Here is a 144,179-nt window from a genome sequence, read left to right on the forward strand (position 1 = left end):
CACAGATGTGTGTCAGGTTGACAGAGCATTCTTGTCCATAAAAGTGATTGGTTATCTATCTTCTGAAGCCTGTCAGAGTAAATGGATTAACTGGTTTACATATAGTTTAGTACATAATGTTAGATCTTCTTGTAGGAAACATGTTCAATAACCTTAATTTTACTTTCTTGGAGGGATCCTACTCATGATTTATATATTTCCTGGAGAATTAACTTAAATCTAACTATAACCTCTACCAGCCATATAACCCTGAACTTAACTTTAACCTCAACTAAATCTTAGACTATTCGTAAATCAAGAGTTCACCCTAAAATGTCAAGATTTCTACATTTCGTCCCAATAGGAAAGGTGAGTCCCCTCAATGTGAATGTGTAAAAAAAAAACGTTTTCCCACAAGTCATGAAAGTCTTATTTCGATTATGTTGCACTCAACAGAGGCCTGTGTCATACTGGATTTACTATTGTTGCTTTAAGTGGCTCAACAGACAAGTAAAAACATTTCAAACTGATGAGAGACACCCACCATTTTATGTGGTTTAAGTTGTGATTAAAAACTTCTCGCACATTGACACATTGTTTGTCCCCACAGTAGACCACAGCAAGGAAAGCTTTGTTCCCAAGCCAAAATCATTCAGGTAACTATGCACTCGAACACAGCCGTAAACAGACCTTGTACTATTGCGACATGGCTCCAAACACAGAGACACAAGACAATACGGCGACACGGACACAGCTCATAAGCTGAGTCCCTCAAGAAAGCTTGTCAATTCGTTCAACAAGTAAGGAACTGTGGTTAGAGGATGCAAAGTATATTCCAGGTGGAGAGTGAGACACTAACTGTATGTTAAGTTATCCAGTCAGAGTTTCCGGGAAAAGGCTCTCACAAAGGCAATGAGGATTCTGCACGGAGAACTAATACTCCCTTAACAAACGTATACACCTTAACATTAACAATTCAAAAAGCTTTTTAATGAATACTATGTTGATAGTGGTGAAATAAATATATATATATATATATATATATATATATATATATATATATATATATATATATATATATATATATGTATATATATATGTATATATGTGTGTGTATATATATATATATATATATATATATATATATATATATATATATATATATACGTGTGTGTATATATATACATATATGTATACGTGTGTGTGTATATATATACATATATGTATATATATATATATACATATATGTATATGTGTATTATATGTATATATGTATATGTGTATTATATGTATATATGTATATGTGTATATATATATATGTATATGTGTATATATATGTGTATATATATATGTTTTGTTCCTGCATGTGCATTAGGACACACATGTGTGCACTATTCACACACAAAACAAAAAAAACTGTGTTGGATAAAAACAATGCAGATTTCTTTTTTATGGTGGGCTTAATTTGAAAAAAATATTATGAAATTAACTACAAAGTTTAACAATACTTTGCATTGTTAAACTTTAAATGTTTTATAATATTTTTTAAAAGATTGAACATAGACAATAACCACAGCAAAATCCAGTTGACATGTTTTAATATTTCTTGCAGTGGTTTCAAACTGTCCCCTGTGAATGTGTTCGTACAGACACAAACCCACGATAATACTTGAATGCACTCAAATACACACACAGTCATGCGTGGACACACACATCTTCCCCAAAGCCAGTGCGGTCCAATTATAGGAAGAGCACAAAGTCCTGCTCCATCAAAATGAGGAAAGGATTAAGACCTGGGGAGGAAGGAAGGAAGGCAGGAGTAAACTGGGATGTAAGTGGCTGACAGGCCCTTCAAGCATCATACTGCACTGTATGCCTGGGAAAGTACTGGCGCAACCTGTCCGTCTATGTTTGTGTGGTTGCGGGTGCCTCTTCATGGACTCAACCTATCATAATCTGCTTCCTGTACTCTGCTGCCAGAGCGACATGTATTTGGGCTTCCTGGGTCACAAAGGTTTAGGGAGGTGACAGCAAGATGGAACCTGTCACGTAACCATAACATGAACCAGAATGGCTGTCAAGAATTGAGCGTTGTTGGTTTTGCTATTCATGTGTGCTATTCATAAAAACATATTCATTTGACAGGGTCTGTTTTTGACAGGGTTTATTAATGTGTATGGATTTATAGCGTCTACATTTCTGGACACAAGTTATTGTGATTGGAAATGTGTCAACCAAACCAAATTCTTAAGAGAGCAAACCAGATGACATTTTCTGCATTTTAAACATGTTCATAGGTATGTATGAGATGCGGGGGGCAGAGGCTATCACATCCTACCCCCTCTCCTCAGTCACACATTCATAATCATAAACAAGCACACACACATACAGTTTATTTTTTCACAAGCTGTGCCTGCAGATGGCCAGTTTCACAGCCATGTTTTTGAACTCCTGGGTTGGGTGAATTAAACCATTTTACGGGGTAAAGAAAAGGAGGAAGAGGTAGAGGGATAACGTGTAGGAAAGCACACAAAGGACTAAACATATGCATAATATATTTTGTTGCTCTGCTGTAAAAGCAGTTCCTAATGTAAATACAAGTCTTATAAACAGACACATTAACAATAATGTGTCTTTGCTAACAGGCCATGTACCACATTCCTTCAAAGTAGCTGTAATTAAACCTGGTGAAAATTACAAATGACCTCCTAATTGCATCAGATAAAGGACTCATCTCAGTACTTGTTTTGTTAGACTGCGTTCGACACCATTGATCATGACATCCTACTACAGAGATTGGATCAGTCGATTGGCATTTCAGGTACCGCGCTAAGTTGGTTTCAATCCTATTTATCAGATCGATCGCAATTTGTATCTGTAAACGATGGATCCTCCAACGTTAATCACAGAGTTCCACAAGGTTCTGTGCTTGGACCAATTTTATTTACCTTTATATATGCTTCCTTTGGGCAATATTATCAGGAAACACTGCATAAACTTTCATTGCTATGCAGACGATACTCAATTACATCTATCGATCAAACCAGAGGAGACCAACCAGCTCGCTAAAATTCAAGAATGTCTTAAAGACATAAAAACATGGATGACCTGCAACTTCCTGATGTTAAACTCAGACAAACTGAAGTTATTTTACTCGGCCCTGAACACCTCAGAGATCAATTATCTGGTGATGTGGTTTCTGTAGATGGCATTGCCCTGGCATCCAACACCACTGTAAAGAATCTCAACGTTATCTTTGATCGAGACTTGTCCTTTAACTCCCACGTGAAGCAAATCTCAAGGACTGCATTTTTTCATTTACGTAACATTTACAAAATCAGGCATATCTTGTCTCAAAAAGATGCAGAAAAGCTGGTTCATGCGTTTGTTACTTCTAGACTGGATTACTGCAACTCCTTATTATCAGGCTGCTCTAATAAGTCTCTTAAGTCCCTCCAGTTGATCCAGAATGCTGCAGCTTGTGTACTCACAAAAACTAAGAAAAGAGATCACATTACTCCTGTATTAGCTGCTCTGCACTGGCTCCCTGTAAAATCAAGAATCACACTTAAAATTATTCTCCTCACCTACAACACCTTGATTAGTGATGCACCATCATATCTTAAGGAGCTTGTAGTACCTTATTGCCCCACTAAATGCGGCGCTACTCGTGGTTCCTCGAGTCTTCAAAATTAGGATGGGAGCCAGAGCCTTCAGTTATCAAGCTCCTCTTTTATGGAACCAGCTTCCACTTTCAGTCCGGGAGGCAGACACAGTCACCTCATTTAGGAGTAGACTTAAGACTTTCCTCTTTAATAGTGAGTAAAGTTAGGGCTGAATCAGGTTTGTCCTGGTCCAGCCCCTACATATGCTGCTATAGGCTTATAGGATACTGGTGGATGTTTTAGGATACACTGAGCACTCATCTTCTCTCCCTACTTATGGATGAATTTACATCTCTCCATTGCACCTTATTAACTCTGCTTCCTCCCCGGAGTCTTTGTGACTTCACGTCTCATAGGGTCCATCGGACCTGGCTGTGTCTGATGCCTCTTGCCTGGTGAGCCGGCCTGCTGCTTTGGCCCTGCTGATGCGCCCCGCCCCCCCTTCTCTCTACCTCCTTCTGTTTCATGGATTGGAGTTCCATTCATACATTGTCATATTCATGTAATGTGTTTATGTAACTTTGTAATGCTGTTCATTCTGTACACATGACATCTATTATTGCATCTATCCATCCGGGGAGAGGGATCCTCCTCTGTTGCTCTCCTGAAGGTTTCTTCCCTTTTTTCCCTGTCAAAGGTTATTTTTGGGGAGTTTTTCCTGATCTGATGTGAGGTCCTGGGACAGGGATGTCGTATGTGTACAGATTGTAAAGCCCTCTGAGGCAAATTTGTAATTTGTGATATTGGGCTATACAAAATAAACTGAATTGAATTTAATTGAACTAACTTTACATTTTCTTTTGCAGTGAAACATTTTAATGGGAGTACAATCAGACTTTTTACCAGCAGTAATCTAGAAATTTGTCAAGGCTCTTACCCTTATCGATCTCCATAAGAAAGCAGCAAGATAATCTCAGTGGGGAGGGATGATTATAGCTTCCGCTCAAGTGGAAGGAAGGTAGACTCAAAGACAACAGGTGGATGCTGCGGCGTAGCCAGAGCTTTCTAAATGCTATTATGAACAGCCAAAGTTACAGCATCACGAAGGCAGCAAGAGAACACTCATCGCTTAATTGAACTGCCATAATCAAAGGCCTACGTTGGAAATATATTGCAGAGAAAAGAGTAAGCCATGAGAGTGTAGTGGCAGACTCGAGGTGACTCCCTAAACCAGATCACAGGCTTCATTTCCACACATTCATAATGGAAAGCAGTTGATTAACCATTCCTCTTCTGTTAGCTAAGTAGCATTTCAGCTGAAGTTGTTCAAGGAAATTAGCTTTGCTCAAACACCTTTTGTGAAACAATAATTATTGGTTTTACCATATAATGAGAAGAATTGTATCGGGAAACTAGGGTTGTGTTATTGTAACGCTTGTTCTATAAGCATATGCTCCATCCTCTGGTTGACTGTATGGGTAGTGCTCTCCTCCAATGACAAACACGCATTGGCTCACTGAACATTTACATAAGCATAGCCAGCCAATCAGGACTTGCCATCCTGAATGCTTGCAGACCCTACACATATATGATACAGCCCACACCGCTGTCTGCTGTCTAATGTAATGTAAGGACTCGATTAAATTTGATTATCTATTTAAACATTTCTATTTCAGCACTGTCATTTATATTTTCAAGGGGGGACAGGTGCAACCCAACAACACCCATCATTTTAACCCTTCATGTGACACTCCTACCGGGGACCTGTAGATGGTGTAAATGAGAAATAGTTACCAATCGTTATTTGTGCTCCTTGACATCCGAGCAGAGGCTGGAAAACCACTCCTCAATGTTGCTGCATGAGTCCAGTAAAAGTTCTGGAGACATACCAAATGATAAAACAGCATTATCAAGTAAGTTTGCTTAATTATAGTGAAAAACAACTCAAAGGTGCACAATCAAGGTCAAAATACTTTGTGAGAGGGCTAGGAAAGGGTTTATACAGTTTGTTCTAGCTATCAAAGAGACAGTTTAGATTTGAGTAAAACCTCAGGCGAGGATCCAATATGCCAGTAGACTTGCTGTACGGCAGGTAATAACAACCCGGCATAGTTTTTCCTCCCACTAATGAGAGTTTGCCTTAAGTTTGGCCTCTGACTTGAGAGACATTAGCTTGTTAAAGCTAACCCGGCACACTTCTCCCTGCATAAGCTTTCTCTATACTTTTAAACAAACGGAAAAGGAAGTGTTCGCAATCTTATCATCGACCAGTTTTCAGTATTTCAACAAACTGTGTTGGGATGCAAAAATTGGATAGTCACACAAGGATAAACTACATGTTAAAGAAACTGTCTGAGTAATACTTGTTTTTAAAAACATACATAACAGTTTAAAAACAAATCTAAATATTGTTTATAAACAGTTTACAGCAGCAAAGTCACTTTATTATTAATATCTTACTGGAAACAAATGTAACTGGAAACAAATGTAAATTAAGTTTATAAAGAATTAAGTTTATAAAGAATGAAGAACACAGACATCAGTATCAGTCAGTCTTCTATCCTCCTGGCTGCTTTGTCTCAGTGAGCAGAGAAGTTAATCATTCACATGCTGTGCTTGTGTAAAAATTGCAGCGGTGGATGAGAGACTGCGGACACCGCAGATTTAATTAGGTTTCACTTTTGTTTACATGTTCATAGATAAATTGATAAAGTTTGGGCGCTTTAATCGCAAATATTGTATTGCACGTACAGCAACAAGCATAGTTGCCGTCAGGTTTAGTATCCTTCACTTCACCTGGTTCAGCAGCCTCTGTGCTCACACTTTGTTTGTGTGTTTGTAGTTCAGTCCGACAGAAGGAGCAGAACAAATGTGTGCTGCAGTGTGATAATAAATTACACTAAAACATTAAAAACTACAAAGAAAATATCAGTAACTTTGATGCTTATCAATACAAGGATCATTTTGCGCCAGAGCCTGTTTAATATAAATAATTGCCTCTAACAGCATACATTTGCATCTGAAAACTTTTTACAAGTTGTAGTGTTCTACCCCTAAAATGCTATATTATGTTGGCCAGACAAGATGGTAACAAATCAATGAAGTACATACACAGGCACCTACAGACAAGATTTAAACAAATGTAGCATTAATATATCCTGTTGTTATATTCACATTGAAGCAATAATGAATACATAGTTACTAACTAAACAAATGTGTACTTTACTTGATGAAGCATACGATGAATCGTGTTCATAACATTTTTCTTCTGAACTCAATGTTATTAAGTTAAAAGTAATACCAACAGCTAACACCTATTTCCACCTTTCAGATTTTCATTAGTTGCTGGTCGTGGTAATGAACAAAGATAGAAATTGAAGGATAAACAAAGGCCGGGAAGGTAGTAAATGGCCCTGAGATTTTATGATCCCTTTGGGCCAAATTTGCTAAATGGCAGTTCTCGCAGCAGTACACACTGTCTGTGAAATTGCTTCCCTTGAGACGTGATGCCTGTATATGTCACTGTCCTCGCAGGGCTCATGTCTTCACACAGCAGGAAGGACCTGTCATTTACACAGGGTCAGACCTCAGAGGAGATGACCTGTCTGTGTCCTGCCTCTGCTTGTACTAGCCTCCCCTCTTCAACTGTGTCTCTCTGTCTTTGTCCTCTTCCTTTATCTCATATTCCTCTCTGGCTATAATACTCTCCCTATTCCACTGCCTTTCCCCGTCTGCTTCTCTCACTCCTGTCTTTTATACTTACGTCTCCTTCTTTGTCCTTGTTACCATGGTTACTTCTTCAAACGAAGTGGGGAGGCAAGAGGACTGATGGAAGATACAGGGACCTATGATACTCTTGCCATTCATCATTGTCGTTCTCTCTCTCCTGTTAAATCTTTATCTCTTTTAAGTTTACAATTAACCGCCGTCAGAGGAAAGTCATGCTGAACAAGTGCCAGATCCATGCTTTCTTGCTGCGCTGTTTGTCCAGTAATTGTTTATTTCAAAGACTAGAAAAAGTCAGCAATTTGAGACTGGCTTTCAACGAGCATTTGAGGACTATTTCAAAATATACTTTGGGTAAAAGAATATAATAAGCATGATGATACCAGGCGATCTTTGTTGGCTAACGTGGGTATAAGAGATTGTGTTGGTATAGAATGAAGAAACAGAAGGAAGTAAGCAATGGAATCAACCCAAAGGAACAGAGGTGTACTCACAGGATGGACGAGGAAAGGGGGAGCAAAGGGAGAACAAAAAAGGTGAAAGGGAGTCTGTGCAAGTCTGTGATGCAGATCAAAGTCTAGGTGATAGTCAGGTTGGGAAGAAAAGAACCAGGGAAAGAATATAAAAATGCACACACGGACAATGTTTGTGTACAGCCACAGAAAGAGTGAGGCTTGTGAAAAGAAAGGGCAGTGATCAAACAAGAGATGAATTCATGGAGGAGGCAGGGGGAGACACAGGGAAGAGTGGAAAGTACAGTCGGCGCCACGAGGCCTGTATGCACAAACTTTATTGTTTTATGGGAATGTTTCTCTTTCATGATCTCCTCCCTCTCTTATCCTGGCAGATGCGTGCACACACCCACCCACACATAAACAAACTGTCACCACCTTTCATACCAGCTTATCTGCCAGGCAGGGGAAGCTCCATGGCCATAAAAGATGTGGCCACACTTCGTATCACAGCTTTGCCTTGTTATCCTGACTATAGAATAGCCCCAATCAAAGAAACGTCAACTGATGTTGCAGATGTCCATACCACCTTCATGCATGATCTCATTTGCGGGCCTTGACTAACTAATGAACAGGCACCAGCGGAGACAGAAACAGCAGGAAAGTTTAAATACACATGGCTTCCGCGCAGCAGCCGAGGAAGTTATTTACATAATGCCTCACTGATTACACATCTCCCTGCATGCTTGTACTTTTATTTGTTGGTCTCATGGGTGAGGTGCGAAAGAAGGAAAAAAGTAACATGGGCTCGATTAGGATTTCCTATGAAGTGCTGGTGATGGCTAATGAGATATTTGTTTACAACCTTGACTTTCATGGCCTTGGTGTGCACAGATCAAAGGGAGAGGATTTCTTATCTTCATGCAAAAGGTTATATGTTTTCCTAAGCGCAATGCTTTGTGCAAATGTGTATGCAGAACAGAGGTCCTGGGATGCAGGAGTCAAAGCAATAAAGAGTACGACCAGAAGTAATGTTAGGACTATAATTTATGGTCATATTTGAGTTAAGCTGTTGACGTTGATATCCTGCAATTATATTTCCCTATTTCAATGAATTAACCAGTTTAAAAAATGTGCCCTGTCTACATGCAGTGTCCTGTCACCAGACCAAACTAGAAATATGTCCTACCTTGTTTAACTAAAATGTCAGCTACTTCTAATTCAGGGGAAATAACTGCTTATCCAAACGGAAACGCACTTCTGACGGTCTTTGTACTTTTTTCCCCCAACATAAAAACATACAGCATTTCCCTGAAGAAGAGGCTGTCAAAGCTTTGCTCCAAATAAAAAGCACGTAGTCTTTGCATCCAGGTTACAAGTGTACTTTACTAGCATTGGTGAGTATGTGTCTTGTATCCAAATGTAGTCAGAGCATGACCTGAGGGTATACAGGAGAAAAAGTTAAAGCAATTCATTATTTATTAATATTTTCAAAGAGATAGACATTATACATTTTCACAATAAACATTAAAAATATAAGCTGGAATAGCTCAGTAGCATATTGTGTCACTCAAAGCTGCAAAATGTCACTTTAGAAAAGCTTAGCAGATGCAATGTTATGTTTGAACCAAACAGACTTGTTATGAGTTTCATGTCAAAGTACTTCCTGCAGAGGTTCCCTCACCAACTTTTATTTGCGAATATGTGTATGTAGCTAAACGCTACTGCTACAGTACCACTGCATCATATCTTTACCTTATACAATGTTTAAAACCATTGTTATGTTGACAACACCACCCCTTTTGTCCATGAGAAGATTTTCGTCTGCATTTACTAATTTAGTTGGCGTGTGTTGTTTAATTGTATTTTGTTTGACCTGACCCTTTAACCATATTCCTGATGATTACACCACAGACGTAAGCAGATTGTAACCAAGTAATGACATTTACAGTAGGTTAAACACAACCCTCTAGATTACCTAAGTAACTGAGTTAAGAAGAGAATTTTCATTGGATATAGATAGCGAAACCGTTAAAACACAGTAATTCACATTATCTTCGTCATTTGAGACGATCCCATGCCTTAAACCCCGGTTGAACCTGAGTCACTCCATACTTGTCTTAAGACGGCCAAATCCTGTTCACCCAGATGACAGTTCTTCCCCGCAACTGAACACCTTGTCATGTTCACAGACAGGCGGGAGAGAACATAACTCACAAAGGGCACTGGGGGGCCAGCCTTGGCCTGGAGGTTGGATGGCCCCAGAGCTGCTTAGCTTCTCTTTACACTCCTCATGAATGATGCATGGCTGGCTGGAGTTTGGTACAGTGTGGGGAAAGAGAGGGAATGAGAGACAGCAGCCACAGAAGCAAATGAGCATTGATCAAGGGTGCTACAATTACACTGACCTCAGCTAGTTCCTTCCAGTAGGTGCCCCAAAGAGCGGAGGAAATGGCCTTGATGTGTGTGTGTGTGTGTGTGTGTGTGTGTGTGTGTGTGTGTGTGTGTGTGTGTGTGTGTGTGTGTGTGTGTGTGTGTGTGCGTGTGTGTTTGTGCTTGAGTATGTTAAGCAGGGGGAATATTGTAACTAACTTTAGAATGAACTTTTCTCTTCTTGTAATTTGTCATTGATTTTGAAGTGCAGAAGAAGATTCAGACCGAGGCAAAAAGGAAAGAGTAATTTCAGGCCTGATAAACAAATTAAGCGCACATGCATGTATTTTGTCCAACAGCCGCAACTTGGTATGATAATGCTGAAAATGGGACAGTGAGTAGGTGACAGGGATAGAGTAGGATAAGGGAGCGGGTTCTGGGGGTTGGGCGGGGGTGTAGGTGTGAGATAAAAGGGAAAGATGGGAGGAATGCAAGAGTGAGGAGGAAAGGTGATACGGTGGGCTGGGGAGTCGACAGATTGATGGATGGCTTTGCTGCAGATGGATACTGAGCAAAAACAGAGCTGCAAAAACACACATTAGCACACACACACACACGCACACACATGCAGACACACCAAAATGCATTCATACACACACATTAGGGTTACCATTATGAAAAGACTCAAATGTGTGCGTACATACACATCTGAAAACAATCACACTCGCACATAAACAGACAGACACTCTAATCCAAAGGTGGCATTCAGGTGCAGACATTTAGCCCAGAACACTTCATCTCTCCTTCTCTAACACAAACATTATTAATGTGCGTCATGCATCACTGGGTAGTGCGCTGACTAATAACTGTAAACAAGTATCACCATGGGGCCTATCACACAGCCCCAGTAATGGTTATTACCATCATCCCTCTTTCTATGATTATCTAAGCCTGTCGTTAGATAGAACATCGTTCCTAGCCAAATGTACCGTAGCATTGCAGAAATATAGGAGATCTCTTCCCATTTCACTCATTTACATCCTGAGCACATCTGTTCGCAAGGTGTTACCGCCGCTGCATTAAAGGTTTCAAGCTGATCTTCCATCATAAAAAAAATAATGCTCGGTTTGATGTATCTGTAACAAGCAGAAACTTACTCGACAGGGATGTAATGCTCCCATCTGTTGATGTGTTGTCGCACACCGTGGTGGCAAACTGTGGAAGCTAAGTGTACAATAACCACATGGGGAGCAAGGGCTTGTGGGTTGTACTTACACAACTAAAGGCAGCTGAAAACCTTGCCTGATGTATCTCATTTTAAGATTAAACAAGTACCGACATGTATCCAGTTCATTATGTAACACATGTTTGGTTGGTGTTTTTATTTATTTAGTTGGATCTGGGTACACATTTGGGATTAGAGCACTTTTAAATTTTAAATGTCTGTATCTGTCCAAAACAAAAACAGTCTTTTTTTTACATCTTCAAATTATGTGTCACCAGCTGTAGGTCAGAGGGAGGAAAAAAACATGATTCATACTTTTTGTTCTTACTTTTTTGTTCTCTAAATATGCCATCCTGGCAATCAGCATCATTTTATCAGAGCTTCTTTTCAGATTATGTTGTCTGTGCAATTTATTCCCTTCATAACTCAGTGCAGTAATGCTCCTCCTCAACCTTGTCTAATCAATACTCATGCTGTTTGATGATGTGCTTAGCGGAAGGTGTTTGAGTGCAGTATATTGGTGAGTGATCAGGTTTCTTACCATTTGCATTATACTGTCAAACATGTTCATCAATTCTAAATTCATCATGAATACACAGTTATAAAGCCACACCAAGAGGGTTGTGATGTGCAGGATGTGCTGCAATTATATTAGACATTTATTTGATGACTACCATTACACTGTCTACATGAGTGCAGAACAGAAATTATCAGATACGGTGTCCAGTTTCAATATGCAATTATATTGGCTCTTTTGTTGGTTCAACACTGTGATGTTGTATTCAAGCTACAGTTGTATTGGAATACAAGTGAAGTTATTGACACACTTGATAGAGCTCATTAAGGGTGTACATTATTTATATGAAATGATTCAAGGTGACTCCTAGTATACCTCTGCCAAGGGGATCATTGTATATCTTTAACAATTATAAAGCTTAAATCACATCTTACCAATAATGTATTTTGTTGTGCATGTTAGAGGTATACTGTATGTGAAATATGTGTATTGCACCCAGTCCAGAGTGTATTTCTTTGAATGTTGGATACCTCACTGTGTATGTGTATCGTAAAGGCAGAGAGGTATTCAACAAACTCCCTCTCTGGATGGATGAATGCTGTAAGAGATATGTTTTCAATATAAATAAAATAAAACTGTTAAAAGCAGAGCACACGCAGTGGGCTTAAACGGGAGACAAGTGGAAAGCCTCATAGGGGCACTTTGATATTGGCTCCTCATGGAATGAAAAGAGGCAACACAGTTTGCACTTATAGGTCAGGTTTAATGGAACCACAAGTAGTCCAAATTTGTTTTCCATTAACAGTCAATACGAAACCTGAAGCTGTCGTCATATTTTGTCCTACAGCATGCGTTTCTAAGATTGAGTCCGTTTCAGGCTTGCTGAAACACAACCTTTTTTGTTGCAGCTTGGGACCACATTTTCCTGCTTTAATCAGTACATTAATGGCCCTTAGTCAGAGAGGCCCTGATAATAAACTCATTCACTGTAAATTAATTAACAAACACAACAGTAGACAGTTAGAGGGAATTATGGAAATTGCTGCATGCATACATAATGGGACGTATATAGTATGCTAATGCTGCATGTATCAGGGTGGTATTTAATGTTATCCAATGAGACAAACATGTCTTCAAAACAAAGCAATGTCTTTATGTAATCCATAAGCATTTGTTTTCTTATAATTTGGTCAGCTACAGAAATGTTGTTGTGCATGGGAGGATTTTTGTTTATGGACACTCCAGCAGAGTTGATGTCTGGAAACTTTGGGCTTTAATGTGATTCTTCTGGTTCGGCTTCATCCAAAGAAATTAGTGGCAAGCAACAATAAATGGTGACACAGCAACGGGTATAAGCTGGACGTGATACCACAACAATACAAACCTACGCTAATAACTCCTACTCACTGAACCACTCTGCCTTTCTAAGTCACAAAATGCAAGTCATTTATATTTCCCTGGACACGGATGCCTTTTTCTCTCTCTTTCCTGAGGAATAGTGAACAGAGAACCGCAAGCAGTTAATTGTGCTTCGGAAATTTCCTTCCACTGAGTGAACATGATGAAGGCAAGGGCTTATTTAATATTAAATAATTACTGCTTTCAAGGCTGTGGCAACATGGTGTTTGTTGATGACATTCTTGTACACCAAAATGGCAAACTTGAGGCTTCAAAATGGCAGTCAACCAACCAATGGGTGACGTCACGGAAACCACCCTCAACTTTTATACATTAAGGGTACAGACCTTGCACCACTCACCAACCAGGCAACGGTTACTTTACCTAGAGACACCATTTAGTAATATCTAAGCTTGAAATATCTGATGAAATGTTTATTTGTCCCTTCCCTTCCTCCTTTTTTTGCTACTCCTGTATGTACACAGGCTTTCCCTTCTCGTTGCTTTCATCCTCTCTACAGTCATAGCAGGTTCACTTTTTAATGGATTAAAATTGCAAGTGAACCAGAAGCTACACTTTCTCAAGATGATGAATAACAATACTTTCTTCTTGACATAAATACACAAGACAAAATTAATTGCTTAAATGAACAAGCCCCCAAGAGGCAGAGAAACACCAAAATCCCATTACTGAACTACAGTGGCAACATGAAACACGTGGTTCGTTTGTTTCTGCTTAGTGTCCACGTATACATAATCATTGAAGATACATGCACTAACATGTGCAAAAGGATACCTAAAGTGTTATTTGTTAATGTTGGGCTGTTGATTTAGCTGGATTTACCTTTAACCAAAGATCCACACTGTATGCACTAATTCTGGGCGGCAACAAGGATTCTGCTGCAACAACTAATTTCTTGCCCAACTCATTCATAAACACGAGGGAGGAAAGAGAGGAAGCCCACACTCTACAAACTCCACACAGCTGCTGCTGGAAGGATAGGGATCAAACCTGGGTCTCTCTTACTGTAAAGCGATGTAGGCTCTACCCTGCAGCTCAGCATTAGGTATATCTGAACTATTTCTTCATTCAAGGAAGAACAAAGAAAGCTTTTGGATGGACCTTCCCTTTTCCAAACAGTTTCCAATGACGGCTTCTCAGATGGTTCTACGTGTAATGAACCATTTTCTATATTCTTTCCAAAGAAATGACTAAACACTTGAATCCAAGACAAGAACCATCTGTGGGATTAATCAACACCCTCTCTGGACGCTAAGTAAGAACCCCAGTCCCTTTAGGAAGGTCAATTTAAAGTACACGTTCACCTCCTGCCAAACTCAAGTTGTACAACCCAGACAGGCAGACCCAGACTAATTCCACCAAAGTATCAATAACTGTTATGTTTGAGACAGAAATGAAAGCAAATACACAAAATATGTCGCTGCTCTGGTTTCTGTGTTTTCTTCAAACCATTTTCACCTACCTAAGTGTGATAACCCGGAATCTCTACAATCCACCCCACACTGTTATGTCTATCCATCATAATCTGCAAAGGGCCTTTGAAAGCTCTTTTTACATAAATGATATAATTCTCACTTCTTTTGGAAGTAGAATCTATAAGCAATCAGCATGGCTTCAGTGACTGATCAAATTATGTGTACAGATCAGTGTGTAAATAATAAAATATACTTGCATTTCTCTCACTGTGGAAGACATTTGCTATCTTTGTCAATATATGCCTCGGAGTAGATTTCCATCCTGTTTGCTTCAGTACTTTATCTGTGATCAAACATATAGAGGTGACTCTTTCTAGAAATGTTAGCTTATCAAAACAATTTGACAGGCAACCCCTGGCCAAGTTGTATTTGCAGACTTTTACATAACTCATTTAGTTTTCACATCACGTGCAACCATTCAGAAAAAAGAAACAAATGAAGTCTCTTATCATGGCTGCATGAAGGAAATGATCACTGGCTGCTTATATGAAAATGTGAGAGTGAATCTTTGTGGATGTACGTTCCATTCTGTGCTATTGGTTTGTGAACACATACGTATGCTCACATTTGTGTTTGTTTGATTGATTATACAGTAGCCACTTAGCACATGTATCCTTTCCTTCCTATACATCTATTTTTTCTTTACACACATACACATGTGTGTAACAAGCCATATATCAGCGGTAAAGGAGGCCCAGCTACTGGCATATTAGCCACCTTTGGGCAAGCCAAATGCTGTGTAAATACACAAGGGACAGAGGGGGTGAGCTGTGGCGCTCTGTTGGCCCTAATCTAGGAAGACACATAATCTCCACAATCCCTTGTGAAGGCTTCTCCGTCACTCCCTAAAGAAACAACCTAACAGTATCACTGTAGAGAATTCCAGAAAATAATCTGAACCTCAAAGGCCAGATCTACAGATTAATATATAACTTGTTTATATTCTTTGGTTTAGATGAGGTGTGATGAGACAGTTGCTCAAGGTCTACACATTTAGCTGTAAAGAAATATATGTTCTTCTTATAAAAATATGAAATAGCTGTTTGCTGTTTAACCAGATCAACCATCACCAGGTTTGTATCTCAAACATATTGTGGGGACTAAAATCAGTGCTCTGTACTCATTTTGAGATGATGATATGATGATGATACCGTTTATTCTCCTGCTGATACTTACTGCTGATATAGGTGTAATTATATAAGAAGATAGAGAAACATGCCATAGCCACGAGTTTCATAGTATTCATTTGTCATGCTCAAATGTATGAGTCCTTCATGCAATATCTTATTTTCACCCCAAAAATGTAATTAGTTTGGAAAATAGGATCCGGGTACTTGTTAATCGGAATTTATGCATCCGACCATACATAATTAAAGTATCTTCAATGGACATGCAACAGACATGTTGTGAAATCGCATCCTGCTTTTAAATGTATTTTGTCTGTCATACAAATATATATATACTTTTAGGCACAAGAAACAAGGACCTTTCATGTTCTCATGGGACCCTGACAAACAGCTCCCTTCAGCACTGAACAGTATCCAGCTTTACATTTGTATACCACATTATTATTAAGTTTGTATTTATTTATTTGGGAATGTTAACCAGTCTAATTAATCAATGATATCATGTTATATTGTAATGTAAATTAAGTATTCTGTATTTTATAACAGATCCTGTTTAAATCACACATGTTATTGTGTTCAGGGTATCATATTATTAAGTGCCAAAGGGTTATGTATATGATATGCTGTGTTTAATACAAATGAAAAGTATTCCATTTAGCACTGTTCTCATTGATAAATACTTTAATTGTAGAGGCGTGAGCATGTAACCCTAAAGATAAAACATTACGTCCTTGGCTCATTTCCATGTACTTCACAGTAAGGGTTTGGGTTGGAGAAGTAGATGGAGGTGGTGCTAGAGAGAATACATAATAAAGTCCTCTGAATCTGATCCTTGTACAGTCACACCTCCAACACTTAGAATCAGATATGGGCCGCAAGGACGGGCATTGAATAATTCAATTGGCTGCTCCTGAAGGACATTTAAACACATGCTTCTGGTTTGAGCATTCTGTTGAATTTACTGGCTAGAAACAAGCAATGGAGCGCTGTTCTTTTACTGGAACAATCGCTTACTGTGGAAGTAGGTCTGAGCTGAACCTCAACCCTAATTTTGTTACTCACACCTAAATGTTACTATTAGCGTGCCTGCAATTCAAATATCACTTGAAAGGTGATTGGGAGAGAGGAGAAAAAACCACAAGCAATTTCCATTTTTAAAGCACCGTTCTGGCAGGTGGAGTGCTAATGAACAGTTCTTTGATCTTGTTTGTACATGGCCGTCATAACAAAGTGGCACTTATAGGTTGCAGGATTCCATCAGAAGGGTTAATGGAGACAATTGTACTAATCAGTCCAAAGCAAACAATTCTCCTCCTGTTTAATTTCACAAGTAGCCAATCAATCAGAAAGGAAAGAGCTTATTGGGGCGCCTTATGTGCAATAATTAGCATGCACAAAGGGAACAAAACGTGTATGATGGTCTGGTATACAGAACAAATGTTAATAACTTACGAAAAGTAGGGGATAATGTATCGGCTGGGCTTCAAGGAAGTTTTATGACATAAGTGTTCAATAAAGATTCATAATGCAGTTGGGATTATAGATGTGAGCTTTCTCAGGGATGACATCCAGACCACCTGAGAGAAAATTCTGTATTCAAGCCCCTAGTCCCTAACATTTTAGGATATTTTGGTCTATGTTATCAAAGCAAAGCTTTGTCTTTACATGGTCACACCCCTGTTAAACCTCAGACCATATTACATCTCCTGTCCCCATCCATCATATCTTACATAATCTTCAAGTTAATCGGCTCAGGTAGACAAAACCAAAATAATGTCTATTCTCTGCCTGCCGTGTAGGGCACATGTTTACCAGTATTATGAATTAAGGTGTGATGGAGGATTACAAGATGAGCTGAGATTGGCACATACAAAGCAGGAGATACAACACCTACGTATAGTCTTGTTGCTGAACGTAAAAGGAGAATGTGGAGACATGCTGGCCCGGCCTTGACCTTCTGAGTTAACCAATAATCAAGAGCCAGATGACGAGTGGTGAACAAGAAGGTGACTGAGGAAAAGGAGGGTGACTATTGGTGTCTAACAAAAGAAAGCGTTGAGAGCTTTTTGCTCTGTGGCAAATCAAATGGGTGAGTAGAGACAGTCATCCATTCACGCTCACATTCAGACCTACGGGCAATGTAGAGTCTCCAATTAACCTGAGCTGCATGTCTTTGGACTGAGGGAGGAAGCCGGAGAACCCGGAAAGGAAACCACGTTGACACGGGGGAGGGGGGGGGGGACAAACCGTGCAGACTCCACACATAAGGACCACCCGGGATCGAAAATCGAACCCTGGCCCCTCTTGCTGTGAGGTGCCAGTGCCAAACACTGCAGTGCAGCCCCCATTCAGGTTCATATGTTCATATTTTAGAGAAATAAATAATGTCATATTTTTAAACATAAAAGTCAATAGAGATCAATGTTGAAAATCACAAGATCATAAATCAAAATGACACGAAAAGCCATCAAGCTTCACAAATTAAGTTGACAGTGCCAGGTTATTACAGTAATTGCAACAGTCATTGTTCACCGCATGCATTTCCACCTCATAGAGTGAACCATGCATTTATGTCGGGGCCATAATATTAACACTTGACAGGGGGTAAGCCTTAATGAGTCAACATGGAGAGCCGTTAACTGTGCAGTACTGAATGATTTATAGTCATGCTGAAGACTGTGGCCAATTAAGTTGAAATATTACTCAATACATGATAATGTTGTTGGTTTGTCCTGTCATGTCTTTTTGTCTCATCTGTGACTCAACTGAAATTTCTTCTCTTCTCCATGTTTCAATTTCTATAACATCTATAGTCAGCACATCATTACAGTAAACCTATAAACAATACAAAAGTGCAAACATTGAACAATTAAATTAAATTAGTAAGTAAAAGATCAGTGTTAACCAAAAAGGAATGATCATGACACAAAAAAGAAAATGCAAAGTATAGACAAAGGGGACATGGCAGGCAATGGGCCCTAATCAAATGTCCCCATTTGGGAATTAAAACAGTACCAATGCCCATTGTAAAGAGACTATATGTTCTGCTTCACTCCCCCTCTCCCCTCGGTGGTGAATACTTGAATAAGGTCCCACTGTTAGTCATGTGTCATCTCCAACCAATGCTTAGTGATATGCAAAATGGAACCGATCTACTCAGGAGACAAAAAAGGAGACAAAGCAAATGTCAAACTGTGTGAGACTGTGGGTGCAGGGGTGGGGGCATGTTGGTGTCATGGGGAGGTTATGCTAAATCTCTCTGTGCATGTGTGTCTGCTGCCTAGCAAGGGCTTAAATGTGCAAGCAGATGTGCTCAAACACGCGTCCGTTACTTATGCTTGTTTGCATGTGTGTATGTGTGTTTGCGTATGCAATTATAGGATTCATCAGACATTACTTTGACGCAACTATCTCCCAACAATCCCAGCAACAACAAAAAACACACGCACACACACACACAAGTCTCACAAGGCTTGATACTTAATGCATGGGGGAAGGAGGGTGTCTGGTGTTACTGTGGGGCCCTAAGCCGGTTAATGACGCCGGGCACCAGAAGCCCCACAGATGGCTAATCTAACCATTGTCTTTCCTACCCAGCCCCTTTGAGCAAAGTCCCATCCCATTGGCCCCCCATGCAGCATGCTACTGTTTACCCCTATTCTAACCAATTCTAATCCTGTTTAGCAACATTCACAGAACTCTGAATGGCCTTTCCCCCCAACCCTCTCCCCTCTCCTTTCTCTCTCCCCTCTTCTTTTGTTTTTTCAAATGATAAAACGGGATGGCTCGGTGAAGAAGGGCCACGGTTATCCTTACTTGTGTGAAAGGAGAGATAGGGCCACTGGGGAAGGAGGTGGAAGACTGAAAGCATGAGGGAGGGTGGGAAGACCTTGGAATGTTCAGGGTTTCTTTCAAGGCAAGTTCATGCCCCAGCTAATTAACGATTATGCTTCATAGTTCTTGCATTCACTAATATGCGGAGATGATGGATATGGTGCTGACATCTCCAGCCCCCTGATGCTGCTCCCAGAGCCTCCCCCTCTCTCTCTTTTGCTCACATGTCAGTCTAACTTCGCTGTGTCGATCTGAGGCCCCATTCTGGTTGACTGATATTCCCAAAATTCCTTTCTCTCTATCTAGTGGGAAGTGTCTGTGTGTAAGGACAGCATTGTATGTGACATATAAAAAGGCCCCAGCTTTTAATCACATTGCTCCTCAGCGCACATATGCATAACTAGACAACTACTCACACATGTACACACATGTACACACATGTACACACACACACACACACACACACACACACACACACCGACTGTCTGTAACCTCTACCAAAGCAGGAATGTCACAAAGCAGCCTAGAGAGGATCAGTGGATTGGGTGTGTTCACTTTGCCCTTTCTGCTAGTCTTTTGACTTTTGTTGCCATACATATCAAAGCATTTTTTACTCCTTTTGCTTAGCCTGCTAATATGACACATTGGCATTTATACTGATTTGAATAAGTGGATAAGAGGCACAAAGGCCCACACAGAATAGGGAATGACTTAAAACTCTTTCATCGCCCGCTGAAAAGGACTTTGTTACTGTCCGACCTCACCGCCGAGTTCCAGAGGCATTTCAGCAGCGCAGGAAGATTACAGCCGATGAAAGAATCCACTTAACACGTTTTGTTTTGTATTTCTATCTTTTCCTCTCCTCCTATTTGTTCAGCAGTGGATTTATGAAAAGAAGGAATTATTCTCAAATGGGATTGCTGTCTATCTGTTGCAGCCAGTTATTGGCACACTATGACTTCAAAGGCCATCGCAGTGCTTTGAAGTGTAGCTTGAAGAGAGACACCTGTTTTTTTCTCGTTTTAATAATTGTTCAACAAACTGATATTTAACACCCACGTGACAAGCTTGGATTCTGTGAACATCCTCACAGACAATGACGTGGCAGAAAGAAGAGCACCAGGAACACTAAATGATACCTTACTGAGGCGAATTTGAAAGGCAAACACTAAGTACTGGCCAATGTAGATTGTAAAATACTACTACAAATTGTGATCTCATATTTTAATTGATTTGGTAGACTTGTACATAGTTATTACAGCTATTTAATGTGCTTATACAGTGTCAGCAGCCAAGAGCTATCAATTCCCCTTTAAAAGCAGTTCATGTAATTAAGAAAACCCACCATCAGTTCACTAGGATGCTGACTGTGCATTTTATTTATATTTAGTACTCTTCAATATTCAAGATGTCCTGAGGCAACTTTGTCGGAAAAAGGGGTTTTCTATCTGAGGATGACAGGGAAGGTCCAGACTATGGGGAGGACCCAGTCGGGCGGGTCTGCCTCAGTTAATCTGTAGCCATGCCTGCGACTTCTCAGCCTCGCCTGTGAAGATGAAAATAAAAAGGTATTATTTTCTGACCTCAAGCCAAGCCCCCCTCTCCCCTAATTGAAAACGTTCAAAGCATTCTCACATTCTATCACCTTGTCTCATCTTCTTTTCATATGCTGTATGCTTTTATCCAAAAGACCTTACAGTACGTGCATGATTTTTAACTATGGGTGGCACGTGTTCAATTTGAAACCCTCTTGGAATAAAACCTCTTCTTCTCTTTTTTCCATCTCTCTTCTTTTTGCAAAAACATGCAACCCTAAATCAGAGAGACCTTTCCACACATAATTTTAGAAAAATGCTTTAGTCTACTAAATCAACTTTGGATATGGTTATTGTCAGGGTTACGTTAACCTTGTCAGTACATTGTGTTAAAAATGTTTAGAAATGTGTCATGGTCATCATTTATTTTGCTTCTACATCCATCAGACTCAAAGCAACATTTTAGCATTCAATTGATGTCATGGTCACCTGATGCATTCATTCTGCTACTGAGACTTAAGTAATACGCTGCCTCATCATTTAATCAAAAATGTCATACAAAATATACTGATTTATGGAGGCTTAATGTGGACTGATTATTACACATGTTTGTATGTATTCAAATGCAAAACAAACAAAATAATGTTTCATTATGATACACAGTGTCTTTCCCAGTTGAAGCATTGACTTGATTGTCATATTTTAATGACACAAGATTAAATAATAATTTTGTTATCTATCTATTTTATTTTTGTAATGTGCTTTGCAAGAGCTCAAATGTGTGTTGTTGAGTTGAGGATGAAATTGCACCACCTCACTTTGAATGTTCACATTTTTCCTCAACTCTGAAGGTAGTTTTTTGTTATGTCGATGTAAAAAATATTTGTTCTAATTTTTTTAAGCCCAGGGCACACTATTTGCATTAAAATACATTCTGTTCATTCTGGAATTGAATAAGATAAATTACACAGGTATCTCATCCTGAGCCTTTAACGGAGAATGGCAAGCCAGCAGCATGAATCTGCAATGTGGTTTCCAAGCTGAGCAATAGGAAGGCTCCAGCACAAAGAGAGGCTCTGTTCCCCCACTGATGAGCCAGCCAAACTGCCAGTGCCCTCACTGAATCATTCCCCTAGTAAATGTCCTTCACCATCGGCTTTTATGCAGCACAGCTCCCTCACCCAGACTTCAGGCACTGTAAACGGCAAGCAGGGTCAGAGTAATTGAAATCATTAATCGTGTTTTATTCCACTTTGGGGCAAAGTAAGTTTGAATTGGAAAGAGGTAGGTAATGGCTTTGGATAATGTACCAGTCTTTGAGGGAAGCGAATGAAACAATATTGAGTTGCATAGAATACTGAGTTTCAAAAGTGGAATAGTTGTAGATCATGTACTATAATGCTGTCATAATAAAATCATTGATTTATCTTTTAGATTAATCGCTTATTCTATATTGAATATAATTTAAACCACAAAGACAAAGAACACAAACAACCTTTGGCATACACCTTATCACTTATCGACAAATAAAACTGTAGAGCAAAAATAGATATTGATACATTCAATGAGATGGAAAATAAATGCAAAACATTTTGCATGTTTTCTCATCAATAGTACATTGAAACTGTTACAAAAAAACCCGAAATATTAGCAAACAACGTAGATCAGACTGAAATCGAGTGGTCTGCCTCAAACTGAATCACTGTTTGAAAAAGTTGGTCCCATGAACCAAAACAGAGCATTTTTCACAATCAACATTTAAAAAGTATTACCAGAATTAACATGAGAGGTAAAGTAAAATACAGAAATCATCTTTCTCTGACATTGCTAAAAAAATGTCAGACAAAGCTTAAGTTCAAACAAGTTGATGTCCTTAGAACAGAGCACTCTGGGGTGCAAGGGCAAAACATGTCCTGTACCCCCATAGGAGCTGAACAGCATGCTGACCTCTGGCGCCAATGCTCTCCCATTTGGCTATGACCTTGTGATGTCGCCCCCACTGGTTCCGACAGGCCAACAATGTCAGACTGGTTCCACCTATGCCCTGCTCGAGTTTCCACATTGATAGACACACTGGGTGAAGACTGTAAGTATGCTGGGATCTTCATTCCCACAGAAGCTGCTCACCACAGACAAAGTGTGTTCCATCCCTGACCATAGCACATGCTCATTATCATCTTGACCTTTTCTACCACAAAAAAAAACAAAGTTCACAATCAAATATTATTATTTCATCATTAATATTATATGATATACATATATACACAAAAATAAAAAAGTACTGGCCTTCTGTTCAACAAACATGTCACTGTCTGGGTTGCCCCTAGTATAAAGCCCATTTGGACAGTTTGGACCCATGACCAGCTGATAATATGCAAATATTTGAGGGATTGATATTAAATACAAACAAGAAATTAGGTTGGATTGAATAAATTATTGCTTGAATTAAATATATATGTGTGTGTGTGTGTGTTTTACAAATTAATGTTTACATACACAATTAGAATTAGAATATACTAATATGACTATTGTTTGCAGGTTAGCATGCTAAACTCCATATGTTCCACATGCTACCTTAGCCTCAGGCGGTGCAATGATGGTTGGCCTAAAAGACCATATTGTCTGTTGGAAGAATACATTTACATGATTATAGAATTGCAGGTACTCGTGTTTGTCTAGGGTTAGGGTGCAACCCACTCTGAGAGGGCAGGTTAGCACAGTAATGGCTCCCACCTCTGGCTCTGCTGCTTCAGTTCTGGTTGGCTGCCCTCCCCAGTGACCTGGAAGAAGTCATCCGCCTCCTTTGCTGCAGCTGTGCACTCTGCTATACTGACTGGCTGTTGCCCCTCAACCTCTTACTGAGCAGGTGTTTTGAGATGCTGGACTCAAGTGGTGGGATATCTGAGTAACCAGAACTAAACAAGTTCATCCCTCTTAGTTGGTTTAGCTGACTTATTGCCAGCTACACGTAAGCTTCACAGGCCATCCTGAATTGCTCACATTATATCTTGTTTGATTGGCTGTCGAGCACTGAAATGAGCAGATTGTTTAGATTGTTAAGCCTTCAGCACCAACTCAGGAGTCATTCAGGTGGGATGATATCTATCTTTTCCACTTTCACCCTTCAGAGTCTTTAAAAAGGCAAAGCCTGTGTGAAATGTGGAGAAAGTTACATTGTGTAACCTTCCTTTATGTGAAGCCAAGTTACATGAGACTAGATGTCCATATACTTGCAGTGCCTCTATCTTTGATTTCAACAGAAGTATTACATGATGCTTGATTCTTTAATAGCTTTGTGGCAAGGATTGGTGTATTTTAAATATTGGCTGGAGGCACAGAGAGGATGTGGCTCTATCTTCCTTTTTCAGGTTGCAGGTGCAGGTTGATTGCCTCAGGACAGGGCCAGGCATACCTGCTCGCTCTCACTATACGGCATGGCAAGGCACGCTTTAAGCGCTCACTGGAGATGGAGTGGGATTGCTTTCCCTGGCATCATGCAAGCTTGCGGACCTGCCCTTAAGTTGACTGGCTTGGAACAGGAGCTCACAGGGGAGACTAACAGCAAAGGCAAGAAAGAGAGTGACAGCTGCTTCTGGAATGCAGTTTCTTTTTTTTTTTTTGTGGGGGGGGTATTTCATGTGTATATTTGCCACATATTTTGCCACATTTTTGGCAAATTGATCTAATACACATGACAATAGCAATCCAGACCAACACGAAGCATTCTTGCATATCCAGTTCATGTGATGCCCATTACTATCCCTAGACAGACATTTTACATTTTCAGTTGATGAGGTTTGTGTTTATGTTGTCCTCAGGCGTTTAAAGGTGCAACCCTCTATTGATGAAAAATGCACAAGACTGCCAGCCTTGTGCATTTTTACATGCGTAACCTGAACCAGCTATGTGTCTTTAAGAAAAATTAGGTATTGACAATTTTCTCACAATTTCCAGCTAATTTTTTTTAAATCTACAGTTAGCAGGTTATATATAAGTATAATCTTTGAGTATGACTTCAACTCGACAACTATGAAACCTCAAACACATTAAGTTCAACTTTCACTGATCTTTTTCTGAATATAATTAACTTAAACATGTGTTTAAAAAGACATTCCATCTTTCACAAGGTTAAATGGTTTTTTTTATGCTAACCACTGATGAGCCTCCTCAGAATGTAATGACTTCTTTCAAAGTAAACCAAATAGCCTTTCTTCGCAACAGCAATTATATGACAAACCTCTTCCAAGAGGTGTGTGAACCCATTTTGTGGCCTGATTGAAAGCTATTCATCACAGTTGGCAGCCTCCTTACTTCCACATTGCTTGCGTACGTGTGCTACGTCTCAATCCTCCGCAAAAAGCTTCTTACTTTTCCATTTAGAGCAAAATGGTCAACGCTTACATTTACTGCATGTTAAAGGTCTTTTAGCTTTTATATGGTGAATACTCAGCCCTATAAATACTAACTATATTAATTTATTGTGAAGTTGTCATAGTGACACTGGGCATATTCTTTTGTCCCCTCTCTCTATGGTCATACCCTCCTTAATGATGATTCATTAATCTTACGGTCGCATGGTTGAAGTACTTCCGGTATGTTCAAATAAAACCCTGTAAAGTTATTTTGTACTATTTTCAACAAGCCTGCTGAAAAGAAGAACAAGAACATGTTCATATGCACATATGAATAAGCAAAAAAATGTGACAGAAAATCGAAGTGGCTTTCAGTTGAGCACGCTTTCACAAAGAATGAAATGGCGTGGGAGGAGAAGAGACAGTATTAGAGGGATGCAGCGTGTGCATTGTGTTTCCTATCGGCTACATTGAGCACGTACACTTAATTTCCCAAGTCATGAATATGGGTCTACAGGGAGGATGGCAGAGGAGAGAGTAAGAGGAGGCAGAAAAACATCAGCCAGGGAACCTACAGTATGTCATCATTTTTCACCAGGGCTGATCTCCATTTTAGTAAACATAACCACTCGTTGACCCTCAAAGCAGGGGGCAGATGGTGTTGAGGATTAAAACGAAGGCGAGAGGCAAGGGAGGGGAGCAAAAGCATGGGGGATCAAAGAGAAGGCAACACGAGAGGGAAATAAATGTACGTCCCTTTAAGAGCTTGGCTGTGTTTTTTTTTTTTCTATCCACCATAACAAAGATATATCACCATAATCACCGCTTCTCCACACACATCAAATCAATTCAACTCCCCTCCACTGTTCTTAAAGTCCTCTGGGAGAAACATCAGTATCTTTGTGTTCAAGGTGAACCGTGTGCAGGAATGCTTGTTTTGTGTGCGTGCACATAAAGTGTGTATGTGAAGGTTGCACTTCCGTGAGCCCTGTTTGTGTGAGCATTTAGAGAATGCTACCTGGCAGGGGCAATGCGATCTGGCAACAATCACCAGTCCAGTGAGAGGGTGTTTGTCCCAAGGTAAAAATTGTCTCAGCCAGCAACCACGGTCACATTATCTCAACTACAGACAGCGGCAAGTTAACAGTGAGAGAACTACACCTTTGACCAGAGGATCGGCAGTTCAAACCCATTTGGAATGTCTAAACAGGAAGGTGAACAAAATGTCTGTTTGCCTCTCAAGCTCACCCTGTCATTACTATTGTTCTGCCCTTGAGCAAGGAGACGTGACCCTCTAAGTGCAGAGCAATTTAGCAGGGATTTGTTTGTTGCCAGTGGTACAAAAACAATGCAGGTGGGTCAGCTCTTAGTGGTTGGTTGGATTTTTCTTATAATAACCGAATGTCGTAGACACATATGTGCTGTTTGACTCAACTAAAAACTAATGTTTGCAATTCTGGAATGTATGTGCCTTGTTATTTGGTGGTGGGCTTGCAGGGAACTAAAATAATGAATAGTCGACAGACTTTTGTGCAACCCATACTTAATCGCAAAATGACTTAACGACTGAATCAGTACCTGAGGCAGAACGTTGAGGATGGGGGTATGCCAATAAAGTAAAATCCATTTTAATGAAACATTAACTTGATCAGTTGCTGCAATAAACACGTTGTGAGAGAGCCCACAGGTGGACATTACCTTTAATTCCTATGCAGCTACTGCAAAGGAAAATCTGTATAAATGACATATTCACAGTTATGGTTGGAACATTGCAGAACATCAAGTAAAATATAAAATGTTCCCACACATTTGTCGTAGGAAATGGAGTGAATTTAATAATGTGCCGTGTTAAATTTACATTTGTGTTTTTGAAACAATCTTTTAAGTGGCAGGTGCTGCTCCTTTTGAAATTTGGTGGTACACAGTGTGCCAGGAGAAGCGATAGCTATTGGATTGAGCTGTGACGCTGCATGTCTTCCAACTGCCTGCCGTGCCTCTCAGCCTCTCGTGTGATGGTTTTTATCACATCACACGGGACCACTGGAGCATGTGTGGTAGGAGGTGTGCTTGTATTGTTGTTGTCAAGCATGTCTAGATTTTCTTTTTTTTCTAAACCTGCTGCTAATCCTTTTTTCTGCTCCTGTCAGGGAGGGATGGTGTTCATATGTCAACACAGCAAAGAAAACTGCTCCCTCTGAAGACAAGCACAGGTTTGCAGCTATGTATGAAGACATGAGCGTAAACATGAACAGCCAAAGGTATGACCACACACAGTCACATACACACACAGTCACATACACACACAGTCACACACACACACAGCGGTGAGCCGTCCGATGCAGGTGCATCCTGAATGATGCAAAAATCTCAACCCTCAACTAAGATACTTTAGTGGACAGCATGGCCAAATTCTAAATAACTGAAAGAACTAAAATGATTGTCATTTGGACAATCATAGCATACTGACAATCACCGGCTTTGTAATTAAAGCTCCCTATATGAATGAACACAGAGGAGCAGAGCAAAAAGGACATCGCTGCTTAAAATGCTCTTACAACCAATTTCCTTGAAAGTCTCCTCTTCTATTACTACTTGCAACATAGTACAATACAAATATACTAATACTGTCTCACAAATTAGCACATTCTAATTATATTATAGAAACTGAGTTTATGGACAGACTTTAATTTGTGCATAGCATCGCTTTTATTTCACATTTTCCATGTGTTTAATATGACGGGGCTCTAACAATGTAGAATGTAATGAGAGGCAATTGCCTGTGCTAACTCTGCCTCTATTGAAAGCCTTTATTGTTCTTCATTGGACACCATTTACACCCTGATAGCGCACTCTGCTAAATTAGGCTTGATGCAAATCTTTGTTAATGAGCGATGTGTGAGCACCGTGTGTTTAGGCTTGTCTCAACACAGCTATTAAACACAATACCCACTGGTGTAGCATGAGAGCAACAACTATCCTTAAAGCGGGAGTGTATGATTAGTGTATTTAAATCTGTGTCTAGTTTAACAGAATGATGGCTTCTTTATTTACCGGCTGTCCTTTCTGCTTCCACAACCGCCCTCCTCGGAAAAAGAGGACGCATTTTACCCAAGATGCAACTCGATCTGGCCTTTGTTTGACCCCGTCCGCAATGATGCGAGTGTCTGGCCGCGGGCGGGATTCCATATCGGTCAATATCGCCCAATCAGAATCCCCCGCTATGCGTGAGTGGACTGTGATTGGTGCTGAGCCCGGTGATGCGATTGGTGTAGCGTCGCAGAGCAAACGCAACAATAATAACGACAAAAGGAGAAGAAAAAAAACGGGAAAAAAAGAGAACCGACATAACACGGAGAGTCTCTTAATCTGGGAAAGCGGACGATGTCCCACTTTTCATGATTCATCTTATTTTATCTCAACGAGAACGCTTTGGCATTCCCGCTGCGTTCGCCTCACATTCAAGCTGCACTGTGTTTTACCCTCCGCCTTTGTTTCGTGACAACTCTGGGCGACTCGTACTGTTTACAGGTCATCGGCAGTGCAGAGAGGTGAAGCCGAGTTCGTAATGAGTTGACACTCAGTTCCACATAACAACACCTCACTGGCCTGCAAACCCACACAGCTGCACAGCCCATGAGAATGCTAGCACATTAGCCAACACGCCCCATTGTGTCACCTTTGTCTGCCTGCCACCTGACATTAGGCTGCTTCACTTTGGCCTTGTAAGAGGTCCTTAGTGAGGTCAAGGGGCAAGACTGGACACCTGATGGGAGATGTAAAAGATTATAGTTTGTGTGTGAACAAAACATGTATTTGCTCCCTTGGTGTGATTTGTATTTGTCAAAGATGTGTTTTTTTGTGTTATTAAAAATAATAATTATTAGTTTTATTGTTTAAATAAAACTATTGTCCACATATGAAACAGGTTATCCAGCTGCTGGAAACTGATTATCATGATTTTATCAAACATAATGGTTCCATTGTTCATCTTTTTGTCTATCTTTTAATTCTTAATGGCAAAGTTTCTGTTCTTTTCATTCACGTCTCCTTTGTTGAAGCTATGGTTTGCATAAGATGATTATTTTTCCCTCCCGTTGATTGCGTGATGACATTATTTGGGTGTTTTCTTGTGATTAAAGGTTACATATTTTGAGGGCACAGGAAAGAATATTATCATAATATGTAAAAAATAATCCAGTAACTATCGTCTGTCTTTGTGATAGCTTGTTCTTATTTTAATTGTGATAGTATATGTTATCCTCAGTAGAATTATTGCACAACATAGTTTTGGTAATCACATTCAAGGTGGACAATATGATTTTACAGACAAAATAAATATGTATTTTGATGGGGGAAAACAGGGCAATAATTCTTCACATTACAAATGTAATGTAAATGTAAACATGTGACTAGGTAAAGTGTAGCATTTCTAAATCCCCTCGTTTGTTGTGGACGCATAATAATACCACTCTCGACTGAATTTTTAAGAGAGAAAACAAATCGTCTGTCATTATTGCTAAGCTTGAATGCTGATGCATTTGATCTTCTACAGTATGTATTCAATAAAAAGAGATAAGGCAGAAGCTGGAAATGTGCGCCTTTCAATTCCATAATCTTTTTTTTTTTCCCCATCCCTCTCAAACTTTCTTAAACATGCCAGACTGTTTCCGTAAATCAAGGACAGTGGGGAGGACGAGGTGTGATTGCTTTCACACCCAGGAAGTAATCACACCAGACCTGCCACAGCTCTGATTAAGACTGATAAATATCGACAAGCAGTTAATGAGATGTCAGGCAGGAACAAGGCCCTTCCCTTCATGCCTACCGATGACACCAATGGAGAGGGAAAATGACCTCGACTTGGCAATGTCACGACCGTCTTTCATGTGTGTAAAGCACAAGCTATCAATTAACTTTAGTTGTTGAGCAAGATTATTGATGGTGCAGTTGGATTATTCACATTAACGAAATAGAGGCTAGCAGATGCTTGTTGGGATATTATTCTTCATAATAACATCAGCTAAGCTGAGAATGATTTTTGTTGATTTTCATTTCGTACAAGCTTTCTTTCCAAATGACCGACAAACATGAAAAATCTGCGCACATCCTTGAGTTTATAGTCTATCAATATCAATATACCCTATCAATAAAATGAAAATAGGTACAGATTCACATTGGCATATTTAAATCATTCATGTGTGTGGTTCGCATAATGATACTGCACTGCTAGACGTCTGCTGAACTGTGATGAGGACACAAGCTCAGCAGGGGGCTGGAAAAAAGCAGGATCATTATCTCGCCGGGCATCATGTATGCATTGCTGTATGTGTGAGCTCTGTTCCCCTGAGTCGCAGGCCCACGTCAGTGCGGTTTCACTCATGGGATTTATGCATCCTGGTACTGGTATTACGCTCTGTTTACAGTAAATGAAGGCTCTATCTTGAAAACCGCAGTCATGAGGACATCTTATCTCCCCACAGTGGCATTTTGATGTGCTTGTTCAATAGCCTTGCTGCACCTGAAGGCTGCCATACCTCTCACATGTGACAGATTCTCACCAACTGTTCAGCTTTGACCATGAACTCCAGGTCACCCCACGATCCCCAAACACAGTCCTGTCGAATATTGTTGTCCTGGCAGACATACTCAACCCATCAGACAGAAAGACCATGCAGCTGCACCCAAACACCCAACAATAGGATTCTTGTTCTGGTGCAGAAAAGGTCGGGTCCCCTTTTTGTGGAAGGGGCCGATGTGAGCGGGTGGTCGAATGTTTCAGGGGTTTTGCAATAGGATAATCCTTTGTGATGTTCCTTTGAATGGAAGCGACCATCGGGAGCAGTCGAGGAAGGGAAAAACTTTTTCTTCCACTACCGAAATATTTACTTACTATTAGTACAGAACAAATGTGCAATGCCTAATATATATATATATATATATATATATATATATATATATATATATATATATATATAAATTAGGCATTGCACATTTGTTCTGTTCACTTGACCAGTATGCAATAACATTTCGAAACAACAACTACTAATATTTCAGTTATGTAGTCATGATGGCTAAAAGGCCAAAACCAATAAAGTGAAAAACAACCCCATATTGGAGCAATATAATGAAACCATTGTTAAAGTAACATGAATTAATCAAATGCCAAAAACCCTGGGAAATGATAATCAGTTCAATCAGGTCTGCCAGACAATGCATGTGTTGGAAAGATGGTGTGGGGGTTTTGAAGACTGGTCTGAAAAAAGAATAAGAAAACATGGTGCGTGGAGAAAGTCTGGAATGAGCTAAGCTAATCACATAGGACATTTAATTAGCATCGTCATGACAATCAGCAAAATAACACAACAACAATAAATGAGGAAATTTCTCACACATTTTGTAACTCCTGTTGCTTATTATTTTTGTTGTTGATGTTGTTTTTTTTTTATAGGACCCTTAACTAAAGGAAAGAAACAAAGATGCAAACAAACACACACACATGCACACAGATACCTTTTTGTTCGAAGTATTTGCCAATTAGTAAGTTGCGGGGTCGAAGTGGTAATTAGGCTTTCCGGTTGGCTGGTTTCTGTGTACAGCTTAGCTGAGACAGGTCCGAAGCTAAATGCCTCGCTATTTGTTCAGCAATTATGTCAGGTCCCCATGTCACAGTACAGACGTGACCAATTAGCTGTGCCAAGCTAAAGTGAAAGAGAGGGATTATGGCAGAAGAGATGGGAGAGGATGAAAAAGTAGACGGAGAACGGGTGTGGGGGGGGTTAGTGGGGAGCTCGTAAAAGGGGGTGAGTGAGGGATCGTCTGCAGGGAATAAGGAAGAATAAAGGGAGACAGAGTTTGGCTTTGGAAATGAGGGGAAGGAGTGGGTAAAGGAGGGTTTGAGGGAGCGGATTTCTTTTTTCTTTTTTTTCCAACGCCTGTGTGATCATGTTTCGCATTGATCCTCGTCCTGACCGACATGTGGCAAAGACATGCTAATGCATTGCAATATTTATGCTAATGCCGCCTCACTGACCGAGAAGGGATAAGAAATTGATCTTAATTGACGTCTCAATATACCCCCTCATATTATATGGCATATTTTGATGAAACAGGCCAGCATACAATCAATATTATCCAGCTTAGAGTAATGTGACCTGTGAAAGGAGGTATAGAGTTCATCTTGGCATTGGCATATGTGACCTAAACTGACATATTATACAGTGTATTGAGCACTGGAGGAGCACCCGCTGTCTGGGTTTTTCAAAACAGCTCAAAACCAATGATGCGGCCCTTAATGGTCGCAGGACACGTGCAGTATTCATGGTTATTTATGTTGCTTTACATGGGTTTTTCAAGTTTCCTCTGTTAAAGGGGTGCCAAGAAAATGCTCATTATTTGTCCATGAAATGCTGCCGGACCTTCAATACAGTGTGGCCATCATCTGACAACAACAGTGGAGAAAAAAGTTCAGAGATGAAACGTATTCTGCCTGCTGCAACCCAAAAAGAACCCATATAATCTTCTGTTGAAAGTTCTCTGAGCGCATTGGGGGTAGCGTTTCAAAAAGATCTGCTCTACCCAGACACCGAGACCAACCGTTCCAAGGCTCTGTATTTAATTGGACAGAGAGAGGGAGAAGAGGGGAGCCAGGGGACAAGGTGAGGGGCGGATGAGGTAGAATCTATGATCTGAGCATCTTTCCTTTTTTTGCTGGAAAAACAAGACTGTTGGCTCAGTGCCTGCAGAGATGAGAGGAGCTCATATAAATTAGTGGGCTTGAAAGACAATATGGGGAGCTTTAGTGTTGCATGGCATTGGCATGGCTCTGTTGATTGCAAACGTGTGAGGCTGAGAGCAAATGGACCCAGTTTTACAGGTAACTTTAGTGAAATTGGATCTGATTTGGAATTAGCCGTCATGTTCTTAAAATACCTCTGCTCAGTTGTGCAATTTAACTCTGGGTATTAACCGCTAAATTTGGCAAAATACATACGAATAGTGGTCTTCAACTTGGCAACTAAAGGAGCATTAGAAATAGATGAACTCTGGGTAACTTCTCTCAAGGATCAATATCCATTCATCAGATGCCTGTAGCTAGAAATGAAGAAAGACAGCATTACAAAAGAGATTTTTACAGACAGTGTTAGTCTAAATACCCTCAGGCTTTTCTAGGGCAAATATAATGATGCAGGCTAAACCTTTCTGAGAGACAAGCATGAATTCACAGAGCTTTGGATGACAAATGAACAATTCCTTCGTACAGGTACACTCAGAACATTTATACTGATATGCAGAGTTACATCTGGGGGGGTGGCATGTTTATCTGAAGCAGGTAGTTATCTAAACTGAGGCCTTCGGTGCCACTTTATCAACAATAAATGTTATTGTGATAACTGCTGAAAAACAACATACATTCTGGTCATGATTACAGGAGGGAGAGAAGCGAACGTGCTTGTCTTGGGCAATTACTCGACTGGAGAACATGTTTGCGCTTATGTGTTGGCATAGTACCACATGGAGGAATTATCAATTCAAAACACAACATAAAGACTCAGGAGATCGGGTCACATTTCTTAAATAATTTAATTGCAAAAGGGTATTTTAAAAATATTTCTACAAGAATGCATCATCATTATTTTTAGTAATTTGTTGTGTATGTCTGCAGCATTAAATACATCTTAATGCTTTTCAAAGAGGAATTAACAATTGCATTTCTCAGCGCTTTACTCCGTCCCTCTCGCAGATCACGATACATTTACAGTACTCTCTGAAACATCTCACTTCCTTGGATGAAGAGGGGGTTTTCAAAAGTGGCTAAAAGACAGATGTAGAGTGAGCTTGTTAGAAGACAGAAGAAAAGACAGTACTGTATATACTTATTTAAAATAGACAACTGAAGAAAATATGGTTAGAAAGTTGTAACTGATGGGGTTTCGGGAAGGGTGGGGGTGTTTGACGGTCTTTGGAGGATGCAGAATAGGGAGAGAAAGGTGGAAGGAATGTTTGAATCCTATTGGCACACAAAGAGACAACCACATCTGACAAAGGCTAAACTCTGGTGATCAAAGTGTCTGGGAAAAAAATGGCAATCCTTCTATTTCACACACTCTCTCACACACATACAAACATAACAGTCCATCTTAATTTCAGCAACGGGTTCTGTCAAAAGTTTCTTTCCTGTCTGTGAATTTGAATTATTGACTTTACCGGCCGGTTGACTTTAGTGAACACAACTCCAGACCCCAGCGCACCATGTGCTCCTCATCAATAGTTCATGCAGGCTGCAAAGCACTGACATTTTTAAGAGTGGGCACGTCTGCCATCTGATTGTATTTAGCCTCCATATGCCCCTCCTGCTTTATGCTCATCAACTGTGTCTTTTTTGGTGCCACAGGCGACTTTGCAACAGAGGGGCTTAGCTGATTGAATGATTGAGCTGAGGGCAGCAGAGAGTGGTATTGCATACTCCCGGGAGACTTTGGGTGAAAGTGAGCTTCTGATTGAATTAATTCTGCTCTTCTCTTGTCTCAAAAAGTAGACTCTGTCACTCTTTTCCAAACAAAATGATGTTTTGCTTTGGGGAGAAACCAAATATTTCTGGAGAATGTTCTAATAATCTAACAGGCTCTCTCAACACTTTTGTATTGTGATAACAAATCTGACACTACATGTGCTTCTGATCTTCAGCCATTGTCTTAAAAGTCTGAGCTGACAACAATTTAGGGATATGATACTTCCTGTATAGTTTGTGTTCACAACAGTTAAACTACTACTTGATTGTGTACTACAAATGTTACGGGTTAGTAACACGGGTTAGTATGTGGAATAAGATGAAACGATATAAAACTGAAAAATCTTGTTGTTTTGCATAATATCCTCCATTGCTTTTGAAGGGACTTGAGAGAGGCTGACAAAAGTAATATGGAAGGACACACTGCATCTCGCTATTATTACACACCTAACTAATAATATTCACATATTGCATTGATCAGCTCCAACCCAAACAATGTGGAAACTGTCTGGAAGATGACACCAGTAGTGCTGCTCCATCCCTTAATCCAAACACCTTCAAACACCCCTGTTAGAAGTGCAAATGGTATGGTGTCCATGATGCAGCTGCTATCATTTAGGATGAGGGGGTCTGCAGATTTTGGCTTTCTGCGTGCCAAGGCTGTTGATCCTGCACTGTACTAATCACGCAGCAGCCTGAGCTGAGACAGGATGATTGCAGGCCAAACAGGAAATGAAGAGAGATAATGATAGGTCAGCCAGCCGTATGTCTGCGTTCACTGTATGCTCGTATCCTCGCAATGCCAGATTGGCTGCCCCATTAATCGACCTGACAAAGACCAATAGGTTTCTCTTGACAGCTCTGGACTCTCTGATGAGGATCCTGTTGCAGCGGGTCTAGCTGTGGAGCTCCGCCCTCTATGGCAATTGAAATGATTGGCAGGTAGACTGCATCATCTCTGGACCATCCATCCTCGTCATGAATAGGTGAAATTAAAACCTATGTAAACCACATTTGAGTGGTTTACAGGACGTTTAGATTCTAAAAAAAAAAATGTGCCTGGAGTGCTCAGTGATGCACAGATGAATGAGAGTGGATTGGGGAAGCTTAATATCTAATTCAGGTGGGACAAACAAACACGCAAATACAGACACTCACACAACAATGGACCCATGGGTGACATGTAGTCTAACCATGGGTGTTGTTCATCTCTTCCTCTCTACCTCCTGACTTTACCCATTCTCTACTTTCTGTTAATTTCACTCTGAATTCAAACATGTCACAACAACAATTCCATTTTGTCAAAACACCATTTTTCTTTTGATATTTATCGTATTTTTGTTACAAAACATGTACAGGCTGTTTAGAACAACAACAAAAATACAATATCCAATTTATATGCAATTTCTTTTGTTTAATAATCAGCAATTCATAAGGTGAATCCTCTTGGAGTTTCTCTTCCTTCTGATTGTTTCAAGTCCTTCCCAAATACAGTCCATCTGGGTGTTGGTGGGGAGTGGGGGTTGGTGGCAAGGTACAAATAAATACATAGGGCAGGATGTCAAGAAATGAAAAGAAGAAATTTGATTGTTTCTAAATCCAGATAATAATACGTAGAAAGTAAGGTGTCCCGTGGTTTCTGTCAGTATATATATATATATATATATATATATATATATATATATATATATATATATATATATGTATCCTAATGTTTTGGATTCAATAAAAAAGAATGTTTAGTCCACAGAATATAGCATAATTGTTTCAGATATATTTGCTCCTTGTCACGGTTCAGTTCATGCGGTAATTCTCCACGGCGGCAAATAGCGGAAGCTGTATTGTACAGTATACTTGTGTGCAACTTGACATACCCACACATCCAAGCACACTAAATCACACATATACGCACACATGCGCACGCACACATACAAAAACGCACACAAAAGGCCGAGTGGTCTTTCTATAGTGTTGCCACAGTCCTTGTCTCCCCTTAATCACATGAAGTGTCCAATTAGGGTACTTGGGTTTGACCGGCCATTTTGAAACCACAAATCTCCCAAAAATGTGTAAGAAAGCCAAAAAGAAAAAGAAAAAAAGGTGTGTGGACAAACAAAAATAAAAACATTGTATCTGTAAAAACACACTTGATAAGCAGGTGATCCCAAGCTCTGGAGCTATCCTGAGTCCCTTCAGGTCAGGGTGAAGAGGTCATCTGGTGACCTTTTGAGGATTCAGCAGCCAAAACAAGTGTCCAAAAATGTGACTGCCCTCCTTTGACCTATTTGACCCCTATCATCTTCTTGACCTTTGATCTCAGTCTATCCTATATCCTCTTCCACCACCTCACCCTTCTCCAGCAAGTGCCCTTTAACGCTACACACCTTCAATATGAAGATGGAGAATGACACACACGTGCACAGTAAAACAACTTCTATCAGGGGAAAAATTGTCCTCGATCTCCTGTGGGTCCGAAACACCTCTGCTTTTTGTTTGTCTTTTTGTGAACCTTTAGTTCACTTTTTTTAATACCAGGGCATTCATTCTTTACTATGTATTACGTCCATCAAAACTGGGTTGAGAGGTCACAGGGAGGGGCTCTCGAGTGAGGATCAGAGTGTGACACTTCAGTTACAGGGCTAAGGCCGACCTCACTAAAACACACATGCATGCAAACGTCAACCCACACCAGAGCTGGTGAGGCACGCATGGAATATAAGGGGGGTAACTCTTGCTCCTCTTTCAAAAACACACAAATTCTGATTGGATGCAAAAAGAAACAATGAGGAATAAAAAATTAAAAAAAAGCAGGAACAGGAAATGGAAGTGGTAGTGAAATAACGAGAACAAAAATTGTCAGAGGCACTGCAAGCCAGTTTCATAGCGTCTAATTGGCAGAGATGGGTCAGGCAGCTAGGGTTTTCCAATGGCTCTCTCTGGCACAGTTCCTCCCCCCTTTTCCTGTCTGTCTGTCCTTCGACTGCATCGGTCTTTTTGTCCTGTCGCTCAAACCTGGACAGGAAGTGTTTGGTTCATCTGTAGTCTCATGTCCTGAATGCTACCGAGAATCTTCTTCTGATGGCCGGCCAGCGTTACACCTATCCGCAGCAAGTCTCTGTGGAGAGAGAAGAAAATAAAAACAGGTGGCTGAGTCATAAAGAATAAAATAATAAAAGTAGACAAACATCACATGTTCAAAGCTGAAGTGCAAATTTCACTTTTCACCCAGAAGTAAACACAAGCTCAGCCAGGTGTGAACAGGGGCAGCACCTTGGCCATCACCCATAAAATAGCATCCAGAGGGTATGTCAACAAAATGGGGACACTCATCCAGCTATAATGAATGTTGGTCTTAATGCAACATAATTATGTTGCATGGCAGGTGGGCAAGAGGAGGAGAGTGAAAGAGCCATAATGCGATAGTTAATGATTATAGAGCAAACTTTGCTACTGTTTGGCAGCTGGTGGGCTTCACAGAGTCCACACAGCCGGCCACTTAGCTAAGAAATGGAAGATCTTTTTTGTAAGATACCAAACCGATTACTAGTTAGGGGCCTGTCATTCATACATGGATTGGGTTTATGTGTCAGTAAATCAGCTTTAGCTCAGCCACTGTTGCAAACCACTTTCCTCAGTGCTCAAAAATATCCAGGAAAAACTACAGCAAATAAGACTGGAAAGTGTAAATTAGTCTTGTTGCCGAGGGCTCACAGCAGCTATGTTGTAATCTTTAGAGTAAGCTGAAGGTGCAGTGGGAAAATGTGAAATGTTGACATTACTACACCCTGGAAGAAAAGGCCTGGGAGAGTGCACCTGCTTTGGCCGTCATTAGTCAGTCAGCATAATCTAATCATCATGGCCATGTTGGTTTAACGCTGTACAATTATATCACAAGAACCTCTCTTTTCCGCTCGCATGTTTGATTTCCCCAGTCAATAGAGGAGGAGAGAGCGGACGGCGTCTGAGGCAGCGATTAGCTAACTGTTGGGGCTCTGCCACAGTCTGCGTCACAGACACACACACACCTACACACGCACACACACACACACACACACACACACACACACACACACGTACACGCACACACACGCACACACACACACACACCTACACACACACACACCTACACACATGTACACGCACACACACACACACACACACACACCTACACACACACACACGTAGACGCGCGCACACACACACACACACACACACACACACACACACACACACACACACACACACACACACAGCACTGTGCTCACAGACACAAATCCAGACTGCAAATCCATCCTCTCCAAAGAAAAATAAGGGTGCATCACCGTACTTTCACACAATAAATTATGTTTTTTGCGGGGTTTTCATATTTCGCCACCCCCATCGTTACAGCGATGGAGGATGAAATGATAATAAATGGGAACCATTAGAGGAATTACTGGCCATTAGGGGCAACAGAGAGCCACAGTACACCACACCTGTCAGCCTGGCCAAATTGAAACAAATTACCCCCACCTCCATTGCCTATTATGCAGCTAATGAGGATAATTTATTTATCATTATAATCCTAATTCATTTATTTGATCATCACTGGCCTCCAATTTCCATGACTTCCATTACATCATTTCCTGTTAGTAAACACAGCAGAAGGTGGATGATCATCAAGGTCAACTGGAGATCGTAGTTAGGGAAGCAGCAATGAGTGCTTGCTGAAAAATTGTTCTACACTGATAAATTGGGAATCTGTCAATTGTGTCTACGCTTCTGGGCCAGGTGGTTGTTATTAGCCCCCTTATAATTACATAATCCTTCCCACTCTACAGCAAACCTATCCTGATTGATTAACTACCTATAGGAAACGCATCGAGGATCTTGTGTTTTAATGTTTTGTACTGCATGATCTCTCTTTTGTATCTCTTATCAAGTTATATTGCCAGTAAATCTCCCATTTTCCTTAAAAAAAACCTGTTGTTTTGTCTACACAAATGCTGGAACGCATAACTGTAGATGGCATGATACAGTATGTCCTCAAGGTATGATTTATATTTGTGGCACACTGAATACATATCTGAAATATCAGATGAACGTATCAAAAATACATTGTGCTTTAATTTTTACATCCGTTACTATTAAATCAAGCTCTTTTCCACATTGTATCATGTTCAATTTAGCCATGAGACTATTTTTATGTCTTTAAGGTCAATCTGTGTAACGCTAATTTGGCTTTCAAACTCAGCACAGTCTATCAATGTAGGCCTGATGAGCTGTGTCCACTTCCTCTCCACTCACTCTGCTGTCATCTGGGCCACCAGGTCAAAGGAAGCAAATCCGGCATTGACGAAGTTGTCACGGTAGCGGCTCATCTTGATGGCATCCAGCCAGTCCCCCACAGTGGTAAAAGTGGTATAGTCTGGCACACAGCGGTCAAGCAAGGGCTGGGATACCCTACATTGGGGAGTGGGGGAGGGAGGAGAGAGAAAGAGAAACAGAGAGAGAGAGAGGGTTAAGGTCGTCACTCTACTGCCTCTACCGGGCCAACCTCACCCCCAAACGCCCCCCACTGAGCGCCACCTCTCCATTTCTCCCCCTCTTCTCCTCGCTCCTCCTCTCCTCCACATGTTAGGAGTTGTGTGCAGGGGGGTGAGTGGGGGGGTCACTTTTATGACTGTGGAGAGACTGGCTGGAGGCTTGGGTTGCGGGTGGTGGTGGATGCTTGCGCTGAAGCTGGTGAGGCAAGGTGCTGTGTGTTCATATAGCATGTCAAATCTGGCCTTGAATTATGATTACACACATTGAAATGTTACAAGGAACCAGATCAGATTTCATGTTGGGAAACTATAATCGTGTGGTATAGTTACTACAACAACAGGTGTCATAGTAACCGGGTGGACATTTTACTCGATCAAGAACGCATTTATCTGGCAGCATCAGTGATGTGAGAATGTGCCACGTTTCCCTAGACATATCTGGATATCTCTCTTCTTGTTTGTTGGCCCTTGTTTGTCTTGTGTTAGTGAGATGTCACTGTGTTGCATGGGGACTGACATAACAGAAAAGAATCCCACTTGAAATTCAATCTGAGCGTTTGTACTGAGTTGCACTTTCAAACCACATGCAAGTGTGGTTTAAATCTGATCTGGGAAGTTTGAATTCCATGTGTCAACTCAAACCAGATTTGGTCTCTCTGTATGAACTAGTTTAACTCGTAAGTTATAAGTCGTATGCTTAATGTTCATTGTCTGAGGGTGTGTTTGAACGTATAAGCATACGTTCTTACAGTAACTTCATCCGAGGTTGGCCAGACAAACGTGTTTAATAATCCCACAAAGGTAGAAAGACATTTTGGGAAAATGCTTCATGATATCTGTGGAATGTAAACACAGATGTCGTTTACGTGTTTGTGTGATTGCATGGGAGGACTGACTCATGTACACTGGCAATAATGGAAGGAGTTACTCACAAACCTTCATGTGTGTATTCCTAAAAAAATGTGTTGGAGTGTGTTTTGCATGATACTGCACACCTGTTGACAGCCCTAAAGGGCCTTTTTAAAGAAAGAAAGTAACCCTGAGTTGATCAATGCTGTAGATAGAGAGGCCACCTTGGGAGTTTTAATAAAACTGTGCTACAACTCAGAGAGAAGTGGAGCGGATAAACAAGAGAGGAGAGGAAGGTGGAGGGTGAGGGAGAGACAGGGAGGTGTGGTGAGCAGAGGGAGGAGAAACAGATGAGGGAGCAGGCAAAAAGAAAGAGCACCACTGTTTCCCCTCCTCTCTGCTCTGTTGATCCCTGTCATCCTTTTTGATGGCATTAGAATCATTAACAATTAAAAGAGGAATGGAGAGAGAAAGAGGGAGAAAAGAGAAAAGAGAAAAGGCATGGAGGGGGAGTTAATAACAGTGATACAGAGGCTCCATTGAGTGGTGTAGATGGAGGGATTTTTAATAAGGCTTGTGCTTCGGAGCCCCTCAGGCTGTTGTTAACGCCAGACCATGGCTTCTCTTAATAGAGTATTGTTAGTCCTCCTTCTCTAAAGTTGGCTTCAAAGGGGTCCAGACCGTTGCTGGCCACATGTGAGCCACAAGCAGAAACACAGACACACAGCAGAGACGTTAGGTCATATTGTTCGCTAGCTAGTGAGATAGTTACGGGCCAAGCCTAAATTCAAGGTCAATGGTTGGGAATGTAAACGCATTTACAACATAGACTCAACAGTAGAAAGTAAGCACAGATGGTGCAGGAAGCTTAGCATCACCAAACCTCTGCTGCTCATTCCACTATACACTTTACTCTACAATGCAAAATGCAGGCACTGTTAAGTGCACATAATGCACACAACCTAAGGACTTTTATCCCAGACAGTGTTAGCTAACCCCTAATCCACCCTTAAATGGCGACCAGGATGGCGGCATCATCTCTCACTCCTCCCTTGTTAGCTTTGTCGGCAGGAGGCCACCCCTCCGCTGGCCCGTTTAAAATCTCGTTAGTGGCTAATTAAAAGGAGCTCCCGTCCTTTTTGCATCGCCTTAATCGAGCTAATTAACCGCAAGCTTAATCTTCTAAGAACGTCACTATGGTGGCCAACCGAGACCCTGGTGTCCCCCATGAGCCTAAACCAGGATTGTCTGCGGCCCTCCCTCAAGACAGAAAGACCCTGATGCAGGGACAGATAGGTAGGTCATCCCCCTCCCTATCACTCCAACTCCAGCACCTTCTTTCCTTCAAATTATTTCCAGGAAACAGGTTGCGGAGGAAGGTTGTGCAGCTAAATGTAGATGTGACATCATTGATTAAGCTCCCAGTTGGCAGATGAGTTGCTTTAAGGGCTGTATTGAGCAATGTTAATTTGGATTTGCATAATGGCCCAGGCTGCATTTGTGAGAATTAAAGAGTTGTATGGGAAGAAATCTGTACTTTATACAAGTTAAAAGATTGTTACAGCTGAGTCGGAGTGACTCACGTACCCATATTAACTTGGATAAGAAATATTTGCACAATGAAATCATTATCGCGTGGCTCTGGCTCAGGTGCAAATTAAATTGCTTCTAGCAGTACTCTCATGGCTGAAAAGTCAAGTGACTTCATTCAATAACTAATGACCTATTACTGTAAATCTATCACAAGAGTCAGCAGGTCCCCTCAACATATGACCTAAAAAAAGCATAGAAGACTTTTAGAAAGCAATCAGCAATAATATCTATTATGCGATGACCATATGTGACATTATTACCCTTTACGAAGATCACTAATCCACTTACTAAAACTCATCCAGAGAAACTAGTCAATTTCTATAATTACCAGCTCCACTGAGCATATACACAAGATACGACATTTGCATGAAAGCTTATCTTGACAGGGCTTTACTGATAATGAACCTAATGTGACCCACGTACTGTTTTTGCATCAGAATCATATTACAACTTACCCAGTGCACTGTGTGCTGTTGGTGAGCACCTTGAGGCTGGCAGCATTACGGATAAGCTTGTCCAGTGTGGCCACAATCTGAGTGAATTTGGGTCGCAGGTTCCTCTCTTTGACCCAGCAGTCCAACATGAGCTGGTGCAGGGCTGTGGGGCAGTCCATGGGTGGGGGCAGTCGATAGTCCTGCTCCACGGCATTTATCACCTGAGGAAGGACGACAGAGAAATCTCAATCACTTCTAATCACAGAGTACGGTGTAAAGGCAGGACGGAACACAATGAGAGAGATGGGTCGATGGAAATAGCAAGTGAGGGAGGACAGAAGAGGATGAATGAGAGAAATGATGCAGTCCGAGTCAGAGATAAACAGGGAAACATGCTTGAGGGAATGCGTAGAAATAAGGGACAGAGAAAGATTAGTTGTAGGTAGTAGTTGTGGATGTTATGCAATGAGAGAATGGCTTTTGGACTGAAATGGTTGAAAACATTTTTAACATGCATTTATATCTTCTAGAGCAAAATGCTATTGTTTATGCTGAATATTTCAAACGAATAGCATTTCTTGGAAATTATTAATATAAAATTGTCATTTAACATATTATGGACATGTCACGTTATGGAAAAATATCCTTGTATCAGCTTACATCTTGATTGCTCATGTCCCAGTACGGCCGTTCGCCATACGACATCACTTCCCACATGACAATGCCGTAGCTCCACACATCACTGGCCGAGGTGAACTTCCTGTAGGCAATCGCCTCGGGAGCCGTCCAGCGAATGGGTATCTTCCCTCCCTGTGGATATGCGAATGAGTAGGTGAGCATGAAATACTGGAGGGATGGATCACAAACACGGAATCACACACATACAAAAGGGAGAGAGAGGGTGAGAAAAACACAGTCTAAGGGAAATGTTGATGCACAACACATGGATACATGCTGTACAACCCAAACACCATGTACGAACAAGGTTAACAGAGAATGATATGTACAAACATGTGAAGCTAGAATAATATTTAATGTGCTCCAAACTGTATTTTTCAATATATCACCAACGTAGAATCCGTTCATATATCTCTCCGACTAACTAGCCTTATCCCATGTCGGCTACCCTGCTTTGCGAATTTTACACGTTATGTCATGTGAGTATAGGAGCAAGAATCAACCATTCATAGACATGCTAGTGATATGTCGGTTATGGATATTGCAAAATGTCTGTAAAGCTGCTGCAGCTTCTGTAGAAACAACACAGCACCATGTACAAGCAAAAAAAGGTATCGAGGCATCAAAGTGGAGGGACTATTGTGACTCCAAAATGTCATGAATACAGCGATTAACAGTCCTTCAGCTGCATTTTTTTGACTGCTCTTATTTTTCCCACTTTCACCTGCCATCCACAGTGAGAAGAAATAAAACCTCCCTTTCTACCATAATGGTTAGGTCATGTGGGAACAGACTTGACACATCTATTTTTTTAATATGCTCATACTTGACAATGCTGTGGATAAATGTGTGCTAACATTAACTTAATTGGCGATATATTGATGTTAAAACAGTACACGTAGCACCTTTAAACATTGATTCCAAAACATGAATACACAAACTCAAGCACACACACAGACACATCACTCCGACTCACCAGGGAGCTGGTATAGGTGGGTCTGTAGGGTCATCCTCGAGGAAACGAGATAGGCCGAAGGTCAGACACCTTACACACTAGATTACTGGTTGACCAAGATGTTACGGGCAGCCAGGTCTCTGGTGCACGTAGTCATGTCTGAGAGGTACTTCATGCCTGCTGCGATACCACGCAGCATGCCGACCAGCTGGATCACTGTGAACTGCCCATCGTTGAGCTGGCATAGGAAGAGAGGGAACAGCAAGGATAGATTGGATACGAGATCAAGGTTGCATATTCAAAGCAATATATGCTTGCCTCACTTTTACCTTTATTTGTCCTACCTATCTTTCTTTTTTTCAATCTCTCTTATAGTACTTTCTTTGCATATGCCCTCTTTCCTGCAATTTCCATCTCCTATCACTTCACACTGTAACGTCTCTCTTTGCTACCTATCCATCCTCAGTTCCTTCCTTACCCTTTCTCTGGCAGACAGTGTATGATGTGACTTTGAGGTAGTGATACATTGGAGACTGAGCTCTTTGTAAATGTCACCAATCGCCTGAAAGCGCAATATGTCAGATAACCATTTCAGGCTCGGTAGCAGTGCTTAAAAAGACCTTTCATGTCTCGAAAAAGAAAGTGAGATAATTAAAAACAGACTTGGATGGGCTTATTTGCCAGATAGTGTTGCATTATTGATAAAATCCCAGACACATGTTTTATAAGGAGAAGCTATTATTAGAGCTATTCTTGTATATAAAGTGTTTGCATGTGCCCCTTTTTTTTTCCTCACCCGTAGAAAAGAATCCAGCGCCCCATTCTCCATGAACTCGGTCACAATCATCACTGGCCGACTCTTGGTGACCACACCTTCCAGACGGATAATGTTGGGATGGTCGAATTGGCCCATGATGGACGCCTCAGACAGAAAGTCTCGCCTCTGGCGGTCAGTGTAACCCACTTTGAGAGTCTTGATGGCTACGATGATCTCCCGGCGCCCAGGCAGCTTGAGGCGACCGCGACACACCTCCCCAAACTCTCCTGTGAGAACCCACGTGAGCCAGGCAGAGAAATGGCAAAAAAAGGAGAGAGAGAGAGAGAGAAGGAGGGAGGGGAGAGAGGCATGACGGAAGAGGTGGAGGAGAGTGGGGGAAAAGAGGGGAGAGGGGACAGTTAACTGGTTAGAACCAAGGAGCCAGGGAAGGGTAGCAGGACGGGTGGGACAGAGGGAACTGCAAGATAAGCCAGGACTCTAGGGCCAGTTGTCAATGGATGGTGATGATGGGGGAGCATACAATGACGTTGTGCTGTTAAGCTACGGATTAAAAGAAACAGCATGGTGAGTTTGAGGTGTAATGACGAAATGTGAGAAGAAAAACGCATTTGAAATGTGAACAAAATGTGAGAAAAAAATAAATGGTCTAAGCAGGGAGATAGCTGAGGGGATAGAAGAGGAGGGGGGAGGGGGGGGATTTGGTAGGGGGAGGGGGGTGCTATGCTTCAGAGTGACTAGAGAAGCGGGCACAGGAGGAGGAGAGAGGTGGAGACAGAAGCTTGAGGGTTCTTGGAGTTGTGGACGCTTTACGTGTAGAGCCTACACCAAGCGTGTGCAAGAATACAAGAGAAATCAAGCGATGTGGGAGAAGTCAGGGGTGAGTTTGCAGTGGGTGGAGGGGTGGAGGGGTAAAGGGATGGAGGATGGATGGATGGAGGGATGGATTGAGGAGGGGGGAGAGGAAGGAGGGGGACAGGGAAGGACAGGGGTTGAGGGTTCGTCACTTTGAAGGCGAATGCTGGGAAGCGACTGGTTTCAAGTAGTGGCCTCAGAAGTAGAAGAGCTGTAGTAGTAGCAGTAGTAATGGTAGTAGCAGAAGCAGTAGTAGGGACTCCCATCTCTGCCATCACAACGTCCTCCATTTTGGCTCAGATACAATAATAAGAAAACTCAACCTCAATTGGCACAGTCCTGCAGCTTTTGAGCAGAGATATTACTATAAAATATATCGTATACAAAAAATACTATCTACAACATCTCATTTGGGGGAGGGATTCTAAAGGAGGGGACACAACCACATAATGCTAGAAACAGGGGGTACATGTAGTTATCCGGAAGAAGCACTTTTTAAAAGATAGTTTCTCAAGATGCTAAAAGGTGTTCAGGGTCAGAGACTACCAGTCCTGGACAAGAAATGTTTTTATATCTTATGCCCCATGCAGACAGATATCTATATTTCTGGGGGATGCAGAAGATACATATTTGCCGTGCTCCTTGGTAACAGGAATTGCTTTGTACAACACACTCCACAGGCTACTACACATGGCCTCTAGCGTCAGATTCTCCCCATGGTCTTTCAATAAAAACTGTATGTCAGTAACCAAGTAATAGGGTTTTGTAAAACTCTATAATTTTCCAATAGTAATATTTCTTTTTTAACACACAAAGTATCAATCTGTATAAGAAGTACAGGGCCAACAAGTGTCTCAAAAAACAATAAGGTTGTAATTAATACTGAAAGAGATAAGAGAGTAAACCACACACGTGGAAAGGATTGCCTTCTCCCCTAGAGAACAAATCATGTCTGTATGAGGCTGTAGTTTTGCATTGTGCGAAATCTGATTCCATTAGAATTTAATTTGTATTAATTTGGAAATGACTGCTGTTTTACAATTATTTCAACTGAAATTATTTCCTCAATCCAGGATTGGGCTCTGTTTAAAGGAAATGGATGAAATTATAATCCACCATACAAAAGGCATTGCAGCTACTATAAACGCACATGGCATGGTACACAACTTAAGGGTGCTGGAACTGTGAGTGACGCAAACTTAAAGACGACACACTGCAGCAAGTGATGCTTTAGACACAGAGTGCTGGAGACATCTGTCATACTGGAAAGGGGTTCCTAACAGATGACGAGTGTGGGGAGAGGTGAGGGGGGAAGGGAAGGGGGGGAGCAAAGAGAGGGCTAGCGATGAATTGAGTGAAAGTACCGCTTGGTGTGAAGTCCTCTAACGGTATGGCCTGGAGGTGACTAGCAGTCTTCCCCCTGTAGCTCAGGAGCTTTGGTGGGTTACCTGCGCCGATGACCTCCTCGATCTTCACGCAGGAGACGTCGATCTCCTTGGCAAACTCGCGCACAGCCTCGTTGGGATCCTCATAGGTGAAGGGGTCAATGTAGACTTTCATTCCCGGTGTTACTATAGGGGATTCAGTGGCAAGAACAGGAAAGTGAATCTATGACGTCAAACTAAACTTAAACACTATGTAGCGTTCTGAATACATATTCTTTATCAACCAAAGGGCAGATTGATGCTTTATTATTGCACTCGAAGCCAATTCATGTGTGAGCTATTCTTTGGTGGTTAAGGATGCTGCGCCATTGCTAAGTAGTAATGTATAGAAATAATGCTTTTGGAATGTGAATAATGCAAAAAGGAGGGGCATCTCGGAAAAGAGACTTACTGTACTGCTGCAGTTTCTCTGTGTACTCTGACTCTGAACCGTTTCTCTGTTTTCTGTTGAGAAAGATGAAAACACAAACTGAGTCACGTGGGCTCCACACAGCAGGGTGCAAATGCAGGAAAGGAACAAAGGCGGGTGGAGAAAACCGATCCCTAATATTGTCTACAGAGATGTAGCCACACTTCGATGCAGCACTGTAGATAACAAAAGATTGGATCAATGACTGGTGGTAAAAAATATTCATACTTGGGGAATAGAACATGAGTCTAAACAAAAAAAAGATATGATACTATTGTCTGAAGTAGCAAGTGAAAGCCATTTACTCTTGGTACCCGTAAAAATGAGCAAGCGAGACAAAAGCAGACTCAAACAGCATGCTCAGCTGTCTCGCCTTGCTCGCCCTACAGACATCACACTGAGTGTTTCTGCCTCCTCTTTTTTTCTCCCTCATGGACTCTCTCTGTCTTGCTGTCATTCTTCACCATTACCCTTCTCTCTTTTTATTCTTTTAGTTTCTGTATCTTCATCTTCCTCTATGGAGGTGGGGGGGAGTGGCAAAGATGATGACAGCGAGCGAGCCGGGTTGTTGAAAATACATGTTAATGTGCTTCCTTTGTTGTCTAAGCAGTAACCAGGGCAATAATACCCGATGGTGATTTGCATCTTATTTCTCATTCTAATTTGGTTCCGGGAATATGCCAAAGCTCTGTGTTTTGTATTAATACTATTTTCTTCTTTTTCTTCAGTGGCAGTCAGAGCAGCAGCTAAGCCAAGACCCTGGGAGAGACACACAATGTAGCGGTGTGAAAATAGAAGAGAGCGAAAAAGCGAGAGGGAGAGGTGGGGTAGCAAGGGAGGATTATTATTCAGTCTAGCGTGACCGATGCCACGCTTGTCAGACGCTGCCTGAACTGGCTTGCGGAGGGAACTCAGTGGGTGCAAGTTAGCGGTGGGTGCCAACCTTTCACATTTATATACACACACATGCACTGCATTTGCTGCTTGACAAATGAGTGGTATAAGTATAAAACGAGTGTGGTTAGAAACAGATGATGCAGCGTCAGGCTTTTTGAAAGGTGAGAGCAGCCGCTCCCATCTTCCCAGTCAATAGGGCCCAGCAAACAGGGCCACATCTGGGTTCTTTGTGGTCAGGCAAATGCAGTTGATTCTGAGTGCCGGGCCATGAGAAAAGACCTATCAGGCCCAACAGCTGCTTCACCATGCTGTGTCCAGTGGGCAAAGTAGCATTTTGGCCAAAAGCTGTTTACTATTCACAAATTCAGAAGGCTAATCTGGCATTCAGTGGCCTCACAGGTGGCACAGCAGTCCGCTGAGACTCTACTGGGGTGGTCTGGAGGACAAGCAAACAAAGTTGACATTTGAAGCTATCTAAAAAAGAAAAGGTACGTCCTGTTTGAACATATTCTGTCGTAAACGAGTCTGCGTAGACATGCTTTGGCACACATGCTCATCTTTTATGTGTTCTGACTTTTTAAGAGGCGTTAAGAGAGTTATATTCTGACCTGAGGCAGACGATAGCGATGACCACAACTGCAATGATGAAGACGAAGGCCGCGGTGGCTGATCCCACAATGAGCGGCAGTTGCTCCTGCCATGACTTGGTGGTCGGCTTTAGGGGTCAAAGAGAAAAGTAGTCACTTGAAGGACTCCTCACAAACATTCACCACAAAATAAACAGAGTCCCTTTATATACTTGGAGACTGTGCCAATGTGTGCTCTGCGTAAGTTTTAATTATTAGCTTTGACGCCTCTCACGGCATTCCCCACTTCAGATTGATATGCTTACATATGTAACCATGGCTTTTTAAAGAACAATAAAGAGCAACCTGAGAGTAATAAATGCAGACTGCAAGATAGACTATTTAGTTAGTTTTCTTTGTCTGCTTAATAAAGACAAATAATGTAGAGTAAAAGTGAGGCTGATACCTTGACTGATTGCACAGAGTAGATTTCACCAATCATAAGTCAAATTCTCTACAAGGATTTCAGTCTTTTTGCATGAATAGGCATAGTAGCTTCTAACTCTATAAGCTTTTGAGCCTCCATTATGTTCATAAACTTATGCACAGCACTATTATAGAGGTATTGCTGCTAAGCCAAAAATCTTCCAATATATTCTTGGCTAATAAAGTAGGTATGGGAGTAACATACTTTGCAAGTTGGTGCTGAAGTCGGCTGGGCTGCTGTAACGTCCGTAACCGGCCACTGTCCGGGCACGGACCTGTACCACATATGGTGTACCAGCCTTGAGACCTTCAATGCGGGCGTTGCTCCGTTGTGCAGTCATGGTATGAGCAATGGCCTCACCCTGATCCTGCAGAGACAAAGATAAGCAATCATATTTAAAACAATGCCAACGAGTTGCCCCCTGTGTTCTCCATTCTGTGATGCTCTCCCCTCTCTTACACACCAATCTAACCACATGGAGACAAGAGCAAGAGAGAGAGAGAGAGATGAATGGAGAGAGACAGATTGTAGCGGCTGTGTTAATTCAATGGGAGGAGGACATGACAACAAACAGAGCACATATGCACAGAGTGCCTTTGTTCTTTCAGGCAGATCCAGACACAACTCTCTGGGCCCCTGGAAAATCCAGAACTTTTGTAATGTGTGGATTGAGAGGGACACAGGGAGGGCAAGAGGGAGAGATGGTATTAGGGTTTCAGAAAAGGGCAGAGCATAAAAGAAATATGGAAAATGATTGGGAGGAGAGAAATGGATAAATGGAAGGAGAGATAGAAGAGGGGTATACGTATGGGAGGACAGTCACACAAGCTAAGATTGGAAATGGCTTCACTTGCCTCACTGCAACCATGTGTTTATCAGCAGAGGCATTGTTTTCCACATTCACAGAAACACGTGAAACAGAAACCATGCAAGTCAATGAAATTGGATTGAATTAGAGGCGTTGATTTACATTGCCGCTTACCTTCTCATGGTACTTAATCTCATAATCCAGAATGATACCGTTGGGTTTCTCTGGAGGCAGCCAGGACAGGCTCATGGTGCTCGCTGTGGCCGCCATCAGGTGAACTGTGGGCACTGCAGAGGGAGCTACAAAGGGCAAGAGAAATACAAGAAAATTCGCTTTAGTTATCATTTTCTATGTTATGTTTTTTTCCAAATTCTATGCCCTTTGTATGTCCACAGAAGACCATATACAAAGTCTTAGGCTGTGTGCTTTGTGAAAAGCTTTGGCCTATAGTTAGTATGCAGAACCATTCCCCACTATTGCTCAAATTCTCCCTCCGAGTCCACGGGGAGGGAGAGGGGATGTCTAATTCTCCTGTGACAAGAGAATCAAACTGAAAAACTGATGGATAAGTCTCTGGTACATGCGGTTTCCTGAACCGTACACCAACTGTAGGCAAGCTTGGGGGCAAGCACACATACAGATGTAGAGTTTTCACTTTTTATTCAACTGCATTCATGCTAAACTGCTGAAGTTTTGCTTCAAACTATTGAGGATAGACATGCGTGCATTGGACTCTCACTCAGAGAAGAGCATAAACCACACTGACACTCCACCCACCTGAGCTTCTAATGCTTTGTTCACATGTGCTTATTAATGGCCAAGTGTTGTCTGTCTCTCTGTCTCTCTTTCCTCTTCTCTGAGTTCAGGCTTGTTCTGTACGTCTGATGCACTCCTTCCTCTCAGTCTACCAACTAATCAGCTTTTGTTTCATAACCTCAACTGTCAATCTATTTCCGACACAATCACATTCTTCAATTTCCCCTGTCCTCTTCAGCTCTTTACTTTTCATCTTCCTTTTTCATCACTGCAGACCTCCATCTCCACTCTCAGTCTTAGTCCCTCTCCCTTATTTCAAGCTTTTTAATCCTCAATATTTAGTTCTTTCATCCTTGCATTTCCTTTCTCCCTCTGGTGCCTGTGTTTGTGGCCAGACATCCCTCTGTTTCTCTCTCTCTCTCTCTGCGCCCTAAACCTTTCCCTCCCCCATACTATCCACCAAGGCCCACCAAGTCTCCCTTTCTCCCCCAGAAGACAATGCTTCCTAGGCAGATCCCCTGGTTTCTCTAGCCAGGGGATTAGGGGCCCTCCTCCGGGAGAAGACGATGGAGTAACCATGGAGGTGGCCCCTGGGGCTTATCGCCGCCCTAGTATTTATTTTGCTTCTTAAAAGGTGAATGCACATGCAGGGTTGGTCTTGGGACTACACCAGGGGATAATCTGATCACAGTTGATGCTCTCTTGCACCCTACTATTCCTTCACCTCTTTTTTTGCACCCAACTGACCCCAAACAACCCCGGATGGACAGTGGTCCCTGTCAGGACAGTGCCGAACCCCTTGTAAAACAATGAGGCCCTCACGCGGGGCCCTGTAGGGCCTTTGGGTCTTAGACCCCAAACAGAAGGCCTTCCTAAAAGAAAAAGGACACGGCCGTGGAGAGAAGAGAGAGATGATGGGGGAAGGAGATAATCCTTAGTGTTGTCTAAACCTAAAGAAATTGTAAATTTAACATAACTACTAAACACATCCAAGGCACAATTTAAGAGCCCTGTGAGAACCTCAACAAAGAGACCAACACACTCAAACTAAAGGGAAGAGTAAGCTCAATAGCGCAGAGTTTTTTAAGGTAATTTTAACCAACTGAAATTGCTAAATTATATTGAGTATTTACAAAAATAATATACCTTCCCTCTTACCAGCTATATCTACCTTTTTTTAATGCCAGATCATTAACTAATTAATTAGATTGTACATATTGTTGATATAAGTGACACAAGCAATAGCTTATCATTACGACCCTAGTGATTTGCATGTATATGCATAAATATATATATATATATATATATATATATTTATATATATATATATATATATATATATTTTAAATCTAAGCACTGATTGCAACATTGGCCTAGTTACTGCTGTTGTTGTGGGCTGGAGGAGTGGTGGCTCGGAAGCAGTGGGCAGCTAGAACACTGAGGGTTCAACACTTTGAATGCAGACTGCCTCGCTATTGCTATTTGCAGTGGTGTTAGTACAGAGCATGCTGTGGGCGTGTGAAAAAGGTCCCTTTCTAAGCTCATTCAGAAGATTGTCTTCCTTCTCAATCCCTGTTCAAAGGGAAAATATGTAACACACTCCTACATGCATACAATAAATTGATCTCTACTTCTTAAGAGCAGAACACATACTCTGACATTGTCTTGCATCTTTTTCAAGCCTTTGGCAGTGCCCACAAGTTCAATATTGATCTTTGACAGGCAAGACAAGGGGCTGCAGCGGCACCTACCAGCCTGATTTGTGGTGATGTTCACTGCAGAGAACAGAGGTGTGTAAGGGCTTTTGTTGGAAACACCGTTGACCGCCTGGATCTCAAAGCTGTACTGCGTGTGGGCTTGTAGATTACGGACGGCCACGCGGCGCTGGGTCAGGCCCAGGTGTCGTGGCGAGATGTCGACATTGTCGTCACACCGCGAGCACATTCCCCGCTCAGGCAGGCACTTCTTGCAGATGACGTTGTAGAAGATGTCTTCACGGCCACCCAAGTCACGCGGGTCGCTCCATTCCAGCACTAGTGAGGTTTCGTTCACGCTGGAGATGACACTCCGTGGTGCAGAAGGAACAGCTGCGCAAGAGAAGTGTGAATGAGATGAGGGCCATAGGTTTGTAATCAGCGTGAATTCAATCTTCATGCACACTAGGTGTTACAAAATGTGTCTTGGTGACAGTACAGAGGCATAGGAATAGACAGAGATTCATATTGCAAAACAAAGTTTACGTATCATTATACACATGCATTATTCCATAGCTGCTATCAATGGGCAAGACAAGTTTATTTATTATAGCACAATTCGTACAGAAGGCAATTCAAAGTGCTTTACAGGTACATAAAATTACAAAAAGGCAAATAAAATCATTCCATAAAAACATAAAAATAATAATATATTAATTATATTAAAAACAAAGAGTGCATATAAAATACTTTCAGTTGTCAAATAGAACTGTTTTAATACAATTCATGACCAAAGAATGCTCCTTGTGCTGCGGTATTAGTACATTTGTCATGCATTAACTAGGACTTTCTGTTTTCTTCCACATAACAATACGTTTCTTCCAGCAGTTATCCCCCCAAAGAATAAAAAAAGAGGAGTTAAAATTTAAATTGCATGCTCATTTCCAGTGTGTGTCTGTGTGTGAAGTGCTGGGGGGAATGAGGGAGACAAACTATTGGCAGAGCCTTGGCATTTCTTATCCAATTACTGTAGCCTTATCTCTCACTACACTGTGGGAGAATCAGCCCCCAACCCAAGCAACAGAAAAAAGTGTCTTCTTCTCTCTTCACCAGCGAATGAATTAGTTCCTACATGTTGCTATTAACGAAGGCACTGCTTCAAGAACAAATCCTCCACTGTCTGTCTGTAAAAGGATGGCAGCAATGTGAACAGATAGACTTAGACAGGGCAGGAGTTGGATGATAACATTTAGGATAACGTTGGGAAATCAACCAGACTTGTTTGCCATTGATGTGGCGTGGTGGGAACCTACTCCTGAGGGATTTTATTAGCCAATGAGAGCATAATTCAGAGAGGGAAGTGTGGGAGAATATTTACGACACTATCAATCATTTTGTTTTATGGCAAACAATACATTTGTTGCCATACCTGCATTGCCATCCGGTCAAAGCAGCCTTTACTTACTGGTACAGGGGGAGTCGGGAGAATCGGTGTCTGAGCGGTAGTAACCGTTTCTACAGGAGCAAATACTGGAGGCTCCTGAGCTGGCACGGCTGTTGGCTGGACAGGGCAAGCAGAAGCCGTCTCCTTGTTTGGACTTGAAGGTGCCAGGGCTGCAAGCTGATGTACGAAAAAAAAGGAAAACAAGTTGATTAAGTAAATAAGTGAGAGTGAAGATTGTATATAACAATTTCAGCCAACACAAAACGGTGTGGGTCATATTTTCCAAATGGGTAGTAGGCCCAAATAATACATTTTACTTTCACACATTCTAAGCTTTAGTATGCAAGCATCCACAACATGATGTACCATCTACACTACAGTGGAACATTCCACTGTTCCAGCTCACTGGTATAAATGACTAAACCCACTTTCTTGATGTGTTTAGTATGTGTTTGTTTATGTACACATGTGTGCACATGGACCTGATTTGTTTGTTTTTTACCCCTCAAACCCAAATGTCCCTTTTTCCTGGGATAGAGAGTGCATCTATGGCAAACTGTAGTGGGAAAAGAATGGAGAGGGGGTTTTGAGCAGCATGTCGCTGTTTGCTTAAACCCATGCTCACACGATGAGACTGTCATCCGAAATTACACACACGACCCTCAGAGCCAAACTGCTGGCATGGTGCTTTCATTTGAATTCAGTCAGTTATGAAATACATATATACACATGAACACAGAGAATGAAAGAGGCACACATGCAGAGTTGTACACAAACATGGGTTTGGCTTCAACTCTATAAAGATACATGTCTGTTCACACACACCGTCCAGGCCTCAATTCACTTCAATTTACTCAGTTTTAAGACTTTTGTCTGCATCATTCTGTCTTTAAAATCTCCCTTCTCAGACCTACACAAAATGAACTTCACTATACTTTTACCTAAACTAATCAGATGAAAACTCTGCTGACCTTTGTGAATGCCCTTTCTCCATTTATAGCCGCTATTTGGAAGTTTATAACTCAGGTGATAAGTTGCAGACGTGGAGGGAAACACAGACAGCGGCGACTTTGGCAGGCTCCATATCTTTGATAAACTGTCTCATTAAAAGATGAATGAGTTTGCCGCAGCGCTTAATAAAGAAAGACGATAGCAGGTAAGACAGGCAAAGTTTACAGAGGCCAGTTGATTAGCTGACCCACTAGTGCGTTAGCTCGTCAATGTCAAGGACACACTGTGATGTTTGTCCCTCTGAATGATAATCATCGCCATAGCTCCTGCGTTCGTTTTACGGTCTCTGTTGAAAACAAGCAAGGTTGGAGGTCAAATCTACAGCAGACAACTTCCTGCTTTACTTCTGTTTCCACGTTTGCCGTTTTTTTTCTTTTTCTAAGTTCAATATTAGCACAACACCACGAGTTAACTGCACCGTGTACATTAGCACTGAGTGTATTTGTTCTTCCACCATTAATCAGAGTTATCCACACCACTAGCTAACAGGAAATACTGCTTGATAAACAGATAAGAAACAACCTCGAGTTTTACCAGGTGGGGGAACAACTTCTCAGATTTCCTATCATCATGACCCATGTAAGTTCATTTAAGTTCACCCAAAGTAAACTACCAGCAATTTATCAACTCCCAAGGGAAGAGAGTGTGAGAGTTTTTGAACATGTTGGACTAATGAAAGATTTTGATGGAGCAGCCCTATTAAAATTAGCTTTTTTTTTGAGGAAGGGGAGAAAGTGCTGATCAATAACTTCTAGTGATTAAAGGGGTCATCCTCTTCCTTTCATCAATTTTCCCCTTAGAAAAACAGCTCAAGAATGAGGAAGAAAGAGAGACATGGGCTATAGGAAAAGAGAAGGAGAGGTGGAAGAGGTGGAGGCATAGAAGATGCTAATTCTGCAGCCTCCCTCTTTCCCCATTCCCCTGTGTCTTATCCTAAGCTCTATGTTCATGCAGAACATTGAGCTTAAGGAACTGATTAAAATATATGCTGAAATGCATGACGAGAAAAGTCAAGAATATTGGGGGTGCAGAATCTGCAGCAAACAAGTATAAAGGCTCATACTGTAACTCGTGTGGCGTATTAATGAGAGCCTTCCGATTGAGAAGGAACGAGAGAAGGAGAGAAAATACTACAGAGAGAGTGGAGAAAGTGGAGAAAGCTGCATGTTGGCATGAGGACAGAAAAGCAGAGAACGGAGGAGTCATGGCGAAAGGTTGATGAGAAATGGGTTTGGAAAAGAGAGTGGACCTGAGGAGAGGTGAAAGGAGAAGAGAAGAAGAAAGGTAGATTTATCCCTTGTGGTCTCCACTGAAGCTTGATTAGAGTATGTTTTATCAGGACCCAGTCGCCAGGGCTTTAACCTTGAGCTGCCAGGAGCAAACAAATGAGTTTTTAACCACATACACCATGCTTTAGATTTACTACGCTCTCGCTGACACATACACACTCTCCTTCTAAAGGTGAGTACACATATTTAGGGTCTGCCAGAAGCTGCCAGTGTAAAGTATCTACCCAGTCTCTGGATGATCACCAGTATTAGTACTTAATTTAAAGGTCTTCTCAACCTCATCTCTCACTGCTACGAGGAGAAGAATGAGCCCTCGAAATGCAGGCAGACAAACCACACACAAACGGTACATGTGCAGACACCTCGCATTTAACCCCATTGATGAGTAACCCTACCAGCTCCCCTCTCTTTCTCTGTCTCATTCAGCGTTCTCCATTTGACCTGCGCACCCTAATCTTAATGTTACGCCCCCATACCCCTCAACACACACATATTTTCATTTATTCCTTGCTCTATCCATGCTGTCACCTGCACTCCATTTCAGTCCGGACCTTGCTGTATAAATTCACCTTGCTCTCAACCTCTGTGAAGCTGTCATGTTTTCCATCAGACCTGAAACCATCATATTTGGACCTCTCAGAAAAAGACAGCCTCCCCTGTATTTCCATTTATTTAGCGACCAGCTGCCAACCAAAACTGAGGTCAGAGGAGTGAACAGTTGGCTGCTGACGGTGTCATCTAGTGTGTACATGTAGTGTGTATTATTCTACCTTGTCATCATTGGATTAATGTGTTAAAGAATACAAGGCAAATAAATGGCTCACAATAATGTGGGAGATGGACAATCTAGTGATAGAGGCTGTGACTTGTCGCCAAAACAATACCCTTTCAATCTCTTCAACAATCAGCGTGTCCACAACATCCATTCGTGAAGATGAAGCATCCTTCAGCAATACTTTGACCCCTTACTGCTCACTCATTGTAATTCACCATGCATGCTACCATCAGATACTATGTGCCTAAAATGCAAATGTGACTTTTCTCAGCAGTAATAATGTGATACATTATTGATCGCCATCGGGACCCCCCCTCCCCCCATCTTGCAGGAAGGAAAGACGGTGAAATATGCAAATAATAGCATACCGCTCTGTAGATTTGTAAAGATTCATTGCTTTGGTTAGCAGTTAACATGGGAGTTGGATCGTGTGTACTCTGTTGAAGTCTGTCTCTCTAACCTCTAGATTAATCCACCATAACAAACCCTGAATAATAAAATCCTAGACTGACTCAAAATACCTGTTGTGAAAACACTCACCTTGACATTGGGTTTCTTTTATTGCTGGTTCGAAGCCAGAGGAGCAAGTGCAGGCTCCTACAGGAACCATCCATTCGCCATCTCCATTGCAATAGAGCTTCAATGGCACGGACACCTCCACAGCGTTGGGGACACAAGTTCCTGGCGCAATGACCAAGGAGGTTGCCTCGGCCCCAGTTGCTGTCTCAGGGAAAACGGCAAAGTTGGCAATGGTGGTGGAGCATTTTTTGTAAAAGACCCTCACTGAGATGAGCGACATGCAAGCACCAAGATCCTGGAAGGCCAAGTAGAACCCGGCTTTGGACAATGGCCCAAAACTTCTAACCTTTGTGTTTACCCGCCCAGACTCAAGCATGGAAAAGCTCTCATCTGGGGCAATGGTATCCACCTTCGCATAAGGGTTCTCCATCCAGAAAGGGCTGGTGGCTGTGGCTGAGTCCGAGTCAGACTCATAGTAGAAGAGGTTGAAGGTCTCTTTGCAGGAACCTGGGATGTTGGGAATGCTGTTGCAATCGCGCACTGTGAATTTCATCTCCACATATACACGCAGCACATCCTTTCGTGGGATGAAGTCACTGCGTAGCCAGTTATTCTGGTTGACCTCACGTACATTGCAAACTTGGTACGTCCGGATGGGGTTCATGGCATCATCGTAGCCACTCACCTCTTCCCACTGAAAAGAGAGTAGAAACATAAACGGATCAGAGGCTATAAATGTGTTTTGATATCTTGGACAGATATTCAGACATTCAGATTTTTTGGGGGCATTTTCAATAACATTCCCTTGCCTTTGCCATGCTACACTTTTCATCTCTGGTTAGTGGAGCCAGGGACCAGAACTGCAAATTCATCTCAATTACAGCAACCTGTCACCTCCTCACCACAGTGCCACTGCAGAATGTTTACCTCATATCTGTTTGGAAGTAGCAGTCACATTGCTTCACAACCAATTACGCTTCAATTACAGAGCAATGATCGCAACGTCCTCTAATGAAGACGCCAGTTAACCTTCACAATTTTTGTTTTTACACTCCTCTACGTCTTTCAATGCTGCTACAGTACCCAGGGGGTGAATTACTCAGGATGAAATGGGATAACATTTTCTAAACTTTGATTACTAGCTTCATTAAATAAGCGCAAGCAAACTCGACTTAAAAGCTTTACTGTGAGACACTGTAATCTAATGAATTTTTCAATCTCAAATGAGGACACCAAGATTAAATCATTTCACTTCAAATAGCGATTCCTTTGAGTATAATATATCTTTGTGCATGTGTGCTGAGGGATCTGCTCTCCTTTCCTATAAGGCAAACAGAGCCTTTATTTTTTTAACTAGCCAAGGCCTAGTAAGGTTATTTGCATATGTAGCACCTTTCAAATAAGTGCTTTGCAGTAGGCATAGCAATGCATTAAATCATTTAAAAAACAATGAGGAAGGAGATTCAATTTAACTAAATAAAACTAGATAAATGAATAACAGTTTGAGTGCAGTTTCAGCTAATAAAATGTTCTACTTTACATGGCTGTCATTGGACTTGCTACCTAAATCCATGCGATTGAACCTGTGACCTTCTGATTACAGGGTGGTCACATTACTCAGCCCCCCTGCCACCCTGAAAGACTACAATACTTAACTCGTAAATGCCAAGACACTTCTATAACAAATTGTGTGTCTATGGTTGCACTCTCAGGATTGAAGTTTGCCTCAGAACATTTGATTGAAGGCCCCAATGTGTTCGCCAATTGTTTCTATCTGAGCATCTTAATTGAGGCTGTGGTATGGATGTGGTGAAGACAAGTCTATTCATCCAAGGACCCTGGAGGCCGTGAGGGGGAGAGGGAGAATGTGTGAAGCTCGGCCGTTGCATTAAAACGATGGCTTGGCGAGAGCGAAAAGGAAGCGACAAGAGGGAATCGATAATCACCGGCTAGGTCAATGGGATGGCTAAAAGGATGAAGTGTCAATGGGTATTTAGTTCAGTATAATAAATCACCCACTGCAAAAGAGCAATACAGCCAAGTGTTTGTGGTTGTGTGTGTGACTTTGTGCGTGTTTGTTTAAATGTGCTTGTGTGAGTCTGTCTGCCAGAGTGTTTCCTTGCTCTGTGTGTTTGTTTGAGGGTATGCACGTAAGGTTATGCGTCATGTATGTGTGTGTTTAGAGAGAGGTCATCCCCCAGAGACACGCACCAGTGGCCAAACACTCTGAGCGCCTGCTTACAAAGCCTGAATGAATTAAGTAGGTCATGTGAAAAAGGGTCAAGTTTCTTGGCATCGATTTCTAACAAGATTAATCGTAATGCAAGAATTGCGAGTCCACTCAATTTTTATCTTTATCCTTTCCAATCACAGCTTTTTAATTTTATATTCAGATGACGATGAACAATACCTTTGTGATCCAAAAGCTTAAAGATATACATGGCAATATTTTGACATAACTATGACTCTTTGGAAAGTGGCCCTTGTAAGTAGAAAGTAGATGCATGTTGTGCTGCAGGACTACCTGCCATTCATCAACCTTAAATGAGTTAATGAGACGAAAACTTTGAGTAACCTTGACAGCAACTATGATAAACTAGTGTCCTTAGCTTTAGGCATTAGCTGAACTGTTGTAGCCCCCACAAGCTTTTTGTGCTTTAATTCCGTTTGTTGTTAGTATAAAAGAGCTCTCTGAGGCTCATTTTGAAGACATTTTAGCTTCTTCAAAACATGTTTTAGCATGCTGGGGATCTGTGAAGCATTGTAGAAACAATAGTTATTATCTCCACAAGCTAACTAACTTGGTATATTGTTATCAGTTTGGTTAGTGGAAAAAAACCCTGTGGGTGTCATTGCTATGAAGGGGAATACCACCTTTATGAAACATCTGCTTTGGAAGACAAATGATACAGTATATGGACAAACACGCACAAAGACACGCACACACCACACACACAATAATTCAAAAAATGCAAGCAACAACATGAGTGCGGCTAGAGATGTCTAGGTGTCGAGGTGTCTACGACACTGAAACACACAGGTATGCATGATGCACAGATTCTGCAGGTTATTACTAGAGACAGATGAAGACAGTGAGAAATCTACATACCAAAGTGCAGACACAGAGGGGAAAGAGTACATGTACACACACACACAGACACACACACACACATATGTGATGGCAGTGCCTTGCACATATTAATAATTAGATGTGGCACACATAGATGCAGTTTATGTTTCCTCTGTGTATCTTTCTGTCAGATGCTTTATCTGTATGTGTTGTGCAACGCTGTGAAGATGCTGTGACTCACACTTGACTGGACAGCATGCCTGTGAGAGTGTAAGTAGTCTGTGAGTGAGTCTTTTTCTAAGAATCCTTTTTTTCTCTTAAATGCTGTCTCCTTTTCTCTGTTTGGACACTTCTGTGGATTTTACTTAATCTCAGTCTTACTGTTCACCTCCCTTCCAGCTCTCGCATCTTTTTTTTTTTTTTTGTCCTTCTCAAACACTCGTCATCTGGAACAAAAACAGGACGCTCACGTTGCACGACCCCAAAAGCAAACAAGTAAACTCATGCACAATACATTGTGCATAAGACAGAAAAAATGACAGCAGGGAGGATTGCTTTTTTTGGGAAGAGAAATATATAAAAGGAGGAAAAACAGGAGGAAAGACAACTCTGGAAAAATCACCATCTGTGGAACATTCTGCTACAAAAAAAGAGGCAGGGGAGAAACTCTTCTCCAGTCTTTTGGTTGATTATGGGAAATCTGGAGCACAAGAGGCTCCCCACTGTATGTATATCTATTGAAAAGGAGCATCTGTTTCGGGTTTGCTTGTTTTGGCGTTGTGCATGGGACCGGTGGGAGCATCACTACTGCATTGTAGCTTAACGAGGAGGAGGGGGGGCAGCGGAAGGCAAAGGAAGATGGACGGATAGGAAGGGAGAGGGACGAAGGGGAAGGAGGGCACGGAAGGCTGTGAGGGCGTTTGTCCTACTGATTGTTGCAGCTGAGGTGGCTTGTGTCTGGCTTCATTAGTGCTTAGTTACTCGGAAGTAAAACAAATGGGAGAATAAGGAGGGTAGTCCAACAGCTGGGGTGGAATGTTCCTGCAACTGCAGAGTAAAAACTAAATATAAAAAATGGGGGCCCACCTTTTAAAACACAAGGGCCAAGTCAGAGGGCCACACAAAGGCAAAGGGAGGAGCGCTGGGGGTCTTTGAAGTACAGCTGAGGAGGGGTCAAGACTCCTCTTTAGGCTATTGTGGAGACCACATGGGAAAGCAAGATGGAGCTGTCACTGGCACATTGTGTGTGGTAGATTTGGATGCCGGGGTGTGCAATGGGTCAACGGCAAGAAATATCTTAGTGTTTAAAAGGTTAGTTCATGAGGAAACTGGTGTTATTTAATGTTATCAGTGCAATGGGTCAAGGGGAAGGGAACATCTGTGAATGGGTGGGTCAGTGAAATTGAATTGCAGTGTGTCTTTTTCTGCTTGTTAAAACATATACTGTTGAGTGATTTTGCAATGAAGGTGTGCAGGACTGTATAACTTTAGAGAGGCATGCAGACACACTCTATGTAGAAGCACAAACACACTGAATGTACCCCTTGAATAAGTATAGAGTTGAATTTACTGTCTATACCTGAACATACTGTATATGTGAATTTAAATTATAAATCTAAAACAGCGGTTATGTTGCCAACACAATTCTCCCCTCTCTTCCACCATCAGTTTCTCCATTACTGAACCAGTCTTACTCTACATGAACACACAAAGGCATGCAAACACACACACACACACACACACTGCACAGTGAACTCACCCCGGTCTCAGGGTGTGCAGTCCAGGCTAATTCTGTCGTGGCCCACTTCGTGTCCATCAGCGTCTCTGTGAACATAAGCAGAAAGAAAACAACCAGGTCAGACAAAGAGGAACAGGGTGACATGCGAGATCAATAGAACTTTCAATAGTGTTACAACAATGTCATAAAACTTGTAAAATGAGCCGCGGAAGAGATAACAGGCTTTGACCAAAGTTGCTCTCGGATAACTGGATGAATAAATGAACGACAGAAAGCGCGGGCTTAGAGCGATATTAGATGACAAAGAAGTCCTGTATGTCTGTGTGTGACAGGAAGACCGACAGACAGAGGGCGAGTGAGGCAGGGATCTAGGTGGGTGATCTGTGAGGTATTGTGTGACATTTTACTGCGGCTCCTTGTGTCTGGATAATTTGTTTCAATTAGACGTTTGCTTTTATACAGGGGGAAGGAAACAACGGCGAGTCTCGCTGAGACACGGTTCCGCTTCCCACAGGGCACGGCAACACACACACACACACTTGATAACACCCACACGTACAGTGAGTAACAGGTTGTAAAACTCTCCAAGATATACAACCCAACAGGAGGCTTCAGTGAAGAGGGGGGTTATAAAGTTAGGTGTCACAAAAGAGGAGCTTATGAGCGGAACAGAGGTCGAAGCACTTCAATTGAATTCCCTTTCGGCCAATACGTGAGCACATTTGCACTTCAGGTTTACGTTACTTTTGCGCCTGTGTTCTGGCACACACAGAGAAACAATACGCACACACACACACACACACACACACACACACACACACACACACACATGTTTACAATACACACAAAATGGTGGACAGGATTCTCTCCTGGATGTCCCTTCTCTCCTCTCCCCTTTTCACCCTCTTGTTACTGGCAAACACGATGGCTTTGTGAGAGCAGCGAAGGAACACGGTGAACGTTGAGTCTTTTACTACCTGGTGCTCAAGGTGCAGTACGCAGCCACCGTTATTATCTCAACCGCTGTGCCTGTTCTACAAGGATAGTAAAAGGATGATGAAACGGCACTGCCAGCAAAGTGCGAGATGTTCCAACGTTCTTGCCTCAGTTTTCACGGGACGAAGTCCCAAGTCTCTCAGCTCACTTTGCTACTCTACCAACATCTCTGAGGTTTTCTCTGCCTTTATCACCCTCCTTTTTCTTTGTATTTTCTTTGGTCCCGGTAAACTGACGGGAAACAGGACTTGGGAGCAAAATAAAAGCCGATTTTCTCTCTGTGCTGATAGTGGAGATGCTTTCAAACAAATCATGGATTTAGTTTTGCGGAGAGCTCTCTTTGCAATCAGATGCAATGAGCGACGGTTGTCTGTTGCGCAAATAAGGGTCTACTTGTGTTTTCATCTCACAAACTGTGTCAGTGCAAATTAGCTGTGGGACTTCCGCTGACTCATACCGTGACAGTGTGTGATTTAAGAGACCTTTACTGACAGCTACGCAGGTAGGTAAGCCGCTGAGGTGGAAATTATACACCTCCGCCGCCTGCTGTTTATTATTATGACTGGCCCGTGTGTACGGTGTATTGGGCTTGTCATTAGAGCTGACTTTGCTGAAAATAACAACACAGTGAAACACTGATAGGCGGAGTCAAAGAGGGGAGGGAAAGGTGAGACAAGAGAGAAAGAACAAGAGCAGGAAGAGATATATGGAAAACACGAGCACACAGGTGACTGAGTCGTGTAGACAGTGGATTATTTGGAAGTGCATGTGCAGCAGTTACACTTCCAAAGCAGCTGCATCTGCATTGTTTAGCCCTACCAGGCCTGTGTGTGTATGAATGTGTGTCTATGTGGTGGTGTAATTGTGTATGTTTGTGCATTAGAGCTCTGTATTGTGCCCAAAGTGGCTCACCAATCCAGAGTCAATGGGCCAAAGCAAAAGCACTGAATGACCCCGACCTCACTGCTGAGGTCGCTGCTCCCTCTATGTCAGTGTGTGTGTGTGTGCGTGTGTGTGTGTGTGTGTGTGTGTGTGTGTGTGCGCATGTGGGTGGCTGCTATGCTCATTTGTCTCTCCACACTGTTTGTGTGTGTGTGTGTGTATACCACATAATAGGTAATAGAAGTGCACTGCAATATTCATGACCGTGCAGTAAATGTAGACACCTGCACAGTGATTGAAAATACACACAGACGCAAACACAAACTATAGAGGAAACAAACACACTATAAAACAAAGTGATGTGTGCCTATGCTCGAAGCAACCGTTTTCTTTGTGCCAAACTGGCAAAACCCGTGCTATATAGATGATAAAGGATGAGACAGAGCCAAAGATTAAAGAGCGAAAGTTATTTTTTAAAGCAAATAACCTCTGAAAGCTTTTAAGACCATGCTGGCGGCTTGCCTAATAGGCTCGGCCAAGTGAGAGAAAAAAGAAATATAGATAGAAAGAAAACCAGAAGGACGAGTTGGGGGAGAAACAGCCATTGTGTGACATAAGATCCTCCCTAGTACACCGGCAGTGCTCTCATTTGCCTTTTAGCTCGATATGTTTCACGGTCACCCTTTTCAAATCCTGGAAATGTAAAATGAGAGCGGGCACGATTTTAGGTTGGAGGGAGGGGAAAATCAAAACTGAGTGAATCAAGCAAATGAACATGCAAATGTTTTGCTGTGAGACAAACAGAGTGAAGCCAACAGATGTGGGAGGTAGCATTGGATCAGGATACACAGATGCACAAGGCTGCTTAATCCGTCTTCCTTGCACGCACTCTCACTTCTTTCTTATTTGTTTTCAATCACTTTCTCATCATCCCTGTGAAGCGATTGGTCTAATTCCTCATCTTTCTTTTCATCTATCCCCTGTTGTAACTCACTTTCACTGACTACTTTGTCTTTCTTCCTTCCACTTGGAAGTGATAGGTTTGACCTCTTTTCATTTGTCTTTTCCTCTTCCTCTTCCTTCCTTCGCAGATCTCTATATCTGTGCTTGTGTTTTCACGCTGGGCTTTGATGGATGTGACTTGTGGGGTACAGGGGAATGTTGTTCAACCTCCTACTGCTTACGAAGACTATTCAATTAGAGAGTTACTGTTTGAGTAACCTGGGGATTGCTGCAGTAAAGTGGTATTTATGATTGAGGTCAAATGCACCTGGGATAAGAATAACAAACATGTAGGGAAATGGCAGTTGAGTTGTCTCTGCTAGCTCTGATTGTGTGAGAAACATTGCAGGAATACAAACAGGCTTGGGGAGATCACATGCAGGCAAATACATGCAATCACGCACACACGCGAAGCCAATCCCAACACTCTAATCCCGTAATGACAGGGCAGGTCTAATAACAGGGGAGGGCACTGAAGCATTAGTCCCTATGGCCGAATCCAACTCACACACACAAACACACACACACAAACAGCCCCCACAGTTACAGCCTCCTAAAATATTTCTTTGTTCAAACAAGAAGACTTCTAAAAAAAGAAAAAAGGCCCAAAGAAGAAAAGGGGAAGAAAGGCTATTATTGAGAGAGGAATGTGCAGTCGTTTCACAGGGCCCGAGTGGCAAGGAGCAGACAGGTGAGGGATCTAGCTTGGATCATGACGCAACCACTTTGAGCTTTTTAGCATGCTCGTCTTTGTTAGCGTGACCCCGTCAGATGACAACAGAAAGATAACCGAACTAAACACAAAGATATGTCTCGACAACCTAGGGGATAGAATTGTTTCGGACACGGAGAGCAATGTCTGAAATGTCAGCATAAAGCTGACTTAATCGCTTCCTGTTGGCTTGGTTTCCTGCTATAAGCACAACACAAAATGGCTTCCTCTCATTCCAGCTTTAACTGCTGTATTAATGACACATGATGACAGCGAGATTTTGTTTTCTGGCAGAAAGAAAGTAATGAAAAGAGCAAAAACTTCAAAACCTCCCCGATGACTCTTTCCCCGAAATCCTTCCCTGAGGCTACTCCACTAGTTAATTATCTGCTCCCCACCTCTTCCCCGAGTTGCTTTTGTTGTATTCTCCTACAGTCAAACAGACCAAGCACATGGCAACCTGGCATGGGGTAGCCACTCCATTAAAATACTATGCCGTCTGGTTGCCAAACACTTGAGCCTCTGTTTAGCCAGAGAAACAGTGAAATGTGTCAACACTGAGAGCGAGGACCCCACGCTCAACTTATTAGCGCTATTAGCCTGATTGCTTTCTGTGCTATCTTTGTTGGCTCCACTTTTGTAAGCCAGCGTGGCGCAGAGAAAGAGGAAGAGAGACACAGGGAAAAAAGAGAGCAGGAGGAGAGATGCCATTCAAATTCAAATTGTCCAAGCAGCCTTTTTGCCTTTGTGTAGGGCCAGAGTGCGATGATTAGGAGAAGTCCCCTCCATTTTATGGCGAGACCTCCTCTTCAGCACCCACACACACACACACACACACACACACACACACACACACACACACACACACACACAAAGTCACGGTAATTGGTTGCTGCGACATGGACAGGCCAAGGAGGTGATTCCTCTGTGGAATTCCTGAACGGACTCGCCTCTCATGACAACGCCCGCCCCCTTTCAATCAGCACACACACACACACACACACACACACACACACACACACACACACTCAAAAATACTTCACCCCGCTTCCACTCACTGTCAGTCATCCCACAAAGGCTGTCACACAATAGGTTTGGTCCTGTGTGTGTGCGCTAACGGGGTTTACGCCGTTGATGCCTAGGACATAAGCTCCATTTCCACTTTTTCTGTCTCTTATTTTTAACTCAAGACTCGTTCCCATCTTACTCAGTGTAACTCTTATGTCATCTCTCCCACAGGGAGGTCAATGAATGCAGGTTTTTGCCCTTTGCATTTGTCGCTGGGCCCCTGCCCTCAATTATTCCCCACCCCCCTCAAAAGATACCTTGTGGCCTGGTCCTATTTGGGGTTTTTGGTCTGTCTGCTTGGCTATCAAGTCTGCAGAGGCAAGCTCTCACCAGAAAACTCTGGACTTGTGATGAATAAACAAAAAGAAATACAACAATGTTCTTTTCTGCCAGAGACTTTATGGGATCAGAGCAGAGAAGTTGAAATGGAAAATAGCTTTGATCACAGTAAGGAGGATATTGTGAGCTTGCACAGCTGCTTCTTGAAATTATATATATGTGTGAGCATCTGTGTAAGTGTGGCTGTGTTTGCTGCAACCAAGGAGTGTATTGCCTTTTCAAGGGCTCATGTAGTCTAGTTCAGTTCCTGTGCCCATGCACTGGGCCTCTTTGTCTTTCTTTTTTTTTCTTTCTCTCTCTCTCTCTCCCTCCCTATCCCCTTCTCTCACTGACACTTGTAATTACAAAGCTCAGAGGATCTGACGAACAGGTAGCCCTGAGGGCAGCTGTCTACAGAACCAGGTGTGCCTTCATCTATGTGTGAATACATGTGTGCCAGCAAGTGTGTGTTTGAATGACTCATATACATAGGTTTTTCTAAGTCAATGTCTTGTTGTGATGAGTATGAATGATTGTACATGGGCCTGTTTGAATCATCAATGTGGGCGCAAATGTAAGTGTTTGAAACTGGAGCTTCTGCTTTGTTTATTGCATTGTCACCATGGCTTTCACCTTTGCACCTCTTAGGATTAGACAATCTAATGTTTGCCACTGAGGAATTCAAGCTTCTCTCACTGTTTCACTCTTTCACTGTGTAAGTCAATATAGACACATTCTTACTGAAAGTGCTCAAATTGCAAACTTCCTTTTGTGTGTGCATATGTTCATGTGTGAATGTGTGAATGTGTGAATGTGCACATTCTCTCCCTTCAATTCCCCAACTTCCTAGTTAACCACCCAACCCCTCACCCTGTCCGAGACCCGGAATTCACAGCTGTCTGCATTGTCCCCGTGGGTTCCTTGAATGGCTCTGTGTTCAGTTGCTATTGAAAAGTCACAGCCCCTTCATCAACAGTACTGACGAAATAACACATACAAACACACATTAGCGGTTGGGGGGAAGCCTTTAGCACTTGTTTTATTGGCTACTTCCTCTGACACAAGCAATTTAAAAAAAACTCAAAAATCCAATTCTGGAAAAGGTTTCAATGGGAATCCTCGATAGTGTGAGTGTCTGCATTTCGTCGGGAGTGCCTCCTTTTGCTCCTTTTTGTGTACCTGGATCTAATCAGCACATTGTTTGTTGTTGTTTGCTTTTAAATGGAGGTACCAGTGTTGTAACAGCACAGCAGATTTCTTGAGACATGCAGTTTAACTTACAGCTGACTGACGTGTTGTTTTATAAAAATACTTGAGCTAGCTTTGAACCTGCAACCTTTTAGTTACCACTTCATGTCCCATACTGTGAGAGCTGCACTTAACATGTTGCTCTCCGAGGGGAATGTGAAAGCTTTTGTTCACCGTCCATAACATTCCAAATGTGTCTTTGAGTCTTCTCTGCTCCTGTACTCAGCATGTACACACACAAACCTGCTGATACAGACTATGGTGACTTAATAACAGAGTTCTGGGACATTGTTTAACCAACTTTTGTTTTTAAAGCCATGCCTCACTACGTGACGTCCAGTTTACTGGGTTTCATTCCTCACCGAAATATTCCTCTGAAAGAGTCATCTCCTTCGTGCTGGTTTACTGCACTGAGAAGGTTGGCCTCGTCTAATTCTGGCGCTGCCGGTGCTCTCACTCGCCTCTCACTCCAAACCAAGCTTAGGGCCATGTATTTGATAGTGACATCATGTGAAATGGAAATACATCCCTCACAATTACAGTCAACAAGGGCATTGTACCCGCAAAATACCTCTTCCCTTTTCGTATTTTTCTACAAATTGATAAAAGGGCCCTAAAATAAGATTTGAGTAATAATCTACCAAGGATTGCTTCGTGGTCGCATTGATTTTCATAAGGTTTGATGTGACATTCACCACATACATTTTATTTTGGAAAGGCATGTTCCTAATTTGCAAGCGATTACGTTAAGGGCATCACGTCTGCCTATGTTTGACCGCCAACAGGAAACAGGCGCAGAACCAGACTTCTGTAGGGACAGGATGTTTACATCACCAAACATGGAAATATATTTCCTCAACCTTTACTAGAAATGAAGCGATTTTTCATTCACGACCTCTCCTGGAAATCCTCCAAACCCCTCTCTCTCTATCTCTTTCTTTTCCAGCATTTCATAATTAAATCTGGGTTAATTGTTGTCCCCATCCAATTGAAATCAACATTGAATGCTGACAGTAAACACTGTTTAAGCATAACACGCTAGTTATGATTTGGATTGCTGAATCCAAGCGCAGACGTGTGCACTACGTGTTCTGCGTGAGACCCCAAAATGCCATGATCTGATTTCCTGGCTAATGACTCAGCAAATGCAAACAAGCAAGCAAGAGGCAGATTTGTTTTTGCCTCAAGGATCTGCATATGGAAATATGGATCTCCTACTCAAGTTCTGTGGGTATTTGCACGTGTGTGCATGGATGCATTAGTCAGAGTTGAAGGAAGGAAGCGAGACAGAGTCATTTGGCTGTGTGTGTGTGCGTGTGTGTGTGTGTGTGTGTGTGTGTGTGTGTGTGTGTGTGTGTGGTTGTCTGTGTGTGTGTGTGCGTGTGTGTATGCGAGTGTGTCTGTGTGTGTGTGTGTGTCTGTGTGTGTGCGTGTGTGTATGCGAGTGTGTGGTGTGATTGTATGCGTGTGTCACTACAGCTGTTGATTTCATTCCGTCTCACCTCACTCTCCCTGCGGGGGGGCGGCAATACCTTGAATACAATTTGTATTGAAAACACAACAGTTTAAGTGTAACCTCAGCCACATCTGATTGATTTACGAGTCTGTCATGCAGATGAAAGGCAAAGAAGAAAATCACACACACACACACACACACACACACACACACACACACACACACGCATGAATACATGTAGGTGCACATTTCAAATTTCTATAAAAAGACTTCTTCAACACATACCAAGATAACAACATGCCTGACATCAGTTCTGTCATTATCTCACTTTTAACCATGCCTATGCATCACGTATACTGTTGTTGAGTTCAGCAACAACACAGCCAGCATGACAGGAAATATTCTTTGACATCTTCTAAAACGGATACATTTCTTTTTTATCTATTCATCTCATGTTCCATGTAATCTGGCATATACTTAAAGTGGGTTACTGATGTTCAACAATTGCCTCATTATATGTTTAACTTCAAAGAGAGACATAAAAGGAAGGCGGTGAAGTAATTTACTCAATAAGATAAAGAGGTGCCGATATTCTTTGATTGGCTGCTTTGTCTGGCCAAACCTGCGGACTGATCTGATGACTCCTCAGTGGATATCGCTAATGAGCAAACACACAACCCTGATATGAATCATGTGAGGTGACGGTAATAAATATGAAGCGCCTCGAAGGTCAAACGAGAAGCGGGAAAGATAGATTAGGATTTAATTAGTCTTGTAATAAGCTTCATTCTTACTCAATAGTCTCTTTTAAATTTGAAATCCTCATTAAATTTTTTTTTTAATTAATCAAAGAGACGCTTGCAGGTATGAGAGGCAGACATCCATACATATGATGACAAATTTGTGTCTGCAAAAATCAAGCATCAACTATCTATGCGTCCTATTTTTCTCTGTTTTTATTCAAAGAAGACAGCATCCCAGTATTGTGTTAGGCTGAGCTTGTGTGTCTGTCTGTGAGCAGATATTCACCTGGCGTCTCTGCCTCTCTCAGGGATTTTGGGTATTAGTGCTGCAGGCTAACATTGTGACAGAAGAGTGTCAGGACTCGCTAACCCTAAAGTCACATTTAGCACATCAAGTCTGCCAATGGGGTTTTGGCCAACAACCTGCCCTTATACTTCGCCATCATCAACCCCAAGCAAAGACTTCTTGGGAGAGTGGCCTTGTGGTTACGAAGACTATGACTGCTGACCACACTGGAACTAACGCATCACAGGTTTGATCGCCAAGGTCAGTGTGTCCTTTATTAGACTGTTGAAAAGAAAATTAACTTGTGTTTCCTCAGTGAGTGTAAGTTACTCTGGAGCAGTAAAATTCCAAAAATCCATGTCAGATGAAAAAAGCAATGAATGAGGAATGAACCATGGTGAAACTAATAATAGGGTATGTGCCAACAGTCATTTTAAACGCATTACTCCCCAGCTTAATACAGCCGCAGCACAAAGGAAATAGCTATTGAATATGGGTTTATTTGTCAAGATAAGCAAGGGAGCGAGACACAGAGAGAGAGAGAGAGAGAGAGAGAGATTCCCAGCTTTGGGTGTGGTTGCTTGTGGAAAAAAAGTCATGCAGTGAACACTCATTTATACGAGCGTTGCTTGTTAGTCTCCCTAGATTTCAGCAAAAGCAAAAGAGGAAGAGAGAAAAAGGAGTCATGGATCAAACAGGAGAGGGAAAAGGGAGAAAGAGACAAGAGAAGAGATATTTTCTTTTTTGAGAGGGAGGGAGCAACGCGGAGAAAGAGATGGGAGTGAAAGGCAAAGGGGCCAGTAAGGTAACAAAGGGGGGTGAGGAGGGAGGAGAGAACACAGAGGAGAGAGAAGGAGGGAGAGGAGAGGATGGAGAGCTGGTACATGCTCTCTTGTATTCCCCACAGCCCATTGCCACAGTTTTTTTGGCATGCTGACATGCAGCGGCCTTCAGAGACTGTGTGTCTGCGTGTGAATGTGTGTGTAGACGTCTTCCATGCCCTGTCTATGTGTGTGTGTCTTCCCGAACTGTCTGTGTTTAACATGCAGCCTGATGGGAACTGTTTTTGCTCATTGCCTTACTGCAGCCGAGGGAGCCATCGTCTACTACACTGCTGTATGTTTCTCTGCTCTTCTCCTCTCTAGTTCTCCTCTCCCCTCTCCCTCTCCCTCTCCCTCTCCCCCTCCCTCTCCTCTCCTCTCCACTGCCCCTGTGCCAACCAGGGCGTCCATTCCTAACTACTCGATAGCTCTGGCAACAGACTGTGTAGAAGATAACGGCACAGATTCCCAGACTAAATGAAAATGTGATAGCAGCTAAAACTTATCCTTGGGGAGTAATGTTTGAATTTCAATAGAAACATTTCATGGGTGCCGAGGATGGTGTTTGTCTGCACTAACACAGGCACTAGAAGCATAAACAAGCTCAAATGCATGCACACACCGAGACACCGACATGCTTTTGTTCAATAGAGGTGGGCTATTGTGCTGCCTGTGCAGTTGGATTGTGGATGAGCTCACAGCTCTAATAGCGGGTTTCAAGCAATTCCGTGTGTGGACGGCAATAGCTGACTCAACAAACAGAACATGATCACATGGGAACACAAACCCATACTGTACACCTGCATAATGCTAATGCATACACATTATGCATAATACGTTATTAAGCAATAATAACACCAACACACTGAGAAATAGAAAATGAGACATGTTATTAAGACTCTCTCACATACACACACACACACACATACACACACACACACAAATCCTGTTTGTTCACTGGGGGTGTAGCCTAGAAAGAGCTGGAACCGGGCATTGAATAAAAGCCGTGGCTTTTTGAATGGCTGAGCACCACAAGTAAAGGGCTTAGCACCCAGCTTTGCCATTCTGTTTCAATAGCCACTGAGTCTCTCTAACCAACACAGGGTCTCTCCCTCTCCCTCTCCCTCTCCCTCTCCCATTGTTTCTCTTAATACAGTCTCTCCTAATTCAGTCATCTGCCAACATATCAGATCACCTTCCAGTGCAGCATGTAATGATCGTGTTAAATTTAATTAAAGATGGCTACTTCCTGTTACACCCGGAACAGCTGCCTGTGCGTCTGCAGCTATAGCGGCAAAGCCCCGATGCGGTCCACATTTTGAGCGTGCCAGTGGCTTCCATTCACTTTAAAACACTTTTAAAAAATACTGTGGTGGTAGAGACCAAAAGTCTTTGAGATTTGCTCGTTTCTTTTCTGCTTCTCCTCCGGAAACGTACACAGACAGGATAAACAACAAAAAACAGAACCAAAATAGGAGCTGGGGACTACCCTATTAGCATCGACTCAGCTAGACATACTAAAGGCTCATTGAGCAACCGCTTATGATTCATGAAGATGTTGCAGGGTAATTATCAAGTCAATTATCACCGCCAGTCATGTTAATTTCCCAGGTATGCCCTCATTTACCTGTGAGGAAGAAAAGGAGGAGGTTGGGAAAAAAAGAAAAAGGGAGAGAAAATGGCATATGGGGAATTTAAGCTGATGAGTAATTATACTCTGCCCCACCACTATCACACATACACCTCATCGCACCCACACTCCCCTGTCCTTTCTTTTCAAAAGGAAGGATAAGGAGGACCAGGTGGCGAGCAAACCCTGCGGGCAGACTGATTCTTCTCACATCAGCTTGTTAAGAAGACAGAGGGCTTGTTACAGTTTACCTGCTTGCCCAGTCATTAGCCATTCAGGTCAAAGACACCGAGAACAAAAGGGAGGTTAGGGCAGTTAAAGTCAGGAATGCAACCCGCCAGGTCAGGGCTCTGCAGGCCCGTGTGACTGAATCACTGTCGCACACACACATCCTTTCTGTTATAGCCACGGAAATCCATGTACACAAAGATCACATAAAAGCACAGATATCTCTTTCTCTGCTGTACCGTCACATACAAAGAAGTGTGGGAGTGGCGCTTTATGTAAAACAAGTAAAGTCCTAATGTAGCATGCGACATTACGGATACAAACAGAAAGAGGAACAATAGCCCAGATGCACTCACACACCAGATGCTGTTTTCTAGTCTATAAAACACTGGGCAAGGTAAACTGGGCAGGTCGTTTGATTTCCTTTCTTTTTTCCTCTAATCCTTTCTTCCTTCCTCTTTCTTTTGTTTCTCTTTTGTCTCTACCTTTCTCTTTTGTCTTTACCTTTATGACATAGACTTTCCTTCATACATGTACTGAGCAGTAATCTCTATTTTTTCCTCCTACCTAGATGTGTGTTCGCTGGCTAACAAACCAGCTTTGGAGTGAAGTAGTTCCAGTTTCACTGCGTCTAAAACCTTGGCAGCAGCAATGCTCTCTTGCGTGAGATAGCTGGATAAAATGTCATTTCTGTCTGCCCTTTTTCTTCATTCGTCGCACTGTGGGCAACGATTAATGGTCTATGATGACAAACAGCTGCTGAATGATTGCTGAAAAGGGTTTATAGATTTATTTTAGGGACCGGGCTTTTATTTCAATTCTGCAGTGGGTGGAGGCAGATATACGTTTATTTGTTATGTGGCATCATTAACTTAAAGTAAGAGGTGCAAGCAAGATCATTATTATTTATGGCTACTTTGTTTTGCAATGCCACATACCCACAAATGACTGGGTGAGATTAATCACGCTGATCAGTGATGGAGTTGAAGCTCTTGTTCTCACGCTATCTGTGTATCTGTGTATGTCACTTCCCTCGCTACCAAGATTCTTGTCGGACCCGCATTCTTAATCACCAGTGAGTTAATTAATCTCACACTTGGCGGCTGTAATAACTTGACTTGTTAGACCTCCTCTGTGCAAATGGACTTCGCCTCGTCGGCAGCTAAAAGCACCAATAATGAACCAGTCAGGAGAAAAGGCATAGTCAGGCCAATCCATAAAAAGCCTCAAATATGGTCATGTCAATGCTAATATCTGCTCGACCTTACACGTACATTGCATTTTCAATTCATCCATTTCAATGACATAACTTCAAAATGGCTTCTTGTAAACATGGTGGTACTGTGCAATACGCTTTAAAATCTAGATTGTAAGATGACATAAGAAAATGCAACAACACCTTCATGTGCCTCTCGAAGTATGATGCAATTTGAAGTTAACACATAACAGGAGAAAGAGAAAAAGTTATTGTACTCGTTGTTGTATTAGCTTAATACATTATTACAAGGTTTATTTAATGCAGTGGTATAATTGCCATAATATTTTTTTGTTTAACTCTGCCGTAAAGATTTGCAGCCTCTAACCACCAAAATACACTGTACCACACAGATTCCAACAACCTGGCTATGACTTTCCAGTAAACAGGGGAATTGAGTTAATGACTGTATATTGCAAATAATACAAAACTTAATTTTAGTGCCACAATTTCAACAAGATGATCTCATAAGTCAAAATGTTGATTGAGAATATAGAATATAGAATATTTGGAATGTAAACTAAATTGAAAGTAACAGCCAGAACTGAGCATGTAGCATCCACACACTACCAGGTCTCAGCTTTGCTCTGATTATCTGGTCAATATCATGGTCAGGGATTGGTGAGGTCCCAAACCTTATTACTTATTAATGTATTTAACCTATAGAGAAACCACTCGATAGATAGGCACGACACAGATTCTGGTCTCTGGGCAATTAAAAGAAATTGACGGATGGACGGGTAGACCCACAAGGCTCCTGGAGTCCATATGGCAGGTGGCTTTCAGAGGCCCCCTTCAATTACATAAAGACTTCTGTGCATTGGCATGACACACAGAGGGGCCCAGAGAGCAACACCAGAGAAAGAAAGAATAAATCATTCAGCAATTAGTAACGCCACACATGGACACACATGTATGCACATACACGTGTACAGACACAGACTGGCCAAAAATACAGAGGCTTCACAAACACAGCACGGGCCGGCATAAACACTTTCTCAAACACACAAACAGAAACTCATATTATCCTCGTCCAAGTAAGATGGATGTCTAAATAATCGCATCATGATTACAGAACCACTTGAATCCCCGATTCATGCTCAAGGACCCGAGCACACTCCAGCAAGTCCACTAAACCCACACCGGCTGACTGGCCTAGAGTCAATGCCTCGACTCCTGTTTCATTTGAAGGTGTCCTGTTGTCCTCAAAGCACCTAAACAGCAGCATAAATCTAAGAGACAGGCTAGTTGTAAATCAGAGAGAGAGACTGTCTAAACAGGAAGTGAGGTAGGTTGAAGTTTTATAGTTTGGCTGAATGATGACATTGAGATGAGTGAGAAATCTGGGTGCTTTGGTTAATATATATATTAGCTTCTTTGTCTCTTTGGAATATGTAAAGTCTAGGTATTTGTCAGTTTGTCATCTGTCTACCTCTCCATTCCTCTGTCTTTCTCTTGGGATATGTAGGAGGAATATGGGCTATAGATCATGTATTATTCACCCTTTATTGATGTGTAACTAATGCTGGCAGTTAGGAGGGAGTGAGGTGTCACCAATAACCCCCACATAACCACTACCTGCACATACACACACACACAGTAGCTCTAGCCACAAGGCCATCAGGCAGCCATTGATTTATTTGCTGACACACATGGTCAAGCACATTCATACGCACACATTTTCATGTATCTAAAACTTAATTGTGTGTGCGTGTGTGTGTGTGTGTGTGTGTGTGTGTGTGAAAGTGCAAGGACACAGAAGGTCATCTGGGAATTTCAAAAGGACCACAGAAGTATAATGGAGGTGCCACATTATCACCGGCAGACACCAGCAGCTGTGTGTGTGTGTGTGTGTGTGTGTGTGTGTGTGTGTGTGTGTGTGTGTGTGTGTGTGTGTGTGTGTGTGTGTGTGTGTGTGTGTGCGTGTGTGCGTGTGTGCGTGTGTGCGTGTGTGCGTGTGTGTGTGTGTGTGTGTGTGTGTATACACAAGTACTGTGTGTGCCAAACATCCTAGAAACCAAATGTGGGGTCTGGTGGCTTGGGAGACAAAAGAAAATAAATTAAAAATACTATTCAAATAAACAGACGGGGAAGATGGTAAGTAGATCAAAAAGACAGGGATTTTGTTTATACATTTGCAAGGTGTAATTGGCTGGAAAGGTTGGGTTATATGGACTATCAATAGTCAGTGTATACATTAACCTTTGCTGTTTTGACAGCCCACTCAGTTTAAAAATAATATTATCTGAATAATTTGACTACCACAGTGGTTGGTGGGACACATTTTCCCAAGTGAAAATACCCCTACTTTTAACGTACATGTACAACTGGACATCTATATGTACATTTAGGTAAATACAAATAAGACTCATCTTGTTTGGCACACAACTGGCCAAGAGAAGCAATAGTTAACTTTTTTATAACTCACTCAAATGTTTCCCCACCTCCCCACCTGCCTCATTGTGATCCTTATAACACAGCCTCTGGCGAACTTAGCTAGTTAAAAAATAACAACCCCAATGTTTATGCCTAAGCTCACCCATTAGCACAAGTGTTCAGCTGGGTTCACTTCTATTGTGGCCTGTGGCGATGCAATGTGAAGGAAATACACAACAACGAGGTGCAAGTCTTTTTTTTTCTCTCCCGACAGGAGACAAAGGAAATGAGATGCACCAAAAATATCAGTATGTTTCCATGCAACTCATATGTGTTCCATCTACCTTCGACACACACACAAGAACACAAGCCAGACCTCCTGGTAGCCCAAGTTAGCAGGGTGTGGATCAGCACTGACCTGATTAGTCATTGTCCTGACCCTGAACCAGCCAAAGTGGGTAGAATACAAATGAATCCCTAAGGGCCGCTGGCCAGTAAATCTGACTGAGTCAGGACTGGTGTTTATGGGATTCAAATCGCACCACACAAGGCCACAGCAAATGGGCTTACTGACCCTGAACAGTGACTTCATTGAAAGGAAGGAAAAAAAGGCTTTGGGGCAGGGTGTTTGTAGAACTGATTGTTAGTTACAGTAATTATAAGTTGGGTAATAGTAATGATGTCATGCTACTGGCATACTTCATTAAAAAAGGTGTTTTTAAGTTAACAATATGCATCTGTTATCTTTTCCTTTCAACAGAAGATACACATCTCAATAAATCATGCCAGAGTTAAAACGGCAAAGCCCAGGCTGTTCTGGGAATGCTTTAATATTTCACCAACATGAAGCCTCTCCTTCATGTCCCTTGCCTATCTAATGACTGTCAAGGCTCAACACATCTGGGCAGCTCTATTCTTGGGTTAATGAACAGGTGAGAAATTACGGAGACAGACGGAGATTGAAATTGATTTTTTAAGTGTTGCCTCGTTATCCCATGTGAGGCACTTCATCCAGTACCAAAGAAACACAACACCAGACAACATGGGTTGTATAACGTCAAGGTCATATGGGCGTTATGGTTCTGTGTGTGCATTGACAGAATGGGGGTCGGTGGTCTGGATTGAGATTGTATGGATCGTCTGGAAGCAGGGCCATTAGTCAAGGACTAATTAGGGTAAACCAAGTGGTCTCCATTCCAGTCGAAGCCAAGATTCATAAATAAGTAAGTGCAGGGGCAGCTCGGTCGCTTAATTAACAAAGCGTGAAAAAAGGCGTGACTCCCAAGAGGCACAAACCCAATCTGGTTGCAAGGGTGGGCTATCGGCAGCGGTCCTGTCGATCTTCGTGGCATTGATTGATGGCAAGCCAAATTGAATCTCTAATCATCACCACCGTTTTAGGCCCTACACCCTTGGGGATTTCCAGAGGCCAAAAGTGGCACAGGGGCTCAATGCGTTTGTATCGCTTTCCTGACACTCATGGCATAAACATCGCAACCCCCCCACAACCTTTCTTCCCTGCTCCCCATCTGCCCAGGGGTTATCTGACCCCTGTGTGTGTTCTCACTCACACTTTCATGTCTCTGCCGATTGTTTTCACACTCTAAGCTGTTTGGCTGAGGTATTTAAAACCCAGACACCTCACACGACTTCCATTTAGACACCCTCTAGTCATCCACCAAAGCAACATATTGCGTTACAGCCCACTGAGGCACTCTTGTCTTTCTTTTTTTTGTATCCATTCCTTCTGCGCTAATCTTTTTTATTGTCCAAGCTGACAGGCAAGGAACATGTTTTGTGGAAAAAGCCAAGGGCGACATGTTGAAAGAAAGGTGCATGTCAGACTTGTCATGTCAGGAAACATTTTCGGTCAGTGAAACGAGGGGAGATGACGTGCATTTGCAATGCCTTTCAACTGCAGACTTTCCTCTCTCCCTACACAATATGAGAAGTCCACTTGACATTCAAGACATTATCAAGTAGTAGGCAATAAGAAAGGGTCTCTGAGTAGTAAAAAACATATGTCTCCGAGCTGCTTACCGTCACTATTGTGATCACAAGGGCTGTGAGATAACAGGGAAAGGAAAATAATACTGCAATTAGGACCTACTGTAACAGTGATAACCTGTGGTCATAGAAGAGGGCATTGAAGAGGGCCGAATGATGGACAAAAACGATGGGATGAAAAACAAAGGACGAGAATGACAGTTAAAGAAAGACAACAGAGAGATTAGAGACTGTGAGCAAAGCTTGGAAAGAGACATGGGTGAAGAGAGTGACAGGGAGGTGAAGAAAGGGAAGGTAAATAGCATACAAAAGGAGGCTTTGTCTGTCGAGGATTTTTGCTTAATGGAAACCTTTCTGGTAGAAAGCCTTGAAACGTTCAGTTCTTCCTCTTTGGCAGGGCAGAGCGCCAAGCTGTCTGGCTGACACAATACATAAGAGGACCTTCAAGTTGGTGGTACCTGATAAACCACCACTGCAGTTATAAAACCTCAGACTCCCTCTAATCAAATAACAGTAAACTATATTGGTCCATATAAATCAATGACCATGTGAATCAAAGGAAAACATTGTCACTCTATGAAAATAAACCAAATGTTCACACCATGCTTTGTTCCTGTTGATAACCTGGTTTAACAAGGCTTTGAAATTCTAAGACATTTAACTGTGAGCAGGTAATAAAACCACTATGTTGGACTATTGGTAAGCTTGTAATCACAGTTCATATTAGATGTGTGTTCACTCAATCGGCCACACAGCCTTTTGTTCATCCGCCATTTACTCAACTATTCTGACACAATCCGAGATTGCATCTTGAAATCGTCATACAATGTTGCAATTGATCTGCACTGGCTTGCTTGTCAGATTCATTAACAAATGCTGTCAGATTCCTTCCAGACTGCATTAAAGCCTAGACCTCTCATCTGGGACCGATGTGAGTGTATGTGTGAGCAAGATACAGAGACCGACGGAAAAGGATAGTGAAAATTACTGGTGGAAAGCAACGGCTCTTTCTTCCCAGCGAGAATCCTCTACCTAAGAGGAAGCTGCTTGGTGTGAAAGTGGAGGCTTGGTTGGTGGCAAGCATCCAAATCAGGAGATTATTACAGTTTATTTGCTGAGATGGATCTCACAATCTCAAAACCTACTGCTGCATTGTTTCTCCACTCTTCACACACCCTCCTCCTCCTCTTCCGCCTCCTACCTGCCCTCCTCCTCCACTCCTTGTACACCAACCTAAACATAATTGACCTTGGCTCCCTGCAACCTCTGGCCTGCATTGTTGCGTCTCTCAACACCTTTTGAAATGAACTGGCTGACCAATAAACAGAACTAAGTGGCTTTTGAAAAAGAAAACCCCTCTCTTGTCTCCCTTTCTCTCACTCAGCATGGCCTCTCACACACACACACACACACACACACACACAGCTCCATCTTTGAGGGGCGTTGATAACTGATAACCTTTCTGACTTTGACTCAGCAGGTGGAGGACTGGAGCATGGCGAGAGTTGGACCCACCATACACATCGCTCACCTAGCCAAGCTAGAGGCTTAAACGCCAGAATGGGGAGGGGGGGGTGTTATGCCTCATGGCCAAGGGGCATCCCTGGAAGTGAATGAGCTTGCACCTGGCTGAAATCCGCCTCCTGCTATCCTTCCCGTGATGTTGGAATCCACAGTGCTTACACACTAGTCTTCCAAAGGTAAAAGGAAGGTCAAATACCATGTGTAACCTCGAGGAGAAGACGTCGTGCCTTCTTGATCTTTTTTTAATCCCTTCTCTCTCTTTCATTTCACACACATACATGCACACTGCTACACACCATCAAAACGCCATATTTCTGGGGAACCAAAGCGGATAAGAAATCAGGAGTCTTTGAACTACCAGGATATTTCAACCCCCTTCTTCTCCTCTCAATCTCTGAGCTCCCCTGCTGCTCTGTTGGGACCGGGAGAAAAGGGGCTGATCGATGGAGACTGACAGCAATGAAATGAATGGAACCAGCTGATTGATTCATTAGCAGAAGAGTGAGTGGATGTGGGCGCTGACCCTAAGAAACGTGTGTGTGTATGTGTGTGTGTAGCATTTTTGGGAGCTTGTGTGCATTTGTATTGGGTGGAGGTAATGTGTGCATGTGTGTGTACGGCCGTGAGATTAAGCAACTGTCACCATTCATGTGTGTTAAGTGTGTGTGTGAGTTGGGGGTCAGAAAGGATTTCCATAGGGCGTTAGAGGGGAAAGAAAAGCTGTTTATGGCCTGACTTGGCACAGAAGGAGGGGGTCAGCCTATATTGTCCGGCGCTTTCATATGGTTCATTGCAATTAGTCTTTCACAGCCCTGGATGTCAAATTCCTGTTAAAATCGCAGCTAAGAACCACCTTGTCAAATAGGCATGTGCACACAAAATATATATAACGTATTTGAAATCGCATGAATTTCAGTTTGTTCCCACAGTTCAGTTTGCAGTTAAATAAACTTACAATATTAAAGGAGGAAGTGATATTATGGAGACATAATGGAACATAATCTGTAAAATAGATCTTAATAAATTAATATACTCAACCAGTTGCAGTTGATTGCATCTTCCTATCAAAAGGAAGAAATTCTGCTGGGGAACAGATTCTCTTTCAACAGCTCTGTGAACTGACTGAAGCTGATGGCAAACCCGCAGGGTGGCCTCCCTTCCCTTCCTCCGTCTGCTCCTGAAAACACACGATGAGTGTGTGTATCTGTGTCACACACGCACCGCTTTATAGCCCTCTGCCATTTACCACTCTACCAAATGGACAGGTGTTAAGACCATCTGAGTAACAAAAGCCCAAAAGCAACACCTCCACATTTGCTAGATTGCTGCCTTGAATTGCTTGCCTTAATAATAGCCAGTAGGGCGTTTTAACCTCCCTTTCGTTGCCCTCTAAATATTACACTCACTTAAACATGAAGTCACTGTGTCACTGAAACTCCATTCCAACTTGAGCTGAGGTTAAATAAATGCTCCTCACAGCTGGCAGTGCCTCCAGGAGGCTGCAGCGTGGAACCATGGGAATTATGTAAATATCTTGACAAAAGGTCACGTGTGATTGGTGCAACTACCACTGAAATGTGTTGGATTCACCATATGTAAAAGAGAGTGGGTTTAAGATGTTCAGGGTAAATTTGGTGCACTGTTGATAAGCGAGCAGCGGACTGGTTCAACCTGCTGCTGTTCTCAAGAAGACAAAAAGGGAATGGTAGAAATATGTAATAGAAGTTGGGAGCCCTCCTCTTGCCTTTTGAAGTTTAGGTGAAGTGCAGGAGGCTAGTGCTTTTGACACCAAGGATGAGAAGTGGGACAGAATAAGGTGTAATAACAGCCATCTGCAACACTGTGAATAGGGACACTCATACACCCCTTACGATATACACTGTTGAAACACGCATCTCCCCACACTTGCAATATGGTTCATTACAATGGATATTTAAACCCATCACATCATACGTGAACTAAGCTTTTTCCTTGAAAATGTTCGTATCATCAAACATAGACTACACAGTTCGTAAAAGAATTAGCAAAAGATGTGTTCTTGCTCTTGAAGGGAACAAGGCCCGGAGCTAGTCCCTGCTAAAAGTCCCACCACCATGTTTAAACTCAACAAAGGAATTTCCCCAATCTTTCTTTTCCTCTTATACTTAACAAGACTGGCAAAAGCTGAAACCAGGTTATGCGGTCTTTCTCCCCCCTCCAGGTATACGCTGTTTTACAGCTGCGTCCACTGTCCAGACAGATGTAACTGGCTATTATTTAAAGACAAATATCAAAGATCTCTTTCTGCTACATCAGCATAAATTCATTACAAAAGTCGGTAGCTCGTAAAGAAACGGTGGGAAGAGGCCCTGAAGTCTACTCCACCAAACTCCACCCTATGTTCCCTATATATCCCAGTTTCCTCTGTGTGGCCGTCGTATGTCCATACAGGCTCCGGGTGGTCTCTCATAACTGCACCAGGTCCTACATGCAAAGAGTACATCTGCCCCGGGTTTGGCTGACCACGCTGTCAAGAAGAAGCCAAGCGAACACCTCTGACCCAGTCTCCAACTGTGTGTCAACGAGCCGTGGAAAGTTGCACAGTCGATCCCTCTAAATATACACATCCTCTTTCTGTGTATTTTTATTCACCACTGGAATAGGATAACCCCTGGAGCTTGATTGTGTTAGAACTACTATTGTTGAGATGGAACAAGACTAGCCTTTGGGAGTAAGCCCCTTCCGAATTCATCCGAACCCCCCGCCCCATGACCTTTGGATAGGGGTCACAGGACATGGGTGGAAAGCACAGCAGGTCCTAACTCACTTTATAATCTGGAGATTTTGACATGTGGTCATTTCAGCTGCATTTTATGGACATCCGGTGCAGACAGCGCCTATAAAACGCCAACTCTGCTGGAGAATAATATTATGTCAAACATTTCATCAGTATTTTGAAAGCCATTAATATTGTTCAGCAAGGACCAAAGAGGGGCAACATCCCTGTCTGAGTCAGCTGAGCAATGTGAAACACCTGAACCTTTAAGAGAAAGGTTTTAATTAAAAGGATTGAGCTGAACCTTTGTTCTTATTAATGACAAAGATTAACACACAGAGGATGGTGTTGCCACCTCTCTATGCTGCCATCACATGAATTAGTTCCACTCGGGTCCAGAGGGTGTAAATGTATAGGCTCTGTGCCGGCATCCACGTATACCTCTGGCAACAAGGGCATCAACTGGACAATGAATGCGCGTGTATGCAACGCATCCTCCAAGAGGACTTCAGCAAGTGGTATAAACAGAACTACGTGTCCGCAGCTGTCCGTGTACGTGGCCGCTTGGGAGTATATTAGTGGCTTCAGTTCGAGGAGTAGGCATGCCATGACATACTGTACCCTCAGCAATACACACATAAACAATCCCCAACTCCTGTAGCCTCCATTACACACATATACACACTCCTACCCTCTAGATGTACCACCCATCTTGCTCTCTGTGAGTGCAAAATCTCTCTTTCTCTGCCTTAGTGTGTGTGTGTGTGTGTCTCTCTCTCCCTTGTTCTGCTCGGCTGACTCCAGACACCAGCACTGTGTCTGTGCAGTGAGCAGGCCCAGACACATTTGCCCTCCTCGCTTGCTCTCGACAGTGGGTGTCAAAGACCTGCCATCCCACAAGGCCCCTCTGTCGGATGCCAGGATGGACTACACACACAAATGCCATATCCTAAACCAGAAAAGCACGGAAGCTGCATACGCACATACTGATTTGGAAAGTGTCAGGAAAATATCCTACTATCCCGAAGCTGTTGTAGTCCAATTCTACTTGGTGTCCTAGAGGTAATCCTAGTATGCAAATACTGTATATAAATAGCCATTGACATTTATATCAGCTGAAAAAAATAAAAAAAATAAAACTACATGGTCATTGTAAACGAACACTAACTACAAAACATATTGTAATAATAATAATACACTCATATATCTCTAAAGTATTATTGTGCGGCTGGTTTTATATTCTACTTCTGTTTAACAAGCTCCAAAAGCGAAGCAAGACTGGCCTGTATGTCGTTAGCCCGGACAGTAAAACGGACATTCGTTTCATGTTCAGTAAAGACTCCACAGCACAGTACTGAAGCTCGGTTCACTACTTTGCTATTTCCTCCGAGTCCGGTCTTCCTGCTTTGTCCACTGTTTGGTGTGTAAAGGCCCCAGCAGGCCTAACACGGCTGTTGCTTTCCTACATGTGAAATTCCAGCTCGGTGAATCTTTCCCCGCCGCCATATGAGCCGTTAACCATCAGTCGGTGCACATGAGCGCTCCCGCAGGCCCGTTGCATCTGTAAAGTCTGTCAGCTCTGCTGCTCTCTGGGTCTCTGATCCAAATCTGCCCCATATCCCAACCACCACCTCACAGCTCCCCCCATACCATCCAACCCCAACTCCCAACATGTCGTCATCCACTCCCCCTTCTTCCTGAACGCCGTACGCCGATCTGAACCTAAGTCACTGTACATCTGTTCAACATGGCTGCTGCCTATGACCTACCGACTGTTTGTGTTCCCTGCCGAGGTCAATGCACCAGGATACCGGTGAGGGGGATTTGCCGATCATTTCTTCTTTATTAATTTAGTCTTTTCAATAGGTGCATATATGTGAACGTTGAGATGGATCTGCATTGCTGTGCCAATTTCTTACCCTGAAGCAAGTATTTTAAATTAAAATACACTACTAACTGGGACAGTTTGAAAATGTTAACAATGTTATAGGCATGAAATCATGTATTGACTTGATTAAAAAATGTATTTACACTTTATAGATATTTGAACACGAATAATAAAATAATAATAATAATAATAATAATAATAATAATAATAATAATAATACAGTAAGCTATTTCATATTCATATTTTTTTTTATTAATTACAATTTCCTACAATGTGTTGATGTTATTGTTTGTAAGTCTATTCATACTTACAGGAAATGTATTATTAAGTATTTTTTAGTGTTGGAAACCGTTTGTGCCAAATGCGCAACACAAGAAGCTATAAGTCGTCCTTCACCGGGCCAATTGGTTAAGGACGCGTTGATAAATATCCCAATCATTTGCTAATTGCTTCTAGCATGAAGACGGCTATGCAGTCTTTCGCGTCAAACCTGATTCTGCGGTCTTAAAAGCCTGAGCAGCGCCGATTCGCTCGATCAATGAGTCCGCATTAATTGACACTTGAAACACAATTCGTGTGTTGTGTGTGTGCGCGTCTCTGTTCTCTACCAGCAGTATCTTATTACTGAACATGAAAACATGCCGTTTTATTCCGCTCGATAAGCCTTTTTATAGATATAAATACATGTTTGTGATAGATAGATAGATAGATAGATAGATAGATAGATAGATAGATAGATAGATAGATAGATAGATAGATAGATAGATAGATAGATAGATAGATAGATAGATAGATAGATAGATAGATAGATAGATAGATAGATAGATAGATAGATAGATAGATAGATAGATAGATACACTGATCCAAGTAATTTACCATAACGCTGACATCCGCAATGCCCTCGGTAATAAATCATCAGTATTGCCAGAATGACTTTGCTTTTATTTTGCAAATACACGTTCACGTCTCTTTAGCACGTCTCCACCCGGCCATTAAATGGGCCGTGTTAAAGCCCGCAGAGCCTTTAACAGTTCCCTTTGTCACTTCGATTGTGACCCTAAATACATTAGTTCAGTCATTTGCTTTTGAATGTTATGTAGATCCGCTCCTGGAGTAAAGTTGAACACGGCAGCTTCTCCGTGAGTTCTGCTGAGGGCAGCCACACAACGGATGCTGCGCTCTTCAGCTTTCATGCAGCGTAAGAAGGCCTTCGGACAGCAAGCGTGCCGGACACAATGCATTCATTACACCGTTCGGCGTTCATGTTAATGGAGTTCAGTAAGATACAGCCGTCCAAAACCTCTAAGAATGTTCACGTTTATTTTTTGTATTGGTATTCCCCTCAAAATAACGTCAAATCGCTTCAGTTAACTTTTTACGCACCTCTGATATTTGTGGGAATGTATTTTCATTTTTTATTTTTTACATATTTTTGTATGGGTATATTTTTCCTGATAATGTAAATAATAATGTAAAAGCCCTCGGCCGTCACATTATTAGATGTGCCACTGCTTCACGGCCAAGGTCTGGTAATATTAACGATACAATGACTCTGACGCAAAAGAAAGAGGGAGAATACATAATGGAAGAGAGAGATGAGAAATGTGCCAACTGCAAACAAGCACAGGAAAGCTCCTGTGGAGGTGTGATCTCACCCACATAAAAACATAAACATGTGAGCTTCAAAGGTCCAGCTTGTGCGTAATCGCTCCAAGAAATGCACTGCCATAGAAAAAAAAAAGAAAAAGAAGCATGGAGAGAGTGAAGGGGAACCCTGAGCGGAGCGCCGGCCATAAAAGCCCATTTGTCTATACTTCAGACAGAAAATGATTCCAGGTGAGTGCTGTTCAACTGGAAGTAGAGGTTTGTGTTTTTGGCTGAAATGCAAGCATTTGTCATAATTAATATCCTAAAACTTTTTTTTAATGAACACAAGTCTATTCAGTTGTGGCACGTGAACTGCATGGGACCCGGAGTAAGTTTGTTCACCTGCAACTGAACAAACTGAACTCTGTCAACAGAAGCCGCATAAAGACAATACACTCTGATTAATAGCGTGGAAGGGAGTGGACTGTCGTTATAGTGCCTATTTCAAGCCTTCTTTCTGTGCTTCCTCCCTCCATCAAGTCATTTACACCGAGGAGGAACCTCACCGCCTGTGCGCGACAGAGGACTGTCATCGACTCAATGTGTCTCCCCAGCACACTGACAGCGGCAGTTCAACCACCAAGGCCTACACCGAGGTCCCCTGAATAATCTGACCCCACCCGCAGTGTAACGATCTACTTCCCTTTATGTCAAAAAAACATAATGAATTTCACTTTCTAATGAAAATAACTCAAGTGGAATTAGAGGTCGTGATACTCAGACAATTAACACATTAAACACCGTTGAATATACAAACTCCAAAATCAAATGACATACGATGTGAACTGGATATTTAATCACAACAAGATCTACAAAAACATTAACATTACTAAGAACGATACCAAATCCTGCGCACAATGACTGGTTATTCTTTTTATAGGTTTAGTTTAAAAGTATAAACGCAAACAAAAAGTGAAATTACATAAAGTGTATGAACAGATTCACAATTGTTCAGTATTGCTGCCACTGAGAGCCCAGAAACGGCCGAAGCTCTGCCTGTAATAGGCCCATAATTAAATAATTAAAAGTAAACTAAATTTAAATGATTGAAAGCGTTTACTTAACCATTACGTGGCAATTTAAGTGGTGGATGTGGAAAAACGAAGAGACAGAAAGAAAAAGGAGGGAGATTAAAGAAAAGAAAACATGAATACATTAAGAGCATTTCCGCGGGCAGCGTGACCCCGGGACCCGGAGAGAGGCGCGGTGGGGCCGGCGGAAACTTCCCCACTACCCCGCTTGTTTCTCCCGAAATCGTAATAACCCCAAAGAAGTCCCTGCAGCGGCCATGAATCACCTAGCTGTATTAAAAGCTTTGGTAAACCCCCAGCCAGGTCAGTCCGGTACAATTTATGGCATCACTTATGTACGGAATATATTGTCCTAACGAAATACATCAACGTCAAGCCCGTGCGCACGGAGCCAACACACTATTGTCGAAAAAACACATCTCTCTTTTTCTCCCTTTCTCTCTCTCTCCCTCTATTCCCCCCCCCCCCTCTATATATCTCTCTCTTTCTCTTTCTCTTTCTCTCTCTGTGTCTCTCTCTCTCTCTCTCTCTCTGAGTCTACCTCTCGAGCCTTCCAACTTCTGCACAACAAGAATCCACTCATCGATTCAAGCCATGTGTTTTAAGTCAGAGATTCACAACTGGAGACCGTGACCTATTGGGGTCACTGAGAAGAGTCCAGGGGGGTCCAGGGGGGTCCCTTGCAAACTAAATAACTACAATTTAATTCCATCAAGTGGGCAGTAATTAATGCAGTACTTCATTCACATACCTGCCTAAGTTGTGATTGGTGACTCAAATATAGGAATAAGTCACTTCTGCTTCGAGCCCCGATCACCTCGGTTATTTAGTGGACGCCTACCAAGAAAACACAACTTATTTTCACCTATGGATACGCATGTTTTCTTTACGTCTGGAACCCTGCGAGAGGCAATTCAGTAAGAATGGTGATATGAAGAGTTCAAGAAGTGTTTGCTCAAATTAAGGCCAGGACACTGAAAAGTAAGATGAACATTAGACTTAGCCTTAAATCAAATGCCAAGAAATTAACATGTTAATTATGAAGTGTCGTTGGATGTTGAATAAGTAGCACGGACTTCGGGTGAAATACATTAACGTCCACTCTACATATCGTCGTTTCAGCCGAACTGCAGCCTATTCTCTATAGCCGTTGTTTGCGTTGTATTTGAAAGCACTGACGTCACGTAAACAATTGTTGGGAAAAGTACAACTTTCCTTTCAAAATAAATGGTCATTTTAACGTCATGACAGACGTCTTTCGGCACGATTTTAAAAAAGTCAGGACGTAATGTGGACAGGTCGAGAAAGAGAGAAAGGCGTTTACTGAGCCAGTGGCCCACTGTCCCACTTTCCTCCTGGCATTCATAGTTCAAGCTGTAGGCCGCTTCCAACCTTATTTACACTGTTCCTTATCCTCATTTGCCCAAACAGAGCAGAGTGAGGCATACCATAATGTAAGAAAGGAAGAGTAGAGGAGTGGAACACCTCGCTGGTGGGAGAAAAGAAAACGACAGCTAGAATTTCCCATCGATTTTACGCACGGCAAACACCAACACTCAGCGAAAACAGATGGCTTCGTTTTTGGAAGCCAACTGTTTTAAAATGCAACTGTAAATAATCAATCGATGCCACTTTACGAAAAAAACATTAACCAAACGAAAAATGTAATCAACACAGATATACATGAATCCCAGTTCATTTGACTTAATCTACTTTATTTTTATTTAAAAAAAAACATTTTTGCATTTCATATTAATTTTTTTTAATTGGAAAAAATACTATATCAGCCGTTTCAATGAATTTGATATCAACCTAAATTATTATCCAATTTTTTTGAGTGCATACTTTGACCTCCAACTGCAGTAAACATGTCAAAAGGCCACACGCTGATACATCCCTAAAATACACGCAGCCGACCTGAGGGAAAGTGTCTGGGGGAGGCACGGAGCCACGACTCCCTGGTGAGATACAGTGTGGACCTAATTTCCTTTAGGTGACGAAGAAAGCTCTAGCAGTCGGCAATAGCCGATGTAAAGAAAAAAACAATATACAAACTCCCATTGAAATGGATGAGCTTTCGTTAATGCGTATTACAGTTGTGTATTGAAACCTGTACCGGCCACAGCGCATGGCTGCGTAAAGCCAATAATGCCATTAGGGATCCTTTCAAACAAGCCAGATGGACACTTTGAAAATGAAACCTTGGTTCTTTTAAATGAAGAATGTAGGTATAATACGGGAGCCTCACCCGCTGCGGTGCCCAGTCTCTGAGAGAGGTATGGGTGCTGGCTCACTTGGTATGTGGAAGGAAAAAAAATACGCTTTTAGGCATCCTGATACGCGACACCAACTAAAGATGGGATTTCTTACCTTCTACGGCGGACACCACTGGCAGCAAGAAAAGCAGAAAGTAATCCATTGTCATAAAGCAGTCAGGTCGGACATGTAAACAGACCCACGAGAGAGGGGAGGGAAACACAATCCTGGGTGATCCCACGCTCCACGCACCCAGTGCCGTCCCAGTCCCAGCGTTGTCAAGCCTCCAGGAGCAGAGTTACCCCCATTCACCAACACACGTAAAGGTGAGTGTTCGGAGGAAATAACACCCTCGGTGTAAAACGTGTGAATATAGCAGCCCGTCTCGATGTTCAGTGATCTCCAACGTGCCTTCTAAAAACCAGAGAAAAGGCAACGGGCGCAAATCTCCCAGTCCCCTTCCCCGCGTATTGAGCTACTCGGCTGAAAACAGGTAGTCCATTCCGCGGCCACCATCCGGAGAATATGTCCAACAAATATGTCGTTGTTAGTCAATGGGTGGAAAGGAGAACAACCGCCTTCGCGAGGAGATCCGGAGACTTTCTCTGTGGTCAGAGGAGCAGAGGCACTTGTGTCAGAGCCATGGTGTACAGTCCCAGTCGGGCATGTGCTCTCCTCTCACATGCGTCCGCGATCAAGTGATATTCCTGTAAAGACACCGCCGCGCCGTTCAAAATATGTATTCCCTGAGCGAAGTTATCAGTTTTGGCTGCTGCGTGTGAACCGTCTGCTTCGCTCGGTTTGTGCACTGGAATGAGGCTCGCCGCCGTGGAGGAATAACGGCAGAGTGGGGAGGGAGGGAGAGAGAGAGAGAGAGAGAGAGAGAGAGAGAGAGAGAGACCGGGATGGGGGGGCACCAGGAGGAGGGGTTACCGTTGAAGCAGCTGCATTGAAAATAATGTCTACCTTGACAATCATTCAGTTTCACCTTTATTATCAAAATAAAAGTCAGTCTAAAATAAAACATAACACAAGGGTGCCTTCTGAACACTTCTTTCTCCTTCCCGGAGCAGCGTTGGTGTTTCCGCACATTTAGGACTGCATACCAGGCGATCTTCTCTTCCAGACACTTGATTTAAGACCTTTCTGTGACCAAAATAGAAGTATTGGATATTTGTGGATATATTTCCGAAGCATTTTTGTATTTTTTTTTTTAATCATGTGTTCAATCGAATGTGTTCAAGGATAACGCGAGTCTCAAATGCATGGCTTAGTTGGCGAGTTGGTCTTTGTCTGTTCATGGATGTGTTCTTTGCGGCGTGTCTTTCCGTTCCTTCCTGGGAGTCCCGGCGCATGTGGAGACGTGGACACACAGCGCCTCCCTGCGGGTCGCTCCGTTCCGGTGCAAAAAGAGAGAGCGGATTTCTGCTGACTTTTTGCTTTGGTTAAAACATTGTTTTAATTAAACTGCTTGAATTCAAAAATACAAAAAGCATTTTCGAAAAAAAAAAAATCTCCGGTCATCACTTTTTGAAAATGCACCGTTGCTATTTCGAGATGTACTGTGCGTATGATGGGGACATCATGACAACCCATTTATTTATTATTCTAGACTTCAATTAAAACATGGATATAAATGAATACAATATTAATTTTAAGACTAAAATGTCAATGATATACTAATGGGAAATTGCAATGCAAGTGTCTGTGTGAGCGAAGTTTCTATGACAAAGCTGATCAAACTTTCCCGGACGCGAAGCTTTTACTTGAGCGGAGCAAGTAACAGTTGCAGTTATTTAAATCGCTGGTTTGTGTTTATAACACACGTTTAACTCAGTTGGTCTGGAAACACGGAGCAGGCGGTGTTTTTTTTCCTGCAGGATTTTAGACCTGCGTGTTTTGTTTCTTCTTTTGTTCCTGTGTTGGAGAAAGAAGGGGTATTTGTCACGACTCACGTCCGAGCTCTTACAGCCTTTCGCCTCAATCTCTCCTTTACCGTCGTTTTATTATTCTATTATATCAGTGGGTCTATTCTCACAGCAGCAGTAAAAACAAGTCGTGGAATCTGTCACGAATTATACATTTCATTCCAAACGGCACCTCTTTATATAACTTTAAAAAAAAAAAGTTTTACTCAATGTGCATTTTTCTGTTTCAGTGGTCGTTATGGTGCTTTAAATGGACGGAAATATAATAATAACAATCTTAATCTGTGGGGGAATCAAAGCGCTGCTGACAAAACAGAGCCCACAGCACACAGGTTATAGGTTATGGAATATTTCAATGACATCGATCCTTACCTTATTGCTCAGTAATATTGTGTCCAATTTGTTTAGTTTAATTTAGAAATAACCAGCTGATACATTTCAAATAATAGAGCCAGAAATGACAGTCTCAGTTCTGCGAGAGGCTAAACTTGGCAGTCAGCATTAATACTGGGCAGGAGCGAAGTACATTATTAATAGTGTTGAATATTGATGTGTTCTGTATTTGGAGATAAGAAAAGAAGTTGAGAGCTCTACATAAAGTCATTAGTACTAAAGTTCATTTCAGGGAGTTGCAGTATATTGCCAGGCTGCTTCAACTTGAATCTCTGTGCAAAGAATAACAATTATGTTGATACAATGGAATTTGTTGCTTGCTCTGCAAATATAAGAAGACATGTGTTTGGTGTGTGAGGAGGAAGCTCGACCTGTGAATTGTCAAAGTGAAGCCAAATGACTGGTCTGTTAGTGTAACGTTGAAAGGTGATTGGATGCCATTTCCTGAGAGGTGCAAGCAGACAGATGCCACCATGAGCTCTGTGGTGTGACTGGGTTGTATTTGTCTGTGTTGCCACCATCACAGAGTTGGATGGTAATAAGTTATTTAAAATATACAATATTGTGGCCATTTGGCTAATTTGTGTAATTTATTGCAGTAGCAGTGTAATCAGCAAAGTTGTTGCTCTTGCCATCCCCAAATCTTCCACTACATTTCATTAATTCAAGTTATATTTCAATTATTTGAATTAGAATCTTCTTTTTTTTTTACCGTTTAATATAGTGTATATGTGAAAGGGCAGAAGTGTTGACTTGCATTAGGAAATAAATACTTCCAGTACTTTGATCAAGAACAGACATCTTTTAAAGTGAGAATGCAAACCCCATTCAGAGCGTTAAAGATGATTTTTTTACTCCTAAAAAGTTGTTATTATTTTGTAATTCTGCTTCAGTTGGCCAAAATGCTCCAACCCTTTGAGCACGGTTCCACATGCCCGCCCTTCCCAAACTATTTTGTATTATTATCTCGGTGCGACCACAGAGTAAAAATATGAAGAAAAGTTTGGACTCCTGATATGAATGAGAACAGACAGGGAAACTCTTCAAAGTTCTCCAGCTGTGTGTTACAGTCTGACTCGTCAAAGGGATATTTTCACTTTGTGTTCTCTTATGTCAGAACATTTCTTTAATGTTTTTATAATATTTTATATTGACTAAAGATGAAAAGAGGAACATTTTAGGATTCAATCTATTAATCCACGGTTCTTATTGTGAATAGAGAATAGCTTTAAGAGGCCAAAATGAAGCAATATACTAAATGAAAAGAAATAAAAATAGAATATATATTGTGCATTTTCAACATTTCTTTGAAACAATTGTTAGTCTGTTTTGCTCTTGTGAATATAAATTATGTTATTTCATGACATAGCAGTCCAGCATGTAGGATACTTAAGTCATGTTAACAATAATATTACTGCAGCATCATAATTTCATGTTGGCGCTATACAAATAATACTTGTGTACAAATGGATGTATTTTATCATAACAGTAGCTTGATTTTAACAGTGCTTTGCTGCTGTTGTTTTATACTGTTACTGTCAATATACACATTATACCTCCATCCATCCATCCATTTTCAATACCGCTTATCCTCATTAGGGTCGCGGGGGCGCTGGAGCCTATCCCAGCTGACATAGGGCGAAGGCAGGGGACACCCTGGACAGGCCGCCAGTCCATCGAGGGCAACATTATACCTTTAGAAGTTAAAAATAAATGTATATGCAGAGGACATGAGACATATTAGTTTTTTACAAAAATTAAATTATATATATATATATATATATATATATATATATATATATTTATAAAAAAAGGTAAAAACAATATTCATATATTGTTTGTTGTAGTATTGTAGTATAATATAGGTATATTATTAAGTAATTGTCCCAAAACATGTTTTATTGTATTTTCTCCCATGAACATTTTTAGCATTTTGTTCTTGATGGGCTCAAAAACTATAGCAGCAGTGACATTTTGTATTATTAAAAGCTCCCTCAAGCAAGTCAACGTCTTTTGGGGTGGTTGGTCTGGCTGACAAAATTTGTCAGTTTCCCATAAGACTTCCTGTATAACTCACAACGACATAGTCTGTTTGAAAGGAAAATCATTTCATAAGTGAAGCGACGTGGGTAAGAGGATCTGTGGCGTCTTCAAAGAAGACTGCTTCGTTTGTTGCCAGAACCGCCGCAGCCCCAGCTCTCCTGCCTGGTCGCCATTAAAGGGCAACCAGAAGCACACTGAGTTCATGACAGCCACCTCTGTTACTTCTAGATGCTTATGACTGCTCTTAAAAGGAAATGAGGTATAAAGACTTAAGAGCAACTTTGCAAAAAAAAGAAAGATTTTTTCGATTTTATAGATTTTTGTCAGGGGGCTGTTCCACCTTTAAAAGTTTCTTCCAGAAGATCAGAAACCAACATACTTTAGTCTATGATAAACAAAAGATCACCAGGGGTAAGTCTCATAGAGCTGCTGAACCCTCAACCGGTTCCTAATGTAAATAAGATAAGTGTGTCAAACCAAAAATACAGGCTTGGTATAAATCAGGGGGGACTTTTCCCAAAGACTGGAACGTCCACATTAATAAATCAACAGCCGTGTGCTTACATGGTTGGGTTTTTACATAACTTTCAGAGAAGGTATATTTTTCGACATCTTGGCATTCGTATGTGTCATCTGGGTCCGGTTTAACGGGTGAGAGTTTTCTCGTCTATGAATGGCAGTAGTAAAACTGTACAAACAGCCGTGTTGTGAGATATTGACTACATAGGACTATATTGAGAACACACCCACCAACACACACATAGATATCCTATTTCTGGAGCCGATGCATTGATACTTTTTTCCTGGAGCCTTACCGTAACCATTACCTATATGCCTGAACCTAACCATTGGCCTTACCTTTTCCCTATAATCTCTGGGACAACAGGATATGTTAGCTGTTGCTGAATGCAACTGCTTTCAAACGCAATTGTGGACACCAATGTTAACTGTACAACTGTACAACTGTACAATGAGGATTCCCGAAGCAGTGGTTGATCTGGTTTGAAATTTGCAATTTGGTCCAAATGTGACTTAAAACAAATATGTGTACACATATACAGTACACAGGCACAGAGACATGTTCCACTTAGTATTTGTGAGAAGCAACTGGCACACATTAGAAACTTAATAAGTAAAGTGGCAGACATTTTTCTGCCATATGGACATTTCTCAAGCTTCCACCTAGTGCACCCTCGCCAGAACCTTGCAAACCTCATCCATCCTTCCTCCCCCTCATCTCATGCCAGGATCTCAGTGTCTCTACTTTCTCTCTTAGAAATGCAACACAGAGGCACACACACCCACACACACACACGCACAAACACACGCACACACACACACACACACACACACACACAAACACACGCACGCACACACACCCACACACCCACACACACACACACACAAACACACGCACGCACGCACACACACGCACAAACACACGCACGCACACACACACACACACACACAAACACCAAACACACCAAGATAGACCCAAGACCTTTTCTCACACACACTTAACTTTTCTTTCTCTTCCTCCCTCACAAATCACATGCCCGGACGCAAACACAAACACGCACACAGTCACCCCCTCTAGCATGCATAAAACTCTGGCAGACTTCACAGACACACACCCTGTAGCCCTTATGTCTGGGTATGGTCTAATAGCAGCACTAATGTGTTGTGAGTGTGAGGGGATCACTTTACCCTGGCAATATTAAGGGAATGGTGAGCCATTGGTTATGTTGTGAGTGTCTCTTGACGTGTGTGTGTGTGTGTCTGTGTGTGTGTGTGTGTGTGTGTGTGTGTGTGTGTGTGTGTGTGTGAGTGAACAGGCAAAGAGTACTGGTAGTATTGGTTGAGGAGGAGTTGGTGGTGGGAGGCTCTGGAGAATCTCACAAGGGCTCAAAGCTGGAATCCAAGAGAGAAGTGGGCTGTTTACAAGAGCTTTCTTTTTTTGGGGGGGGGGGGGTGTAGGGGTTGGGGGTCGAATCCTAAAGGCCTTCACCACTGACCGAGCACTTAACACAGGATCACAAACGCAGCCCCAACTGAACCAGTTCAAGACCAGCTCGACACACACCGGCACAAACACACACAGCCAACGCCAAATCCAATGTGTGGCCTCCAGCTGTAATTCAGCACCCCCTTGCCGAGCACCCCCAACTATCCTCTTCGCCTACCACCACCACCAGCACTCCAACTTCTGCCAAAACCAGCGACTGTGTGTCTCCGGTGAGTATCTGCCACCTTTCAGCACCTTCTCTACCCAACAGAAAAGATATACATCTGCAATCGCCTGAGACAGTGAAGTATGACTCAACCTAGCATCACCCCGACCCCGCTGTCTTTGTGCCGACAGACAGACAGATAGACAGGCATTTAGGCAGACAGGCAGTCATAGGCAGATGCAGTATGAGGATCACGGTATTACAGAGGCACGCACATGCAGATAAATGCTGATTGCAAGCTGTGTTTCAGTTCAGATTATAATTTGACAGTTTTAAATGCACATCCTTTTTTATATGTGCACATAAATCAATATAAATCCTCTCGGCTGCGTATTCAGTTTATAGTCTGTTGTCCTGGTTTCTGTGTCAGTACATGGAGAGAGAGACACATTTGTTTTATGTGTACACATATTTGGCAAATAAAGGTGATTCTGATTCTGACAAGTATCGCTACTTTGTCATTACGTACTCTTCTTTTCCAAAACCTTCTCTGTGGCTATAACCCATCACTTGTGTGTTAGACAATTTTTCTAGCATTTACGAAGGATGTATTTGGTATCGGGTGTATTTTTATTATAAGTTGTAAAAGAATAGAAATATTGACATTTTAAAGTCTCCCTCCCTCCTTGCTTCACTTGAATATTTGACCTTGAAAAGGCATCGAAGGAGCAGATGTCATTTCAAGATTGTATTTACTTGGCAATTGAGCTTTTTTGCATTAAAACTACATGAGATACACATTATTATTCAAAGCAGCATGTCTTAAAACTTGTCTGGAGGGGGCTTTTAATGATTATATTTAACCAACATGTTTCCAAAATGGATATATTCTTATATTCCTAAAGCAATCAGTTCATACAACTTTCTTTCAACTCTCAATTTTTCTAACATATTTTCTCTCCCTGCTCTTTCGCCACTCTGCCTCTGCTCTCTGTATTACAGTATCCCGCCTGGTGTGATATGTGTGGGAAGGTCAAGGCAGCTACACAGGCCAGCAGAAGCACTACTGTATGCTTCAGGGCTTTTTACCATAAGCACATAGCAACAATCCCGTGTGTTGCTATTATCATTGCCATTGTGAAGGCATGGCAACCTCCTAACTCTCTGCTCCCGAGGTACGCCTGCCTGTACGTTCCAGATGTAAATCCCGTCTCCATACAAACATGGCCAAGCTTGAAATATTTTGAATTCAACTCAACAAAGTCGCTTAATATTCCGGACGATTCCATCACGACAGCGGATTATTTTCACATTGGACTGAGAAAATAACACTCAATTTACTTCAATAACTCAATGTTATGAAGAAATTACAGCCTAGACAAAATCCCAAGGACAAAGTCCAGACGGAGAGGGAAAGAGGAGGCTCACGCAGGAATCATTTGACGTCAGCCAATATCAAAGGTCCAGGATGAATTATCACCGTTGCTGGTCCAATAACAGAATGATTAATTGGCCCAGAGCCTCACGCTGTCTGAGATAACATTGTTCAAAGTGTCCAAACACAATGTAAACACGCTGTCTCCCTCGTGGGCAATGTTCTTCCTCCGTACCCAGAAACCCTCTGTTGACCCTTGATCTTTCAGCATGTCCAGCTGCAAAATGTAATCTTCCATGCAGTCTGTGACCCTGAAGGCTGCCAACAGTGGCAAATGCTGGCAGATGCTTTCTGTAGGTTATTGGAGGTCACTATGAACATCACTCAAAAACAAGCCGAGAAAATAACTTATTAGACAGGCCTGGAGGAATTTTCTGCCATTTGAAAGAACATCAACATTTGCGATAGTGTCGTTTTCCTCTAGACTCATATCTCATACAGAAGACTTACTTGAGGCCATTGACTGAAGCAGAGGTCAATTGCTTCGGTGTCTACTTTTTATGAGCATCAAATCACAACAAATCGTCCTTGTCTAGTTACTGTCAGTCAGAGAAAAGGGATTTTCTTCCCCCTCAGATTGACTCTGGCTCTCCCAAAGGTAGTTAGTCATGACAAAGTTTCTAACCGCAGAAGCACATGGTTTCAGTTTAGCCCTCGCTACCATTCAACATGGCTCTCATCCGGTCGCCCTCTCCGCATGATCACACCAGTCATACACGACACACCATGACCCAAAAGCAGCGTAATGGGAAGCTTTAACCACCACCACCACCCTCAAATCTGGACAACCAATAGGAAATTACATCCATATATTTGGATAAATGCTTATAATCTTTCCAATTGCTCTGCCTCTATGAGTAAGAGGGCCCTGCTGAATCACCTGAAAGAGAGTATATTGTTTTGCAGAGGTGGTAGTGCTACAGGGTGTCAGCTGCTCAATTAGTTAGCTGCTCTTTTGCATGCCCCGCTGACTATTGGGCATGTTGTGAGGGAGCACAGGCACCTGGCAAGATAATGCAAGAATGTAGTCATTCCCTGTGTATGTGTCGTATATGTAAGCCAAGCCCTTATTACCTCAGTGTGGGTGGGTGTGAGGTGGCCTGTGTATGTGCGTGCGTGCGTGCTATGTCCTTATTACCTTAGCATATGCGTAATGTAACCAAGGTACTTATTACCCTGGCATGGCATTGCGTGTCCCTTCTTCCTCCATACCAGATGAGACTCCCTGAGAACTACTCAGCATGTTCAGCAACAAAACACGATGAGGTCACGCAAGGACTGCCACCCACATAAAGAAATAAACCCTATAACTTGTTGGTAATTGTTGCAGAGCTCACACAGAAGTGATTGGATTTTTTATCCTTTCATAATTTAATAAAAGGGAAAAATGACTTTGATGATTGATTGCTCAGGTTGCTTACTTTGCACAAAGGTACGTCACATCTAGAACTAAAGGGTTAGTTCCCCTAAATAATGCACACACAAATGAAAACGTTTAATCATTATAGTATTGGTTCTATTTGTCCAGATTGTTTTTATGTGTCCCAATACAATAGAGGTATATAGGGGGTCTGTATTAGTTTCATAGTATTACAATATATATATATATATATATATATATATATATATATATATATATATATATATATATATATATATATATATATATATTTAAAATGTCTTTCCAAAATGCCCTCTCATTTAGGGTTGAGTAATGCTCAAGAGGAAGTAGTGCGTACATAGTGTTGTTCAACCTCAAATCAAAAGTGTTAACATCCACACTCGAAGGTGAAGAAACACACCATCTAAGAAAGGAAGAGACGCTGTAATGGTCTAAATATGTGGATGACGGCAGACATTTTCAGACTGGAAGACATAAATAGGGTTGCACTCGGTTGTTCACATGAAACTTGAGAGAAATAGTTCTATTAGGGATGAAAGAAGATATCTTGAGAGAAGTTCAAACCTTGTCTCCTTTTCACCTCTGACCAGCCGGCCAGGCATGACATAAATTGGGTACGAATGTCGGAATGTAGGTTTTGGAAAGTTAAAGAAACTGTCCGACACAGATCCCAGACCCGACAAGCCGTTCTAATGAGGCATATTGAGGGCATATTGGCCGCTTTACTCATGATCCATAAACTTCACGGTGAACAGTTTCCAATTAAATGACCTTCTGTAAAGGAAAAAGTCTGTGAAAAAATGTAAAACAATTATAACCTGTTTCTGTGAATTGTCCAGAGTAACCAGCACATTGTTTCAGAAACATTATATTGCTGTATATATTTGTTTAATGTAATAATTAATTAATTAATACTAGAAATCCCATGGAAAAAAATGTCTTCAAACTTAGACAATAAAAGAAACTTAAACATGGCTCGATGTTAGTAGAGGTGCGTAATGTGAACAGATTTTTTGGGAGTAAACTAACTCTTTAATATAGATCTTGCGATGTACTGGGATTCATTATAACGATCCAAAAACTTCTCCACCTCTGGTGTGGAGATGATGCAATATAACTCATTATTAAAGTCTGTATGACATAGTAAAACAATGTAAATGTAATAGTAAGCAGACAAAAAGAAAGAATTGTCAGGACTGAAAATACAAAATACTATATAATATTATACGATACAATCTCTTCTATCTAGAAACTATTTAAACATTCTTGGGTCCATATGCAAACATTTGCAGCAGTTAAAATACCATCTTTCAATTCTGTGCCATTGCAGTTCAATGTTTATATGACTGTACTTCCATTTTTCTGCTTTAGCATAAATATTGCCTTGATAAGTAACACAAAAAGTCATAAAACAAACACTCACCATGCGGTTTCAAAGTTGTTTTGCAGGCAGACAAAACAGGGCTATATTATAGTTTGGCCTCAGGGCTCGAGACTTGTCCGTGCAACTACACATGATTACATCATCAATATTTAAGGCAACAAGTGAAACCTGTGCTGCTAGGCTGCAAATTATAATATTTCACCTGCTTATGAGCAATGAGTTATGCTGCCATAGGTGACTGTGTTACACATAATTACTATCGTATTTCGTCTGGTATCGGAGGAAGCAGCCACAACGACCAATAATCAGGAGATGACTTTCAGGAAATGTGTGTTGTTACTAATGTTGACTCAACTTGAATGTATACCCTTCTCGACCCTCTTGACGGTTTGTGCATATTAGTTTATCGATTGTTTAGTCTGTGTAACTGTGAATACTTTTAAGATTATTTTTGTTTTGTCTCACTTTCTAACTGTGAAATATCCTACAGTGTCTAAGCTCCAAGCCCATGTTCACAAGGCCATGAGGGTTACAATATGAGGGCTGGAATAAAGGTCTGGCACGTGGCGCTCTTACTTTCTCTACTCATGCGTGCTGTGACAGCCGACTGGCAGACCAAGAGGAAGGCAGATCCCTGGCAGAGAAGGTTATTGAAGGTTATTCGGTGTGTAATTCAAGAATATGCGCTCGTGCACAGACAGGCCTGCACAGTATGCACATGGCAGAAGGGATGAATGCATGCAGTTGTGCAGGCGCACACAAACACATGACTGTACCCAACATGCATTTGACAGACAGCAACACGCTGGAGGTGGCCAAGTTAAACCACTTTCCAATCCGATGACATTTACATGACACACAGTTGGACTGTGTGAGAAAGCAAAACGGCAGCTTTGGGAAATGTTTGGTAGCTTACATCGTGATCATATTTAATTTCTGTGGTCACAAAGCAAGCAGGCAGCACAAATGGAGAAAGAGAAGAAAAAAAAAACAGCACAATAACTTTAGTGAGTGCCCTCACACGAAGGCATATTCAATGTAAACATGTTTGCCAAGTATGCATGCTTACACGCTCTTATGAATTTGCAGACCCCCCCACCCCCCACCGCCCCCACCCACTCTTGAACAGCCCCGCCCATGTTCATGGCACAGATGTACACAGGAAACAGTCGCGCTGCCAGCACCTACCCGCACAACACTCCGTAACCGCCAGTCAGCTGCCTTGTGCCTGCCACTGATACAAACAGACAACACGAAACGCTCTGCCAAGAAGCAATCAGTCAGAAAAAGAGATTCAGTGATTTGTTATGAGCAGGTGCTGTGAAGAACATTGACAGGCTATGTTTTATCAGGACAGAGTGGATTTACTGTCGCTAAATTGATCGACATAATGAAGCAATAAAAACATCTGCAGCACCAGTCTCGACAACGTGCTCCTTGGTTGAACATTAAGTGTGATTTGGTGTGTGTGCGTGTCTGTCAGAAGAGACCCATTGCAATTCACCAAACCCCCACATTACACACTCTCATTCAGCCTTATTGTTTTCTTAACTGATAAGGAAGTACTTGAGCTGTTTACAAACAGTGTGTAAACAAAGGGGGAGGACAATATAGCCATTCAAAAGCCAGAGAGAAGGAGGATGGATAATAAGAGGAAAAGAGAAACAGAGCGAAGAGCATGAGCGTGTGTCGGTGTGTGTGTGTGTGTGTGTGTGGTTGGTTGAATATGCGGTTTGTGGGGACAGAGAATGGGTTCCGTTCAAACAAACAAAGTTCACCAAAGTGGCTAATTTTCAGCATTGTTGCATTGTATCATGTCTCCCTGCTGCAAGTCATCATAGGGTGTTTAGTGACTTTGCCCAGTGCTCCCTCTGTGCCGCTACCCCTCCCACGACCCAATCCCCCACACACACAGGTCTGTCACCCATGGCGATGTGAGTGATCTCTGTATCGACGCTGCTGAGCAGCTCAAGGGGGCATCTGGTCTTTTTCCCTTCTCAGTCGCTGAAATGTAAACACCCCAGTTGCCTGGATTTGCCAAATGAGCACCTGGTATTTCAAAGTGGCCTCCTGGCTGTGTGACTTTTTTTTTCTTTCTTTTTTTTTCTTTTTTTCAAGTTGGACTGGGAGGCAAGGCTGTTCTGCATTACGCAGACATACACACGAGCGTGCTTGCACGCACACTCGCTGTTGTTCACCACAAATGTATAGCGGGAGTGGAGACGCGAGGTGAGACGGGTCAGCAGGCCCACACACGCACAAGTACACACTTTGACAAAACTACTTTAAGTGAAAGAGAATGCATGAACACTGCACACACACACACATACTCGTCAGTCTCTGCCATTCCCTCACCTGGCCTTGTGTTTAGTCTATACAAAGTGTAATGGTATACGGTAGGATTACTGCGACCCTCTGAGGTGCTACAGTACAGCGGTGTGGTGTGTGTCAAGTCTGTCTGTCCTTGTCCCCACGGGCTGCTGCGACTTGTCATCAGAGCAGCAGTTAGAGAGAGAAGCCAGATCCCAAACCTCCGCTGTTAATCTGAGAAAAAAACATGGGGTCATCACACAGAATAGCCATTGTAAGTACACGATTGCAATTATCCAAAGGCAAAGTATGAATGCACTTGCCAATGCGTTGGTTGTGAGCGGTGAGAGTCAGCCTGAGCCAGAGGTGAGGGGCTTGCCAGAGAGACACTTCCATCCAAACCTCCTGAAGGCAATTAAGAGAGAGAAGAGGGACACATGTAAACCCAGGATTTGGGAAAGGATGGAGAGGGAAGAAATCATTTGTTTATTCATTTGTATAATACAATACAATAGATTATAAATGCAATCCTTCTGGGAATTCTCCCCTGCATCGTTGCAGTACAAAATATAACTCAATAGTTCACAATTGTTTTTTTTTTAGCAAACATATTTTGGCACATACGTTTTCATCTCGTAGTTCTGGTATCCGTGTTGCCACAGATACCAGAACTACAGAGGACTAGAAAGTTAAAACTTATTACCTGATAATCTTGAAAGGATTCACATCATTAGGCCATACACGTTAATACAAAATACACAGTAATCCTACAAATTGAAATTTTACAAATAATTAATTTGCCCACACCATCTTGAAAGTCATCCGTCCTTGTTTAATTGTATTATTGAGAATCAATCTGTTTTTTATACTTAATGTGGTGGTTCATATTTATTTTCCATTATTGATGAAACAGCATATTTACTGCACCATTTATGACCCACCTGCTGTTCTTATATTATTTAACAAGCATATTGTTCTACTCTTACTTCCTCTACTGCCGGTTTATACTGTCTTCTGAAAATGACAAAAGGGAGAAGATAAATATCTGCAGTTTTATGGGGGCTCAGCTCCCTGTACCATGAAGCAGGATGTGTCCGTCTGTGGTGTAATTGCTCATCGTGTTGTTTATGGTAACACTTGCCAAACCAACTCTTGGCCAGATATCATTTTGAAATGTACAGTATATCATGTCATGTTATTCTTGTTCTTTTCCCACAACCAAAAGAGAAGATTGCAAATGAGAGTGACTAGAGCAGCCCTATCATAATATAAGGAGGCGAGAAGCTATGATATCATCTTGCACACTCACAATGCCTCACACAGTGTATTTTTTTCTTATGACAAAACCGTAGTCTGTCAGCTACACAGACAACATTTCCATTTGGCCCGGGAAGCCTTTTACTCATCCCCCCCCAGCTTCTTCCTAAAATGGAAATATTGTCTTGTTGCTTGATGTGATTTGTGGCCTGTTGCTTTTGTGGCTAATTCACATTCATGTAAAAACAGTCCATGTCATGTCACTGCATGCCTCAACACTGACAGTGTAAGGGCCGACGTTGGCTGTCTGTCATCGGTGCACACTGTCACATCCTGGCCTCCACCCACTCACACCTGAATGACGCACAGTGGGTAGAAAGTCAGGTATCTCCTTTTAGACTCCAAAACACATTCCACGGCACTTAATCACCAGCATCACCAGGTTGGCCTATGAGTGAGAGTCTGAGTTGGGTTTGTTATGTATGTGTGTGTGTGTGTGTGTGTGTGTGTGTGTGTGCCTGTGCGGTGGAAGCGGTTTAGGTTTACTTGGCTGGATGACGGAGAACAAAAGTCATGCTTGAGGTGTGTGTATCTAGCAGTCTGTGTTTGGTGTGTGAGATGACGGATCAAAGTATGTTTTTAAGTCTGCGTGTGCATTCTTGTATGTGGGCCTGGATGTATGTAAGTATTCTTTCACGACTGAGTGAACAAATCAGGCACACTTCTCCTCTCAAGCTTGTTCACAAGGGACCGTGATACCCTTGTCTACCCACTCCAGCTCCAAAATGGTGCTCTGCCTTTGTAGCAAATCCCTGTTTTCTCAACTGGCTGAATCCACGGGGGAAAGCAGAAAACATTCTACAGACAAGCATGAGAAACAACCCGACAAAAAACAGACTACAAACAGCGAGCACGGCTACAGAAATGCTGATAACATCAGTCTCTTTTTTTTTCATCTCTTTTCCCCTGTCTCCATCCGGCGCTACTGTATCTGTCATTGTTTGTCATTTTGTCTCGAGCCTTTTCTGCTGTTCAGTGTGAACGGGCAGAAGCTTCCCATGGGTGCCGATGGGAAAAAAAGATCCTGGCAACATTTCATGTCAACTCCCCAAGCTTGCGGGACCTTGAGTCTTTCTCCCTCCCAAACAACAGCCCATCAGTGCCTTTCATTACCTATCCTTGACTTCCTCTCCTTCTCCCTTTGCCCTTCCTTTTACTCTTTTTCATCAAAACTTCTGCAAACCGGGAGCTCTGTGGTCTCCTCCTATGCGCTGGGGGCAAAGGTGCTCCAGATTAAAAAGAACCTCGCAAATTGAATTTACACTTGATGAAACAAACAGATTTGCATGTGTCTATCCGCCTGAGACGGGGTGGCCAGCTCCAGGCAAAGAACTGTCCCACCTCTGAACAGTGGAACGCGCTCAACTAATTAACGGGCTGTTATTGGAGAAATGTGTCACAGAGTTTGAGGTGAGGCGATATAGGGCAATGTGACCCCGGTCCAATAAAGATCGAGGTCCTTGCTAATAAGATGGAAACAGGTTATTTCTTAACCTAATGAAAGTTTCCAACCTAAGTTCGTAGTTCTCCTTGTTAACTTTTGTATCAATCCACCTCAATAAAATCTCAGAAAGCAAAGACTGATTCCAGCTCTGTTGGCTTACATTTTCATTTCATTGTATCATGGTGGCAATATGTAAAGTATTCAGGCAGCTTTGGAGCCATATTGCGGTGACAGCTGTGCATTGGAGTTGACAGCTGAGTCCATTATCCCCTTCCTTTTTTCATCAAAGGATGTGTTTCCTCACATTACATCAACTTAGAATTACAGCGATATGCTGAGGCGAGAACAGTGTTAGAATTCTGTGAGTTCCTCGGTTCATTTATTCGATGCATTTTCTTCATTTGTTGCCTTTGGTCCCAATGGGTGGTGTTATTTTATGATGTACCAAAGCTATTTCTGTAATGGCTTAGGCCACACACCGCTACAACCAGGCCTCTTCACCTACTGTTTTGTTAGTCTTCATGGCCGCCTCCCTGCTGGTTGCCAACAGAGGTCAGCGGGGAGATCGGTTGGGCATCGGCGACCACAGATAAACCCTCCTCTCTCCCTGGGCATGTTCTCAGGGGGACAGTGTGGGCAGACATGCTGACTCGTTTCCTCCCACTCTGTGTCCCTTTAGCTATTTACCAGACGGAGGTCCCATCCAAGGAGGAATTTCACACCCTATTGACAATGTGGCGTCTGTCAGCTGCCGCTCCAGCACCCATAACCAGGGGCTCTTCCTTCCTTCCGTCGCTTCCTTGTTTTCCCTCTCTGTCTCTCCCTGCCTTATTATAATCATTCATGGGGGTTCTGCCCTGTAGGTTGTGAAAAGAAAAGGCAGGATTCAGACTTTCAAGTCAAGGATCAAGGCTTGGTTAGGGATGTGTGGCTCGAGAGTGCCTTTGTTTTTAAGGCGTTTAAGACACATTGGTTTAGCTGGGGGAGGTGGTTGTTGACGGTCAGTGTTGAAAACAAGACAAAATGATGAGTCACGTGGCCTTGCAGAAAGGAAATAAATGATTGCAGTTCTCAAATGTTGGCTTTGGGATGATGTGACTAATGTCATAGACAACATTTGGACAGCTTGGTTGTCTCCTACTCGTGAAAGGGTTTTTATTCCTAACACGCACTTTCCAATCTGGGGTCAGACAGTAATTTAGTCAGGAAGTTTATTCACAGCTAACGGTTACCACCATTCTTACGAAGGTGTTAAACACTTAGTTTCACCAACCTCGTTACAGTGGTGTTTGAGCTTCTAAAATTGCCTGGAATGTACCAACATGCAAACAGGAACATAATTTGGAGGAAAGGTTAATAATGTCAAAGAATACTTAACACCAGGTTGAAAAGCAATGTTTTTCTAACATCTGTTTGAAAGTTGCACAGATTGGTGTTGTTGGATGTAATAACCACAAACCAACACTGATGTTACATGGTTCTGGAGTCCACCTGTACATTACAGCAGTCAGGTGAAAATGGATATGACCGATAGTCCGCGTAGATATGATTTTCAGTGGGTGCCAAGTTATTCTCATAGAATACTTGCGTTGAGACAGATTTCCCAGACTGCCTTTTTGCCCGGAGCTGTCAATCATTCTGTCAGATCCACTCAATCCAAACCGTAATACGCAAGGAAAGAAATCTTCAGAGAACCAAAGCAGGAGGAGATTCCCTGTCTCTGTACTGCTGGGGGTGCAGTTTGAGTTGCGTATGTGAAATTAGAATTGCAGAAATGAAAATATTACAATAATGAGGTAATAGGTTTATGAGAAGTGCCGCTGCCATATGATGAACTCAATCACTCCAATAAGTCCCCCATAAAGAGTCCATTATCAGTTCTCCATACCGTTCCGTCCCGTAGAAAGGTCTGATGGGGTGGAGTACATAGGTGGGTGGGGCAACTAGGAGGAGGAAGACTGGTCAAAATCCTTGTGAGAGGGAATTTCAACAGCCACAGTCTTCATCTGCAAATGGAGCCGACTCAGGTGTCCTAAAACTAAGCATTGCTCTTTAAACTTAAGGAAGATTACGGGTAGGTTGAATGCTGTAATTTGTAGTTTGAGGTGCTTTTCAGCCGCAAATGTCTGCACATAGAGTAGGTGCTGTGGTATACTCGTTTCAAAATCAAATCCGGCATGTTTTCAAAGGCTGATGAATACCCCGTTCAGTACAAATACCAGTACATTCAATGTGACAGGCGGTTGGTTATTCATCCTACACAAGAAAACAGAGTGTGCAGGTCATGGTGAGGGAGATGACACTCAAATAGTCCTGCAAATAAAATCCAGACAGAGACAACAACATGTGGCTGCAGTTACAGTAATGTTACAAGCTAGTATTTCAGGTGGAATATGGTTATTTAGATTTGGGATTCATTAAACATTACAAATGTAAATGTTCAGTAGGCCTGTCCCCTTCCAACACTTACTGTTTTCTGTGTATGTCATTAACAGGAAGATGGTTGTATCTGTTTGTGAAGGCAATGTAATGCATGCCGTACCTAAATAATCGGACCTACATTATTGTTATTCTAAAGGAGGGCATCCTCCATTGCCTTGACTAAGGCTGTCATAAAATGTCTCTCATCACAAATAAGTATTCCTTCCTGAAAGGAAAAGGTCACATCCTCTCCTGCAAGGAGACATGTGCGGGGACGGGGAGTGTTGCTCTCTCTTTCCCCGTGTGTTTATGTGTTGGTGTAAACACCCAGGCAGAAAAGATTAAAGGTAGACCGCATATGCTTATTTTACATTTCACCTGGCAATCCACGGTATGTGGCATGATCGATAGACATGTCAAGGGAAGCTCAATTCAAGGCGTGGTTGTTTGGTTTGAGATGGAAATATTAAAACGTTTCCAACGGCAAAGCAGATGTGTAGAGATTATCTGGCTTCTATAAAATACACAGAGAACTTTTCACCGCTGCACAATTTTTCATGCTGTCACCTCACTTGGCTCATAACAGACATATAGCTGAACTCTGTGTTTCTCATAATTATACTCATACAGATATTAACATCTGATAGTGAGTATCGATTTGATTATTTTATTTTTAGAATAGTATAAAATAAACTTGCTACCCCAAGGTCAATGTTAATACCGTTTGAATTTCCACTGTAAACGTTGTGTAATTGAATTATAGAAGGTTGAATCTATACCACATCCTTTCTAATAGTAACATTTGTGTCTGCAGGTTTGAAATAGTACGCGTTGCTTTATTCTTCTCTCATTTTTGGGGAAAAAAATACATTTTCCCTTTATAATAGCACTTGCAGGAAAGCATTGCTGGGGAAACATACATTCTTAGTGAGCAGTTTACAATACATTTGATTAAAAAAATATGAACAATTGTGTATCATCAGAATATGTTCAGCCAGTTGTATCGTTTCCTGGTTCCCTTGCTTGAGAAATAGTAAAATCTAAAACTCATGTGGTATGCTACGTGAAGCTTGACTAAGACCATATTGCCATGGAAACAGAATATCTTTTGGTTTTATAGAGGCACTATTTTTCCCTTTTAAGGGGAGACCGTTTGGACGAACACACTCATAAGGGCGAGCTCATCTCAGTTGCTCACCGCTGACATGATGCACGAGAGCAAGGGTTCTGTTAGAGGTGCATTAAGTTTACCTTAAACGTGATTAAAGAAGGGTCTGGGATGGCAGCAGCAACTAAATGTGATGGAATGAAATTGGTGGATGGGGAAAGAGTTAATTAGCTTAATAAGATTGGGGAGACGGGGAGTGGTCGGAGCAAAGAAGGTGAGGAGCGAGGGCCTGCGCTGGTGTTTTGGAGGGGGTCGCTGTGCCGTTGCGTGTCTCTAGAACATGCCAGAGGAACAATAGGAGTGCTAATCTGGCAAATTGAAAGGTGCTCGCAGGGATGGGTGTGGGTGCGGGAGTGGCACTTGGGCTCCCATCCCTGGAATGAGAAAAACAAATTAAAATGTTGTAGCCTGAGAATAGTCCCCCCCACTGCTTGCACCCTATACTAATTTCCTTGATTGAATTTGTGCCTTCCACACAAGCCTGGGTGTCATTTTATGAGGGAGTGAGGGCGGTAAAAGGTAAAATGATGTCTGACATTTGCTAAGACGTGTTTAGACACATCTCAGCCTTTGTGGTTTTATTTAAATAATGCTGTGGTCTTCGTTTATCCCTGCTGAACAAATACGAAATAAGGGTATGAAATAATAAGTGTTCTATTGAAATTACTCGGAATTTGGAGCCTTAGAACTGCTGTCACTGAAAGGAATGCTTTTTTTCTTCTTCATGAAGTGGGGAATATCCATTCCGACATATACTGTTCGAGATCTGCTTGTTATTGAGGGCATGAATATAGTTATGTTTGAGAGTCATGCAGGGGGAGATCTTCTTGGTCAAAAAACTTAAACAACAAAAAAACTCTAGAAGGGTCCTGATTTTGAAATTCAGCATCTTCTTTGTACAAGATGAGAGTGCAAGCCAGTTATTCCCCAGTCTGTGTAATCTACTGCCAATATGCAGTAATACCCTCAATTCAGTTTCTTATCAAGATAAAATGACTTAATGACTATGTTGAAAAACAACATAGGCGTAATGGCAGTTTATCGAATAGTAAAATTAGTTGTTCCATTGCCATGATGGTTTTGCCTTTTCGCCATCTTTGTGGCTTTGATGCAGTAAATGGAGTTGATTGGTGAAGTGCCCGACAGCCATAAAAACCCAATCCGCAACGCTGAGCATTCACACTCTGCCATTTAGCATTAATCAATACTTATCAAGCTGCCTCAACCCTCATCTGTTAAGATGGCTCGTCAATTGTTTAAAGGCCAGATCAGCTCTTTTATGAAGCACCTGTTTCATAAAATCACTATTCCCCCACAGAGGTGTCTACATTATGACAGCTTGAAAAAAACAAAACAGAGCCAGCCTCATCTTTGCCTGTGGCCAGTGTCAAATTAGTTACAATCATCCTCTTGTTGTCAGAATTAGACATGTTTTGTTTTCCACCTCATTGGCAATAAAATGAAAGGGGTGAATGACAAATTGAATCCACAGGCTTAATTGCGGGGTCCTTGATGGATGAGGGTCCATTCAAATGGGGGAGATAATGAATGAGAAAGGAGATAGGAGAGCTGTTGCTGAGCAGTGAGGAGGACAGATTACCTCTGTGCTCCGAAGAAAGCTTTGATTGGTGGGATTTGTTTATCAGTTTGACTGCCAGGCGGAGATGAGTTTTTTTTCTATCTGTGAGAAATGTGTTGTTTGGCTGTGACGTAACGTCTGAACATAACTGATCTTAAACTCCTTGAAAGAAACATCCAAATAGCAGAAACAAGCCTCAGAGAACATAAATATGTCCTAGGGTTTAACAACATGTTTGCTATTTGTCGGATATATCTTATGTACAGCATTGTCTCAGCAAGATTCAGCACTGAATAGAATATGATAGACCTGAAACTGCAAATATATTGGACAAAATCCTATAGATAGACTGCACATTAAAGAGAGATGTAGGAGAGGCATGCATTGTTCCTCTCTTATGCAGAAAACAGGCCTTGCTGTGTTTTTGAAAGGACATTGACAAAGAATGGGTATAAATCAAATGACATGTGAGACTGTCCAGTTTTAACATTGAAGGCCCAACACCAGAAGGTTTTCCTCCCCTCAGCACTCCTGCACTTTCCCATACGGTGTCCCATAAGTCACAGCAAAACTCACCTACTAAAGTATTTTACACAATTAAATGGATATTTCATGGTTTGAATTGGTTTGGTTTTTCAGGTCAGAGAGAGACGTCTGATGCAAATGTGGTTTGTGTCTAACTGGATTATGATGTCATCTACCTTTTACAAAAGCACGATGTGGACTTGCCAGTGGCTACCTCACAAACAAGGAGAATGGATCTCATGCCAAAACCTTATAGCAGACATCAGCAATTCCTTCCCCTCTGAATACATTCATATTAGGTTCACTCCATCTTTCTGTCTCACATTCTCTCTCCGCTTCTCTTTATTTTGCCCTATAAAAAAGCAAATAAATAATGCATGGTATGATTAAATTACCATTTCCATTGTAAATGCATGATGTAAATGTGAAAAGTAACTTGCTGGCAAAGAATTAAAAACGAGGTTTCATTTCATTATGTTAAGAAGTGCACTCAGGAGTCAAGAAAAATAAGTTGGCAATGATATTGGAAAGGTCGTCCTGGCTCATCATGCTGTGTGTGTTGGTGAGCCTAAACTCACAACATGTTGATGGAGCCATTATGGAAAAGGCTGTAGGACATATTTTCTTTACTAGTTAAAGTTATAACAGACATGTAATCGCTGGGTTTGATCTCTCTCTAATATGTTTTTATTGTAATCATCATTTGGCTCAACTCAACTTTTCACTTGTGCCCCTTCACCAGCATCCGCCTCTTTGTACTGGTATGTGGGCTGGTCTGCATCACAGCACAATCCATGATACAGTTGTATTACTGGCATTGGAAGCTTTTTACTGCCATACCATGTTGAAAATGAAAAGCAGTCGTGCCCATTATGTGGTTGTCCTTAAAACGCACATCCAACCCATCAAATAGACCACAGACAATACAAGTGGATGTCAATCAGATCGAGAATAAGATGCCAACAGGGTAGGGGAGATTAAGGAACCTGAATTGAAAATTCTCCAATTGAAATTCCAATTTTGGATTTAAATGTCTGAGTGGAGGCTCAGTGTGGATTTGTCATTGAAATGCAAACCGTTTTGCTTGCAGTGCTGTATACTAAGGGATGTAAATTAACATAAATTTAGTTTTTCAACACATAAAAACTGGCGCTTTTTCAGCCAGGTTTGGAAATGCATTTATTCAGCATGCAGTCATTCATTATTCATGTTTATACGTGTGCACCTCATAATTGCTTTATTCAAAGTCAGGTCTTGTTTTGGCATGGGGCCTTTTGATGGTTTACAGATTAACCCCTTGAAATGTGATCGCTTTAGATGTAATGAGTGTCTAATGGACACCTGCACTCCGTCTGCTGGAAAGACCAGCCATCAAAAAACTACTTGGCCATCGTCCCTTTGAAAATTAGTCACACAGGACGTCCTGGTGGCTCACACCTCCTGCCTCATCTGTCACCTCCGGTTTTAGGGACCACTCTTATACAGTCTGGTTCACAGCACAAAGCTGGCTGGTATTGTAAAACCTCTAACCCCTGACCATTTGTGCCTATGTGTCTCCACAATATCGGACATACCAGACACAGTTTGTATGGTTAGAGTCTTTGTAACACAAGGTAAGGCATTTCCTCCGTTGGCTCCTTCCATCCTTCCTATCACCACATTGTCAAAAGTGACCTGATTCACATGTAATTAAAGAGGAAAAATGGTCCTAGCTTGAGTGGGGTAAAGGATTATTCCCATCGATCCCCCTGAGTTCTTTTATTTTTTGGATGACTACATTCTTCTAATATGATGAATGAGAACGCAACAGCCCAGTAATTTCATTCTCCAGCTATTGCCATTTTTATTATTTCTCTGGCCTTAAAGAAATGCTGCTGAATTTTTTTCAGAACAAAACCACTTCAAAGGCACAATAACCTCAGTGCTATCGAGTCTAAGAACAAACACTCTCCAGAAAAGAGTTGATACATAGCAAGCAATGGATTTAATCCTTGACAAAATTTAGACCAACATTCACAAAAAAAAGTTATTACCTCCCATTTATGTTCACTTTGCATTTCAAAGGCACGGGCTCTCCAACTCACTCCCACACCCTAGTTAAAAGTTTAATCCTGACACGGATGAAGGACACGGCCCTTCTTTGTGAGTCGTCTGCTGAATGTCCAATCATTGGAGGGTAGGGAAGTGATGAAATCGGCAGGAAGGGATGGGGAAGGAAGGCAGCGAGGGGGAGATGATCTGAAGGCTACTCTATCTGCCAGAAGTCACACCGAGTGATTGCCACCAATGAGGGAAGGAGATTAGCGAGTGGGTGTTTGGGTGGGTGGACGGGGGATAAAGTAAAGCGTCCGCGACTGCTGGAAGCCAAGAGGTGAGAAATGAGTATATGTGAGCATGTGTGTGTGTGGGTTTGTCTTCAGTGAGGGGTGGCAGTTACAACCAATGTGTCTGATCCCACTATACTTAACCTCAATGCATTTTTCATGAACTAACCTCATTATTATAAATCCATCACCTCCAACCTACGGGATTCTGAAAGTGAGAAAGTTCCTTTTATCTAAGCAACATAAATGTTAACCATTGATAAAGTATGAGATGCACCAGGAAAAAGTAATTTGTAAAATAGTGCCTGAGCTGTACCTTGAGCAATAACCTAAACAAGTGGATATCATCAGCTTATCTGATTGCAATGATGTTACTCTGTAACCGCCCATGGAAAAGATATCTCTTAAGGTACTTCACAGGCATGGACATGTATTCAGATTATTAAATTCCTTAAAACTCCTTGATTATGGGTAAAATACATGGTAGCCATATCCACAAGGTTATGGTGGTGCATGTGATGAAACTGTCTTCATTTGTTCATGTCTACAAACTTGGTTTCAAGTCTTGACTAAATAAGTTTCACAGTCAAAAAACAATTTGTTGGCTGGGTGTGAATTCATATAATTTGATTGGCAGTGGCCCGGCAACATATGTAAATAGACCCCCCTCCCCCAACTGTCCTCACATGGACATCAAACACTGATTGATGCATCAAAGTGTGACATCACCTTCTTAAAACTGAGCCCCACCCACTTCAAAACACTGAGAAAAGCAAGGGCAAAAACACAACTACAGAATCTCTTAGGCGACTGACCCAATAGTGGATTTTTACAGGACCCCATCACTCATGCAAGAATGGGAAAATAGGTTTCTAGGGCCTTTAACATATAGTATAGTAGGAATTGGTACAAAAGGCTTCAGTAGCTGGTACTTCTTAAAATTGACCTTATGTTTACCTCCATACCAAAGAAGTACATTCTCAATTGTTGCTTGGAGGTAGAGCGCATCATCTTTTAATCAGAGGATCAGTGGTTCGATCCTTGTCCTCCAGTCCATGTTGCTGTTTCCTTAAACCCAAATTGTTCTCACAAGCTCTTAGTCCTGATGGGCAGGTGGCACGTTGCATGGTAGCCCCTGCCATTAGTGTAGCCCCAGCCATTAGTGTAGCCCCTGCCATTAGTGTAGCCCCTGCCATTAGTGTAGCCCCAGCCATTAGTGTAGACCCTGCCATTAGTGTAGCCCCTGCCATTAGTGTAGCCCCAGCCATTAGTGTAGCCCCTGCCATTAGTGTAGCCCCAGCCATTAGTGTAGACCCTGCCATTAGTGTAGCCCCTGCCATTAGTGTAGCCCCAGCCATTAGTGTAGCCCCTGCCATTAGTGTAGACCCTGCCATTAGTGTAGCCCGTGCCATTAGTGTAGCCCCAGCCATTAGTGTAGCCCCAGCCATTAGTGTAGCCCCTGCCATTAGTGTAGCCCGTGCCATTAGTGTAGCCCCAGCCATTAGTGTAGCCCCTGCCATTAGTGTAGCCCCAGCCATTAGTGTAGCCCCTGCCATTAGTGTAGCCCGTGCCATTAGTGTAGCCCCTGCCATTAGTGTAGCCCCTGCCATTAGTGTAGCCCCAGCCATTAATGTAGCCCCTGCCATTAGTGTAGCCCGTGCCATTAGTGTAGCCCCAGCCATTAGTGTAGCCCCTGGCATTAGTGTAGCCCCAGCCATTAGTGTAGCCCCTGCCATTAGTGTAGCCCGTGCCATTAGTGTAGCCCCAGCCATTAGTGTAGCCCCTGGCATTAGTGTAGCCCCAGCCATTAGTGTAGCCCCTGCCATTAGTGTAGCCCCTGCCATTAGTGTGGCATGAATGAGTGTGAATGGGTGACATGACTCAAAAGGCGGTTATATAAGTACAAGTCCATTTACCATTTAATAATGCTCAATTTGAATTGTATTTATCTTCTGTATTGGTAATTTTTCATGAATATTTTTAATAACTAACAATTAACTGCACTCAAAATATGATGAATGTGTCTCTCCAAACCTATAGCATTTCCATGGGAGACTGAAAAGGGTCCGTTCTGACCACTGACCCATGAAACAATTTGCTCTGCCTGTCAAACCCCAAATCCCAGCAATGATGTCAGAGCAGGTGGGGTTACTAAAAGGAACACATGTGGATATACAAATGTTAATAGCTCGAATCATTTTAAATAGACTTCTACACATTTTCATTGCTACCAGTATATGTGTTCCTTGAGTGAATATATATTACATCATAGTCAAATGACACAATGGAAAGTATAGAGTTTTGATAGCAAAACCTGAATCGTTGGTGGTACACAGTATACTGTGCAGATGTCATAACAAATTTTAAACTCCAATTGCATCATCTCATTCCATATGCTTTTTAATGTCTGCAAAGTGTCTGTGAAGCCTGAATAAATGAGCAGGAAAGATATTATTATTTCAAAAGGACATCAAACCATGTGGCAGGTTGTGTGAGTGAAGAGAGGAAGTGAGAGTGACTTTGTACGAAGGGATTGTTTTTCCTCCTTGACGTTCACACAAGCGTACAACTGTACGCACATGTGAATATGTGCATATGTGTGCAAGTGTGGGTCTTGTGAGTCCTGTGTGTACATGGGTGACTATATGAGACGGAGGAAGGAAAGAGTTGATATACAAAAAAACAGAAGATTGAGAAGCTGATCAAAGAAGAAAAGTGAAAGAAATTCATGTATGCATACTGACACACTTGCGAGAGTCCTTCTGTGATTGTGTGTGTGTGTGTGTGTGTGTGTGTGTGTGTGTGTGTGTGTGTGTGTGTGTGTGTGTGCGTGCGTGTGCCAGGTGATTATCTTTGAAGTCAGAAGAAAAGAGACTTGTATTTCCATGCCTATGCTTTATTCAGCAGGACACAAACATTTGCGGGCCTAAACGTATACATAATACACTGACTACATTCTTTTGGGCAGTGTGAGGAAGTCTTTTTAATTATTTATTTATTTTTCAAAGCACATGCACAGCAAAGCACAAACCAAAGGCCAGTGTTTTTGGAGAGACGCAGCAGCTTGGCATAGCCTTGTGACTGAATTCACCATGCTGGTGCTCGAAACTCTGGCCTCCCTGGAAGTGGACTTGATCTTTTAACCTCTCCCCTGTGACCTCTCCCAGTCACATGGTTAGCTAAGCTGTGACCCTTCGCGACCCGGTTGGGTAAAGGGGAGGCAGCTGTGTTGGGGAGGTCAGGATTCGCTACTGCGAATAACACTTTACACACATTTAACACTGGGAGCTGGGTGAAGCAAAGCATGCTTAATCACTCCTGATGTGGATAAACCCTCCAGAACTATTTTTAGACCATGACCGAATCTTTGTGGATGTCTGTGAAAAAGATGCAAGGTGCAATTTCTAACTTTAGAGTTATATTTTGAGGACAAATTTTATCGAAACCCCAATCAAGACGTTTCACTTGGTCTCATAATTACTTGTGGATTACTGCAATTTTTTAAATAAATTGTGTTGCCAAATCTTAGCCCTGGCAGACAAGTAACAGTGTCTGCAGTTAAATGTGCAACATAGAATAAAATGATCTCATATGTACATGTTTTCTTCAACAATATCAATAGGTATGCATTGTACAACAGGCTTTCATTCAAAGTATTATGAATTATAAGATCACATGGTATCTAAATTCCTTTACATGTGTGCTCTTGGTCTTGACTTGGTCTGCATTCCCGTGTAAGTTAACTTTACTGTACCGGTGTGATAGACACATTATCTGCCTTTAAATGGTTTAAAGGCTCTGGTTTAAATTGACCAATTAAGCGAAAAACAAGGATGAACATGGTGATACTTATATTTATGAGATGTGTAGGCTTGTCTCGCACCCTGCTGTGAGACGGCTGGAACGCCTTTGTTTCATTTATCATGGACATCCCGTTCGTACCAGTATTTACTGTACATGTTTCTCCATGTTTGTGTCTGCAGTTTTTTCTAACATGCCGATTTGTCACTCCGGCCAATGTCAAGAAAGAGATTACAGTGGGAACTAATGGGGTCTCTAGGCGGCAATGGTGGACCACACAGATCCCAGTGTGAACAAGCAGTCCGTGTGAGCACATTTACTGTGCATGTTTATGCACACACGGCGCATATAGTCATTATTTGTGAATGGGGTTTCGTCTGTACTCACATACAGACATGTTGAGACACACTCAGACATATTACTGCTCTCGAGGTCTGGCAATTTTTTAACTCTGGATTGAGGAGCGAACCCAAACAAATCCAGTGCACGGACTGTTTCAAGAACCTGACATTTATTGAATCAAATTGAAATCAAAATTGTGAAATACATGCCAAACCTCTGTAACCTTCTTTTGGCCTTCTCACAAAGATTTGAGCTGCTAGACTTCAGTTTTCCACAGACATCTCTCCACCGTCACACACACACACACACACACACACACACACACACACACACACACACACACACACACACACACACACACACACACACCTACACACACACACACACATATACACACACAGCCCTACCACAATTTGCTGCTCTCTACAAATTGTTACATATTGCGGCAGTTACTAGATACAGCAGAAAAGGATTTCACAGAGCACTTATAGAAAATCCTTACTTATTCCCCATAATCCATGATAGACCTGATGTTAAAAGGTCTTCGTGGTATATTTTCGCTCTGGGCAAGTTCACTTTACACCCAGATTAGGTTCAGGCTAGGATTTCTACTTCATGGAGGTTTTCTTCTTAGGGTTTGTCCAATCTATTCTTTTAAGAGTAAAGAACTGTTTGTTTCAACCCATTAGTTTGACTTGGCACAACTTAAAAACAGCAGGATCCCACAATGCAGTAAAGCCCAAGTGGCACGAACTCAGCACCGTGGCACTGCTTTCTTTGAGAAGAATAATACAGTGTGATATTGGGGTCAGTGCCACCGGCCGTCTGCTTCAGCCATACATTCAGAAAAACACGAGTGTTTTTCGTTTCTCTGTGTACGTTTTCTGAGCTATGTAATTACCCCTGTCATCTCTATCGCAGCCACTGCAGCCGAGCCAACACAAATGTCCAACAGCAACCTGGAATTGGATAAAAAAAGAAAGAAATATCTTGGCTCATAAAATCCTGCAGAGAGGAGTTTCAGTCTGCTTTCTTTGTTCAAAGTGTGTGCTGCAGAAAAACTGTGGATTGCCCCAAGGGCTTAATTCTCTCTGTGTTCTGCCAGTGGAAGGGATGGGTGGGTGACCGCGGAATGCCACACGAAACACATGCTTGTTTACGATGCTTGGATGCAAATGATAGACTGAGGTCACAAACTTGGAGAGTTTGTGAGACAAAAGGCATCTTACATGCAGCCATATTTTGTGGATGAGATTGGTGGTTTTGCTCCGAGGTTCATCATCACTCCCTAAAGGGTGTGTTTGATCTGTCCCCTCCTCGCCTTGGTCTTATGTGCGCCGCTCTGTTATGGCTGCTTCTTCTTTGCCTTTGCTGCGTATCGTTACAAATTCTGATTCTGAGAGTTCAAACAAGAAGTCCCAGAGGAGGAAGGCTGATTCTACAACAAAGCAGAGCGAGAGATGGGGGGAGAGAGTGAGAGAGAGAGAGAGAGAGAGCACCCCGCTGAGACTTCTCCTGCTTCTCTGAAAACTGGGGAAGGCGAGGGTGGTGGGGTGGGTAGAGATGGAGGGAAGAGAAGGATGTTTGAGTAGTTGATCATCCTCCCATCTCCTCAACAGCTGTGCAGCAGGACGAGCCGGAGTTCTGATGCGTGTATTTCTGTGTCGTTCATCTCATGTCAAACACATGGAGAACAGAGTTCTGAGGAAGAATGTAGATTCATCTCACAGCACACAAATTGAAAGCTAAGCGGATTTGTGTGCACAATTTGTGTGCGCAACAAATAGGATGCCACTCTGTTCTATATTGTGTGAGTAAAATTCATAGCAGCGGAGGTAGGCAAAAAAGGAAAAAAGTCCACCTCAGTCTTCCATTACTGCTCAGCTAAGACTTAATGGGCCACATTGCAGGCGGACAGAGGAGGAGAGAGAGGCAGCAGAGCAGACCTCTCTGTTAAGCACATCAATTGTAGGATGTGGCGAAATGAAAAGAGACAGCCAGAGTGAGGGATGGATGGAGAAAGAGACCGAGGACAGGCAGAGGAAATATGAGAGACAAAAGGAGAGGAAGAAAGTCTTGGAGAGAGAATAGTCCTCCATGTCAAGAGTGTCAAGCACAGGAAGTGACGTTTTGATGACAAGAAAAGAAAAGGAGCACATGTGGGCTAATATGTGAGGATGTTAATCGCTGATATTGCCTATTTCTGCGCTTTCAGGTCTGTTATTTCTAAAATCTGGAGAGGCGAGTAGATTACCTGCAGCAAGATCTGTGTGTGTGTGTGTGTGTGTGCCTCCAAGATGCATTCCTGTCCTTTAAACGATTAAAGTGAATACGTTTTTAAAATGACAGCCAGTTGAATGTATTGATGCTCCATCATGTCAACCTGAGAGATATAAAGCCATTTAGGGAGGGACAATGAGCACATCAGTGCTGCATTGTCTTCAGAGCACTTTGTTTTCCCTCGAGAGAATAGCAAAATACCAACCATGTATCAGTAAAGTGAGACTTAGCTAAATGAATGTGTGTATGGCATTTAGAGTGATTCTGTTACTGAATCTTTCGCTTGCATGGGACACGGCGTTGTTGGTTGTGACCGGATGATGAGAGGGGTGGAGGATAAGGGGTGAAAGAAATGGGTAAGGAAGAGAGTAATAGAGGGGGGTCCCAGTCCCCTGGAGAGCCTGGTCAGGCATTAATCTTCTCCCTTTGACAGCTCCCTGAAAGTTTCTCAAGAAGGGCCATTTCCTCGAGCTATTATAATGCTTCACTCAAGCACAACCCCTATGCTGAGTGTTTGGGGGAAGGAGGGAGGACCGGATAGATAGAAGGGAAGAAAGAGTGAAGCGGTTTGTGGGACCTCAGCAGCAGAATATAAGGGATCATTTAGTGGATCTAGAGCGATCTGTCACATAGAAAAAAGAATGGAAAGTTATTTATTTTGGATTTGCAATGCTGTGGTATTTTATATCAAATGCCTGAAACCATTGCCCAAAGCATACTATGCCCTAACCAAATATAAGCTACAACAAATGTTGACACATGTAGAAATACATAGTCCTATTGTAAATATTGCTAAATTTCTATTTGTTTTTAAAGATTTGTTCCTTGCATACATCTGCATTTTACCAAAAGAAACCCTGTTAACTCATTTCTTCTCACAAAATATCTCAACTCCTACAGTTACGCCAGGACGGAATTTTTCTAAAATGTTTGAACCAAACAGGCCATTCAACACCCTTCAAAAAGGATTTGACTGATGCAGTGGGTTGTTCCATTTCCTCACTAAGAAATGGCTGAGTCAACACTCAGTAGCCACAGCATGCACACACACCAACATTAATTCTGGAATTAAGAATGTGAGTCTTTCATTATTGATTATTAAATCCCCTTTTCCAACTGAAAAGCCTTCTGTGGGTTTGCCCTGCAAAACTAAATACTTAATTATGAGCATCATCAATGAGCAATATTGGCTGTTTCCAAAATTGTGGAAAACAGCATTTTGAGCTTAATAGTTAATAATAGCTCCAAATGCCTGTCAAAATCCCTTCATATACTCCTCTAGCTCACTGTTGATGTTGTGAAATCTAATTGTGAACCGTGTTGAGTTGCAACACATCAAGAGTTACCTGAGTGGACTTTCGCAATTTAGCACTGGATTAATTTGCCTTGGTTTGGGAAGTTATGGTGCATATAGGTGCTATATAGAATCAGGGGTTGTATCTTTAAGCACAAAGGGAAAAACAAATGACTTAGCAACGATTGCACTCGATGTTAGATGTACTAGCCAGCCCTGTTTGTCTTTTTTCCTTTTGCTAAAAATGAAGACTGGAAACTGAAGGAAACAGTGTTCCCCAGAATGTCAAACTATTTATTTAAAAATGAAGTCCCTCATTGTGACAAAAAAAAGAAAACTGCATTATGAACAGCCTACAATGTACTTAACGTTTTCATGTTCAGAGAGAGAGTACAACAAAAAGATGTTTGTCTCTTGTCTTAAATAAGCTCAGTGATTCACAAACATCTGCTTGGCTAACATCCATAAACCTGTGTGCTTTTGCAGAAACAAGAATAATGCTGCTTCCTCTGTTCTCTGCTTCAGTCTGCCGGAGGGCTGTCACACACCACCACCTATTAATCTGTAAATCTCCTCCTCTCCGTCTCTGCCGCTCTGTTTTTCAAACACATGTAGAGTGACATGGTCACTGTATCACGAGTGTCAGTTTGCACCACATGCAAGTTCTCCCTGCACAATATTATGAAGTGTGAAGCTCGGTATGCTGTCAATATGTCTCTGCTCTAATGCCACCAACACATGTGCCTGATTCCAATCCACTACCCACATAGACATTTTTGTTTCTTCTCACATACAGGAATGGCGTTGCTGGCAGTGGTGGCTGTCACAGAGTGTCCTCCAGGTATGGACAAGCCTGGCACTATTACCCAACTCTTCCTTCACCTGTGATTAAAATTCACCACGGCTAGCACAGGGTCGGGGCCACTGACTCGGCCAGGTAGCTTCGAAATCAGACAACAAATTAGTTTCTTGACCCTGCACTGGTTCAAGGACAGCAGTCTGGCCTCCTCTGGCGGACTAGGCATGGTGATGGTGAGAGCTTGACAAAGAAGGGGAGGCAGAATGTAGGACAACAAGAAGAGACACGGCAGCAAAGGCAAAACATTGGAGCACGTACGAGATGGTGATGTGAAATGAAATACAGTGTAAGCAAGAGGCATAGGGAACCTTAATGAAAAAGGAAGAGAAAGAGAAAAAGAGAAGTTGAGGACAAAGTTAGGTAATAGAGTGGGCACAAGAGGAGAAGTGGTTGAGAATGTTGCAAAATCCTGTGATTGCTTGGTGAGCCGGTTTCTTCTAGCCAGATGCTCCAAATAAGCAGACAGGGCATATTGTTGTATTAATCAAATGAGTGAATGTGGGGAAAGTGAGATGAATCACCCTGGAACAGGTGAAAATGAGATGCTGTGTTGAATTACGATGCAGGTGGGAACTAACACATCCAGCCACTGACAGAGTCTACGTATACATGGTCTTGTAAAGCTCTCGGGATGGCACGGAATTGAGGTTTAAGGTTCAGTTTGTATTCATGTTTTAGGCCTTCTATGAGACTGCACACATCATTTACAGGATTTATGACACTTTTCCAAAGCGTATACCGCACTTCATAATTTGAAATACATTTTTGCCAAGCAGTTGGTTATTTCGATTAATTTAGCTGTGGTGCAAATAAATCTAGCTTGATTAAAATAATTACAAAGTATGGCAAACATAAATTTGACTCAGTGCTAACTTACTAGCAGTTTTGTTGACAAACCCCTGTTTTCAAGGTAAATAAAATTACTTTGCTCAATTAATAAATCATATTTGTCATTTCACAAATCCAAAGCCATGTCATTATCTACCTTACTAGCTTATCTCTTGTTTGGATAGTGCTGTTTTGGAATATGTATGTCAGTGTATGGTAAGACTTAGTATGGAGCACTGCATCAAGAGACTTACAGGAGTCACACCATGTGGCTTATGACATTAATCACTACTCTATATCTAAATATTGTGTGATATGTTTTGGTATTATCCAGGCAGCAGGTATATTCCCAACATGACCAATGTCACGCTTGTTTGAATCAGCTGTTTTTCTGAGCCGTGACTCTTTCAGAAGATGATTGTATTGGTTTTCAAGCCGGTGTGTGCTCTATGGGGTTCCAGCAACCATTTTCAACGTGCGTTGAGCGATTTGTTCAGTGGGCCATCTTGCAGTCAGTATTCAGAGCCCGCTGTGCAGTCACTCATTCAGCCTTTTGTGAACATCTTTTGTGGTCCTCAGTCTACAAAAGATGCACACCAGAACATGTCCTGGGAGAGTGGGCAGAGAAAGTGTTTCCTTTTTTATTGCCTTTAATTATCTCCAAACTGGGGTGCATGCAAGGGATTGCTACATGCACTACTCCTCTCTTGCTGGGGGCCCCATCACCTCTCAAAGAACTGTGTACTGGGGACACAAATTATCACATTTATGCTTTCAACCATTCCTTCTTATGTTTAGACACAATCTCACACAAAATAAGACACTTACATTTGTGCATATGTGCACACACTACACAATATACACATTGTGTAGTGAAGGCTTAGACCAACCAACATGTCAAATCCCGAGTGAGGCCTGATTGTGATACAGTGAGGCCCAATCAAGCAGACACAAGTCAACTGTGGGCCCACTATGATGCATCACATTGACACTGGACATTTAGTAATTCAGCTGAGAGGTGGGAACTCATAAATCTGTGGCTGTCATCAAAAGTCTAGCCGGCAATGTCATTACAGTGTGCTTAATGAGTCGTTGTGAGTCGTTAAGAAAATAATGACGCCTGTATAGTTGAACCATTTTTGATAAGCAAGCAGAAGCAACTCAGTTCCCCAAATGAAAACTAAAATTAAAAACCAAATGTCACAAACAGCAGGCCTAGGATATATAAGTGTCTAGAGTAGATCAAACCTCAAAAGAATGACACAGGAGACCGATAACCTGGAGGTGATACGTGACCGTCTGAGAAATTGATATTTAAGTATCAGGCCTCACTCTCCATTTTCCATACCATCATTCAACAAGGGGAATCGGGAGAAAAAAAGAGGACAGACTGCAGCCTGAAGATCATAGACACATTTTCACCGTCATGGTAGTGGGGCAAAGAAGGTATCTCCTCTGACCCTGGAGTTCTCTGCTCATCAATCTTCAGCAGGTCATCAAATGGGCAGGGACAGAGGAGGCCAAGGCAATTGGATTCGCCAATCGTGATGAATCCACTGCTGGTTGCTGGGTGGGTTTTATTTTTGGGAAGGCGATAGGAACAATGGGACAGAGAGCAGGATTTTTACATGTTTGAGTCTGTGGTGTGTGAGACATATTTGTACTTGTTTGAATAAGAAACTTACTTTTTCTTAGGTCTGTAGTAAAAAAGTGTGTTTCTAATACATGACGGATACACACACACACACATACGCACACACACACATACGCACACACACTCACTCACATATCTTGGCCTTTAAACAAGGTCAAGCCTGTAACCGGGTAACCATCACAACTCATTAACATCTGGGAAGATCCATTGCTCTGGATATTGGCTTGGACAGACCCTCTGAAGCCGATTGTCTTTGGACGTTTCAAGCCTGTCAGTTCCATCCCAAACAGCCTGTACAGCTGAGAGACATCTGCTGCCCAGAAAGACAACTTTATCTGCTCCTACAATTCCCACATCTGCCCTCAATGATATACCACGCTCAGAACAAAGGCTGAATTATACTTCTGGATCAAGAAATTGGTATAACTTTTCACTTCCATTTCCCCAGTCTAATAGTCTCTGGCTTGTTTAGTTAAATGCCTGAAATAAGGTCTGTGGTTAACACAACCGACAGATATTTAATTTATTTGACTATATAAAATGCATCAATGGATACCCTTCTCATACATTTTGAAACTTTAAAGTGTCTTGAAACTAAAAGGTGGCCAAACTAATCTAGAAAACAACATCACGCCGATTAGTCCGCTTTCACAGCCTCGTTATGTAAACTCATGTTTATGCAAACGTGTTTTAGTGGTGTTCAACAAAATGTGCAAGTATCATGAACTTGTTTCCAAAATCCTAAATCTAATTAATAATAATAACAATACTGCTTTTCTAGACACTCAAAGACACTTTACGTAGGGCATAGACAAACAGAACAAAACAAAATAGAAAGACAAGGAGCAAACAAAACAAACAAATTCTAACTCCTGGGGTTGGCCTACAAAAATACGTTATCCCTGCAGATGGTTGAGTTGTGCATTTTACATGCTTAGTAACTGCCTTCATATTTTCTCACATTCGCTTGCTTGTACAGAGCTGCAAAAATGGCGCTAAGGAGAAGGCTTGTAATGGAAATTGCTTTGTGAAAGGGGGGAGAAAGAAAAGAGAAAGAAAGACACAACTTCATGAGCGCAGTATGATCGATTTCATGAATTGTTTGAATCCATTTCATTTAAAATGTTCTCTATTCATAATTTGTCTCAGGATTACACTAGGGGTGACCCTGCATATTTGAATGTTTAACAATTCAATCTAAGACGCTTGTTTCATCGCAGTGATAGAAAAATGTGGTAATGAAATAAATGATCATTCATAAACAACAACATGGATATTTAAGAATCAAAGAATAGGCCGTTATTAATCAGTGCACTCACATAAGAGCGTAGCATTATCGTATCTATGTAGATGTATTTTTAATTTACGAATGATTCTCCAAAAGGTTTCCTCTTGACTGTCCATCGCTTCTCCGTTGTTTCCTCTGTGTCTGTGGATTGCAACAATGTGGAATTATGACCTTAACTTTTATTTACAGCCAATCAAGCAGCATAAGAAAACTTGACTCTGATGTACCGATCTCCGCTCCTTCAATACCACGGACAGTACCACTACAAGACTGCTGTCCATCATTATTCTGACAGCTAAGCTATATGCTTTTTGAGACAGTTACTTTCTTTGCCCATTTTTCAATTGTATGTAGTCTTGGTACACAGGATTTTCAGATACAGTGTAAAACTCACAGAAAGAATAACAAACATCAAATGGTGCTCGCTCCAAGAGAAAAAGAGGGAAAATAAGAATACAAATACATAATTGATTAAATACATAAATAACTAAGTAAAAGAAAGAAAATGAATAGAAAAGAAAAAAAGAAAAACAAAGGATGAAGAAATAATAATTGTCCACTCCTGAATGTAGTATAGTAGATGCTATATATGCTTTTCAGAGAGGATGGCGTATAATGTGTGTGTATCGAGAGAGTTAACAGGTAACAGTTCAACCAGAGGGCCGAGCAACACATAGTAATAACCCTCAATGTATTAATAATGCTGCGACAGTACCCTATTGTTTAGTAAAGATAGACTTTTGGAGCCTTAATGAATATGTGATTCACATATTGTGATTTGATAGATGTCCCATACTTTTTGGATCCATACATTATATGTGGGGGGAACCGGTTTTAACCATCTGATGGTTATACCCTTAAATGCTGCTCTGAGTAGTATGTTTTAAAGGTATTTTTTGTCCCTCCCATCCAGGCCTTCAGGTATCGCTCCCAATAGTGCTACTGTGGGGTCTCGTTGGATGTCCTGTTGAAATATCTCTTTGAGGCCATCAAAGACTTCTCTCCAGTATGTATTTAACTTGGGGCATAGCCAGAATATATGTGTGTGACTGGCAGCACGTGATACACAGTTCCGCCAACACAAGTTGCAATGTGTTGGGCCGATCTTGGCTACTATTTCTGGTGTTCTGATGAATCTGGTGATTATTTTCCGTTTAAACTCCCTCCAAGTATTTGAGTTTGAAACTACCGGTGCCTCTGTGCACATTTCCTCCCAGGTATTCTGTGGTATGATCTTGTTCATTTCCGCTTCCCATCTCTGCTTTATCTATAGGGAATGATGTAGATTCATAGATAGAAATATGTTATATAGGTTACTTATTGTTTTCTTATCTTCGTTCCCCATCTGTATTTTCTAGTAAATACCTTTCTAGAGACGTACGTTTCACAAGCGTTCCCCACCCTGCGTGTTGTTAGAAAAGTTCTCATTTGTAGGAAAAAGTTTTAAGCTGCTCGAATGTCTTGAGGTTGTTCTCATTAAATATATGGTGCAAGTAAACCAGTCCCGTATCTGACCACATTCTAAAGCCTGTGCTAGATTCTTAGGTGTGAAGGGCTTCATAGAGCCAATGATTGTTAATAATTAAATTAACTTTGGAAGCCCACAAGCTGTCTGTAATTTGTTCCAGAGTTTAAGAGTGATCATCTAAAAAAGTAAACATTTTGGGCATACGTTTTTTCTCAATATTAAGCCAGTGTATGTGCTATTCGGAAACAAAGGTTTCATCTGTGCAGCACAGAAGTTATATTTAAAGTTTTAGTTTAAGTTTAAGGCCCTCCATTTAGCTTAGATTGCTGAAAGGTTTTAAGTCCAATTCTAGGATGTTTTGTTTTGCTAGATAAATTTGGAAATAATTTGATCCCGGTTATCAAAAATGTATTTTGGAATTTCTTTAGGTAGCATCTGAAATAACTAGAGAAGTCTGGACGGAACATGTATGCGAATACATTCAACACGACCGAGTGGGACAAAGGGAGCGTAGGCCATTGTTCCAGGTCACTATCAATGCACCAAATTATTTCACTATAATTGGCTTCATACAAATTATGTAAGTATGGGGGGATGTATATGCCAAGGTATTTTTTACAGTTTTTTGGCCACTTTAATTGGAAGTGTTTTTCGCTCACTGCATAGTTGTGCTCCCACAGAGGCCAGGAGACAGAAAGATACACAGAGCAAAATACTGACTTCAGTGTAAAATAAACCCAGTTAGCCCACATTAATCTCATAGTTACAATTTCTTTCAAAAAGTGTGATGATGTGTTGGTTCTTTGAATGATTAAAGCACGGATATATGATTGCTGTTCTGTGGTGCTTGTTTGCAGTTTAATATGTGCACATTACCGATTAATTCTCAAGCTTTTTCTAACATTCAACGGGTATGCTGGGCCCCTGGGCATGACCACCACACTTTAGTGCATTCACATAAATCAGAACTAACGAAGCATCTTTCGAGTGAGATGAATTCAGCGCATCCGTTCAAGCAGGAATCATGTCCTCATGCCGAGTGCCTGTTTAAACAGATGAGAGAAAGGAAAGACTAAATTGTAGGCAAGCAGAATATAAGGAGGGTTAAAGGGGTCATAACACATGGACATAGTGAAATGGTGTAGACAGGCACTGTCACAGCCAGCCATGAGAAAGGGATGCGTGTGTCTGTGTGGTGGTGGTGGGGCTGACTGCTGTGAGTAATGGCTCCTGTCTGACAGGGCCTTGGGAAATGGAGTCGAAGAGATCGATACGTTATAATGTTAACAACGATCCTTCCTCCCATTGTGCTTCCCGAGACAAATCTATTAAAGATCCATCCCATCCCGTCGTCACCATCCACTGCCAACAGCATACAGAGAGAAAAGGGGAGTGATAGAAAAGGCAAATAAAGGAAGTGAGAGGAGTTGAGATTTGGGGTCTGCTGCTATGCTCCGAAGCTGCTCTGTAAAATAGGGATTCGCATTGTGTCATAAGATGTTCACTCACATTCAATGACCAGCCCGTTTGATTGTCATGCACTTGTTGGTTATTTGCTTTGATCGATTTGCAGCTCGATGCAATGCGTCTGGCTCTGTAGTGATACTCTCACCGACGCATTGATTACTCATTAACAAAGCAATATTGGCAAACGTTTTGATGTTTCTGAAAACACCAGGTTGGTAGTGTCTTTAAAAGTAATTATTTTGACTAGGTTCACTTCATTGTACATCTTGGGGACAATAGCTTGAAACATATTTGGATAAGTTCGGCTGAGGGAGAGAAGTGCCGTGGCAAGTTGCCATCGCCTCAGAGAAAAGTGCTGCCTTAAACAGTTCAGCCTGTCACTCTATCTCCCAAGGGAAAGTCAAGTGGAGAAACATTTGTCGTTTTTCTCCAGGGGCCTTGTGTATGTATGTGTGTGTTTGTGTGTGAGAATGTGCAATATGAGTGGCCCCTCAGACCAGGATGAGCAGTGAGTAGTGACGACAGCTAACGTCAACCATGTCTGATGGGCCACATGTGGAATTTTCATTACAGAGGAAAGTCAAACAGTCACACATGCGTGCAACGCCATCCGCATGACGAGGATGAATGGGGGAGATATGGTCAGCTGAGGTTGGGCAAGGTCTCAGCTGCCCAAGGACCTCCTGCTTTTCACCACCACCCACACATATTAATGTTTATGTATTTTTGCCGGAGTGCACAGGGAGGATCACGTCAAAAAACCTGGCTGACCTCTCAAACCCTGCTCCTTTATTACCGAACAAGCTGTGACACTCAAAGTAAAAGCATGCACACAAATATCCAAACATGTTGATGCATCAATGTATACAAATAGGTTCCCCCTCCCCTTCCCCATAGCCCCTGTTCATGCAATCAGGGGCCTTGCAGAACCCCTGCAACGCCAGCAACTGTACATTCTGAGGTTTTACGATCTTGACCTCATATGTAAGTGTCACAGAGTTGTATTGAAGGGATCAGCTTAAGTGAAAGGGCCCCCGATCGTCCTTCCTGCTACGACCCCCCAAGCTGTGGACACAGATCAAGTTGCACCCCCACATCCCCCCCCCAACACCCCCTCCCTCCAGATGTGAGTCAGGGGGGGGATCCTGAGGCTCCAGTAATGTGTGTGTGTGTGTGTGTGTGTGTGTGTGTGTGTGTGTGTGTGTGGGTTGTAGGACACACTCCTGTGTCGGCAATGTCACACCCCCTGGCACTTGACGCCACCGACCTGTCAATGAGATGGATAGGCCTGTGATGCCGATGTAATGTTAGGGTTGGGGTGAGGGTGACACCGAGCACCTCTTTAGTAGCTTGCCCTCAAGCACCCAGTCACACCAATGTCCCTGGAGGCCGCACAGACCCTCGACTCCAACTCCACCTCAGCGGTCCCTCACCGCAGAGGTCTTTATTAGGTACTTTATTTTAAACCCTGCGTCCAGACAGCGCTGTTCTTGTCAGCATCCCTCCACATGCACAAGTCTTACCACAGGCGGCGAACCCCCGGCCCCCTCTCCGTTTCCCAATGATCAGACACTGCGTTCGGTTCAGATCAAAAAAGGTCTGAATGTTACGATGTTATGGCTGTGTACAGTCAGGACACCCATGCTGTTTATAACTTAATTCCCACATCTGTTTACCTTATTGATTGCCCTGCTTAAATTTTAATGGCGGGCCAAATGTAGTGAGGATTGTATTTCTTGTTCTGAGTGGCCAGCTTATCAGATTTTCCCTTCACACTGACGTTGTCAAACACTGAGCACAGGTTGAACATGAAGCAGGCAATAAGTCAATACAAAGACCAAAGTGGTAACACTTAGAAACCTTTCAAACCTTCTCGCCTCCCATTGCCGCTTGAATATTTAATATGTTAGTGTCTGGTGCTCTAAATCTCAAGATGGCTGCGGAGGATCTGTCATTACTGAGCATGTGTCAAGTCCTTTCTAATGCAGGATTGGGTTTGCACGTCAGCAGGTGTAGATTTATGTTCAAGGCACAGAGTCGTGGTTAAATTCCAATCAATAAAGTATCACCAGGAGGTTAAATGATTGATCTGTTCCAGGAATCAATGTCCTCATTTATAACCAGTTAGAGAGATTTAAACTGTGCTGGAAGTAAAGTTGGTATTTATTTCTTGGAAATGTTGAAGAGTATTACATCTTGACAAAACTTTTGCCATTGTCATCTAAGCATCTCTCTAGATATTATGATTTGCAATTATTCTATACATCCTTGTAGCATTTCAGGGAGCTTTAATGAAAACGGAGTGTGTGCTGAGGTCTGGAGATTTGGTATGGAAGAATTGGTAAAGGCTTTTGATGATCATTTTTCCATGAAACAAATTAGTCAGAGGACTTTCAGAATGGATTTCACTCTGCAGTGAGGCGAAACCCTCCCCACGCCAGGAAGACGAGACACGCCACAAGTTGCTTGATCTCTCACACACACACACTAACGCATGTTCACACACACGTAAGGAGATATTCAGACAGACAAATGCTCTCAGACAGATAGATTGGCACACACAGAGCCAACAACATTCTTAGCAAACTCTAACACACAAACGGTCACACTCGCACAGCCTCTGAGCGGATATAACCTAACCCCGACCCGGTCACATTGCTCCCACATAGCAGAGCAAACCGAATGAGTGTATGCTGTGTTTGAATTAATGCCCATGTGTGGCTGGGGTCTATGGGAAGCACTATAAAGCATGCAAATCGGTGAGAATAGACACACACTCACCCAAAACACACACTCCAACCAGAAGATATTCCCGCAACCATACAAATGTGATTGTGGAAAGCCTAATGTACACACACGGTACACATTCCTATATATATACACACGCATTCTCAGGGGATATACTTTCTCCGAGGGTGAATCTGCTGAGTGAGATACACATATATCAACGTAAGCTCTCTGGGTGTCACAGATACAAGTCACAAGACGATATTGGCATATGTTTGAGCAACAAGGCATGCTGACAAATGTAGCTATGTTGTTTCCTTACAAGACAGGTGTGGCTGTCTACTGCTGTACTTTTCAGGGTGTCACACACACAGATGTTCTATTTTTCGCTGTGAGGAATAGAAACCAAGATTTAAAGTAAAGAAATAATGTGGTTTATGATCAGCCACTGATTAACTGTTTGGTTTCTGCCTGTTTCTCAAGAGGCAGGACAGGTGGACGATCTGTCAGAGACAATATTACCAGGTTCTGAGTACACACATGTGCGAGAATCACACATGTATTAACATCAACACACATACACATGCCTGGGTCTTTAAAATGCATATTTGCAACGGGGCCACATGAAGGAGATACTGTTACACACGTATCGGAATTAAATTAGCCAACGCTATCTCAGTTCTCCCAAAAGCAGAAGGGCCCATCTGCAAACATCGGACAGCCTCTCTACAAAGACCTGTCATTGTTTTGAAGCCAGCCACACCGTCCAAGCTTCAACTCAATAAGCACTTGTGTTTATATACACAATGCAGTGTCATTAACTGTCGCAAATTGTATTGTAATCAATATAGCTAATTTCATTGAAGACATTATTTGACTGGTCTGAGATTGGCATTAGTTACAAAGCACAAGGCGATGAAACCAAAGTTAGAAATAATGTTAGTTGTTTGTTGCCCCCCCCCCCCACCCCCGCCCCTTGTTTTTCTGTCATGCTGATGGAAATTAGAGATACAGGAATCTCAATGATGGCTCGGAGCTGTTGACATTCTCTGTAGACTTGATTCCACCCCACCTTTTTTTTTTAATCTCTCATCTTCAACAAATTGAGAGATTAATAACACCCCTCCCCCACTGAATCTAACCATACTTTGCATAAATACAAAACACATTTTGTGGGTGCTCTTCTAGAACAGTAGCATCAGACTGCAGACAAGTCTGCTTTGTTTCTGCAGTCAGATCTTTAAAACAGATTATCAACACTGTCATTTGCAAGGTATCATATCAGATGTGTGTGTCCATCACCATTCTATTTTCAGGGGTTGCTGTAATAACGATCTAGGCTTCAGTAACTACATCGCTACGCTGGTGACGCGGTTTTCCAATGAGGAAGCAGTCAAAACAAAATACAAGCTGAGTGGCCAGAGTGGCCATACTGAAACACAGCTGTAGAGTTGTAATCTCATTTCAAAATGTGGTTCGGATTGAATTTGTAAAAATAGATTTCTTTTTAGTTTTTTTGTTATCCAGACTTTCTAAAAATCAATCTGGATAGACCCAAACAAAACGGATTTGAGCTTGCAGTCGGAACAAGGTTGCAAAGTTGCAACAGGAAACTCAAGTGGGTATCTTGTTGGTAACAGTATCCAACCTATTTTAAAACAATCCTCCCTTTGTTTGACTTGGAAATAATATGGAACAATGTGATGCATCTTCGTTGGTGAAATTCCTATGAAGCCAGACTATGGCTGCTTTGTGAAATTGTAAAACTCTCCCGACTGGCTTCTTATGCAGTCGTCTACTTTGATCTATCTGCTGTTTCAAGGCCTTAATTGCCCCTTAATTTGTGTGACCAGCAGAGCCTGAGGTTGGGGGCCAATCAAGAGGCAAAGCTCAGTTGGGTAAAAACAGTGACCCAGTATGTGACATAGTCAGTATGTATGCCCTATTGCCCCACAGAGTTCTTCAGTGACCCCCTGATGCCCACTAGGCATGGGGGCCCTGTGGAAGAGTGGAGAAGCACAAGCACTGGAGCCTGAGACCAAAGGCCCTTAATTAGCAGTGTTGGTTGGGAAACAAAGAGTTGGAGCAGCTCTCTAGAACAGAAAACCCCCTGTGGTGAGTTCTGTGTAACTATTAATAATGTAAAAGGGCTTTTTCTGGGTTCAGCAAGCCAATAACAAACTTAATTCTTTCTCTGACTCTTAACAAAAGCATGCTCACTACAAAGAAATGCATATATTCACATAGAGAGACTCATACTCATAGGATGGTGTGGTGACTCGTAAGAGGGTCTGGCAATGCTGTGGAAAAAAAGTGCTTTGTTTTAATCAGTGGCTCCACTTGCTTTGCATATAAACAATGCATACATTATTGGGACACATCTGCAAACCGGTAATGCAGCTGTCCAAATACAAAATGATGCATTGAATTTGGGGCCATGTTTACAGTGAGTAATGCACAAGCATGTTTACTGTATATGAAAATTAATTAACAGGAAGAGAGGGTTTATGAAATCTTGTCCCTGGACATTTGTTGAAATGATGCAACTGTGTCTGGTAGTTTTGTGTAATGAAGCCCAGTCTGAATACCTTGACAGGATACGTGACCCAAACCTCAACTATCACTGTCAAAGAGTCCTTGGGCAAAGCAGTCAACCCAATTGCTCCAATGACTTAGCTCATTAATTATGTATAGTGTGCAACATAGCGGCCATTGTGAAAGAGAAAGCATAAACAACAAAAGTTAGTAATTCAATTGCTTCTGGTTTTGCATATCATAATGATAAATAACACTGGACCTTTTAGGAATGTCGTAGTAAAATGCATAACAGGATTATTTATTTTTAGTCAAATTATGAGACTTTCATATTGTCTGTCATTTAAAAATGTGTTGGGTTGAAGATGGATCTTGACAGATTTGACTACACACTGATACTAGCCATGCAGAGACTATAATACTGAGAATATATATTTGTTTTTACCATTCAAATTTCTTGAATTGAAAATGATCTGAACTATTTTAATTGATTTAAATATTGACTCACTGTTTTCACACTATACATTATTATGTGAATGGAAATAAAAAAGAAATGACAAGATACTTAATATCCCTCAAATATCAAGGCTGTGAGAATCACAAAACATTGAGATGAAAACATTTAACAATTCACAGCAACCAACTATTCTTTGTTTTTATGATTAAAGGATTTGAGATGCCTGTGTCACTGTGCTAAAAAACTTAATTCAAAATAACAACTCTTCTACAGCTGTAAACCAGCTCTCAGGCTTGTTTTTTTTCTAAATGTTTTCAATGGAGCCTGTTACTGTTTCATCCACTGAAGCCAGGACAAAACTATGGAAGTGAAAACCAGGTTTGTAAGCTGCTGACAGTCGCTGTTGAGAGATCATGCCATTAAAGTGGAAAATAATATGCCTTCCTGTTCAAAAAGTGAAACAGAAACTGACAAGTAATGAAGAAGCCATATTATTTTTGACCATACTGTTTAGGATCATCTTGCTAGAGGGGTCATCAAAGAATGCCTCGACGATGATGTAATGGGTGGAAAGTTGTCCGCTTGCCACATCATTGTTTGGTCCCCCAGCTTGCTAAGCCCCGTGCAGAATCTGAGCCGGAGTAAATCCCTTACTAATAACTGTTTATGAGTGGCTGAGTCACCTTAATAAATGCTTACTTCTGACCAATAGCAAGCGACAGCCCAACAAGCGCGGAAATATATAGCACCACCTGTTTGCTGTCCTTATCTCCTGTGTCCTGGGCCAGGTGTAGCTGAGAAACAGAAGGGGCCAAAATTGACTATGCGGTTCTTCCAAATCCTCAAAACAACAATGCTGGATCCTGAAAAGGTTAGCGTAAATGCTGCAATAGTATCAGTTATATCTTAACTGGAGAGTATTTCTTCTCCCGACTGGCTTCGGTAAGGGTTTGATTGACCGATGATTCATTCAATCATCTGCTGCATATTTTTCAAATGAGCCTGCCTTTTCCCAAATCGTTTCCAATGACAGCTTCTCGGTCCCTTCTGTGTAACAAACCAGCTGACATGTCAGATTAGCTACTATGGGTGTTGTTGGGTAACATTTCATGAGGCATAACTGTTCAGACTGAATATGAATGATCTTGATTAAATCCGCTTTAACAGTAGAGCAGGAAACTGATACCTGCAGGCTTGTTTGTGGCTGGATAAAAATAACTATTATGCAGCAAAGAACGTTTACAATCTCTCCACAGCATCCCTTTGAGTCTTATTGACCCTTCAACCTCACACACACTTTCAACATTATCTGCTCGCAAACCTATAAATGCCACCAACCGCCACATCTTGTTTACCATCTCTCCTCTGAATGCAAGATGTCACAGCTGTTGTTTCCCTTTCTCTCAATAAATGCTGTTTAATACGACATCATTAACTTTAATTGAGGTTATGCTTATTATTCCCTCACACTTGTGCAGGGGAGTGTTTATTTTTTATCTCTGCTATAATTTTATCAGCCAAGCCAGCCAGGATCCATTCCCATCCCACGCTCCATCAGCCATCTCCGTATCAGCATGCCACTTGAATCGGATACACCTCATACATATCAGTGCCAAGGTCTATTACCCTGACATAGAAATGCAGGTACTTAAATGTAACTAGGCTATAGAATGTGCATAATATCTTCTCATAGAGCATCAGAGTGGCATTATTGGTGTGTAGAGGAGGAGAGGGGAGCAGAGGAAGTGAAACATCTCATATGGTTCTTGGTGTGTCTAACCAAAGCAATTACATTCAAATCAGACTGTTTCCCCCGTTGCTGGTGCTTGTGAACAGACGGCAGTTCTCCCGCAACCCATTCAGCTTTATTTAATGAAAGACATTTGCAGTACTTGGGTCACTTTGTTGCTAGTAAGATAACTAAAGAAAAAGATCAAATAGGTGCACCGCAAAGGAGCATTCCTGCTGTTCTAGAATAATCACTTTCTAGATTACTTCATGGTGGCACGCGTCGGGTGCGCAAATCACTCTGCTACCGCCAGTATCTCCGTATTCTTATGCTCGTTGTCTATGGAGCCTTCACAATAGAAAAAATGGCAAGGCAACAGGAACACATCAACATCTTGAGGCAGCGCTTGAATGAGAAGCAGAAAACTTTAATAGCATGCCTCATGTGAGTCATGATCAATGCCACAGAGAAATCCAATCAAGGGCAGGATGTCAACCTAGGTCATAGAAAATAACGTCAATATTGTCTTTTTTCCAGGGTGGAATAGTCTAGACATTATACCTTGTATCGAATTTCATAACCAGGAGGGAAGCTCAGGCTTTTCTGGACCAGAATGAATGCAATAATGTGGACGTCTTACCTCTCTGTCACTGTTGACCAGGAAGGACGACTTGAAAAGGAAGGACATTGAAATCGTCTGCCTGACACTCATTACGAGTTCTAATGACTCTACACTGGAAACAATTGCCTAAAGTTTCTCTGGTGGCGGTTCCAGCTCGCCTTTTTTTTAATAGGCAGGAAATGAGAGCTTATTCAGGGGTATGTTTTTAATAAAACATGAAGAACAGAATAGGAACATGCTGGTTTGCTTCTTTGTTTCTTTTCTTGACAATTTCCTTTCAACAACTGCACTTTGCTTTAATACTTGGGATGACCTCCCTTTCTTAAAACACACTTTTGCTGTTCTAGGACAAAAAAAAAAGAGAACCCGTCATTAGCCTAAAAACACCATATTTAACTACTTCATTGACTGGATGAATAGAGAGCTGGAATCCAAAAACAACCGTTTTTATTTCAGTGACATACTGTCGCCTTTACAAAACAAGGGTTTCAGTTTAGTATTTCATCAGAACATCTGCTATACTAACCATGAGGATTTATTTAATTTTAATATCCAAACGTCTACTTATTGACATTTGGAATGTTTGCCGTGCAGCTGCACATTAGTTGTTGTTTTTGTTTGCGTCAGAAAATCGACCACGATCTTGAATGAATTTCCCCGAACCTTGTTCTATTGTTTCATTTATATCAAATACAAAATGACTCAGGAGCATGGGAGAAGGCAGACCACACAAACTAAAACCCCCTGCCCAGTTCCTGTTCCACACTGGGAAAGCAATTGCAAACATTCAATGTAAACAGATAGGGCTGATAGTAATTGAATTGAGCTGAACTGACACAGACCGTGACACGACGTGTTTCCTAGTAGAGGCGCTGCGCCTGATGTTCCCTCTCCACTTCCACTTGCATCCCTGGATCTGCTGGCATACACAAAGAGGAGTAGCAGGAAAGCCCAAACTGTGAGGGGAAGAGAGCATGGGGGCCAAGCACAGAAAGAAACGGTTGTACTTTGTCCAAGGTAGTTTGTGGTGTTACTTTTATAATAAGCATAACCAACCTTGTGGTGAGATGAGGCACGTGGAGAACAAAGGAGGAAAAGGGATTGCAAGGAGAAAGAGATGTAGGAAACAAAGCCTTGAGAAAAGGCAGGAGGATGAGGAAGAGTAACCAAGGCGAACATGACACTTTTTCTACTGTGAACAACAAAGGTATTTTTTTGTTCATTAAATCCCATCCCATACATGCATCACATGCCACTCGTATCTGAATATGTCAGTGTTGCCATGACAAGTAAATATTACATCATTCGCTTGAGAGCACCGTCCTAATTTTGGCATCCTGAGCAGCTTAACTGAGCCTCTGTTTGCACGGAGCACAGGAAGACGCATATGATATGAATATGTTTCAGAGAAATGAAGTTAAAGAAACAAATGCAGCCAGTCGGTTCATATTGGTATCAGATGTGACTTGAATCCTAATGCATATCATCTTGAATGATGATGATACGACCAGAAATTCAGAGTTGATCATGACGATTTACAATATGAATATATTCAGAGAGTAAGAAAGACTAAGATAAATGGGCAAAGTAGAGTGTCAGAGCATGGGAAAGATATGAGGAAATGAGAGATAAAGAGAGATTGGAAGAACGAGGGAGGGAATGGGTGAATGATTCAGCAATGCAAGGGGAGATTAAGCCAGAGAGAGAGAGAGAGAGAGAGAGAGAGAGAGAGAGAGAGAGAGAGAGAGAGAGAGAGAGAGTGAGAGAGATAAACAGGGGAGAGGAAGAGAGAGGGAGACCGAGGGTAAAGGAGGGGGGAAATTGAGAGGCTGCATAGCACTTTCCTCTGCAAGCTGACAGGGCTTGACGCTCAACTAACAGGGCTGTTTTGACAGGTGTCAGATGGTCCATATTACTATTTCACCGCCGGGCCCTTGGGACCCTGCATCACGGGCCACAACAGGACTGACCAAGTTGGAAAAAAAATAAAGAAAAGTGGCATTGGTAGGAGAGTAAAAAACAGTACACTTGACTTCCTCCCTCTGCAGCTTGTTGGCTCTGCACTCTCCCACAGCCTCAGCATCTGCTGCATGTTAGCAATAGCCTACTGGTGTGTGTGTGTGTGTGTGAGAGACGGGTGTGTGTATGCACTGGGAAAATGTGGATACACAGTCAAGGTGTGTGTGAACATGTGAAAGTGTCAGATTGACAGGATAAGATGCTGACCAATAATGTATCACTCTTTTTTTAGAGATAATTTAAGATGAGGCAGTCAGATGAAGAAAATAAAATCCATCTTCAACTAATAACAATTTATCAATGTTACATTCCTTACCCGCCATGCACTGAAGAAAAAAATGCCTACAAGATTGCAACTGTATGCCGGGCAAAACAAATCACATCATCCTTGCAAGGGGGTTAAGTAGTGACACTGGAGAGTTTCTTTAATGTGGTTAGAAACATCTCACCAGGCAATGAAAAATATCGATCTCATTCTTTACACAGGAATCCATTATCTGCAAATGAAGCAAAGGCCAAAACATGTTATAAGTGAGCAAAAGGTTGCCTCATTTGATTATCACCTGTGACTGTGTGCCCTCAAACAATTTTAAAACAACATGATGAATTTGTGTATTCATATTTCTATGCCAGGCAGCTTTTCTATGGTTAAATCGTCTAACACACTCATTGCAGCTGCCAAGACAAATAGCAATATTTAAATATTTAAAACCCTTTAGCTTTTTAAAGTGTTTAAAACCAACAACTCCCAAATGCACGCGGCCATAATTTGCAACGTGTTTGTAATTGTCCCTTTCTAAGTGTTTCAGGGGGAGTACTGTGTCTGTGGCTTAGAGCACCATTTTAAAGTACTTGGGGTATGTTTTATAGTTACCGCATGAAACGAGAGAGTCCCCACTCGCCTGATGCACTGGGGCTCTGGGTGGATCTGACAAATGCATGAGCAAGGTCGTCTACATGGGATAAACCATAAGGGATATTACAAAGATCAAGAGAGTTTCTTTAATTTGTGCAGCAGTTATTTTTGAAATATGCACAGAGCAAACTGCCTTGGTAATGTTGTCATGTACTTTATATTATAGGCATTTACTTGACATTCAAAGGGCAAAAACAAAATACAACTGAAAAGAAAGTAATAGACGTCTGTTAATTTCCATACGTTTAACAGGTGGAGGTTCATCATTGCAAAGTCTGATTTTAAACACCTTTGTGTTTAAAATCAGACTTTGCAATTATGAACCTCCACTGAATCTGACTACAACAGAGTGATCCAAGGCCGTAGTTATAATACATATTGGGGGAGAATACGTCCCTCAAATATACACAAGATATCCCCCTTAATTATTGAAATATAGGGTTATATGCCGGCCAAAATGATCATGAAGAAATGTAATCATAATCATGAATAAACCAAACAAATTTCCATTTTCATAACTATCGGTAATATGGTGTACTGCAGTTCTGTAGTTTGTCCAAGCGGTGTTGCCATACCCCAGTAGAAGTTGTTGCTTGACTTTAAAGAACGCTAGGCTAGGTCGATTATTTTTATATATAAATTCATAATATTATGACATTATTTATTATTAAGTTCCGAGTTTATTATCGCAATACTACTTTTTTCTCAAAACATTATGACATCTCAGAGAACACAAATATGTCGGATATGAGCTATTAAAGTACTCGTCCAGTGAATTTATCATTGACGTGAATAGCCACATTTATTATAGCTCGCATTTACGTCCCCAAACAAAAAGGCAAAAAAAAGGAGGGAAGAGTAATTCATGTGTGCACTCAGCAGAGATTACATTAAATGAGAGAGAATAAATATTCATAATAAATACAGAATGTCCGAGAGTCAATTACTGCATTATGTTCCAGAACATGTTGGTGTTTGGAATTGTCACCTATCGTGGAAATTAAGTTTTTCCTTTACATTAATAAAAAATGTTCCACCATAAATTAGTGCATCATAATGTAGGAATGAAGTGTTTAATGCAACAAACGTCCTCGGACTCCCCGCTTCATACATCCCCTGAATGTTTAGACAAAAGCTTCGCCCTCACAAATCCATTGCATAAGCACTTCCACATTGTTATAGAACAAAGCAAAATGGAGTGTTCTCAGAATCCCCAGACGTACAATGCTGGGGTTCAAAGATATTTACTCGCCTTGGGAGGAAAGTAACATTTGTCTATACCCTTCAATGTTTCGCCAAATTTCAGAGCAAACAGTACAAGTTTGACCCGCGCTTTATTCTGATCTCTGAACCTACTGATACACATATGTCAAATCACATAAATATGTAATGATAAAGTAATCTGGCAAATCTTTAAAGCACTTTACAAGATTGAGTTAGCAAAGAAAAGTCCTTCAACCTGCATGATTGACCGTCCTAATGTACTTTTATTCTTTCTCCCCTTCTCCTCCTCACCCACTTCCTCCCCCTTGCTCCCTCTGATCACTGATAACAAGATAAAAAGGGCGCAGGTTGACCCTTCCATCAATCAACAAAATTGAAGGTTGAGCTAAATATTTCCTAAGCTCTAGTCACCCTTCGCCCCTGTTTCTCCCTGTAGTTTAAACCTCAGACCTGCAGCCACATTGCAGGGAAGTATTGTGTCATATTCTGAAATAACAGGAAACTATGGCTTGCTTGTGTTTTGTCTCAAGTCACAATTTACTGTATATCTCCCTCCTGAGTCCAAATGGTCTCAATCAGTTGAAAACTATAATGAAATGCTGAACTTTGCCTGTCCAATTTCATTGTCTTTCAATCCAACACAAGTGCTCTTTTCACAGAGTCTGATTCAGTTCCCCCTGAGTATGTTAAAACAGGAGGCCTTTTTCAAGATTTTATGGGGTGTCCTGTTTTTCCAACGAACCTCCAGTGATTTAGGTAATATGGCTGAAATAAAGAGTTCTGAAGGGTAAGAGGCAACTCAAGTTTTACAGTGCCTTCACTTAAAAGAAAATAAAAACAATGTGAAATAGACGAATGGCAGACTTGAGAAATACGCTCTCGGGAGCACACTTTATCGAAGCGGCACTGAAGGGGCCGCTGTCCACGGACCTATTTTCAGTCCCCTGGTCTGTTTTCCGGTGTCTCGCAATGCACTTTGCCATCACATCACACTTGC

General features: G+C 41.9%; 1 protein-coding gene across 1 annotated transcript; it reads right to left on the reverse strand.

The window, feature by feature from the left end:
- Positions 1 to 38,131: 38,131 nt before the first annotated feature.
- LOC117729621 (ephrin type-B receptor 3-like) lies at positions 38,132 to 92,641 on the reverse strand. Its single transcript, XM_034530884.1, is given in 20 exon segments — positions 38,132 to 38,242; positions 40,414 to 40,569; positions 43,550 to 43,749; positions 44,189 to 44,338; positions 45,183 to 45,199; positions 45,202 to 45,241; positions 45,243 to 45,269; positions 45,271 to 45,399; positions 45,958 to 46,205; positions 48,240 to 48,362; positions 48,628 to 48,680; positions 50,151 to 50,236; positions 50,721 to 50,739; positions 50,796 to 50,962; positions 51,578 to 51,702; positions 53,911 to 54,246; positions 55,319 to 55,474; positions 58,913 to 59,585; positions 63,721 to 63,785; positions 91,943 to 92,641. Coding segments are annotated over 20 exon segments (2,934 nt in total). The 5' UTR covers positions 91,998 to 92,641; the 3' UTR covers positions 38,132 to 38,133.
- Between the last annotated feature and the right edge of the window lie 51,538 nt (positions 92,642 to 144,179).

This window comes from Cyclopterus lumpus, chromosome 4 (assembly GCF_009769545.1).
Source record: "Cyclopterus lumpus isolate fCycLum1 chromosome 4, fCycLum1.pri, whole genome shotgun sequence".
NCBI lineage: Eukaryota > Metazoa > Chordata > Actinopteri > Perciformes > Cyclopteridae > Cyclopterus > Cyclopterus lumpus.